A 136430-nucleotide genomic window follows, 5' to 3' on the forward strand; every position below is an offset into this window, starting at 1 on the left:
ACATGGACATCACTCTCCTTCTTTCCTCTGGAGACCGAAACAACATGGTCAAATTTTTGAAACACCACACAAAGCACTGCTTGATATGGGATCTCACTTTCCAGAGTGATCAACACCATCATACCTCTTCCTTGCCCCCTTCCCAGTTGTACAGGACACTCATCTGTACACAAAGAGACACTATCCTCCAGACACTGTAGAGAGGAAGCTACATGCACCCTGGCATCACCCAAAGGTTTAGTGTCCTTCTTTTTGCTGGCAGCATGCCAAATCCCAGGGTGCATCTGTCAAGACCAGCCCAAGGTTGTGTCAAGAAGGGGAACCCCATGTGGAGGGTTCATATGATGATCCTCAAAACTGCCGAAGGCATCCCTGCATCCCACTCAGACTAGCCTCCGCCACATGCAGCCAAGGATCGTCCGTAACCGCACCTCAAACTGGCAGCTTGTCCAGAGCAGCGGTCAGGCTGAGAATGCTCACGAAGCCCAGGTGGAGCTCGTCTTGCAGGATCCGGTGGAAGAACTCCGGAGCCCGGGCAAGCTGCTTCCGCATCTGCACCAGCTGCTCTCCGTTGAGGGTGCAGAGCGTCTCGTGCAGATTGTGGACGTTGTTGGACTCCAGCCAGCTGCGGACCTGCTCTGGAGTCCACTTGGAGATGGCCACCGCGTTTGGGGCGCTCCTGATGGACGATTTTGCCGGGAGTGCAGGGGCCTCAGGGCGGGGCGGTGGACTTGTTGTCAGGATAGATTTGTGGGGGACAATACCTGCGGGACAAAACAAGACACATCATTTTGCTTGCGACAGATGAAACAACAGCATCACTTGTTCCAACACTATCTACTACTACACATGGTACCGAGAAGAAAGGGGCAGGGGTTGCATAGTTGCAAAACTGAATCACTCAACAATGAAGAATGGAGCCTCATACTCAGCTGCAGGATGAAATGTTGTTCATCCTCACCTTCCATACATTTTACTGTGAAAATCTTAACCCGTTGGTGATCGAATGATTTTGGTGCAACACACAATTCCCATAGGCACCTGCCCAAGTATACTTGGGACTTGTCCTCAATGGGTTAAACATGAAATTTATCATTGACAAGAAGTATCTTACAAAACTGAGAAAACATGAGGACAATTCTCAGAGCATCATCCTCTTCATTATAAAATAAGTTAACAATATGATACGAGACATACATTGCAGCAAATACTATATTCTCGTGTCTTCTAATGCCTGTAGATGAAAGTAAAAGGGACTGTACAGTACTGGTTGAGGTGGGGATTCATGTTTTGAACATTCCTAAGTGAGACAATGAGAAACCTCTGTTATGAAATATGAAAGAGCATGTAATCTTAAGAAGGATTCAACATTTATTTGATGAAAATTGGTTTTCAAATGGCTGAGATATCCAAAAAAGTGATAATAATGAAAGGCGAGTGGCCACGCCTTTTATTAGGATCTCCTTGTTTCACCTTGTTATTGGATATCTCAGCCATTTCAAAACCAATTTTCATCAAATAAACTTTTGATACCCCTTAGAACTGCATGCTCTTTGACATCTCATAGAGTGGTTTCTGAATATCTCGCAAAATGTTAAAAGTTAAGTCCTCACCTCACCCAGAACTGTACACACCCTTTGATAACAAATGGGATAATCTCAGAAACAAACTCCATGATTCTGCCCTTAGAAAACAAAATATGGAGGCAAATGACACAGACTGCAAAGAAACATACACAAGCACACACACATACACAACCCCCCCCCCCCCCAAAAAAAAAAAACCCTCCAAAGAAGCAAAAACTCAACAAAAACACACTCATACACAAGTTGAAAATCAAATAAACCACACAAAACAATATGCAGGCAGCGTGGAACATAATACTCTAGGGTCTCACCAATTACATGATTCAACAAATTAAGGCTGACTTAATATCGACCAGCGTCCCTGCTAATAACACATACTGTATCACTAGCAAATTACATGCAAGACTTAATTTAAAGCTACATTTGCTGACTTGTTATGATCCTAATTCTGAAAGCAAACTAATTTTGTAATACGAGCCACAAGGGCCCCCATGGTGTGTCTAAGAGTCATTTCCTTGATAAGTCATATCATCATCATCAGTTCTCAGCGCTCCCAGATAACGAGAGGCACCCGACTCGCGTTAGAGTAACTGCAAAGCTGCCTCGGCGATACGTGCATTAAGTAATAAAAAGGTGGAACTCTCAGGGTTTAAGGTTGTAATCATATCTGGTGGATAGCATGTCAAGTGTAAATATGCAATCCACAATCTGATTATCATATGTAATTCTAGTTCCCATGAAATGTGGCATTTTGATGAAGAAGTATTATAGGCAGTAGGTTGTATATAAAGCCAGTCACAATATGACATATCATGGAATGCTGGAAAAAGGAATGCACAATTTCTCACATTAGTTGATGGGATCATATGTGGTAAGAATACTGATAATCTATTAAGGAGTGATTGTGTGCGCCTGTGTCTGTGAACAAGTATGGGATACGACTTGCGTGTTATTGAAATAGTGTGTGTATACACACTTAACGTGCCTCAAAAGCGCAGCCAAAATCAGGCATAACGCTTGATCACTGTGGAAATGCACCATTTGTACACAGCTTTGATTGAAGACAGGCACACTGCAGTATACTGCTGTAATCATGTGGTGAGGCATTTTGAATGGTCTACGTTAAAGACCCACAGCTTGCATACAGCTGTATACCTCAAGACACTGATTATATTGATTGTTAGCACTGGGTAACTACATTCTTGATAGATCTATGATCTAATACCTTAAAAAGTATTAATAAGTGCACGAGGATGCATACAGAAATTGTACATGACATACCCATAAGATTTTTATGTAATTATATGTAAATGTAAATAACTGTAAGTATCATATACTGGTACAATACATGTACAAGAACAAAAATGTTTGAATTTTATATATCTTACATTGGTTTGTGCATTATACAGCATATCCAAACATAAACAAATCACATGAAAACAGTGCATTCTGAACAAAAACTAGTAAAAAGGAAGCAGTGTAAAATGAGACTGATCAAGCGTAAATGACAAGGGAAAAATCAAATCAATGATGACATAATGAAATCTATTATAAACAACTAAATGTTAACATGCCATATTTCTTGCAGTTTATGTTGGGTGATACCAGTAACAGGAATTTTACAGAATTCTATCTCCACAAATTGAAAGACATTATTACTTTTCAAACATACTGACCATTTGGCTTGACGGACACTTTCTTTGGAAGCCTGCCCCTGTCTCCAAGTTCCTTGACAAGAGGCTGAAGATTGTCTGACGCCACCTGGCCTGAGTACATCTTGTAGTAGAGCAACGTGCCGACAAGCGCCCCCAACCAACCATCAGCGTCGTAGCCCTCTTCCAGCTGAAGTGGTATAATCGGCTTCTTCAGTTTGTAGGCATACGTTGCCTCTACAGGGGGAGGGGGGGGGGGGGGGTAGAGGGAGGGGTAGGGTTGGATAAAAAGAGGAGTTGATGCCAAGTGAAATCAAGATGAAGTTTTCACTCCTCGAGGGTTTCACTGATTGTATAATACCCAACCGCCACTTTACTGCCAGCCCCATTGCTGTAAGGTTATGCCATCAAGATCAAACTCAATTATCTCCACAAGCCACCCTCTCCTGTTGAGATTAATTGGAATTAAACACATGCAGATACAAATTAAGGCAGCATTTTCTGCTCATACTTCTTATAGCACAGAATAATAATTTCTGATTAGTCAGCAATTAAGCATGGAAATTCATCTCCCTTGTTCAAATTTAAACCAGAATTTTGTCAAAAGTTGACGGCTGGAATGCCTGGCAATGACTCTATCAAATACATCCTTTATAACATTTTCTTTTTCTCCATGGAAAATGAATGCAGACTTTCCTTCAAATGTCTACAAATGCAGAGGAATACTGTCAAATTCATCATGAATATTCACGAATGGCAATAACATAGCTTTCACAAGAACTGAAAGAGTGTGTTTCATAACACAAGTTTTATTGTATTCACTAATGACAACATCTGCTCAGTAGAAGAACAGGCAGCCAAAACTATCCCACAATCTCACACACAGCCATGCTACACCTACTTAGTTCAGCCTTTAATCTGCTTTGATTTAACATGATTTCCTGTGCGAGTCGAGTGGAGGAACCGTGTCTATCCCCTGCTAATGGACTATGATAGTGTCTGCCCTTTTGTCACACAGCTTAGACCAATGTCTGCCATTTGTTAACAGATTTCTGCCACACTTATTGGGCTTGGGCAAAGGGGTGACCTACAAATGAACAAGCAAGCATGGGACTGCTGGCATCAATTATGACTTCAGACTGTACTTTAATATTGAGCCAATGAACTCTCTCACTGCCGTGATGTGTGATGCTGGTAGATTTTGTGAGTAGATGTATGATTGATTTTTTTTTAGCACAAGAGTTTGTAAAACATATAGGCCAGGTTAAAGGAACGGTATAGTATTAGAGGAGATGAGGATTGGGCTTTTGAATTTTTTTGAGATACCAAGAAACTTTGAAATAATACAGAACATACCATTCTATGAGGAATTCAAAGCTTATTAGATGAAAATTACTAAAACATTAAAAAACAAAGTAAAACAAAGCAATCTTAATGAAAGGTGGGTGTCACCTTTTATTAGGACTGCTTTGTTTTGGATATCTCAGCCATTTTAAACCCAATTTTCATCAAATAAATGTTGAATCCCTCTTGGAATCATATGCTCTTTCATATTTAATAAGAGATTTCTCATTATCTCACCAAAAACGTTAAAAACTTTAAGTCAGGTCTCAACCAAAACTATACAATCCCTTTAAATATTGAATATTAGAGGAATGATGTATAATTGCAACATAGCTCTTCTGAATCATAAGCAATGTGGCAGCTATGACTGAAACATTACAATGTTCAGTTTCTTTCAAATCAAATTATTGACTTAAGTTTTATCACATTAATGTAAAAATACAAAGTAGCTGATACAATATTATTTAAAGTCAGCAGCTGAAAGCATTTGCTGAGTTGTTGGAGGAATCAATAGACATCTAATTGTGCATCAGAAGCTCCAATAAAAGTTGTTTAAATTACTTTCTGTCTGTTTGTCAGCATGTCTATCTATGTTTCTACCTCTCACCCCTTCACTCTCTCTCTCTCTCTTTCTCTCTATCTATTAACCCTAACTTACCTGGGGGGAAGGGGGGGCCATAATGGCCCCCCTCTCGACGAATTCCGCGACCATTCCGCCGCGCAAATTTTTTTGACCGCGCCGCTCACTGACTTTTTACTTTCAAGTCTCACGCAACTTTTGAGACCAAATTTGTCGCGCCCGGGCATACCATTCCGAAGCCACGCCCCTTCAAAAAATTTTCAGTCAACCCCAAAATTGCTCAAAAACGTGATTTTGTGTACAAAGTCAATACAAATTGTGTTTTTTCAATTAATTTAGATAAAGATTCATTTTTAATTTCAATGGCTGAAATCAATTCATTTTAGTATAATTATGCTTCATAAAATGTGTATGACAAATTCTGCTGAAAATAAAAACAAAAACAAAAGTTAAAAAAAGAGAAATACATAAATATTGATAAAACAATAAAAAACATAAGAAATTATTTTGATACTGAATTTTTTTTACACACAAATGTTCAGAATGTCACAAGGAATATTTACAGCAAAAATCAACATTCCATAAGTTTTTATAAGCCAATTACAGACAAAAATGAGTTTTTTTACATATATTTGCATAATTAATTAATTTAAAATAAAATATGCAAATTCTTTGAAAATTGAACTTAACAGTCTTGTATATAACATCCGGCTTTATGTTCATGCAAAATTTTGCGGCGATCGCGCGATCAACGGCCGAGATCTGAAGGGGGGCCATAATGGCCCCCCCACAGGAATTCAAGCTTGCTAAATAGCCCAGGTAAGTTAGGGTTAACATACCTTGGGAGTGGGTGTAAATTAAACTAAACTTATTTGCCCCATCCATCCATCCATCTATCTATCCATCTTGCAATCTCTCTGTTTAACTATCCATCCATCCATCTAAACAATCACACTTCTTCCTCTTGATCTATCCATCCATCCTTTTATCTATTCAACCACTCACATTTCTAAGAATCTGGTGTGATTATAACCATATCTCCACTTGATCTGATGAAGAGGGGTCATATCGCCCCCCCCCCCCCCATCCCCATGACTTGATGATGACATGAACAGTAAGGACTAGTGGTGTGTGTACCAGTGGTATGTGATATATTGCTGCAAGACAGACACCCAAATGTACCTGTTCTTCCGTTGTGGCTCTCTGAGTACTTTTGAGTCATGCAGACCAAGACAACAGCAGCTCTCTCAACAGCCTGGGCCATAGCACCGAGGATGTCTCCCGCTGTTTGGGAAGAAAAAAACAAAACAAACACATGGTTTTGGAACAGATTACATCACTCAAGAGTTTTTAAAGTTTGAATGCTTGGAGTTAAAGTTTGTCATCCCCAAAACTTTTTTGGGGAACGACTGCTGAAAATGCTGATCCAAAACACTAACTTCTCATGGCATTGCATTGCCATCATGTTTGATATACTACACGCACAGATATGAACACTGGTAGATGTATTGCAGCTGATGTAAAATACTGTTTGTTTGTTTGCTTGTTTGTTTGTTTTTATTTCTGCATTCAATCAGATAAAATTTGAATACAAACTTCAAAAAGTACAAAGACAAAGAATAAGAAGTGCAGTGAAATAAATCGATAGCAGTACATAAATAGATACACATAGGTGATTGCATTGAGCAATGTAGATACACAGAAACATAAGATAAGGTATACAGTATTTTTCAGTAAACAACAGAGATCATTGAATGCAGGAGACCACCATCGTAAGCGATTAAGCTTGAAATGGATGGAGGCCTCATAAAACTGTAAAGCTACAAAAATTTGCGGAATGGAATTTTTGTGAATTGGAGCCAAAGGTCTTTTTTTTTTCACAGAATGGAACTTTTGCGAATTGCCACTGGTACTCAATGCATTGTGTTGACAAAAAACTTTAGCATACATTTTACTTTTGAAGACCTTGGCTCCTCTTGAACTTTACAAAAGTTCCATAAAAATTCATGGTTTTACAGTACCTACAGTTTCCACACGATGGTCATATCAGAGAAGTGCAATGTTTTCAAGTTCACATAATACCATGTGAAGTAAACGAAAGCCATCTGGACCTGAGCGTAGAATAGTTTCCCTGGAAAAACACTGACATACTTTATAGATAAATGATTTGTTTGTTTTTCTGACTATCATGCCATGCATTGATTACAGAAGCATTAATTGTAGCCAGCCACTGTATGATACAGTGCACTCCCTTTATAATGAACATGGTTATAATGAAATTCCGGTTACAGCGAAGTAAAAATTCAGGCTCGCAACATTATCCACTCTATGTATTTTTATTGTTTATTTGTTTGGTTATAGCGCAATTTCGATATAACAAAAGAAAACTGCTGGTCCCAAGGACCTCGTTATAATGGGAGTCCACTGTATCCTAGACTTACAGGAGTATTGCTCACAGCTTGCTTACTGCACATTCAAGGTTAGGCACCTATTTCTCATCGAGGCTCATGATTTCCAACACAAGTTAGATAAGACTGTGTCTTCAGCCTTGACGTTCTTAAACCTTTTGCAAACTTCAGAGGAAAATGAAAACCAACAAAAAGCAAATTGAATAGAGGATGTTTACATATATGGCATGATCTTTCCATACTACCGGTATGTAAGCTGTCTACAAAAGTGGGATGATAATTAACTTTAGAGATGATGTGTTTTTTACTGTTTCCACCCAAATATTTACTAAGAACTTTCAATAAGCATTATTTTTCATTTTTTTGTGTGATGGCTTTAACAGAGGCACTGTGTTTGCATTAGAGTGTATCATGTGGTGGGATATTAAGACCGGAAGATTTGATTACAATCATTAGCAAGGTCTGATAATAATAGTTTTAATGCAGAATACCGGTACTGATGTACGTGAATACCTCCTGTCCTTCAGGCGCATAAGAAAAACAAGAAAAAATACACACATGATATCAGCAACAAGGAAACCCAGTATGCAAGTTCATGCATGAATAGGAACCACTTTATCTAGTTTGCACAATCAATTATAAGTTACAGGAAATATAGAGCAATTAACCTAATTCTGCTTCCCTTCATAGTTACGGACCTTAACAGACTTACTGATGACTAGCCTCACTTCTAGACTTGTGTGGAATTAATTGTAGTTAACCCGTTGAGGACGAGTTCTGAGTATACTCAGGCAGGACGGTGTCTATGGGAAATGCGTGTTGTAGCAAAATTGGTCTGTCCTAAGTGGGTTAAGTGCATGCCATCTCTGTTAATGAATGTATGCTATTGTTAAATGAATGCTAGATTAAAAATGTGCTGCTAAGATCACAGTAAAGGTATTATTGAAGAAAGGTGTGCAGAGGGGAATATACACTGTCCTTGTGAATGATTTATCTACTCCACATTTAAAGGAAACCCAAACCCAAAGAGAAATGTGGATTCAGTGAAAGAAGCAACATAAGTAGAACATATCAGTGAAAGTTTGAGGTAAATTGTGACCCTGCACCTCAAAACAAACAAAAAGTCGCCAGACATGAATTTTTAGTTAAGACCATATTCTGAAAGAGCAGACTTTAAGCTTTAAAATGATGTATAACTCAAATCAAATGGACTCTGCTAAAATATCTAAATATTGGAAAGAAAGCACAAACTCAGGAAAAGTGTGAACTGAGAAAAGAGGCTCTGAAGTACAGTGTCTATTCAAGCGCTTAATCTTTACCAAACCGTGCTGGCTGTGCGATGAATGGGACAAAAAACAGGAAGTAAACCACCAGAGTAACAACAATGAAGGGATTATCAGATTACACTGAAATTAAGCATGCCTCATTAACACACTCTGTCCATAATTAATGCCAACTTTCAAAGCAGTAGCATTATTCTTTTAAAAGTTATTAGAGTTGAAAGTGAAGAGTGTGGACAAGGTTTTTCAGAAATGAAAAAGGGATTCTAAAGACACACCTAATCACACTATTCTACCAAAAATGTTGGAGATAAACTGCTAAAAAAACACTTTCCTGCCCGTTTTATGATACCAAATTTTAGCATAATGTAAAAGAAGACCCGCTCTTTCAGGAAATATGAAAAAGTCAAGTTCGGCTAGGTTGACCCATTTCACTTATTTTCAGTCCTCACGCAAAATCAGTGTGTGCGACTTTATGTTCGTTTTGAGGTGCACTGTCACAATTGGACAATCGATGCAAAAGTTATGAATTTTAAAGTTTTGGTGTTGGAACCGATGGATGAGGAGACTACTAGAGGTGATAACGTATGTGTGGACAACAATATAAAGAAAATATAAAGAAAATACCACAAAAATTCACTTTTCTACCATGATGACAGAGCACTTCACTAACCGCTTTCAAAAAGCAGGGGGAATAATAGCTACCCTTAACATATGTCAGTATCAAGTTGATGGAATGTGTAACTTTCATGAAAAATGAATTTTTGTGGAATTCCCTTTGTATTTTCTTTATATTGTTGTCCACAAATACGTCATAACCTCTTGTAGTCTCCTCATCCAGCGATTCCAACTCCAAAACTTTAAAAATACACAACTTTTGCATCGATTGTCCGATTTTCCTCAAACCTTCACTGATGTGTTCTAGCTACTATTAAATGTTGCTGCTTTCACTCAATCCACATTTCTCTTTGGGTTTTGGTTCCCTTTTAACAAGTAAAGGGGGCCTGGGGCTCAGGCTAAACTAAGAAAACATCATCCCTTGGAGCACAACAGAGGTCTTGCCTTGACGATGGATACTAATATTTTCCATCACATGATTCAACTGGTTTTGGGGAAACTTGGCACTGGGTTCTGTGACCAAAATGTAGTCACCGGAACTTACCTCAGTGCCAAAATCTCCGGCTTCAAACTCATGATTGAATTACTCACGCTTTCACGATAATCTCTGTTCAAGTCAGATGTGATAGGGAGAGTAATCCACAATGATTCACTGCATTGTTTCATGGGAACACAGTAAGACCCTTTGTCAAATCCTTCATATGTTTGGTCTCTGTGCAGTCGATTTTCTGTTTGCAAATATTTCTCAGACAGCATCTGCTCGGCGACACGACATTTGCTCCTGCGACAATTGCTCTGTGGTCTTATTTTCTCCAAGGGATTAGGGTTAGGGTGGTGATAGTTTGATACGACAATTAGAATTGGGGTTAGGGTTATGCTTGTGGGTAGAATTTATGATTGGCTTAGCATACAGAAATTTCATGGGAGCAATTGCCACCATCTGCTCCATGACAAATGGCATTTACAAGGCACCAGAATATACACATACTAAGATTTCATTTTGTGCCAATTATTTCTCACCTAATTTGCCATATCAAGAAAAAAAAATACAGACTTTTCAAATGATACCAATGTGACTAAAAGTGGATTCACGTTGTTTGGATGGCTTTGATCGAACCTCAAAATTTTTTAATTCATTGTAATGAGAATGGAAGTAGTGGCTCTTCAGGTATGATAGATAACATCTACAGAAAGAAGATAGAAACACTGAGATAAGCATACAGGGAAGGATGTACAGAGCAAGCTGTAATAGTTTACAGATTATATGGACTTCACGCTATCACTTCAGGAGCTTGCTCAGAGGATCATAGCATGGGCTTTGGGATTCCAAGGGGCAATGATACCAACAATGCCTTGAATAAAAGTATTCCATATTTGTTTCATATATCAAATAAAGTTAAATGAAGTAAAAAATTGTGCATATTGAATGTCAAACAAAGATAGTTCAAATGAAAGAAATTCTTTTATTCTACTTAAAATGAAATACTAACAATGAGAAGTAACATACTTGTAACAACAAAGGAGAGCACCAAGCCACTGAAATATGGTTTGGGTTTGGGACTTAATGGCTTAAATTTCATCTCCCACACTGTCAGTAGTGATTTCTGCTGCTGGCTCCATATATCATAGTATAGTAAAGAGTGTGGTGGTTGACGTCACATCCTCTCACAGGAAGAATAACCCTCAACATTCCCATCCCTTCCCAACAACAGTTCCTGGTAGAATTTTCCCTAAAGACGTCCTCACTACTATACAGCCACTCCTATTCTCTGACACACACACTGTATACGCCATATTCAGCGAGTCTAATTCCCAAACTAGGACTTCCTGACAATTCATGAGTGGTTAGCTTCACGATTGCGGAGTACAGCAACGGACAAAGAAATGTTAACCTGCACGTCGCATTATGTCGGAGTCACAGTTAATATTTTAGCACGTTTTAAAGCATTCAACTTGCGAAATTCTCAAAAATTAATAAAAAACAAGAATATATACCTATCAGTACACACAGACATGAAATAAAACAAAAAGCACACAAAGAACAAAAGAAAATATAAAAAGTAAAATAGAACAATGCGAATCTATTTCCAATTGGGAAAAGAATACTTGAGGTGCACTTCATCTCTGGAGAAAAAGCAAACTTTCATATTATTCTTTTGTTGCTCCTCTAGAACTGCAAAAAGGTTTAAATTCAGCAAAGTTGTGTTAAGTTACTTCCCTATGATGTGACTAAACACCTCCTTTCAACTTCTTGGAAGCAGCAGGGTGTATTATTACAAAAAGGAACAAAAAGAGGAGGAGACTAAATGAAACTACATCTTGTGGACACTTTAAACATCAAAAGGACTTAATAACTGGTACAAGAATAATGTGCTACTACATTGTATCCTGTGCACGGCTTGCTTCATTTTGGTGTGCATCAATTCATACTCATTTTGCTTGCTTTGGGTAATGGGATTAAGGATAATCATGAATCAAGAGAAAATGGAAGATTTACATGGTGAAGTTAGTGCTTGCGATCCCCTCCCTTATAGATATATCCACTTGCATTTTGCAAGATTTGCTCTGCTGCGCATAATACCTATATGCACAGATCGCAACTCCGTGAAAAGCACTTGATACGCAACATGGAATCCAACATACTATAGCATGAATGCTTTTGTTCCTTTTAATCCAAACCATCTAAGTGGATGCCCAGAGTAAACATGCACATAAAGTGATTTTCATGCCACTTAAAACCCTTGAGTTTTGTGACAATAGATGAAGTCATTTTGTGGTTTCTGGAATCAGGCTGCCACTATCACGGATGCCACGATCTGCACCTCAGGTATGCTTCACCATCCTTTGACCACTGTTTTCAATGGATTACAATAACGATGCTCTTAAATATTACTGCTTCCTCAGTAAAGAGTTAGGAGAAAAAAGAAAACAAACAGACTTGAACAGCGTGGGAAACTAGGCCAAGCTGAGGAAATACGTCCCGATAATTAATGGTTTGCCCATGTATCACTTTTGTGGTCAGTTAAAGGATGTTAATCACAGCTACAGTGTATTGAACCACAACCACCATGTGTACAATGCCATCGCCAAGGTTGGCAGGGTCAGTTGTGACGTCCAGTGTGAGCAGTGGCAGATCAAGGCAGGAGTGCACTTGGCGCACCCCCTCCCCTTAAACCTTTTTTTTTGTTACAAAAGAAATAAAAAGATAAAAATAAAAAATGGGGCATGTGCCCCCACTTTAACCTTTTGAAGAAAATCTTTGTCAATTTGTTGCAGTAGAACCCTTTTCTTTTTCTTTAGGCCTGTCAGCTGATGAGACCCTGAAGTGGCACGGGAAACAAAAAAAACAAGAGACCCGCGGGTCTAGCGCTCACCTGAGTATCGCAAGTTCACCTTTCACGCAGTCACTAATCTAAATTATTCACAGCTCTACCAAAATTTGACCAGGCGTTCTCAAGTAGAAGATGAAAATGTACAATAAGGGCCCAAATGTTTTAAGATTCCTTAATTTGGGGGGATGGGGGCCCCCTGGGGCCCTCTGGGTGGGGCATGGTGCCCATTTTTATAAATTGAGATCCTGACACCCTAGGGATGCTACCTGCCAAGTTTGACGAAAATACATCATGAGGTTTTCAAGAAGAAGATTAAAATGTACAATTCAGGCCCCCATTTGGACCTTCCCAACCAACCCCCCCCCCCCCCTTGCCCCCAAGAGGGGCTCCCCTGGATCTCCTATGAACAAACTTGAAACTACAGTCATTAATGTACTCACTCATAGTGTCATCTTAGCTCTATAACTTCTGATTCTAGAGAAGATTTTTAAAGATTCCTTCATTTTGGGGTTTGGGCCCCCCTGGGGGCCCCCTGGGTGGGGCATGGTGTCCATTTTAACAAATTGAGATCCTAACCCCCTAGGGATGCCACCTGCCAAGTTTGGTGAAAATGGGTCATGGGGTTCTCAAGAAGAAGATAAAAATGTACAATTTAGGCCCCATTAGGACCCTTCCTCACCCCCCCCCCCCCCCTCCCCTGGGTCCCAAGGGGGGCACCCCTGATTCTGCCATGAACAAACTTGAAACTACAGTCATCAATGTACAAACTCATAGTATTAACTAAGCTCTATCACTTCTGGTTCTAGAGAAGAAGATTTTTACAGATTCCTTAATTTTGGGGCGTTTGGGACCCCTGGGGGCCCCCTGGGTGGGGCATGGTGCCCATTTTAAAATAATGAGTTCCTAACCCCCTAGGGATGCTACCTGCCAAGTTTGGTGAAAATGGGTCATGGGGTTCTCAAGAAGAAGATGAAAATGTACAATTTAGGCCCCATTAGAACCCCTCCCCACCCCCCTCCCCGGGGTCCCAAGGGGGGCACCCCTGATTCTGCCGTGAACAAACTTGAAACTACAGTCATCAATGTACTAACTCATAGTATTAACTTAGCTCTATCACTTCTGGTTCTAGAGAAGAAGATTTTTACAGATTCCCTAATTTTGGGGGGTTTGGGCCCCCCTGGGGGCCCCCTGGGTGGGGCATGGTGCCCATTTTAACAAATTGAGTTTCTAACCCCCTAGGGATGCTACCTGCCAAGTTTGATGAAAATCTGTCTTGGGGTTTTCAAGGAGAAGATGAAAATGTAAAAAGTTTACGCACGACGCACGACGGACGACGGACGACGGACGACGGACGACGGACGACGGACGACGCACGACGCACGACGGACGCCGGACGAAGGGCGATCGCAATAGCTCACTTGAGCCTTTGGCTCAGGTGAGCTAAAAATTGCACAAGAGCCTTTTCTTTTTTCTTTTTCCTTGTCAGGTGATTAAACCCAGAAGTGGCACCAGAAACATTTTTTGCACCCCCTCCCCCCATCCTCTTTACAGAATTCCTGGATCCACCCCTGGTGAGGGAGTGCTTGTACCTACCCATCTTGTCGATGTCCATCCAGACATTGTAGCCGGCCTTGATGAGAAGATCCCTGACCTCAATCATTCTCTCCTGGCTGTCCCACTGGTAGCTGATCATGATGTGTGGCGCTTCGCTGCTCAGGGATAGTGTCGAGGAGCTGACTGAGCGCTCAGATTTCTCGTTGTGGAGACCCAGCGGCACCTTGGAGTCGTAAATCTCCCACAGCGCCCCCGTGCACGAGTCTCTGATAGTTGGACTGTCGTTGTTCTTTAATACCATCAAGGCTGCAAGTCAAATGTGCACAAATCATAATCCCTTTCAATTCGATGAATTCATTACATTTGACTCTCTGTTCTCAAATTATGTTAGCTCATAGTTATTGGCACCTCATAAACTTTTATTATACATCACAAACAAGGGATTAAAATTCACCATCTCACCACATGCATTGCAGTGGTTCTCAAACTGCCTAATTTATTACATCTTCACAAGAAATAGACCAAATACTTCTACACATATTGAAAATTAAAATAATGAATATTCATACAATTGTTCAAATATTTGGAAAGATGCATACAGATATTGCCTTCCTTGGCAAACATCTCCCCCAAATTCTCTTTCCAAATGAACAGTATTATATAAGACAAATCTCAAAGTATGGTGACTTACAAATAGTGGGGTCAAGTTTACGAGTGACTTTCAAAGACTACATACACATGGTGTTACCACCAACCCCCCTCCCTCATTTACAACACCACGCAAACTTTCAAACAACACATAAAAGTGACTTACCCTTGATGATGTCTTGCTCTTGTCGCACTCTCTCCTTGTTCTCGTCCACGAAAGCAAGCTGCCAGATGGTGGTAGCCGCAATCTCCTTCTCCTCGTCAGAAAACTTGTCCTGGAGCATTCTGCCAATGAGTGGCAAGCCCCCTAGCTCCATGATCAAACGCTTATTGGAGTCATTCATTGCCAGCTGACAGATTCCCTGAAGGGTCTCGAGGGCTGAGAAGCCGTATTTTTTGGTCACATGGTTTTTGTACCCCAGTGCTTCTTCCAGCATTTTGAGCATGAATTTCATGCAGGCCTCGTTGGTCTCGAGTTTCTCAATTTCTGATTTTTTGGCAACATACGCCACCACGATGAATGCCTTAGAACGGACAATGAGATACGAGGAAGTGGAAAGCTCCTGCAGCTGATCAATAACGTGGTAACATCGCTGGCGGTTTTTCATTATCCGTCTACAACAATTATGCATGATACCGAGAATTCCTTTGACAACATACCTCTTCCCATCGTCGATAAGTTTGTCTACACTCAGCTCTGGGTCTTTCAGCCCTTCGGCAAGTAACTCCAGAGCTTTGCTCTTGCCGAACTCTCTGCACACCTTATCGGAGCAGTCGGTGAAATTCCAGTAGCTTCCCAACATCCTCTTCAAGTTTGACAGAGCCTGTTTAGCCTTTGGCACTGGCTCATCAACATAGAGCTGGTAGCTGTTCAGATCGTTCCACATTCGTATGAAAAGCTCGCAGTAACCCAGATCCACCAGATGCTCTGCCAGCATCACCCGTTTTGATTTGGGCTTGATGGTGCTTGCCCGTCGCAGGGTGTCGTAGATCTTGAAGCACTCCTCCGTGGCATAGTCGTCGTTGCTCTGCAAATACTCCATGCTGTCTTCCACCATCAGACGCTGCTCCTCAAACTTTGCCTCCTGCTCCGCGTCGCCCGCCGCCGCGTCCTTCTCCGTGTTGGCGATCGGCGACGCGGACTCGATCTTCCGCTCCGTCTTTTGCCACTCAGCCGGCATGTCTGGCATGTCAGCGGCGATCACCTTCCTCCCCTTCTTATGACTGCTCATCACTGTGCCCATGGTGAGGCTGTAGGTGGGGATTTCCTGGTGGGGCTTTTCTGGATCAGTCCAACGTCAGAACCTGTGTGGGGGAGAGAAGGATGGGGGGAGAAGGGAGGGGGAAAAATGCAGAGGTAGATATAAATTCTATTTGATAGCTGACTCACGTACCAATATGGAGGTCATCTTTAGCGAGCTGGCTGGCTGACAAGTCGGAGGGAATTCTTCCTCTTGTTCTAGTCCCTGGGAATGCCTTTATTTTCACAGATAAGTATTGACAGTTTGTTCCTTTGATAAATGATTTGACCTTCAACAAAAACACAAATATAACAGTAATCATTACCTCAAGCAATCAGATTTGATTTACGTAGTTAGCACTGCCAGCTAATTCCTGAGAACATATCATAACCACCGCTAATTTAAAGGTCAGTTTCTTCTCCGGATAAAAGATAAATAATTCGCAAAATTGCTAACAGAAAAAGAAAAATCTAAAAAGGGGTAGAAAGGTAATATCTAATTATATCAGTTTCTTTTCAGCATATTTCCCAAATGTCCTGTGAAATTTAAGACAAAAGAAGACATGGAGAAATCAAGAGATGATCATCAATATGTTAGGTGGTCATTCAGAATAATGAACACAGTACAATAGATCTAGATTGATCTTACACTTCTATCCTTGAATTGAAATGTTACAGAGCAAGGCTTCTGATACTACACTGTATGTCCACCCACACATAAATTCATCAAAACAGCAAAGGTTCAGCAACTTTGGCTGTCATTCCTCTTTCAAAAATACATCACATGACTATTTAAGTGCACATATGAGAGCCAGGTAACAATTAGCGTAAAAAAAAGAAGAAAAAAGAAGCAAACTTTGACTCCTAGCCAATGTTTTGAAACAACTATACTGACGACCTATGGAAATGCAAAATCGTGATTTCTGTACATCACAACAGACCTGCCAAAGGGCAAATTTGTATTCACACACAGCAAACACTGTAGGACAATTTAGAACACAATTCCAGCATTGCTGTTTGGATCCAGACATAGACACTGAACATCAGATGGGTAGACAGACTTTTTAAAACTGAAAATAATATTTCTTTTTGACAATCATGACAATTTTCATTGACCTTCTGTGTGTTACCCAAGTGACGCAAAGTCAAACATCAATGTGCTCAATCCCATCATGCATCACCATACCATGCACACATTCATTTGCTGGTATGTGTATGCATAAAGTAGCAAAATAACATCTAACATAGACTGCCAAATTACCATACTTTGTAGACACACCACAATTAAGACAGGAGAACTTGTGTAGCAGTGATGCTAAACAACACTGCCACAGTCACGAAGGCAACAAAACTCAACATTTGAAACACAATCAACGAAATGGCAAATTGAGTTCCATGCATCCTCTTTACCTGGTTATTTTTTTCCCCCTGTGAAATAGCCCACAAAAAATTGGCATTTAACTTTTCAACATTCTTTTCGAATATATTCTTTTCACATACACATCGACTGTTCATTCATCAACTGCTATTTGCTTTATGTTAGATATTCCATTAAAAAAAAAAGATTAGTCACAGAGTTTTAGGAATTGACGGTAATCTCACGGTTGCAACTGCGTCAAATCAGGCTTTGATTATCCAACAGAGAGCTGGACAGACATCCTTGCATGCGAATATTTCTGACCAATGATGAAGCAGCACGGAATGCCAGCACATTAACCTAATATAGGCTTTTTGTGCTAGATACGTAATGAATCTACAGGCATTGACTTTTGACAAATAATCCTCAACGCATCCTGCCACATCAACATCGGTGTTGAATATCAGCAGACGAGCACTCGTCTTCCTGTATGATTGAAGAGGCCTTGTCCCTGAGATCACTGGAAACTGACACACAAACCGACATACCCACTTGTCAGTCTGTGACAAATGACGTCAAAGCGGTTCATACTCTCTTGGTTTTGTTTTGTTTTGTTTTTTTAACGATGAGATGAAATGTCTGCATGCTGATAACATCAACTTGAAAATCCGTTCTGATAGTACGGGGGATATAAAATCACAAGGATTTTTTTGTTTTTTCGTGATGCTTGCAGGAAAAAGACACATACATGGATCAAACAATCTATCACTCAGCATAGAAAACAAAGTCCTAAACCAATTTGCTTAATCCTCCCCATATCTATTACTTCCCTTTTAAAATCCCTTTCTTCTCCCTCCCACCCCCCCCCCACCCCCCAAAAAGTAATAATATACAATGTATATTGTCCTTTAAGCTTTATCCTTATATTTACTGTACAATGCTTGGTAATCCTGGAACACTGAACATGAACTATGTTCATCATTGGTGTGGTAAGATGTAAAGCTACATCAAACAATCAACAAACATGACTTACTTTTAAACAGAGTTGCAATGAATATTTGTAATGTATCAAAAATTGACTGCATACCATAGCAAGCCAGTTCTCATATGACACGGAAAGGGGGGGGGGGTATAGCATCTTTACACTTGGTTGTTTAAAATTCTGCTCATTTACATGATTGTTGCTTTTCAAACTTTCTGTCTGCTTAGTATATACACATGATAGGCAGAAAAAAGTTAGAAAAGAGATAGATGAACAAACTGAATTAAGTATAGCACAGAGAATACTATACGCATTAAAAGAATTACAAATGGGTCATTTGGAATAATGCTCATATACTTCAATATGTATAATGAGGGCAGGCATATTAATCAAAACTGAAGGGCTCTTGCTCTTTCAGTACAAACAGGAAACAAAGAGAAGTGGAAAATCATGGGAAACAAAGAGCAGTGGAAAATCATGGGGAAAAAGTAGTACTAAAATGAAAGAGTAACTGAAACTGAGACACTTCAGACACTGTGAGATGAAAGCATGACATTTTAAAGAAAAAACTTTCATTGTATGCTGTCTTCATGATTAAATGAACCCATGACAGAAGACACAAAATTTCATTGTCGGGAGAGTCTATCACGCATTGTACAGGGATTGTATTAGACAGTACTAGAGCGGACACAAAGTGGAATGGACAATATGCTTGATGAACAACAAATAGGCAGGCTGGTAAAACAATAGAATAAACCTACCAAATTTGTAGCAGACCTACTGTAAAACAAGCAATGTTCGCGTGCATTCTAATTTCGTGAATTTCCTGAGAGCCAAGATATGAGAAATCAAAATGCACACGAAAGTTCTTACCTACGCTATATGTATTGAATGCCAGCGGCAATTCATGAAAATTTCATACCACGAAGAAGGCTATCGGCTCCAATTCGCGAAAATTTCATGACGCAAATATATCGTGTTTGACAATGTATGAATACAAAGTTTGTCACAGTCACATAAGCACACACTCTATACCCATAAATTTGTGACTGTAAAATGCTGAGCAGATGAAGTGAGCGGATGACTGGAGCCGAGTTCTTTTCACCTTATTTGTCATCGGGGCGTTATGGCCAGGCGGATACATCGTGGCACGGATACCTAGCTGCCCCCCTGTCCTTAACCCCCTGAGGTTGCCCCAGTCTCTGGCCTAGGAGAGAATAGAGGAAGCCCCTCTTTGTCACATCAGCTGATGGAAAGTTTCAGTCCCAGCAGCAGGCAAGGACACATGACGGTGAGGAGGGGGAAGGATTGGGTACAGGCCGAGGGTGATGACAACCCCCCAGAGAAACGGCAGCCGCAGTCATAACCAGGGAAGGAAGTTGTCATCTCAGATAGGATGCCAGCTCCAGAAATTGTTTGTAATGCAGGGGGGCTGTTAGAGATGGCAATCTCATGGGAAGGGAGGGGGTGGGGTACGATGATGGCAGGTCAAGCTGCACACAAAGAAGGTAATGTCTTCAAATATCATTCTGAAGGATAGTGAAGGGGGGGGGGGGCATCAGTCATGACATCCCAACATCCTGACTGGCCAGCTTTGAGTCAGGTTTGCGGAAGTCGGTTGAATTTATTTTCTCCTTTATTGCCCCAATTGGTCATCCATGTGTGACATCCAAAAGATACCGTTTAGTATTCCCCAAGATTTATACCAAAGAAATAACTTTAGGTATGGTAATAAGAACTTCTGTAAAGAACTCAATTCCTCGGGTTTCATAAGCCTTCTGAGTTGTACTGTGTATCACTCACTCAAACAGACTGCAATTCAGAAAAGGGCAACCGAACTGACTGTCAGATTGCCACGCTTTTAATTTTTCACTTTCAACACATAATGCCTTTATACTGGTCCGAACAAAGGCCAAGGCAATCTGTAATACCATCACATTCCCACACCAATAAATGAAACAGACTGTTGCGATTGACCAATTACAATCTTTATTTCACATAAGTGCATGCCTTAAAAGTACTGTTTACCTTTGGGAGTGCTCAGCCATTTAAAAAAAGTTTGAGTTATAACATTTGATGCACGTACATTAGGTCAGTTGTATCACAAAACATCCTACTATAAACAATTTTGCTATAAAGTCTAAAATATATTTTTCTCACTAAACTATAACTGTGGACGGTTTAGTCTAAAAACAATTTTATCATAACCATTGTTCACTTATCGTATACCTAAAAATACTTAACATTGATTATAAATACTGATTACTTTTCTTACACTGGTTGTTTCTATCCTTAACTCACATTTCAGAACTATTTTGGAGTACTGAAGCTGGGTTTTTGTTTCATCTACAGATGGTAAACAATGCCTTTAACTATTCACCAAAGCACAACTGATGTGATTGGGTTTCTTCCCGTGTTTTGAATGCATTTGTACTGTACTTTCCTGTGCTTCAGCGTCCTAGTGTCAGTGTACTGGAACATCGCTCAGAGTTCAGGAAGGACTCCAGATCATGATGTAATCTGTGATTCATAGAGTCGCCTCTAAAGAAAATGTCTTCCGCTGTAGGATAAGCACTTCAGTTACCTAATGCTTGAACACATAACATGTGTTACACAATGATGTAGGGCACGGCAGAGCCACTAATGTTGCATCATGTATGCACACAGTTGCCTGGTGTGACATGCCCTGAAAACTGAACCAAACCAAACCACACCAACTAAAGCAAAACATACAGAGAAACTAGAGAAAGAAAAACCCACAAGTACTTATTTCATGCATGGATTAGTATACAAATGGGCTGATGCACAGGACAGAGTGGATTGGTGAGAATTGGATGTGCGAGTTTAACTTTGGAACTGTTTTAACCCTCGAGCACAGCAAGTGGGTTTTAGACTGTTCCAAAGTTAAACGAGAGCATCCAATTCTCACTGATCCATGAAATACAATGTAGGCCTGTGCATCATTTGTGTTATAAAACGGGCCTGTAAATTCATGAAATACAACCATTTTCCCCATCATGCATCCGGTACACCTACAACACTATACGTAAGACTTGAACCATGCATTCAGATTTTACCGGATGCATGGCTCAGTGTGGATCAGTAAATATCAATGCATGACAACTGACCAATCAGATTGCAGAGATTCTAAAGCCCATTTTATATTCAAACATAAGCTCTGACATTCTGCCATAATCTTCCCTGGGAGAATATTTGTGACCCTGCATCACAAAATCAACAAAAAGTCATCAGACATGGATTTTTAGTTAAGATTCTGAAAATGCAGGCTCTAAGCTTTAAAATCAATGTGCTAGATAACTAAACACAAAAGGACTTTCCTAATCTACGGGTATCTAAATAATGGAAAGAAAGCACACAAACTTAAGGTTACCAAGCCATGCTCTGTGCAATGAATGGGAGAAAAACAGGATGTAAAACTCTAGAGCAACAACAATGAAGGGATTATCAGATCAAATTGAAACTAAGCAGGCTCTATTAACATTTCCATGACTACTAGCACATATTAACTTTCAGAGCAGTAGTATAATCCTTTCAAAAGTTATTAGAGTTGAAAGTGAGAGTGTGTTTGAAAGGGTTTTTAAGACATGAAAACTGACCTCTACGACATAGCTAATCATACAAATCATTTTTTTTTTGTTACAGTGTTCTAGAAAAACTACTAAAAACACAATTTCCCATTCCTTGTATGATCCCAAATTGTAAAATGGTGTAGAAGAATTACTCAATATTCAGAAAATATGAAAAACATTGACTGGGTTGAACCATTTCACCTATTCTGAGTCCTTTGTGTGATTTTGTTGTTGTTGTTGGTTTTGTGATGCACAGTCAAATGTAAAGCAATACCAAATAGCATAATGCTGACATCTTCAGCACTCTGTCTGTGTATGAAATACATTTTCATAATATCTTATGCAATGCTCCAAGCTGTACGGTAACACCGATTATGTGATGTCCATACACAGAAATTTGATTTAGGAAAGCTGCATAAATGGTACTAAAATTGGTGCACACTGTAAACATAATGCACAATAGCTGTGTTGTCATACATGTATGCTCTGTAAATGCAGCCAAGAAAGGTGGTGATGCTGCAAAATTTGGCTACCACAAAAAAAAAAGAGAGAGAGAAAAAAAAAGGGATGGTCTAATTTTGGCTGAGATTGGGCTTCAGGTTTTCAATTTTACTGTGAGATAATGAGAAACATCTTATGACATATGACAGAACATACAAACCTACAAGAAGAATTCAAAGTTTATTTGATGAAAATTGGTTTTGAAATGGCTATTTTTAAAGGACAAGTTCACCTTCATAGACATGTGGGTTGAGTGAATGCAGCAATAGTAGTAGAACACATCAGTGAGAGTTTGAGCAAAATCGGACAATCCGTTAAAAAGTTATGAATTTTTGAAGTTTCTGCTCAGTCACGGCTGGATGGAAAGACTACTATAGCTTGTGATGTCACATGAGTACAACGATATAAAGAAAGAATAAAGAAAATTCGACATATTTCCATTTTTCTCTAATAACAAAAGAACACTCGACTTCTCTCTTTCAGAAGGCAGGGGGAATAATATTACCCTTAACATACGTCAGTAGCAAGTCGAAGAAATGTGCACTTTATTCAAAAAGTAAATTTTTGTGAAATTCTCTTTTTATTTTCCTTATATAGTTGTACGCATGTGACATCATACACTGTAGTAGTCTTCTCTTCCAGCAGTGACTGCACAGATACTTAAAATATTCGTAACTTTTGAACGGATTGTCCAATTTTCCTCAAACTTTCACTGATGTGTTCTACTAATATTGCTGCATTCTCTCAATCCTTACGTACAAGGTTTGTATATGAAGGTGGACTTGTCCTAATTTAAAGACATCCAGGTCCTAATAAGAGGTGGAACCAAACTTTTATTTGGTCAACTTTGTTTTACTTTGTATTTGGATATTTCAACCATTTCAAAATAGATTTTCATCAAATAAACTTTGAATTTGTCTAAGATTCATATACATGGTGTATGCTCGGTAATATTTCACAAGTGGTATCTAATTATCTCGCAAAAAGTCAAAATCTGAATCACCCATCTCAACCCAATACAAAACAAGAGACCCGCGGGTCTAGCGCTCACCTGAGTATCGCAAGTTCACCTTTCACGCAGTCACTAATCTAAATTATTCACATCTCTACCAAAATTTGACGAGGCATTCTCAAGTGGAAGATGAAAATGTACAATAAGGGCCCAATTTTTTCAAGATTCCTTAATTTGGGGGAATTGGGGCCCCCTGGGGCCCTCTGGGTGGGGCATGGTGCCCAGTTTGATAAATTGAGATCCTGACCACCTAGGGATGCTACCTGCCAAGTTTGACAAAAATCCATCATGAGGTTTTCAGGAAGAAGATGAAAATGTACAATTCAGGCCTCCATTTGGACCCTTCCAACCACCCCCCCCCCCCCCCCCCCCCCCAAGAGGGGCACCCCTGGATCTCCTATGAACAAACTTGAAACTACAGTCATTACTGTACTCACTCATAGTATTATCTCAGCTCTATAACTTCTGATTCTAGAGAAGATTTTTAAAGATTCCTTCATTTGGGGGGTTTGGGCCCCCTGGGGGCCCCCTGGGCGGGGCATGGTGCCCATTTTAACAAATTGAGATCCTAACCCCCTAGGGATGCTACCTGCCAAGTTTGGTGAAAATGGGTCATGGGGTTCTCAAGAAAAAGATAAAAATGTACAATTTAGGCCCCATTAGGACCCCTCCTCACCCCCCCCCCCCCCCCCCCCCTGGGTCCAAAGGGGGGCACCCCTGATTCTGCCATGAACAAACTTGAAACTACAGTCATCAATGTGCTAACTCATAGTATTAACCTAGCTCTATCACTTCTGGTTCTAGAGAAGAAGATTTTTGCGGATTCCTTAATTTTGGGGGGTTTGGGCCCCCTGGGGGCCCCCTGGGTGGGTCATGGTGCCCATTTTAACAAATGGAGTTCCTAACCCCCTAGGGATGCTACCTGCCAAGTTTGGTGAAAATGGGTCATGGAGTTCTCAAGAAGAAGATGAAAATGTACAATTTAGGCCCCATTAGAACCCTTCCCCACCCCCCTCCCCTGGGTCCCAAGGGGGGCACCCCTGATTCTGCCATGAACAAACTTGAAACTACAGTCATCAATGTACTAACTCATATTATTAACTTAGCTCTATCACTTCTGGTTCTAGAGAAGAAGATTTTTACAGATTCCTTAATTTTGGGGGGTTTGGGCCCCCCTGGGGGCCCCCTGGGTGGGGCATGGTGCCCATTTTAACAAATTGAGTTCCTAACCCCCTAGGGATGCTACCTGCCAAGTTTGATGAAAATCGGTCTTGGGGTTTTCAAGAAGAAGATGAAAATGTAAAAAGTTTACGCACGACGCACGACGGACGACGCACGACGCACGACGGACGCCGGACGAAGGGCGATCGCAATAGCTCACTTGAGCCTTTGGCTCAGGTGAGCTAATGATATGAGTAGATCACAGAAACTGAACTGTGAGCACAGTGCTGTTTTGAAGTCACATCTAGAAAGCAGAACAAATTGATGTTGCAATGGCTACATAAGTCTCTCATTCCCTCAATGCACATCAATATTCACAAAATCTCCACATGAATTCAAAAAGAAGAAATTGCATCCTTCATACCCTTTTTATTATCACAGAATTGCGCTAAAGAAGCAAAACAGGGAAAACATTTTACAAGTGGGTATGTTTAAAGAATAACTCTAAAAGAGCTATGATACCTTTAGGGGGTCTCTAAACAAGTTTCTAAAACCAAACTCTGTGCAGTAAATTGTGCTGTTCATTCATGTGGCTGTTTTCAATTCCTCATTTCACCATGTTGCATAAAAAAAAGTGTTCAAAAGCTTACAAGTGTAAAGGAAAATATAGTTACATGCACACTGTAATTCATTTTCATCATGATCAAAAAGTTCCACCAGAAAAATACCCAGAATGTTAATAAACATATGTATACAATTTTTTCTTCAGCGCTTAAAATATTGTAATAAGCGCTTTATAAATGATATTTATTATTATTATTATACGAGAGCTATTATGATTCACATCTATTCTGTAAAACTTCTAGTGAATGATCTGGATCTCCCCTGCATTTAAAGGGCCTAATCAGGACAGGAGTTCTGTCTGGCATGAACTTTGGGGAATTTCCTTCCACATGGATCTCTCATTCAATCATACACTCTGTATGCCTACTCTATAATCATGGGTGGGATTTGAAAACCTGGCAGAGAGCCTCATGTTCTCATCCACTTAATTTGTTAGTCTTCAATCTAGGCTGAATCATTTGAGCCTCTCACACTTACAGGCAGTGGCTTTCTTTCATACATAGTGTATGCCATTGTGGTTTCTATCAGGGAGGTGAGCATCAAGTTAGTTCGTTGACAGCAGTCAGGTTTGGAAATGGATGCAACAAAGTGCATATTATAGAGACTACAAGCTACTACAAGCTTGCAATGAGAACTGAACTCATTCTTTGAAATGTTATTGAAAAGATACTATGTTTAAAAAAATCATTCGCAAAATCAACAGATATCAAAGTACAGCTGTATGCTAAAAACAAATTATAAGACATTTGGAAAAATTGTTTAAAAGTAAAGCTAGTACACAATAGAGAAAAATCATCTGCTCATCATTACAAAACAGGAAAGATCAAAATATATAATTTGCCTAAATTTTAATGTACAAATAATGACTACACATCATGCAGAGAGCTTACTCTACAATTATCACAGACTGACCAGCTGAGCAAATATATTTTATCAGAAAACCAAGGGAAATATACCAGTAATAACTGCTGGTGCTAAAAGAGGAACTTGTGAATTAACTGTAGACGAATAATTTGGCAGAGTTATTCCATCTCGGCAGCAAAGATAGGAAATAGTTCTTTCTTCACAAATGTTATGTGAGTAAAGGACTGACTAGGCTACACAATAGTCATAATGAGAACTTAAAGCGCACAAATTACTGGCACTACTGCAGCAGATGTACAGTCAAATTCGGTTTGTCATACTTACACCTGTTAGTTGCCCATCCTGTGTGTGTGTGTGTGTGTGTGTGTGTGTGTGTGTGTGTCCGTATTTGTACAATGCATAAACATCCTCACTGTCTCATACACTTAAATCCTTTCCTCAACTTTAACTTCAAAATCGTATCTACGACACTGACTACCTGGTAAATAGCAGAATTGCACAATGTATAGCAATAATTGTAATACGTGCAATACATGCTGTCTGCTCCTTTTTCCTTTGCTATGCCAGTGGAAGACAAATTTCTGTATTTTTAACAGACAATAAAGTTCCTTGTATCCTTGTATCTTTACTTTGTCTACAGTGTACCTGTACATTGTACATACCACATTTAAAGGCAGTCCTGCAATTCTTTATATTTGAGGCTGTGTGGACAACACTGATATCAAACTAAAGCCAATTTAATACACAAGTTGCAGTAGTTTGTAGCAGACAATATATGCAATAACTATCAATACAAATATTTGCATGTGGAAAAAAAAACACATTTAAGAACATTTTTTGTTGTTGTCTATTTTTTGTAAGTCGTATCTGGATACGTGTATTTACTTTATTTATATGCTTTACATCTACACATTATGTATCTCTTTAGCATTTCATCAATTGATTTCACTTTTACAAATCTACGCTGCACTAAAAAGAAAAAAAAATTGTTATTTCCCTGAATGAATACAATTATGAGCCAACTATTACTTAGTTGCTGGTGTACCATTACATGTAGGGTCACAGGCAAGAAATGTTAATATCATTGTCATAATCATCAGCACTAAATATTAAGATATTTTCTCCTCATCTAAAGGCTTCTATGATAAGCTTCTAGAAGCTTCTAGAATAAAAGTGAAAGTCTAGAGAGGACATCAAAGCAGAATTCCATGAAATGTTTTTATCAAAACTATCAGCAGTGTAATTCATCACACTTTGTGTTGAAGGTTATCATTCCAAAGACAGTTAAAGGGCACAATGGTACTTCAAAAATGAAACACTTGATAAAAGTTTGGTTTAGGCCTCACAATGTAACGATGATAATTTGTGTGACATTTTATGTGCACATGTACCCTGTTGAGTTTACTTCTTCCGTCCAATAATGCCTTTACAATGCTTTATTTGCCTGCAAATTAGCGGCCCGTTCTTTGCCACTTGGCACAGATGTCAAGAAAATGATGTAAATACATTGTAACTGTCAATGAATAGAAATTACTTAATCCCTACTGTGACAAAGTGAGGCTGTCTAATTTACAGGTAAGGTCAAGTTCAGGGAATTGACCAAATGCCAATGAAAAGGCCTTGCAAATTATAACTTTGTGCCCGAGCTCATAAAAGGTTCAGCGACGTACACAGAATATGTGTCAAACCACATTTGTTCACTTGTCAACACAAAAAGGTATTCCTTTTTGCAGAGGTTAAGGAGATCAAGGACTGCTCAGCAGTGTCGAGAATAAGCAGACCGGTTCTAATATGAAATGAAATGTATCAGCAAAATATAAACACAGTTCCATCTGAGAGAGACAATAACAAATGATTTTTACCTCAATATATCACTTTGGACAGGAAACCCTCATTCAAAAATTCATAATAAAGATGATCTTCATGTTTAAAAATAGAGTAAAGTATTGTCTTTAAACTGTTTTCTGCTGTTTTGGTCAGTGAGCAGAAGGAATTCACATCACTTTTGGGAGGATTCAATTCGGCGAGATTTCCCAACAGACAATTTGATGCAGGACAGCTACTTTACTAGACTTGTGAAACAAGATAAACAGCACACGCCAGGGCTTGAAGCTTTAAAAAAAAAAAAAAAAAGTTAGAAGCACTCACCTAAAGCAATGACAGCCAATATGGAAGTCCTTGTCATTCTGTTTCCTTAGGATACATTTGCCAGAGAATTTTCAAACACCATCAACAACAGCCAACTGGCACTCACTCAATTCCCAGGCACAAGAAGCAGGGGTTAGGCGAAGGTACACAGATGTATGATGAAGTTCCTCGATTATTGCAAATCATTACAGCCGACCCTGCAAAGCAGATGGCAACATTACTGATGTACAACACCATAAACCTTCCGAGGATGGGACAGAATTCATTTATTTAATTTCCACCGACTCTATCCTTTTTACCTTGTTTCTAGTGTGGATCTCTGTGCAACAAATTCAGCAAGAGGCATCCTTTGAAGTCCAAACTGCAAGCCATGTTGGGCACGTCTGGGATCTCCGATTGTGTGAGTCACTTTGGAGTCTATGCAGGATGTGTCGTAGCGAGTTCAATCCTAGGAAAATTGAGAGAAAGAAAAAAATCAAACCAGTCAACGACTGCCATGTAATACTTACTGTTCGGGGAGGGAGAGTGGGTAAGCACTTATCACCTGTTCCACAGAAGGGGGAGAAGGGAAAATACTAAAAACAAATGGTCCGCTGCTGTAAAAAGGGAAGAGGTCCAAGCAAGGAGGAGAGGGTGATGTAGGAAAGATAAAAGTCACACTCAGAGGAGACACAGAACAACTGACTCTGAGGCATAGTGAGGGGTAGAGACTAACAACAAAACTTTCCAAAGCATACCATGTGCAACTTACTTACAATTTGTACTTACTGCCGTTTACACCATAGGCACGTAGGGCAGGAATGCCATGTGCAAGAACTTGTAGAAATAACCAAAGGTTCAAACAGAAACAATTATCATTTCACAGTAATCACCATCATTAAAGTGGCACTTAATGTACGATTATAGTGTCTTCCACTTCAATTAACCTGGAAATCTTCACTAGTTGAATCAAATGTGATTTTAAGGTACAGGAAAAAGAATTCATAGACAGTGTCATGTGTCGGTATCAGAGATGGTATGCTGATTGAATGAGGTGTGAAGCATGTATCAATATTTAAAAAAAAATGGTCAAGGGACTGTCATACTTCAAAACTTTGACACTGGAAAGAGGGAAATTTCAAAGAGAGAAAAAATGTGTATGAAGCATGTATCAATATAAAACAACCCGAAAAACATAATGCCTCGGCACCCTTCAGGTGGAGGCATAAAAAAAAAAAGGTCAAGGGGCTATGATATTTCAATACTTTGGCACTGGAAAGAATGAAATTTCAAAACGAGAGAGAAACAAAAAATTATGAACAATATAGGGCCTACACTGTATGCCTTTAGTCTGGAATGATTAAGTCCTTGCAGTCTCATCTTTGGCAAGTTTTGGAGAAACACCTATACAGGTACACAGTAGTTTCGATTCCAGTGAGTAGTGTATCTGATGATGACTGCCTATACATATCCTAAATTTAATGTCAATATTCCTTGTTGCATATGGTAAAAAGCTAGCGTGTGTTTCATCCACTCTTCTGCTGTCAATTAAGCATGCAAATTGGATGATGTTGACATTTGTGTGTCTTTCTAAAAGGTAAATTACTGCCTTGAACTTATGCAAGTAAGATGCTCTGATGAGGGCTAAGATCTGCACTTATACTGTACAACTGTATCATAGAGTGGATAATTGCAAAATGTGCCACACCACCTCCTCCTCATTAGGACCTCTTCCTTTTTAGAGTTGAGGACAGTTTGCTCCCCCACCCCCTTTCCTGGAACAGGTGATATGAGAATACATCAAGAACTGAGCTTACAACATAATTTTAGGTGACAGATGTCATAAAAAGCTACAATGTCGGCTCTCTTCCTGCTTATTGCAAACTGACCAGATCAGGGAGGTAGTCTCTTTCCAACTCCCTGATGAGATGCAGCAAGTTGTGCAGACTTTGCTACAGAGCTTCAGGGAAAAGAAAAAAAACCCCAGACAAACAAACAAACAAACAAACAAACAAACAAAAAACTTAACAGTTCCAATACGGGTGATTAGAAAAGTACCACATTTTACATCAAATGGGAGCTGCAGGAGTCTAAACTATAGCAAAATAATGACATATTTCATGCTTTATTGTTCAAATTCAAATAAACAGACAAGAGGGTAACAGTCAATACATGTACATATTGATCATTTCTGCAAGATGACATACAAAAATGTACTGTACAGTATTGTATCTCAATAAAGTTCACTAAATCAACTGTACACTGTCACTGCGATAAGTCAATATGGGTTGAGCCAAACACATCTGAAATCAAAGAATCACAAATGATTGATATGCATCATAATTTGAAAGTAAGTGTACTCATTACTACATCATACTGGCCACACAGCATTAGAAACAAATTCATGATTTTTGAATCATCTGAAATCAAAGCATCACAAATGATAAGCATCATAATTTGAAAGTCAACTCCTACACATTGCACATTATAATGGCTACACAGCATTAGAAACTAATTCATGATTTTTGTGTGTCCACGATGTATCATGGATGGTTCAAAAAGAGTAGAGGATATCATTTTCAGGAAGAAAAGATTTAAATGGCAACTTCAATGCAAGCAATATAAGCAGCCAAAGATGAGAGATACAAAATGTACATGATACTCACCAACTCAGTACATTGGCGTTATGACCAAATATCAAAATAGAGGTTACAGGAGAGGCTCTTGAGACATATAGCATGATACACACACATCACTCTACATTGTATACCCTTTCACAAGAGGGCAGCACACGGCTTTGCCAATAATTATCTTTGATACAAGTTTAATAGTTCATGGTTTTCTGTTCACTTGGATCACACGTTCCTCCTACCAAAAAGCTAAGGTTAGGTCATACAAAGAGGAGCGTATTCTTGTTACAAATTGAAACACTAGCCCGTCATTCAAAACAGACACTGCTATTACACTGTACATACATCGTACTGTGCATACATTGTACACTGTACTTTCAAGAGCAAATTCGCAGCAAAACCAGAAAGTATTTTTTTCTCTTTTTGAAAAACCATGTGAAAGGCAGTCACCTTACTGAAGCAGAGTCTGACTCCCAAAAGGGCTTAGAATTTATCCACACTTTAAACAGGAGAATGAAATTAATCAGAACGCAAAATCTATTATCATAGCTAGTGCTCATCTAGACAGAAAGATCTGTCTGTCTAGAGGGGTCTTTCATTTTTTTGATGCTATCTCTCTCCTCTGTTATGTAGAGGGGATTCCGCACACCCCCCCCCTTTTTTGTCTTTTTTTTTGTTACAGCAAAATACAAAGAAAACAATGCATCCACCCCCCCCCCCCCCCCTTTAATTCTGTGAAAAGGTGCCTCCGATTTACGAAATTCCTGGATCCATTCCTGGTGTATGACAAATTTTACTCATGAATGAAACAAACATTGGATTGACAGAAGAATATTTAGACAGAAAAACCTTTCTTTTTTTTACAATAATTGTTTGACATTTTTGCTCTCCTCCGCGCCGTAACTGTCAGACAGATTCCTTGAAGCCAGACATAGTCTCTGTGGAACACAATCAGTTTAAATTATATCCCTGACAACAAGATACACTTTACAGACTGATCTTTCGGTCAAGAGAGTTGTGAAGGTTGGTGAGGTCACCTGTGAATTTTCTTTCAATAATTTAACATTGGATTGTTTACATACCTTTCTGTAATGAACACTTCCAAGTTTGGTATCTCATATCATGATATGGCGATGATACTGCACTATCTAGCTACTGAGCTAGACAATCGACTACAATCTGACTGAGTAAATAGTGCTGAATCGCCCTTTCAGTAACCACTGCGCTGGGAATGCATCGGTGTCTACGAGCTCCTCTATCTCATCTCATATGATGTAACTACAGAAGTACAGCGGTAGTCTGGCCTTGCCTCTCATCTGCGACGACTGGCTGCTGCAGCACGCAGGTACTATAGAAGTCACCCACCCGTCGGCGTCGTTGTCCGCCCGCCCGCCCTCGAATGGGGCTTCGCCCACTGATGATGTAGTACGATATGCTTTCCGCGATTGCTGTCCCGTAATACATATGTAGCATGCGTAAACGTAAACAAACTTTTTTTTTTCCAAATCTTTGATTGCTCCTAAATTTTAAACATACTGAGTGTGAGTGGGTAAAAATGAATAACCAGAGAGCACAGCAAACCACCACAGCACCACAGCACCACGAGTTGCTTGGAAACGTAGGACGCACTAGCCCCTGCAGCAGCATGCATATAAAACGCATCATGCATGATGATGTACATGCAGGGGTTCAGCACAGTCGCATCTCACGCTCAAGCTCCACTAATAACGCAGCTACCACGCACTGGGCGGTGCACGGGTTTTTTGTAATTCTTTTTCTTGAATGATGACTTGTCGGTCATAACAATAAGTATAATTCGTTATGTTTCTTTCATAGATTTACAACCCTCTGTTTTATCATCACCTACAGATCCTCCCCTTCATTGGCAGAACCAGCAAGAACTTGATCAAGCTATTGTGACTAGCTTAAACAATTGGATCGTACTGTTTTAGGCAGCCTAAAATTATGTAAAATTGCCATAATATGAACTTATGTCGCATCGTATCATCCTATTGTGGAGCCATTATATCAATCAGTTGGCAAGCATACCAAAAAAATAAAAAAAATCGCATTATGGTGCCCAATCGTCCCCACATATTTTGCCAGAAATTGTGGTGCAATTACAGCTGATCAGCCGACAAGCATTAAAAAATGTTTTATTGTCAATTTCATCGACATATACTAGTATCAGCTGACAAACTGACAAACAAACACAAATGGTGTCACAGTAGGCCTACACAATTCAATTCAATTCAATTCAATTCAATCTGGTTTATTGAGAATACTGCCATGGCAGCCAAGTGGCTGAATTGCGGAGTGACATACAGCTGTGTACAATAGGATACAAAATGTCATTATTGCATTTTAAAAAAATATGCAAAATAATCACATACACACATACATAATCTTCATAATTACTTGGCAAAACTGTCAAAGAATTTCTTTATTTATATAGAGTATTGATTTTGTGTTGATGTTATGATGTGGAAAGGAATGTCCTTGATTTGTTATTTTGTGTTTGTTGAACTGTTATATTTTGTCATTCTGTTGCAGGGCCCCCTAGGATAACAGTGTGTAAATCACTGATGGGGCTACCCTGGGTAAAGAAAACTGAATAAATAAATAAATACATAAATAAATAAATAACAGGTTTACTACACGGTATAAAAATACATATTCAATGCCAAGACATTTTCTTTCCGGAGCAATTCTTATGTCATAATTATGCTAAAATCAGTCAAATTATACCTGGCATAATGCTGGATGCTGAAGATTCTAAAATTATGCCAGAAAGCATCATTATGCCAACTCTGGCACCGCCTTTGATCAAGCTCTCTAGCCCTGCCCTTGGAAAAAGCAATAGCGCCCTCTGCTCAATTCTAAACCAGGATAAGATTGGGGGGGGGGGGGTGGCGATACCTGAAGCAGGAGGTGAAAATTCAACCTCCAAGCAAAATAATGGTTCAGTGCAGCTGACATGTAAAAGGACCAAGGGGTTGTATCACAGAACTGTGATATCTCCTTTGACATAATTTAGGAATATAATTTGCTTTCACAGAGATGACTCGAAAACGGTAACATGGGGGGGGGGGGGGCTGGGGGCAGCCTCGAAGAGATAAAAGACCTAACTTATTACAGCTACTAGATGTAGGCACCGAGAAGCTATAAATTATGCAGAGTAGATCTATATATAATTTGCTATTTGATATTTATAATTTTAAAAAGAGCATTAAAAAAATGAGGTGAGAAATCGCTGCGACGCGGATCCCCGGTGTTGTGGAGTGATCATAATAAAAGTGCAGTGACCGCATGTCAGCGCGCAATGTTGTTACAATTGATCTTTGACATCATCCTCAGCACTTCCGATTTGTGCGCAATGATGTCACGATATTGCTTTGTGACATCATACATTGGCTATACAAGGAGGTAGTGTACTCTATACAAAGCAGCGCGCAATGATGTCACAATATTGCTTTGTGACATCATGCATTGGCTTTTAATTAATAAGCAGCGCGCAATGATGTCACAATATTGCTTTGTGACATCCTACATTGACTTTACTTGGCAGCGCGCAATGATGTCACAATACAGATATGGCTTTGTGACATCCTATATTGACTACGAGTACTGTAAAACATGATATATTCGCGGCATGAATTTTTTGCGAATTGGAGCCGACAGCCTTTTTCGTGGCATGAAATTTTCGCGAAGTGCCACTGGCGTTCAATGCATATAGTGTAAACAAGGACTTTCGCGTGCATTTTAATTTCGCGAATCTTGGCGCTCGCGAAATTCGCGAAATTAAAGTGCACGCGAAAATTCCTCGTTTTACATATACTATACCACTGGAGGAATAGGCTACACATGGCATCTGATTCGTGATATCTGTCTCCAGTCTATTCACTGCCTTTTATTTTGTCATTGTCCGTGAGTGATATCTGTCTACATGTTAAAGACTTATACACAGCGAAGAAACACTCCTGTGTGCGGAACAAGAGGTGATCGCATGCTTTACCGATCAACATTTTCACTGAACCATTATTTTTCTCACTCCTTTAGATTGAAAGTTTCCCAAATTTTCTACCAAATGCGCACACCAGATAGTTTAATATCAATTATAAAAATGCAAAAGCTCCCTTTTGTAGGAGGGGTACCCCTCCAACATCATCCAACTCCATCACTGCGAGTAGGCCCTATAGATATTACAGTTCCAAATGACTTTGATCAGTAAATGAGAAAAATCACGCAACATCATCACAGAATCTAGTTTGTTCGGGCCTTTTCTTGCGACTTGAATACCTAACCAACGTATTGTCTTACTGTTTTGACTAAAATTTCCCAAAGATTATATTCCACCAAAAGTGTGCACCTTGAGATTATTTGATTTCCATTCTAAAAATGTAAAACTTCCCTCTTGCGCTATGCATGGGGGGGGGGGGGGGTGTAGCCCCTCCCACACCTTCCCCGCTCGGTCGCTGAGCTTGCACACATTGTCTTCTCCGTCGTCTTCTTCTTCTTCTTCTTCTTCTTCTGATTTCCTCCTTCAATATGCTGAAGATTCTTGCATACTGTGCTATTTGCATTCTAATGCAGTTTATTTACAGACACTTACAAGCACATAGAAAATTTGAAGAAAATAACTAGCCGCTGCGTTAGGCCTATAAATCCCACAGTTTCAAATATTTCGTCAGTAAGCCTATAAACATGAGAAAATTACGCCACAATTCAGATTTCAAAAAAAAAATCAAGTTCTTGTTTGCAACTTGAATGAATAACCATCATATCGTATTGTGCTTTTTGGTTGAATATTTCCCAAATATTTCACAAAAAGTGTGCAAAGATAGTTAAATTCTTCTCATTAACCCCTTCACTTGATAACTTTATTTGTTTTGCCACATTGTCATGCTATACTTGTCATACTATTATTTATCAGATTCATTTTTATCTATTTATTTACCACTCACATTTGGATGCATGTTTTAATAAGTGAAAATAAATGAAATTAAATCAAATTCTAAAAATGCAAAAGCTTCTTCATGTGGTGGGGAGGATTTCCCCTCCCACACCCAATGGGGCGATATCAAATACATTTCCGGGTTATAGTAAAAGTAAACTTTTCTGTTATGAGGTTTTTATTTTTCTTTTTTTTTTGTATGCTGCAACTGCGATTGCAATACTCAGTAAAGTGGATTTATCATTTTTTTTTAATGTTTTTGTCCTCGCGTAACTACGCGCTCCAGTTTACATGCGCGCACATTATCAATTTATATTATGGACATTTTATCTGTAAATTTGTTCCGACGTCGGCGACCAGCACGCTCCGTCTACGAGGTCGAAGAGTTGTGCTGTGTTCATGTATTTCGCATAAGTATATACAGTAGGCAAAGAGCCAAGAAACGATTGTACATGTATACTAGTGACTTGCATCGCAAAGCGACGACGAATTGTCAGAGTGCTCTAAAACATGTAACAGTGTACAAAGGAGTGCTCATTCGTCTTGGTTGCTGTGTATGCATGTAGGACGTGCAGCCCGTACGGCTTCCTCGGATCCAACGCCCATGCTATCGCAACCCAACGATCGTTTGTCGGAACGACGACGGGCGGGCGGGCGGCGTGTTTTTTTTAGACGGCACAGATTGGGGAAACTAAAAATCTATCGGGGACCCTATCCCTAAACCTGACCCTAATCCTAATCCTAACCCTAACCATCAAACCCTAACCCTAACCCTAACCCTAACCCTAACCCCAACCCTAACCCTAACCCTAACCATAACCATAACCAAAAACCCTAACCCAACGTTTTTCCCATAGGTTTAACACGCGCCATGCCCCAATCTGTGCCGTCTTAAAAAAAAACGCGGGCGGTGCGGGCAGGTACTCTCCTCAGTGACCGTACCTAGTGAAGCGAAGTGCGTACTACTTGTGTGCCTGCTAACTGCTTGCTAGCTGCCGCCGGGAAGAAGCTTCTGTGTATGTTCAGTGTATTGAGATGGAGTGCTGCTGAATGGTAGCAAAATCAGTGTCTGCTGTGCATGCTGCGTTACTGTGCGCTGCTGTGAAATCCCGTTGTAAACCCAAACTCAGTTCCCGAGGAAACACCAAATCTTACAGGATGGCCGCCGAAATTCCTCTTTTGATGCGGCTGATGTCAGCATCAGTCATGGTAGCCAACAGAGCTGGTTCCATCGTGAGGGACATCATGAGAGCAGGAGATTTGGGCGTTGTTCTTAAAAATCAGGTGAGTGAGTAAATGAATGACTTTCGCACATCTTTCCACGTCTGCCTCCGACAGCTCCGTTTGATACGGCAATACCTCTCTCATCCCTCGCAGAGTCTGGCGTAGTGCGTCGATAGCTATAGCTAGGTACGACCCGGGCTACATTTTAAACACACTGCCACTAGCTATGCACTAGCTGCAGAGTGCTGCTGGTGGTGTACGTGACAAATGGTCGAAAGTCGTTCAACATTTGCATGAGACACCATTCCGAGTAAATACTCCAACGACTTGAAAACGCTCGGCGGTATTCCACAGGCTTGTGTGTTGTTAATAAACAAAACTATTACCGGTGCGGTACTCAACTTCCCTTGACTGTTTAATGATGATAGTTTATGTGCGTCTCCATCATCATCATCCACCACAAACAGGCATCAGGCACCTTCACCGTGTTCATCACCACCATCATCATCACCACCACCATCATCATCACCACCATCATCATCACCACCACCATCATCACCATAAACCACCACCATCATTGTTGTAATCATGACCACAAGTTGTGGTCATGATTACGGTACAACCATCACCTTCATATTCATCACCATTGTCATCACCACCATCATCATGCCACCAGTACCACTATCATCTGTTGTAACAGGTAGATGGAATGTTCTCTTTCCACCTCCCTGTTGTAATTCATATTAGGTAATCATGTAGAAATGCACACCTACCGTTCGCTTCGCCGTTTGTCAATCAAATTTTGTGCAGCTCTTGGAGATGCTAAATTCAACCATATCAGAGAGTTTTCATAGAATTAGAAAGCCGAAAAGGGAAGAAAAATGAGAAATCGGAGTTGAAAAGTACGTCGGTCGCGATCATAGTTCCGACGTAGTAAGCAGTGCATCGATTTCACAGAGAACGATGTCAACGATTATAATCGATTCTGGTAGTCTCTAATTAGCCGCTTACTAACAATATTAACACGACTTGTGCAATACGTGTGGGCCCTAGATCTACTTTCATTTTCGTATTTTTTCTCATTCTTTTCATTGCCACTATCATGATTATCACTACTTAATCCCGATGGAATCCCATTTTCTTTGCTCACTTTTCCACTAATACTTAAATTATTGATACAGATTATTCATACCAGGATTTAGATGTCCTTCCTTTAGAAATTGTGGCAAGTATTAATTTTATCATGACAAAAGTTAATGATTTAATTTGAATAATGTTGAAGGGAAAAGAATGAGGTTGAAGGAAAAGTGGAAGAAAAGAGTAAGGCTATTAGAAGGAGGGAGAGAGAGAAAGAGAGAGAAAAGAAGATGAGGAGGAAGTTGAATTCGAAGGGGATTTGTTGTTTGTTTCTGGTGATGGTAAATGGTATTAAATTTATGTTTTTAATCGATAAGTTCAATTTATAGTATAAATTATTGTTTTTATGATAGTAACGCTATTCATTATTCCATTTCATTTTATTAATTATGTATACAAGAACTGCAACCCCAATATTTGCTTTTGTTTCGTAGTAAGGTCCATTTTATTATCTTTTATTGTTTTGTACACACATTATCCTCCCATCATTCAGTCAGGAAAATAAGTTGACAGATACAATGTTTGTATACAGTCAAACGCAGCACGCAGGAGAAAATTAACTAAAACAACAAAAAACAGACGCATCGAGATCACTTTCTTTCTTCAACATTTTACTGTTAAGCCGACGTAATTATTGTGGTTAAACACCAAACAAGCGGCTGTATCACAGACTACAACGATCGATCATCATCATTATATCGCTTTTCCCCATAATCGATCATCAATCATGCTACGCTGATACAGCCGTCGATTGGCATACTTTTGAGTCAAAATTAGCTACTTTTCTTCTGTAATTGGCTATGAAATTTCATGAAACCATCAGATATGGTTCATCTTGACATTTCTGATAGCCACGAGAAGTTTTTATCGACAAATTAAGGAAGGAAATGGTAGGTGTGCATGGTGTGCATTTCTACATGATTACCGATTACCAGAACCACCACCATCATCAACATCATGACCTCCATCTGATCTTTGTGTGGTAACACTAGCCAGATGTTCTTTTGATATCTTGACATCTTTAATACACCCTTTTAGACCGCAGTGCAGAGGAGGCATCAAATTTATAGTAAAGATAGGTTTAGTGTTATGCAAAATATAATGTAGGCCTACAAATTGTAGATCTTATTACTGTGAATTTTTTAATTGATCAGCTTGTTACAGTTGGAAAGATGCAATCAAACATAGATCTAAGAAAATCAAACAAAGTCAATTATCAGTCAATCAGAATTGAGTATTCAGAATCTTATGTTTTATTTTTCTGTTGTATGTTTGATCTCAACTCTTACAATATATGCAACAACAGGGCCAAGGTTCATTTCCACCTTTTAAAGGTTTGAGGAAATTGACCATTTTTTTCTTTGTTGTACTATTTGAATTTAGTTCAGAAAGTCATCTCAGCAAATAGAATGTAAAATGGATGAGAGAACTATAGATGAAAAAAATTCACTGGGAGAAAATATGTGCAAATTTTGTACTTTACTGGAGGATTAGAGCAAAAATGACAACATCTGTAATGATGTACATCTATATTCAGGGGAGATGGTAAGTACACAAACTTGTTATGCATTTTATACACTAGTAGGAGTAAGTGAAGTCTGTACAGACTCTGGTCCATAGCAAAAATAGATTGCATGACAATTTTGACATAAAAAGCAGCACAGTGCTTTGTACTAAGTATTAGGTGAATCAGTAATTCTACTATTTGCCCCTCTAACATGAGATGATTTGTGACATTTTTAGGGGCAAAAAGTGGCATTCACTGAAGTAGGTGCAATCCTGAATGGACCTTGAAATTATCTGTCAGACCTGCCAGACTCTTCCTGTCATCAGATTTTATTGGAAAGGATCATTTTTCACGAATGAAAATGGTGCTCAATATGTAATGTTCCAAGACTTGAGACTTGTAATTACCTTATGGTGAAGCATAGCATTATACTACATGGGTTTAGTCAAATGCCAGTCAGAGATGGGATGAACATTGACACAAAGTACCGGTACTGTAAATGTGGAAATATTCTGGTGAGCAATTTTTCGTGCCCGGCATGTTTTTGATTTTGTGAAGAATGAAAATATGAAATAGCATGACATATAAAACAAACAAAATTTGGGTGCTTTTATTTTTGCACTACTAGTTCATGTTGAAAATTTCTACTTTTACAGTAACTATACACAACCCTGTCGCTGTACACAAGTGTTGCAACAGGGCTGTGCCAGTCAAGATCCAAGCAATCACTTTATTCTGGAGCGAAAACACGATTTTGAATTTATTATCACCATATTTGTTACACAGACCTATATTCATTAACTTGATCTATTTAGCTGTGTGTGTGTGTGTGTTTGTTTTTTGTTTTTTGTTATCGATATCGAAATACAATGTCATCTTACCGAAAACGATATGCTCAGTAATGGCAGAAATGATTTGAAATGTTGTCGCAGCAGTGCAAAAAGGTCTACCATGCGGGCAGGACACTCAAGCAGCGTGCGTACGGAGCACGGGGGTTCCAGCTTCAACTTTGGGTAACGACGACATTGTACACGTGTGCAGCACTCTATCATCTTTGCGCACAATTTACATCGTTCAAAGCTGGGACAGTTGTATTTTGAATCGCACAGAGATGGCATCAGCTTTCTGGTTTTAAATTGATTTTTTTTGTTTGTTTTTTTTTTGCTCAGTGTACATTGCATGAGGGCTCACTATGGACTGATATACCATGCTCATAGTCCAAGCATTTCATTTCATGTGAGTAATTCATAAAATTTGTGATAAGAATGTACACATTTTCAACAGTTTTGTAGTTTTGTAGCTGTGTTCGAGGGATCTAAATAGGTTTAGTGTATCGTAACTTGTCTGACACCATGCGAAGCATGGCGCCTGGTCGGGCTACTTTTACAGTGCTTAATGGAACATATTGTTATGATTGTCCATGGACAGAATGGGTAAACATCTCTCCATGTACCAATGAACAAATACATGTAGTAGCAAGACCAAAAGACAGAATGATGATATTTTTTTTGTGTGTACATAGATCAGATATCTTTTGCAGTCTGTGCAATGCTGAAAACAGGCAACTGCAATGATTAGCATACTCCATGTGCAGCAGAGTTTTCACAAGATAAACTTGTGCTCGGGAATAGATTTTTTTGAAAATCAACATTTCATGTGTATTGTATAAATTCTGAAGAGTTTTTAGTACGGATAGCTTCATATCTGCATTGCTTGAAATACAACTGTACTTACTTTCAAAAAAAAAGAATCTTTTATCATATCATTTATATGAATTCAAAATTGGGAAGAGGCAGTATAGATGGAATAGTTTTGTTTTAGTTTTGTTTTTATTTCTGCATTCGATCAGATACAATTTGAATACAAACTTCAAAAAGTACAAAGACAAAGAATAACAAGTGCAGTGAAATAAATTGATAACAGTACATAAATAGATACACATATAGGTGATTGCATTGAGCAATTTAGATACACAGAAACATAAAATAAGATATACAGTATTTTTCAGTAAACAACAGAGATCATTGAATGCAGGAGACCACCATCATAAGCGATTAAGCTTGAAATGGATGGAGGCCTCATAGTCAAAACTTAAATAGTTTCTTTAATATTATTTGGCACATTATGTCATAAAAATGGCCCAGTTTTGGACACCGAAGTATGACATGTACTTTCAGCATACAGGAAGAAGCCAATTTGTGAACTTATTTCTCATATCCTACATATCATTTTCAGATTTCATTCTGTGCAAATACATGGCCTTACAGATTGGATTTATGATTGAAACTCTTGTGGTTTAAAGAATTAGATGCATTTGAAATCATACATGAAAGCAGCCCAAACAACAGTAATGTGGCAGTATCGCTGGGTTCTGAAATAAGTGAACATTTTATAGTGTTCACAGTGTCACGCATTGTGGCTACATTTTTGATTGGCATTTCTACCTTAGATTGCTTTGACCGTATCCTCAAATTTTTTTACATTCTAAACACAATTCATGGAGATGTATGTACCAGTATCCAAACATGCAAGGTAATTTGAACATCAAAATGGAAATTCTAGAGATACTGCTGTGTGCCACTCTTGGTAGGTGTCCAACCCATAGGCTTCATGTAGCACGTAGACCCCGTTTACAGTGCGGGGCTGGGCCGAGCCGCGGCCGAGCCCAGCCTCAATTGCGGGGCCGAGCCCCGCAATTTCGTCCGTTTACACTGCCGGGCTTGGTCGCGCTTTTAATTCAAACCTATCAATATTTTGTCGTAGTGGTGATCTGCTTGTAAACAAATGCAATTTGGTATAGGCTGGTTGTCAGACCCTTTGCCAACTGGATTCCGTGGCGACGAAGTCGCCGTCCGGGCAAAGGCCTTTGCCGAAGGAAAAATCCTTTGCAGGACAAACCCACCTTAAACTATACTAGTTTTCGACGTTGAGGGGGTTAATATCCTGAATAACGAAATAGTACGGGCAGAGGGTTTGGAAGCCAGACTAAAATTGGCCGCGCATTTGGCCCACTTTGCGTTTACACTGAGAAAAGACCGGGCTCGGCTGCGGCTCGGCCGCGGCCAAGACCACCTCCAGGGCGTGGCCAAATGCGCGGCCAATTTTGGGGTCATGTTCCAGGGATATGACATACATAGTTCTAAATCATCCATGCATGCAAAAGCAACTAGATATCTGGAAAGAAAATAGATATATGTGACTGAAGGCAACACAATAAGAAGAAACAAGGAGATTCTAAACCTTGCATTTATAAGGGTTGTTAAGTACAAGTGTGGACACCAAGCACAATTATAGATTGTAGATTGTATACAAGTATGTGCACTGATACATGTATGTTGAGGTCTTCATTGTCATGAGAAAAAAATGACCTAGGAAACATTTTTGGTGTATTTTGATTGTTTTGATAGGAAATTAATATTTCAAAAATATGTCACACTTAGATTCACCAGTCCCATAAATGTACATTGTACACAATACTGTAGAAGTGGAAATTTTCGCGCATTTCGTGCAACCCGAGACTAGCACGAAAATAAAAGCACGCGAATATTTTTGCTTGCCGTATGTTCCAGTAGTTGAAATCTTGATTCCGCGGAATCAAAAACACGCAAAACTCTTCTTACCCCGCAGAGCGCAAAAAATTAGTCGCACGAAAATATCCACTTTTACAGTATAGCAGCTATCCCAATGATGATGTTTGTTGTGCACAGAGCATATCCCGAATGTTCTAAGCTCATGGATTTTGATGCTATTTCAGGAAGGTTTACAACTTACAACTTCCCTCAGTATCATTGCTAACCTTTTTAAAGGGAAAGTGACTTTTTGTGTACAAACAGAATGGATAGCTGCTCAATATCTACTGTCATGCGACGTATATTTCGCAAGGTTTTTTTATTTTGGGGGATTTCGCAAGTCAAGCACTCTTCGCATGTTAAACAACATTTGAAAATATCAACTCTGATTCCAACATGAATGCGATGTGCATGCATACATTTCTCTACTCCCCTATCGCGAATTTATCTACTCGTAAAATTGGCAGGAAGTCTCGATTCACAAAAAATTAGACTCACGAAATATATGGTGTATACAGTATGTTACACAGGGTTGCCAATTTATCTTGCTCTCTTTCTTTTGTGTCTCTAATTTTTTGTCTCTACTTTTGTGTCTCTACTTTTTTTTTATTTTTCTATTTTCATACAAAGCAATATTTCAGGGTGGAATTCCCATATTAAGGATGGGACATTCTGCAAATTCCCTTCCCCACCAGTCACCATCTTTATAAAGGATAGAAGACTTTGAACAGCGTTCATTACATGTCATTTCACATTTAGCCCATGATCTTTTTTTTCTCCCTTTTTTGTCATCATCTTATTTTAGTGATTAACATGAGAATGATATGTGCTGAAACAAACCAATTGATGGAATAGCATGTCCTCTAACAAATGTGAACAATGTTGCAGATGTGTAGTGAATATCTATCTATCTGTTCAAGTTCACATTCAAAGTAACGTTTATTTCCTTCAATACCAAATCATTAAAATGAAAATTTACAACAACTATGTAAATTGATAATGGCATGGCACCAAGAAGTGCTGCTTGTATTGGGCACTCCTAACAATATAATATGTAGACATCAGTGACAAAAACAAACAAACAAAAAACAAAAAGAAAGAAAGGGGAAAAAAGCAGGCTAAACTGACAATGTGTTCGAGGAGAAATGGCTGTTATAAATAAACATAGGAGGGACAAGTTTTAATACTGTAAATGTACTATTCAAAACAAAAAATCCTTTAAATTCTGTGAAATGTGTTTGAAAGTCCTTTATTAAAGAGAAAATCCACCCCAAAAAATAGATAAACTGCAAAAGAAAGAGAAAAATATTTCATACAGAACAATACAAAAAGGACAAAAATTGGAAATAAGGAAGATATGACATTTTGAAATTTCACATTTTTTCAGAAAACATTTCTTGACCAGTCCTTATGAATATTCAAAGCAGCAAGTTGACAATGTCATGCTCTCACAATTTCTTATTCATTTCATATGCAGAAATGACAAAAATCTCACATTTCAGCTGTACAGTATTTGCATACTATATAAAACTTGCCTCAAAACCACCCAAAATGAAAATATCTTGAATAGAACAAATGTTGCCCAAAGTCTTCTTATTCAAACATTGGTGCCTTCTTTCTTTTCTTTTCTTCTTTTTTTTTTAAGTGTAGGTTGCTGTGTACTGTTGTTACCTATCATTATGTAATATTTCCTTTCACATTGACACAATCCAGACTTTATCTTGCTTGTTTAAAGAGATATGCTGACATGGTGGTAAAAACAAAATGAATGCTGAATTGTGATAGACTCTGCAGGGTAAAGTTGGCAGATTTCTAATCACCATCTTGAATGATGACATCATAACTATCAGGTTTAGTTGTCGAGACATTATCTTGAACTTATACATTAACCCATTGAGGGCGAGCTGATTTTGCTACAATACACATTTCCCATTGATACCTGCCCGAGTATACTCGAGACTAGTCTTCAACAGGTTAAGTTTGATAAATACATCATTGGCTGACAACCAGAAGGGCTTTATCACAATTTTTTTGTTTTTTTTTTTTTTTTTTGTTTTTTTTTTTGGGGGGGGGGGGGTTTGTATTGAATTACTGGTATCATGTTGTAGAGCTGGATCTCAGTATCAATTTTGAGTTATTTTCATTTTCAGTAAAATGTTAAAAATCAAAACCACAAGGGTGCTATTTTACCCAATATTTGCAGCATTGCTTATGTAAATGTACCCTCTTTTCATTAGACAATATTTTTATTTCATGAAATCTGATTGTTTCGTATTTATTTAAAATGCCCAAATCTCAGAATGATTCTCAGCTGACGATATGTTCATTGCAGCCTATATCCAGACAGTCTCTTGTTAAACAACCTTTCTGTTGTGTCGTATTTTCCATTGTGTGTATGGTGAGGACTCATAATAAAGTAACATGGCTGATAAATATTGTTTCAGGGAGCATCTTCAGCGGCATGCAGGTGATGCGGTCCTACTTGGATCCGTCTCTGACGAACATGGTATGTTTGCCGAGAACTGAGTGAAGAGAGTTATCCTCATGTATGTACCAGTACTAGCACTAAAGCACATTCAACATCAAGAGTAGATCAGGCAGTATTCTCTCACTTGCCCCACAGGGAGCCTGTGGGCAAGGGCCTTATTAAACAATATGTACTTTGAACAGGTAATGGCCGTTCATTTCACTTGCCCAATAGTAAGTCTTACAGTGTACACTGTAGTTACCCATGGCAAACAGGACATACACGGGTTTTAGCACCTTGGGTAGGTGTCAGAACACAATGCCGTATTTCTTTCAGGTTGGTTTTTACTTCTTCTTTTTATCTATTCATCACCATGTATAGAGTTTGTGATTTTATTTTCTGCTTGAGTACTGACTGGTGTGTATGATGTAACTCACAGATCAAAATCTGAACAGAAAAATCCATCGTATATGCTTTTCTACTTGATAGCTGCAAAATGATGATGATGATGATGATGATGAAACAGCATTTGTATGGCGCCATTTATCTGTAGAAACATTCAAATGTAATATTGAGATTATCAAATACTGTACAAGCTGAAATTTTTGCGTACAGATATTTTTGTGAATTGCTACTTGGAGGAAATTTTCGCGTGTTGTTAATTTCGCCGTTGCGAGGGTCTCACTGAACTTAGTTATTCGTGCGTTGTTATTTTCGCATGTTGTTATTTTTTCGGTTCAAAGGTGATTCGCGAAATTCGCGAAAACAAAAACCACCGCGAAAATTTTAGCTTGTACAGTAGTTCATTCTGTTAAAAAAAACAAGCAGACATTATTCTGAGAAGAAAAAAACTGCTTTCTAAATGACCATACATCATTTTCAGTAGCATTATAGCCTAAAACACTTCTTGACATTTTAGATGTAGACTGATTATGCTGCCTACCACAGAAAGTGTGGATGTATAAAGCATATCTATATGTTTAATCAAGATTAAACATAAAAACTGGACACATCAGAATATGCCAAACCCTGTATTGTAAAGAAAAAGCTTGAATGCTTTAATACCAGAACTAACCATACTTGTTTCGCAAATTGATGAATAGAATTGATTTTCTTATAATAGTGAGATTGATTACTCTGATTTTTGTTCACGAAGCAATGGTATAGACAGACTGGGGTCTAAAAAGGTGATACATAATTCTCTTATCTCTTATAGATATATTCTCTCCTTATATAGACTTGAGAATTAACATACAAAGAGAGATGCATGACACAGAACAGGTTACAGATCTTTTTTCGTCACAGTCTTCATTTATTTCCTGATTTTGTCTCTTTCTATTTTCGCTCATTCTAGGACCTCTCCCTCATTCCTCTTTTGTTGCCTCTTACCTGTTTTACGTCAGATATTACTGTGAACGTCAGAGTTTTCCTGGAGCAAAATAATGATAATTGCAAATTGAGCGAGTGATTTGGATTTCAACGCACTGTTGATAGAATGCTTTTTTCTCTCTGTCTTTCTTTCTCTCTGATGTGAAAGAGGGGTTTTACCTGCCCAGGAATTTTAAAGTTTTTATTCCCTTGCTGCTCGTCAAAGTTTTATATAGCATCAACTTTGAAATGTTCAGCCTGCAAAGATCCTGTTAGATATATAGAGTTCATACAGATTTGTGTAATCAATATGAATGAAAAAGTTTTTTTGAAAGTGCATATTTATGTTGATACCATGTTTTTCTTTGCTGTAGATCAGATGTTCTTCTATTCAAAGGGGAGGGAAAGGAATCAAACATATCATTTACTACTTTTAGACAAGCGATCTCATCTATTTCTTTCTAAAGAAACTTGGTGAGCTGAAATTCACTTTCTGATAGTTTGATATATAACACTTTAGACAATTTTTGCTTTATCACCAGTAGTTTCACAATCTAAATATAGAAAGCTGAAAAATCAGAACATTTTACAGTACCAACAGGCATTTGAGGCATGTGTGGAACCTGTGCAAATACTTTCCCTTTGTAAAAGAAAAAAAAAAGCCACCAATGCATTGTGTACTAGGCAAATATTTTTGTGTGCATTTTTTTTTTTAAATCTTGGCTCCTCACAAAATTTGTGAAAGTTTCATGGCACACAAACATATCTCGTTTTACAGTATATGATGTCATTGGTCACGGGATCTGAACGAGAAGACATGCTATTTTATCGGATTTCTAAAACTTCATCCAGGTTTGATAATATCGCAAAAGGAAGACTACAAGTATTAATAAAATAGAATGCATATTACCAAACAAAAACAAAAAACACACACAAAAAAAACCAAAAACACTAAAAACAATAGCCTTTGGACCAAAGAGGACAGGTCATTAAGAATGACAGCAGTGTGATAAGAAATAATTTTATTTGTTTCTAGAATAACATGAACTTGGTGTCTACTGATATCCGTTGTGCAGCATAAGGAAATTTCATGGGATTTCATTAAAGGATACTGCACCTCCCTAAAAATGTAATCCAAGGAATTGCAGTGGCTGTAATCAGTGCATTTTTTGTGATGAAAGTATAAGGATCTGTGTGGTACTTGTAGTAGTATGGCAGAGAATTATTTTGTTCATGTTATCAGAGTGAAATCAAATCTCCCAAGATGTGTCAATTTATGATTTCTATGAAAAATCTGCTTCTCATGTGTAGAGCTGTGAGCTATAAGGCATGATAAGAAGAAAATTATACACACAAAGGCCATCTCTGCAGGGTTTAAGCATTTTTTTTAATGAGCTTTTTGTATGACACTTTAAAACCAATCATACTCTGACAGTATGATGAGATAAATTGCCCTCAGAGGGAAAATTACAAAAATTGTCTGTTTCAAGGGCTAGGAAAGAAAAGGGACAGTCCCAGCATTTGTCTTTTTTTTATGGACATAGTCCCAAGTTCTCTATGACATAATTCAAGGGCAGGTATCTTGGAGACGATCTTTCAAAAAATTGCTTGCAGCCTCCAGACAAAATCACAGTATAGGGTATCTGAGAGTTTCTTTTCGAAAGAAAGGTGTTCAAGAGGCTGCGGGAGTAAGCTTAATTATGATGTCATGATGCATGGAATCAAAGAAGTCTGTCCAGGGTCCATGAGCATTATCTTTGAAAGAAAGAGGTTTAAAGACTATACATCACCTCTACAAACATCATGAAATTTTGCGTGGTGAAAGAATAATGTCTCCCAACATTGTGGTTATTTTTTTTTTTTTGTACAAATAAATTCACTGGAAGTCTATAGTATTTCTGCCCTCTCCATCGTAACAAAGTTTCCAGTTTTATTGTTCTTAGGGAAGGTCTAATTACCAGCTATTTAAAGGATCCTATTAACGAACAGGGTTGCAAAAGGGACACATGAACTTCAAATGATCATCATCTTTTGATCACTCAGACCAGTGTTAGGGAGCTTTAGATTTGCAACGTTTAAAGGGTGTGTACAGTTCTGGTGGAGGTGAGGATTTAGCTTTTAACGTTTTGCAAGATATTCAGAAACCACTCTATGAAATGTTAAAGAGCATGCAATTCTAATGGTATCAAAAGTTTATTTGATGAAAATCGGTTTTGAAATGGCTGAGATATCCAAAAACAAGGTGAAACAAAGAGATCCTAATAAAAAGGCGTGGCCTGTCACCTTTTATTATTATCACTTTTTTTTATATCTCAGTCATTTGAAAACCAATTTTCATCAAATAAACGTTGAATCCTTCTTAATATTACATGCTCTTTCATAGTCATATGTTTTTTATTTTCTTTCAAGAAGTATTTTTCTTGTTTCATTGTGAGGATAATTTCTGTTGTCTGCACATACATGTAGCTGAAATGCATGTTTAATACAAAAGGCATAGGGATGCACTCCCAAATCAAAATTGAAACAGTATCTCCAGGATTTAATACATGCTTGACTTTGCACGTTTCCCACGCTGCCAGGCCTTATCTAAGATCAAAGTCACTGATCAAAAATTTTACGTGTACAAATGTAATGCACATAATGTATTTTGGACACTGAAAATAGTCACTGATCTTGTAAGTGAAACAGTTATAACATTTTATCAAAATCAGATTAAAATTAGGGAAGTTATAAAATTGGGAAGCTTAGTAGTTAATTTTTGCAAAGCAGTTCTTGAACAGTTGATATGAATATTCAATAGAATATGAGCTGATTATCAAATGTCATCACTTTACAATTTTCCATTGATCATATCACACACACACAAAGAAAAAAAATGATGAAAATTCAGTTTTCTGTCATAAAAATGTAAAACAATTCCTAACTGAATAACATGAGAATGATGATCAGTCACTCAGATATTTTGAAACTTCAGTATTTTGTGTACAGACTCTATATTATGGCTAGCTGTGAGGGGCTGATTACCAATTGCTCATTTGCATATGACAGTATTATTCAATTTGACCAACTGTTCAAGAAGCTCTAGGTTAAAATTAGTGAAACTAATAACTCATAACTTTTTCATTTTTTATCAGATTTTGCTCAAATTTTCACTGATTTTACTCATAAAATTGTCATCTGTTTAATTTTAACTATGCAGAAATTCCTCTTTAAACATATGTTGAATATGTACAATATGTACAAATGTACATCTGTACATGACTGTTGGAGGGTTTGTCAGAACTTAGTTCTTATCTTTACCTTTTCAGATGCATTTATATGATTTGATGTCCTCTTTCTTTTGATTTTGAAATATGAACAGAATTTTGCATATCCTCTACGCCAAAATTATGCAGGAGTCTTCGTCAGAATGAACATCTTACCTTTGAGTGTGATTGTCATTTGAGTCTTACAGAGGATGGCTAGTAACTGATCAGTGGGAATCAGTGAGAATGCTGGGGGATGATTGTTCCAATCCTTGTGGGATTCATTTAAGAGTACATTATATATCTAATGTTGTGTGAAAATTATTTGCTTCAGAATGGTCTCATATTCAAGTAATGTGCAGTTTAATCACCCCATCACTGTACAGGCATGCTAATCTGGAAACATTAAACTACACATTACTTGAATATGAGACCGTTCTGAAGCAAATAATTTTCACACAACAATAGATACATAATGTACTCTTACATGAATCCCACAAGGATTGGAACAATCATCCCCCAGCATTCCCACTGATTCCAACTGATCAGGTACTAGCCATCCCCTTTAAGTCTTATTCATAAAAGAAAATACATGATCAAGAAAGGATGTGACAAGAAAATATTGCCAAGAGTGTGTATTTCATGCTATTATATATTTCAGATATATTTCATAAAGGTACACACGTATACAATACAACTTATACTGTATGTTCAAAGTGGTCTTGTGCATACACACACACTTTGTTAGTGTCATTTTAATATCATCCGCATGTATTGGGTGAAGTTTAGTAATGCTTGTCCACATTATTTTTAAAAAAGTATTTGACATTTGCATGCAAAGCAAAATTAAGAAGAAAACCTGACCAGTGACTCTTGAATATCTCTATGAAACCAAAACTACAGTTTAATGTAGAATATACCACGTACATCATCATTTCCATGATTCATAGTGTCAAAGAAAAGATGAAAAAAAAAAATCTTGAACAGTAGATCCATGGGATATATCCTTTAAAAAAACTTGTCACATGACCATATTCAATTTTGCATCATTGTAATACCATTCAAGGTCCCGGAAATGCAATTCTGTATTGACTTCTGATGAATAATATATTATTTGAATGGATCTTCAGATCACAAGCTCTGCTCCTGAAAAATCCATCATGCTTTTTGTGGTGTCCTTGCCAAAATAAGCACAACAATACCTAATGGCATGCACCTTGCAAGTGCACCAACTCACATTAGCAAGACAGGTTTCACGATAGTCACCACTCAATACGCTTCTTGCTGTATGTTCAGTGGTGGAACGTTTTGACAGGGCAACAACTAATTTTAATTGAAAGATTCTGAGGTGTTAGTCAATGAAACGTGTATTGCTATTGTGAGTTTATGCACTAGTCAAGGTAATGTCTAGGTGAGATGTTCAGTTAATGTAATCACTTTGCTACTAGCACAGCAAAACAACAACACACCAAAAATGTGAGAGGATAAACACTCTATAGGGTAGGCATGGTATCATCACTAATTAGTCAACTCATCAGGGGAATTGATTTCACAAGTTGATTAGGCATGAATGCCATTAAAGGGAAATATTTCTGCCTGGCTACCGTACTGTAAAGTTCCTTACTGTAACTAGGAGTCAAACATGGAATGATGTTGATGCCGGTAATAAACTATCAGAAGAACAGCTGTGGCATATGGGGGAGTTTGCAGCAATTCCACGACTTGAACTCGGGCTGCGCTGGGTATTCCCGCCAGTGCCAGAGACTGTGCATGACAGCACAGCTACTTATCATGATGTTTCTGATGGGAATTCTCAATGGAGGATAGTTTTGTCCTCCTCCACCAAACCTTTTCAGATTTGCCAGTCTGTACATGTGGTGACCTGACCTTAGTCAGTGAAGTTCATTGTTACTTCCAGTCCAAAGAAAAAAAACAAGATAGATCTTGTGAAGTTTAATAGAACAGTTCATGCCCATTCTTTTAGACTGCTTTGACACACACATTCCACATGAAATCTTGTGAAAATACAACCATTCATTTCCATTCTTTTAGACTGCTTTGACACACATATTCCACATGTTTTGTTTTGTTTTTTCTTCATTTGTTTTTTGTATTGATAGGCAGCATTGATCTTAAATTTCAGTACATTTTGTTGTTGTTGCTGGTGGTGTAGTTCACTGGTAATCCATTAGAACCACAGAGCAATGTCTAAAAACCTTTTGTTTAACCCTACTTTGTGATGGAGAATAAAAAAAAAAACCTAGAGAGAAGGGGGAGATCAACTGAAGTATGTGCAGTGAAAATATGATGAAGCTATACGTTTGTATGCCACTTTCCTGTAAATACATGTACATAGGGCCTCTATATTCATAAAATCACCAGATGTCAACTGTAGGCAGGTAATACTTTCTTCACTAAGCATAGAACTGCACTGTCATGCAGGAGCTTTTAATTGTCTGCCTTTGCTCTAAGGAGTGAGACTTTATTTTAACAAGCCCCTCCCTCCCCCCCCCCCCTTTCCAACAAAGGTTGAATCTAGGCACGTATACATGTTTGCCCACAGATCTAACATGTAAAAACCAAGAAATACTTCAATACACTAAGGGACATAGGTCGGGGCATTAAGCACACACTTGCTTACAAACTGTAGCTCGTCTTGAATTACACTCTGTGCTGTGGAGTACCAGTTCTTTTGCGTCGTCAAAGACTGCCAGCATTTTGCGTCTGGAGCAAGAGCAGGGTATATAGTCCAGAGGTGGGCGAGGGGAGTGTCTGTATTCGGCGTATGCTCATCTGATCAGGACAGCCACACTGCAGTGTCCCGATAAGTTGTTCTCCATCTTACCTCACAATTCATACATCAATAGTGAGATTTCTACTATCCTGTGGTAAATTGTTAGCTCTACCAGGATGTCGGGAAAGGCGGAAGCTCCTCTCATTATCCAAGTGATGTCAGCTTCGGTGGCTATCGCTAACCGGGCGGGTTCTATCATCAGAGACATCATGAAAGCCGGAGACCTTGGTGTCGTACTCAAGAATCAGGTAAAGTTTACAGGGAGAGCTTCGGCTCCAGGAGTCAGAGCAGCTCTGGCGTGCTTGCCTGTCGACAGTTGAAGATGACTTTAGATCGTTGCTAATGAGTAGAAATATGAAAGAATGGTTGCCACTCTTTCCCTGCTGGGCTAGTATTGAAATGAAATATTGGGTGTGACTTCCCCACTTTACCCTACTAACAGTGTGCATGGATAATGATAGGAAGCATAACATGCAAATGCTGCGGAAGGAGGATTCTGAAGAGTAGTCGTGAGTGATGGGTATAGAAGTAGCAAATGTCAACTTTCCTTTATTGCTGCATTCCTGGTAACTACATTTTTGTATATCATTAAAAAAAATGAACGTCAATTCAGTTGGAAATTCATGGCTGATACCATTTCAGAGTGCAAACTGTTACTTTTATGCTACTGGTTTGATAGAAAATGCTGGTTTTCCAAAATTGTATTCCTACACATGTCATTTGCAGAAAAGGTAAAAGTAGACCTACTGTTTTTCTGTGTAAAAGATACACCTTTTCACACCACAGTGCTGTTTACAAGGTTGGCATCCCTGCATAGGTGTGAGCTTTCAATTGCGTGGATATATCATGGGTTGTCCAGTGCTGAAGTAATTGATTTTAAACTGAAATACATGATTCAAGAGATAGAATGATTGTTGGTCCGTAGTGACAACAGAATAATATTATATGTGTTGAAACTGGACAGGAATACTACACTGTACATCGCAGTCCTAGCAGTTAAAAAGTGGCATACTACAGCAAGCAGTTATTCTGCTATATAATTCCTTCAGCATTCAAGGAAGATAGTGAAAAATGGCAGTCCGAAAAAAAAATCGCATTCAAATGTCTGCATTTTGATAATTTGCAGAGGAATCCAACTTTTTAAAGGATCTTTGTTGTTACTATGTTTTGTCTTACAGCACCATATCAATTTTAGCGTCAGAAATTTACCTGTAGAACATGATTACAACCCTGCCATAATTAATGAATTAGGCACACATGCGGTAAATTCATAGTAAATAAAGAAAAATGATCAAGTTTAGGCTTGATAAAAAGGCAAGCAGTAATAGTATGTCAGGCATGTTGATTGTTGGGACTGTTTTGATATTGTTATTCTGCAAAATGAAACATCTCAATGATACTTAGTGAAGCAGCTTGATTTATAAATTTTCCGTTAAAAAAAAATTACTTAAAAGCACACACTATTCGTAGGAGGTTTTCGATTGCTGAAAAGAGAAGTGGAATATGTATGAAGACTTTAAGTGCAAAAACAGACATATCCCCTTTTATCAATTTTGAATTTGAGATTTAATATGCTAAAAACACAGAAAATGATTAAAATATATGCAATAATTTTGATAATGATGTCAAAAAAATATTTCTTGTTATGTAACACATGCAGTATAATTGGAAAGATCTTTATTTTTCTCTATTTGATATTGACCTTGCTTTAAAGATATTCTCAAATGGCATTTTTCTGTTTTTGCATTCAAACTCTTTATATATTATGTCATTTATTTTCCGGTCATTTTACTTAGACAACCTAGAATAGCTTGAAACTGTTATAGGCTTTTATATAATTTACATGGTGGTCATTGATTGTGATTGTTAATACACCTAGAATGACTACATTGACTTTCATGAACAGCAATTTTGAAATTGGTAACTGTTTTATGTCAATTTTGCTTTGGAAATACATCTAAAATCATGTTCTTATGTGTATTCCTGAAAACTGAATGTGGAATGAATCTTTTCATTCTGCATTTTTTTTCTGGCTTTAGTTATTTTCCTTGTCTTATCGGCATGTTCTATGATGACTCAGGAACTTTGTTGTGTTATCATACATTACAGTCTAAAAATAATTATAATGTTCTGCTAGGTCATTACTTCATATCACTTTGTCTTATCAGGGTGGTTGTAAGTGATCTGACCTCCAATATTAACTTATTAAAATTTTGCTAAGTAGTACAATTTGGCAATGTCTAATCTTCTAGAGTCAATTTGTCCAAGCTGGATATCTTTCCTGCTAATGAACTTGCTCACGATAGAAGGACTAAAGTACAAGGGAAATACAAGCATGGACTCAAAGGCTATTACGTGTGAAGCACGTACAGCCGTATGCCATGCCTTGGGAATATAACCCACTTGTGTGCAGTATGGGACCTACACCTAAATGCAGTCTTTTTTTTCCTCACACGCAGTTTATTGCTCTATTACTAATTACCCTATGATGATGATGATGATGGTGATGATGATGATGGTGATGATGATGATGATGATGATGATTGTTATTATTATTATTATTATTATAATGTGTGATATACTTTAATATTTTGAAAGAAATGAAATAGCTAATACCAGGAATGCTTTCCCCAGTTTACTTCTGATCCCATAAATAATATTCACATGTGTAAGACATGTTCATAAAATAACTATTCAAATGTAACCCCAACTTTATCAGTCAAAAAAGGATGCCCCCCCCCCAAAAAAAAACAACAACAACACAACAACAACAACAAACAAAACATAACAAAGCAAAAAAACAAAAACAAAACCACAAAAAACACCAAAATATGTCATAATGGTACAGTCATACAGGGAAAACACATCAGAAATGTGTGATAGTGAAACATCGGAAAACATTTGTATATATCCTGTCGTATGATAATTGAATGATGAAAGCATGTTAGTAGGACTCATAAGAAAGGATAATTGTGTTAATGTCTTAAAGGAGAATAATACCCAAATATGAATACGTGGATTGAGTGAATGCAGCAATACTACCAATCACATCGATGAAGTTTGAGGAGAATCAGGCAATCCATTCAAAAGTTGTCAATTTTCAAAGTTGCAGTGCTCCTGTCGCTGGATGAGAAGACTTCAACTGATTGTGACATCACTGTAGGACAACAATATAAAAAGAAATATTTAAAGAGAATTTCACAACATTTCATCATGCTAGAAAAATAGAATTATGTTAAATTCTCTTGATATTTTCTGTAAATCGTTGTTCTGCAGTGACATTACAAACTGTTGTAGTCTTTTCATCCAGCAATGCCAACATCAATATTGTGAAAGTTCATAAAACTTTTTACCTAATCGTCTGATTTTTCCTCAACTTTCACTGATTTGCTCTAAATTCACTCGATCCACATGTATATTTATAAAAATGTATCGTAATTGGGTAGACCTATTATTTCCTTTAAGTATCACAGACACACTTCAAAGCTATGAGACACAAACACAATGTGCAAAGCAAAACTATACTTCACTCTCTTCTCTACTCCTATCGTTAGACACTGTTGTATGCACATTACATGTAACTAATATCCTATCTGTATTGTATGAGATTATTCCTCATGCAAGTTTCAGTACAAGTATTATATTTCCCTCTAGTTTTGACAAGCCCTGTATGGTATGCACTCACAGACAGACACACACACACTCACACACACACAAGATTGTAATAATGAATACAATTTATGTCAGGTGTGCTACAATGTAGAGTTGCCAGGCTTGGCGAATAAACTTGTGTCATATGCTTGTGATAAAAAGAAAAACAACAAAAAGAAGGACACAATTAGAACAACAAATATCTGTACATGAGACAACTTTTGTTTGAGTGCCAAGATGGTGCTTTGAAATGGAAAGCCACACCATGTCATACAATATAAATTCCATTTCATTTCATTTATTGTCCATAACAATTATTAGTACAAAGTAACTATATTGTGCAAGCAGATGTAAAGGCATAATTGGGTAGTACAGTAAAGTAAATACAAATATCTGTAGGGAAAAAAATAACAGAGCAATCCTAGTAAAACGTGGGTCCCCTTTTTATTAGGATTGCTCTGTTTTGGATATCTCAGCCATTTCAAAACCGATTTTCATCAAATATATATTGAATCTCTCTTGGAATTGTACTCTTTCAGATTTCATAAAAGGTTTCTCTTTACCTCACCAAAAATGTGAGAAACCTAAAGTTAGGTCTCAAAACCAAAACTATATGATCCCTTTAATCAGTCAATTCTAACCATTATATTTGACTCTGTTGTAAAAGTGGAAATTTGTGGACAAGTGATTTTTTATGCTCGGTCGGTTAAGATGAATGTTAATTTACAGATCAGCAGTTGCGACCTTAACAAATTTTCATTTGTAGAGGGAGACAAACTGAAGAAACTCAAACCTGAGCCTTCACCCCTCTGAATAATATCTTTCTTTCATTTATGAATGTAATGTGTTCCTTAAGTCCCTGTAATTAAAGCATAATATGGTTTTACATGTATATCAAGCAACAAATTTTGCAAGCCTTTATTATTGCACAGGTTTCTTATTGTGCAGAATGTGCAAAATTTTCACACCGCAAAAAAAAAAAGAGAAGAATCTACTCTTACAGTATTTACTGACATTGAGTTGAACATTGTGGTGTTAAATTGTACTTTATATGGTAAAGATTTATCAACTTATCAAAGTTTTGTCAGTGAATTAGGAATTAAAGGGACTGTTCAGTACTGTTTGAGGTAGGGATTCAGGTTTTGAACATTCCTAAGTGAGATAATGAAAAGTCTTTTATGAAATATGAAAGAGCATGTAATTTGAAGAAGGATTCAATGTTTATTTGATGAAAATTGGTTTTCAAATGGCTGAGATATCCCAAAAAGTGCTAATGATAAAAGGCGACATGCCACAACTTTATTAGGATCTCTTTGTTTCACCTTGTTTTTGGATATCTCAACCATTTCAAAACTGATTTTTATCGAATAAACTTTTGATACCCCTTAGAACTGCATGCTCTTTGACATCTCATAGAGTGGTTTCTGAATATCTCGCAAGAAGTTAAAAGCTAAATCTTCACCTCGACCAGAACTGTACACACCCTTTATCAGCATCCTATGCAACAGTACTCGGAGTGACCAGTTATTTGTGACTATGATTGGCAACTCTATGAACATCTCATTTTATCATTATAATTTCTTTCCAATATGTGTGATTTCTCTACTAGTACAACATGTAGAAACACAGACTTTAGGGGAAAAAATGGCTTTATAAAAACGGAAATATAGTATATATCTGTACACATTAGATTGTAAGTCTTGATAGGCATAAAAGAAATGTTTTGTATCAGTTTGTGATACAGGCAGAGGGACCCTTTGCTAAATAGACATTCAGATGGAGACATGTTTCAATACCTGTTGCAGAGTATATTTCAGAATTTCGTGTTACGTAGTTTGACCACTGAATACATCGCTAGGTCAGGCAAGCATGCAGTGTATCTTGGTAGTTTTATCATTGGTCAGAGACAGGCTTTGTTAAAGGTCCTGTTTACCTTTGGGAGCAGTGATTACAAAAAATTTCAAGATATCACATTTGATGCATATGTGTGGGTCTGTTGTATCACAAAACATCCTGCCATATAAAATTTTTGCAATAAAGCCTGAAATATAAGGAGATATCATTATTTTTCTGCATAAACCATAACTGTAGATGGTTTAGACTGGAAACATGGTTATTATTAATTGTTCACATTGTGAGTGTTTAACAATACTTAACATCGATTATAAGGATTCAAATTTTTACAATGGTTGTTTCTATTCCTAACTCATATTTTAGAACTATTTTAAAGAACTAGTGCTGGGTTTTTGTTTCATCTGCAAATGGTAAATTATGCCTTTAATGGAACTTACAGCTCATGAGACATTTCTAAAATGATAAAAGCAGTATAAAGAAAGCTGCTGGCAGTTGTGCATGGTTTCTAATACATAGCAAGAATGCTGTACCTGTAAGAAAAATCCTAAGTTGTGCATGGCAAGATGACGGCCATTCCTGATATATAACAAGTGTAGTTATGTGCTAATGTGCACTGCACGATATTGCAGGTGGGCGTGTGTTTGTGTGTACATATGTCTGTCTGTGTGTGTGTGTACATATGTCTGTCTGTCTGTGTGTGTGTTCAAAGGCAGGTAATCAAGGAATATTGCTGGTACCCTGCTACAGCTGTAGGTTCACAGTTCCACGTAACTGAACTAATCCCAAAGAGTGTTGTCAGAGTTCGAGTTCACCTCCATGCTACGAAGGAATTGAAGGCATGCAGATGTACTGGACATCTATACTACAATGTGCCCCACACACACACAATGAATACGGGAGGCTATTCAAGTGTGTACCGCCTACTGGTACCTAACGCAGTAAATGTATTGAAATGGACATGATAGTACATACATCCAACTGACTTGACCATGTCCAGTACCAGAAAGTCCAAAGTACAACTTACTTTCATTCAATTAAGATAGATTAATTTATTGCAATTGTATAAGCTGCATTGTTTTGAGTTTTGTTATTTGGGGATGGTAATATGCCATCCTTGTAATTAGTATTATGTACAATCATCATTGTATGATCTACCATTAACAAAAACAAACCTGCATTATTGACAATTTGATGGTAAGTCTGAAATATTGTAGAATGATGAAAAGAAAAAAATAGTGACTCTTCTAAAAATTAAAGAGCACCACATTTCCCAATGGTAAATTACATGTACCTATTATGCTGAGATGACCATAGATGCATTGTAAGGACCCCTCATGAAATTGTATATATTTATATGTAGCATTATAAGAAAATTATGAGATTTCACTTTCATTGTGTCAAGAGCTAATAAGATGAAAAAGTGGATCATATTTATGGTCTAGCCTGTCACAAAGACCATTTAGAAATATATCAGCTACTGTGGCAGTGATTACTTAGTAAAGAAATATATGACCAAAATAGGCAGTGTTGTTTTCTGATACAATGTCTGTATATTATTTGAATAACATCAAAGAGTAACCGGCGAACTCTGCTTGATACATTCTTTTATTAGCGATGCTACACATGTTTTCAAACCTTGTTGTCTAATTCCTTGTCAAGCATCTTGTATGGATGTCAGATTGAGATTTCTTTACTATCAATTGTGCAGTCTACCAGAGACTGGCATTTTGAAGTCAATCGATAGCAAATCCTCCGAGGAAACATCTTCAGACAGCAACCTTTAGAAACTGAATATCTTGCAAAATTTTTCATTCTTTTACAAAATAGCAGCGAAGTATAGTTTATACATAGTGCATGATGTTGATAATGTAGAGGGAAAAAAACAGAGTTCTCCACAGCTCCAACAAGGTATATTTTTAGCTGCTATCAAACCGGGGCACACGAATGGACCATTTTCACTCACACAATGTGATGGTAATCATGGAGATGTGGACAGGCATACTACATGTTGTATATCGGTTTGTTGACACTGGAGCACCAGCTCTGAATTCTTTCCTTATTGATGGAAAAGCAAGCTCTCACAATGTCCATTATACTTACAGTTCACCTGGTCATCTACCTGAATAAGGTTACTGATTAATATCACACTCCCTGTAGGAAATTCCTCAACATGTTCAAGTTTATTTTGATTAACTGCAACAAGTAAACTCAAACAATGATGAAACTCAAAGTTCATTAGAATCGGCAAGAAATATAATTATAACTGTCAAGGAAATTTGAAGGTTTGAATGTTTTCACACAATGTGATGGTAATCATGGAGATGTGGACAGGCATACTACATGTTGTATATCGGTTTGTTGACACTGGAGCACCAGCTCTGAATTCTTTCCTTATTGATGGAAAAGCAAGCTCTCACAATGTCCATTATACTTACAGTTCACCTGGTCATCTACCTGAATAAGGTTACTGATTAATATCACACTCCCTGTAGGAAATTCCTCAACATGTTCAAGTTTATTTTGATTAACTGCAACAAGTAAACTCAAACAATGATGAAACTCAAAGTTCATTAGAATCGGCAAGAAATATAATTATAACTGTCAAGGAAATTTGAAGGTTTGAATGTTTTCACAAATTAGTAACACAGGTTACAATTACTGGATCAGATAGAGATGAGTTCATGATGTCATCTCACAACATCCCATGTAGTCTGTTTGAAGATATAACATGAAGATCCACTCTTTTCATGAATAAGTCAGGAATTGTAACAACTTTTTCAAAAAATGTCACCTTTTAATTAGTACAGTACTAGAATAAATGACATGAAGGATCAGATAAAGATGAGTTCATGATATCATGATCTCACAACACCCCATTTAGTCTGTTCGTAGATGTAACATGAAAATTAACAACTTCGTTTAAAAATGTCACCTTTGAGTTGGTACAATGCTAGAATAAATGACATGAAAATAAAGTGTTTTCATTTTTATCCCAGATCAAGGAGGAAAATGATGTGTTGAGTAGGATATTTTTAGTTTGTTTTGGGCCATGACAATGATCTTTGAGTGGTCATTTTAAATGTGCTTGGATCCTGTGTTGATGTTTTAGATTATCACCATATACACTGTAATAACTAACAAATATAGCGTAGCACAGATAATCAGAAGTGTAGTGGTCATTAGTGAATTGTTAGTTTTAAAAGCTATATTGATCCTTATCCTATTTTGTACATCCTTAGCAATTCAAACAATGAAGTCAGTGTATCACCAGTCAGTATTTTAGCCCTCATACCACTCATTAGAGTTTTTGTCATAGTTTCAGAGTTAGAGACAGCAAGGCTATGTAAAGATCTTTGGCCAACATGGGTCAAATACTATACATGTAGATCTGTAAACATGTATACAAGTGTATATATATTATGGATATATATTGTTTATAAACAGAATAGTTGAACAATTTAATATACATCTATATCTATATCATGAATGTATAACATGTATTTATATATAATTCTAAATATGTTATTTACTACTCTCTTTGATGTTCCACTTTTCTGTTTATGAGAAATTTCTCCGTGTCATGAAGTGTAATATGTTTATGCTAGTGGACATCATGCCAAAACCATACTTTTCAATTTATTCTCATCAGAATGGTAAATAACATGTTATTATCACTGAAAGTACGATATCAATAAAAGTGATCCTGAAAGCAGATATGCTAAAAACACCCTCAACGGTTTATGGGTTAAGAATTGCTCATTACACTCTATATAATTAATGAATGATATTCATGGAAACCAGCTCTCTAATGACAGATTATTCTGGTAGTCACTCTACAAGGTTCCAATTCTAGCTAATTTTGGCCTCTTAATTTGTTCCACAGCTTTCGTCTTTCAAAGACACAACAGGCTCATTTACAAATGACATTGTTTTTCTGAACCCAATTTTCAGTATGTTTATGGTACAGGATATTTTTGTAAGTGCTTCTCATATCATTACATTTGGTGATTATTTCTGGAAGTGTAAGAACCACTTTTATCCATACAATCTAGCCGATTTCTATATTTACATTTGATACTGTACAAATATTTTTGTTTGTGACTCGGCCTCTTGTAGTACAGTATATCTCTGGCATCTCGACCGCAGCTGACGATCAAGAGCTTCATTTGAAATGGACATGTATGCGGAGCAGTGACGTGTGTGTAAAATTGTTTTCTCTCGTCCATCTCACGTTGATACTTATTATTTTCCGTCTTTCATCTTTTTTTTCTGCGTTTCCTCTCCCGTTTCTTAGTCAGAAGAGCGAAGTGTTGTATACATGGGAAGATATCAACCATGCCATGTTATTTTTGGAAGGACTTTTCCACAGCTATACCCACAGTAGCCTGTGTATTCATGTGTGTGCATGTGTGTGTGTGTGTGTGTGTGTCAGTGTGTGTATTTTTCTGCGTGCAAGCGTGTGGAAGGGTGTCTGGATAGCGAGCGTGTGATGCTAAAAATAGAGTGGTGGGACATTGCAATCTTCAAATTGAGTAGCTCAGTCAGTGCTTCAGGTTTGTGAAGCGGTGTAGTATTGCCGCCGGAGTCGGAACAAATTTTTTTCCCCCCTTTTTTTTTCTGCAATACAATTATCCGCCAAAAATAGACTCGTTGTCAATGATCAACAAAAAAATCCGGACGTACATGTGATGCTATTCATGCCAACAAATGTTGATTCGATTTTCCATAAAATGTAGAGTTGTCTACACCCGAGGATTTGCGAACCTTACGTCACAGCCGCACTGTGATGCACTCTTAAAAAGCCCTCTTGGCTATTACAAACAATACAATCTATGTACATCAATATGGTTTAATCGTTTTCTCACGGAGAAAAGGAAGAGGAGTTGGAAGTTGGATGGATTGTTGACATACTTGTGCACGATCAGAAAATGCATTCTATGAAGAGAAAGTGTGAGATGAAATGACTGTCTCATCACTGCTGTTTATGATACATGTATGTCCCATCCTTCATGTGTATACCGCCAGCTCATTAGAGTAATTAATGTGTAATAGCAATCATGTAGGTACCTACATAAGGGGTATTCACAGTAATTGCTTGGCTTTTATTCTAGTAATGACTGCGCAAAATGAAAAAAGTATAACTGAATCGTGATGTAAGATTTTTGTGGACAGTGCATAGATTTATGGAATGATGATATATGTGCAAGTGCTAGGCATGAAATAAATTAGATGCTGCAAACTCATAATGTATGGTTACATATTGTCTAATTTCAATTTAAAACAAATATTGCACAATTGGAAATTGTCTAACATTTGTATCTCTTCCAACCATTGAAACAATGTAACTTTTTGAATTCATTATTTTTCATTTGCAACAAAAACATATGGAGGTAGATGTAATTTTTTAACAGAAAATAAGTACATAATTGGCATAACAGTACAATGTACAATAAATGGAATTTATGAGTTTGCTGTCAGCAGTGTAATGATACAGATTAGTTGCTAGATTTGTTAACATGCAAAGCATAACAATTATTTCTTTTAACTACCAGTATACTCTACTATGATTTGTCATAAAACAAACCTATGTCCAGAAATTTGCAATTTTGTCACATTTTCAAATGCTGATGCAGCATGTAACAAGAATTCAATTCAATTCTGTTCAATTCAATTTATATGAACCAATCATTCGTTGATTGATGCAGCAGAACAGAACTTTGTTGAACAATGTTGAACAACAATTTGATGTGATAAAGAAACGTTTTTGTGATACATGCATGTGTACATGACAATTAAAATGAATATGAATGGCTTGCATTGCATTTGAAAAGACCGTCATACAAACAGTGTGTTCTGCAGACTCAGGATTCTTTTTGTTCTCTCCAGAAATATTGAGCTATAACTCCATGTTTGACTAGTATGCAGTATGAAATGTCGTTTGATCAATGGTAGTGGATGAATCACACACAATCTGTAGTACAGTATGTCTTGAAAAAAATTACAATTAGATTTTTGCATTGATAACTTCCAGTATGATTAAACTGTCTGAATATTATTTCAGAGTCTTAAAATATAACATCTTAGCTATATTTTGCAGAAAACCCCATTCAACTTGGTTAAGTGGTCACAGAGAAATGTGGATTCTTGTAAAGCATGTCATGGGTCTCATTCTTCCAAGTTTAGCACTGAGATGCACTTTGAACTGAACACAATGGACAGAACTTGGAGGGAAGGGATTCCTGACATGCTCTACAAAAAAAAAAAAATCCTCATTTCTCTTTGAACACTGAAGCAAATTGGATGGGGTTTTCTGTAAGATGTGGGTAATAAGTTAGAGTTTCATATCCTAAAATTGTATCTGGATTGATTCACCATTTCGTAAGTTATCATTGTAGTGGTTCCCATTGTAATTTTTTTGGTGGGCATACGGTAGTGACTGGCACTGCTGGAAGGTAAATTTTGAATAACTGTAAAACCAGACATTTTTGCGGCATGAAATTTTTGCGAATTGGAGTCAACGGCCCTTTTCGCAGCATGAAATTTTCACGAATTGCCACTGGGATTCAATGCATAATAGTGTAGACAAGAACTTTCATGTGCATTTGCTGTGGTTTTGCGAATCTGGGCTCCACGCAAAATTTGTGAAAATTTCTGGTTTTACAGTATGTGATATAGGACTGGTATGCAGCATATTATGTAATTGTGTGTAGGTATTGATTTCTAAATAACCAAGTTTACATAGTGATCCACCATAGGAATGACTTTCCAAGGTCTCTCCAAAAGGAGCTGGGCACTTACAAAAATTTTACTATGCCATCTTGGATCTAGTATTTTGAGTGTTTAACTCATCACAATATATCAAAATTGCATGCAATGTCTTACTGTGGTAATCCAAATTTTGTGTACATCATTTCATTATCAATTATTCTAGGTGTATCGTGGAACAAACACTGTCTCACAGTGTTCATATTATTGTAATGAACACTGAAAAGAATATTGATATCTGAAATTCTTACTATAGTTGCATTTGATGGTATTCAATGTATTGTGCCATGCCAAAGTGGTGACAGTTCACAGCTGGATTTTACAATGAATTTATGATCTTTGTTATCTATCACGCAATTACTCGTCCTGCCATCTGCCAAACTAAACAAACAAATGAGCAAACAAACAAAAATCATCAGACACTAAGCATGCACAACAGTGTACAAACTTGAACTTTGAAGCAAAGCAAAAGGCCACTAAACAGGAGTATGTTGAGTGTGTACTGTGAATGACACCCAGAGACTGTATGCTAGTCGGATGGCTCGAAGGGGATGATGCGGAGAGACTGTCCGCATCCGAGCTTTGCAGTCATATCAATGAGCATCTGATGTGTGTCACCGTCATGTTACAATCCCTCAAACTCATCCACTGTTGAATGTGCTCACAAATCGCTAAGTGTTGGATAGGGGGGCGTGGTCAATGGATGGGGGGAAGTTCATGTTCACTATGGAAGATGAAAATAGCATGGCAGTACTCGAAGGTAAGACCACCAACATGTACTTCTGGTAGCAGTATTTCATGCACAATTTGATGATTGCACAAACTTGTGTGCTTTTCCCTTTTTGTCATCATGTTCTGTGCAGCGTTAATAGGAGTTATTTTCATCCCACTTGCAGAGCTATTTTGAGCCGAGATGCTAAAAAAAGGGCAGAAGGAAACACCGTGGCTGCGGCAGCGCGTTTTAATTTTAGCTCTGCCATTTCTAAAATTAATCGGGGATCCGAAACCCGATCGGCGCTGCTATTTTGGGCCAATTGACGTCACAGCTGGTTCCCGTGGTGATACGTGATATCATCAGAGGCTAGCCGCTTCGCTGACTGATGGTTGAGATCTGGCTCACACTGCATCTGTAATAACAGCGCTCATCCATTCCTAGGCTTACACACACACACACACACACTCACACACACACACGGAAGAGAAGACTGTCGCTAGGCGCAAGTGAGGATGGTGGAGGATGGGAGAGAAAGAGGAGTGTGTGTGTGTGAGTATGTGTGTGTTTATATGTGTTTTGTATTTGGGAAGATGGGAAATGAGAGAAAGAGAGGGAGAGAGGCCGATAGAAGGAGATGGGAAGGCGGAGAACAAGAATAGAGTGAAAACGAGGGGGAAAAAAGATGAGATGAGGGACTGCATGAGAGGAGAAATTCTCGCTGGTGTCATCCAGGCATGAATATGGGCAGGAGCAGGCGGCGACATGCACTTCCTCCCTCATCCTCCTCCCAGGGTAAGCCTGACATTGCTGGCTCCTCATACCTGTTACACATCCCCTCTCCTCTTCGTACGTCTGGCTGATCAGCCAGCTAGAATCCGGAAGAGCGATTCCCTCCCCACTTATCATACATAATTGCTTCATTCTTTCAGAGCCATAGCATCCCCCTTCGTGGTTTTTCACATTAAGGATGACACTCTTCGCAAATCTGATGTTGACATCCTGTGCTCTCCAAATCACCACCATCACACCGAGTCACTACTATAGCTGTCACCATCCATCTCAAGAAGTCTTCTTTGTGGATGCTTCCACAAATTCCAACAAATCTTAGTTTACATTTTATACCATATGTTTTATGCACCAAACCTACCTTCACTGTCCTAATTCATCACCCTCATTTCCATTTATCCCACATTTTGAGATACTCTTCAGAAATGTTGTTCTTGCATTCTCACTGCATGTACATGCATAGAATAAGCCACAGCAGGTTGACACAAGTAAAATTTTCCCTGTCCTACGGATACCGAGTTGTCACAAAATCATGACAAAAAGGCCATAACTCCATTGACTGTATAAACAGTGCTACCATCCGACTGTTTCCTCATTATGGTGAAAGCTATTTCCATCTTATTTTTAGTATTGGCCTCGACGTACTGTAGCTCTATGTCTGAGTTTTCTGCCTCACTGCGTGCAAGTTAAGTGATTGCATTGTATTATTGAAATTGGCAAATTAAAGGGCAATGAGATATTGGATTTAAAGAAGTGTGGAAACATTCAGTGTTTGAACTATGTAAAATCAAATACTCCTGCTTTTGTTTTTATAAAGCACTGTGGTGGTTTTTTAACCCTCATTACAGCATAATTTTCTGTCTTATCCAATTTATAAATTCTCTCCTGTCTGTTGTACTACAGCTTGGTAACTTTTTAATGTTCATTTCTCTGAATGTGTTGAAGTGGATAGGTTAAAAAATTCAGTTTTTTAATTGATATTTGAATTCAAGTTTATTTGAATAAAACTAGCCCTATGCTAATGATTAGAGGGGAAATGCTTATAATTATATTAGAAACCGAGCAAGTGTTTTACCTTTCGCATTCCCTCAGTGTACATCATTTAAGTTTGTGTGTGTGTGTGTGTGTGTGTGTGTGTGTGTGTGTGTGTGTGTGTGATCATTGATAGATAATTCATACTGGAAAAGTTAAACTGTGACCTCTGTTTCCATGGCAACCACATGGCATTTAGGTAACTCTCTTCAGTTGTCTATCCTGTGTACAGCTGCAATTTTAACCAAAGTCATGATGTACAGTAGTACATCAACACCTATCAAGATGTGCCATGTATTTTGTGAGCATATCAGTTTGGAATTTGGGCTTGTAAGGCATGTTATATAGATTTGAATTTTGAATTGAAACCACAGCGATGGAATAGAAAGTTTTTTTTCCATCTGATCTTCAAGAGAAAAAACAAACAAACTAGTGAATTAGATGATACCGACACTTTGCATTGTAAGGGATGGCGATACTTTGTGTAGCATATTTTGTCATGAATATCAGCAGGACTTTGAAAAATTTATGAAAATAATGCTATGAAATGCTCCATGAAAACTGCTCCCAAACAACCCTGCTATATATTCTCAAATGATCAGTTCAGATGTGACAGGGGAGTCGTCACTTCAACATTACCTCATCTCCTCAGCAGAAGAATGTAAGCTGCACATGTGAGTGCAATAAATACAAGAATGGCACATCTTTGTTGGTGATGCTGACATCATTTGCTAAAGAGAACTCTTTAAATATTGCTATTCAATCAAATAAGGACTTCTCTTGCAAAGAAATACTTACTAGGGAGGTACGTACAGACCTTCAGGTATCATGATCTTATTTGATAGAGCACTATACAATGATTGCAACCAGCAATAGTGGCAGTTGCCATGGCAGCAACAACTTAGCAACCAATCGCCAAGGGGAAATGTGGCGTTTACCATGGTAACTGCACCACTGGTAACTTACAGTGATTGTAAACATCATCATGTAAACAGGAAGGCATTGGCTTGCTGTGGCAGGTCTTTAGTGTGGATTCATAGCGAATTCCAGATTAACAATGAGCTGCGCGTGGGAACATCCGGCCAAAAATATCCGAAACTTATTGTCATGCAATACCTTCCCCAGGGGAAACATGATAATTTGGAGGTGGGACTGCGTACGGGATGTGCAGCGCTACGTCACGCGACGCTGGAGTCAGAGGACAATAAAAATGGCTGTGGCGAGTAATTGCGGTTGAGGATCGAGAAGAACGTTGACCCCAGGGACCGGAACGATGTCATGTTCACCCAGTTTCTTGACTGACGATGTGATTTAAGATAGACATGAGTAATGGGCAAATACTGATATTAACAATGATATACTGATGATAGCAGTGATGAAGATGTTAGTCATGGCTGTAATTTCATGATAGAGTACCATTCATCATACGTGAGGAGATTCAGAATTTGATAATGATGGCAAGAGTTATCATGATAAAAATGAACGTGATCACCAGTAATGTGATGATGCCAATTATTTTTTGTGAGGATATGTACCGGTAAGTCAAAGAGTGCCTTAACCCATTGACGACGAGTCCCGAGTATACTCAGGCAGGTGTCTATGGGAAATGCGTGTCGTAGTAAAGTCAGCCCTTCCTTGACGGGTTACATACATGACATACATGACAGAAATGTGAATAATAATGAAGATGATATGATGATAAAAGCAGTTATGTAAGTTTTGGGATGATGGCAGTGATCATGTTACTATCATCATCATTATCATTTATTGTTGCCATTGTGACAGTAAGCTGAGGGGTTTGGCGTTGACAAGGAATGTCCTTACATGATTTCATTTTACTCAATGGGTTGGGCGGCTTGCACTGCTATGTGGAACAGAGGCCTACATGTAGCTTAGAATGGATCCAAAAATAACTGAGTGCGTGGGCAGCGGTATGGCTTGAGCAAGCAAGACAGGGGGACGATGGTGCGATCCTAGGAGCCGCGATGGAGTACACTGTGTGTATTCAGCAAACTCAAACAGCCCATCACTTCAAAGTCTACCAGCGCTCGAGGAACATGCTGACAAAACAGTGCTGTGTGCAAGAAAAATGATGCAGAAAGTGTATTTTTCTGTGAATGATTAGACTCTGCCTGTCACTAGAATAGAGATGTAAAAGCAAACAGTACACTGAGCTGCTTCATACTACTGCTGTTATTCTCCATGAATATCATTCCACAGAAATTTTAGCAGAATTTGTGTTATAATTGTGTACCTAGCAGTTAGCAATCATTAGAGGGTAATTGAGCCTCGACTCTTAGTTTTGGTCATGGAGGAATAACAGGTAGAACCAATTTTGTGACATTCCATATGATTGTAGTTAACAACTGGAAGCAGAATTATGATCTCTGTAGTATTTGTAGGTTAAAGCAGGGGTGAAAAAATTAAAATGTTAATTTATCTTTTCCTACTTAAATATTCCTTGGAATTTTCAATCACTTTTGGGATTGCATCGATTGATCCCCTTTGAAGATTGGACATTCTAACCAAAAATCCATTTTGGTACACATACAGTGAAGTTGCATTCACACAGACAAAATAGCAGGATAATGATTGCGATCCAAATACCAACATTTTTTGTACCCTTTCGGATAGAAACATGCCCTAAGTCTATACCGAAATGATGATCCTTGCTCCTGTGTTTGTGCAGTGTTCAATCATGTACAATATGTTTTGAATAACAGGACAAAAATCTCAAGATTTGTTTGTTCCAGTATTTACACTTGTAGCAGCACAAATTATTGTGCTATTTCTCAAATTATCGTGATGATTGCGAGATAATTGCATGATTTTTTGAGATTTGGATTGTGATGCTGATCACATTGATTAGTGGGATTTTGATGTCCACACAGGCCAAAATCTTGAGATTTGGATCATGATGCAAATTTTGAGATTTGCATCCCATTAAATCGCGTCAGTGTGAATCCCACTATGGTGCATTCCCCTTATAACGACGTTCTGATGACAGTGAAGTAATAATTCAGGTCCCCAAAATGTCATCTATATTATCTTTATATATGTTGCCGTTCAGCTGTTACAAGTTTTGATATAACGAAAGAAAATTTACAGTCTCGTGGACTTTGTTATAATGAGAGTGGACTGTATTACTGTATACACCATAATTTAGCGAGTCTAAATTTTTGCAAATCGGAACTTCCCGACGATTTTGCAAGTGGTTAAATTCACGATCGTGGAGTCCTGTATCGAACGGAGAAATGTATGTTATGCATACGTCACATTCATAGCGTGATCAGAGTCAATATTTTCGCGTGTCTTTAATTTTGCGAATAGCTCCTGACTCGCAAAATTAGCGAGAATAAAAATCTCGCGAAATATTCGGCGTATAAATGCCATAAAGTGATGGCACTGAGATCAGAGCTATGACACTAAATTTTCATTTTTGCTTGAGGATGGGGCACTGCTTGTCATGGTGTTGTTTGTAATGTCCATGCTTCTAAAAGTGTTCTCTCCCTCTTCTCTCTTGTTTGATGCAGCGGGAAGATGACCCACAGACCGAAGCTGACCGCAAGGCTCAGCGCTGCATCGTGTCCTCACTCCAGAACCGGTTCCCTGGCATCACGGTTATCGGTGAAGAGGTACGTAGGCTTTCTCATCCATCCGTCAGATTAAAGGGAACCCAAACCCAAAGAGCTATGTGGTTTGAGTGAAAGCAGCAACATTAGTAGAACACATCAGTGAAAGTTTGAGGAAAATCAGAAATTGATGTAAAAGTTATGAATTTTCAAAGTTTTGATGTTGGAACCACTGGATGAGGAGACTAAACAGATATTATGACGTATGTGTGGACGACAATATTTTGCTATCGGGTTTTAAAACTGCTCTCAAGTAAGTACGAACAAATGAACACATAGCATTTTACAGACTGATATAACACTGAAAAGCAAAATAAGAGCTGGATGGGGTATAATCTAGTGGTGAATCTGGAGGGGGGGCGCACACCCCCTCTTTATTTTTGTGAAAACAAAAGAAAAAAAAATGAAATGAAACCTGGAAGTAGCACCAGAAATATTTTTGTGCCCTCCACCCCCCCCCCCCCCCCCCCCCCCCCCCCACGGAATTCCTAAATTCCACCCCTGTAATCTGTACTACATCCTGGACTGTTTGATACATTCCCATGAAGAAGTAGAAACTCATGTTTCCAAGTCCGTAAGTGTGTAAATTCAAAACATGCATACATGTATATATATAACATATATTTTTTGATAACACAATAATACCCTTTATAGAATGTTTGAATGAAAAAAGATAGTAATGTAGTAATGAGAGCTGCTGGCTTTAGATCTTTTTTTAGAATGTTATTGTCACAGATTCTTCAGCCAAATCTGCTCACACTGTGCATATTTAGGCCAAATGTCATAGCTGTGTGCCAAAAAAAAATAAGGATATTGTGATGCTCCATCCCAGAAAAGCAAAAACTGAAGCGATATTTTTGGATATCTTTCAGCCTTCGCAAAGTTTTATGAGAGGAAAAAGGGAGTTAAAGATAGAAAAGTTGTAATGTTAAGTTTAAAGATAGAAAAGTTGTGATGTTAAGTTTAGGAGAAACCATGAGATTCATATAATACTGTGATCTAACATTGTTTACCGGGATCTCCATGTACATACAGTATGTCCAAAAAAAAAATTACAACGGGGCCCTCCGCAGTGATATCTTTAAAAATAGTGAATCAATCTAAATACGAATTCAGGGTATGAAACTATAACTCATTGCCCACCTCTTACAGAAAACCCCATTCGATTTGCTTCAGTGGTCAAAGAGAAATACGGAATTTTGTAGAGGATGTCGGGAATCTCTTCTGTCCAAGTTCTGTCTATTATTCACACACAAGATCATCGAAATGCTAAACTCGGAAGATTCCGATTCATGACATGCTTTACAACAATCCACATTTCTCTGTGACCGTTTAACCAAATCGAATGGTGATTTCTGCAAAATAGAGCTAAAATGTTATATTTTAAGACCCTGAGGTAGCATTAAAAAAAATTTAATCATATTGGGCGTTATCAATGCGAAAATCTGATTGTAATTTTTTGGGGGACATACTGCAGTAAGTCCAAAAACTACAATCAGATATTCGAATTGATAACACCCAATATGATCATCCTGTCTAAGTGCTACTTCAGGGTCTTAAAATATAACATCTCAGCTCTATTTTGCAGAAAACCCCATTCAATTTGGTTAAGCGATCACAGAGAAAAGTGGATTGTTGTAAAGCATGTCATGAATCGGATTCTTCCAATTTTAGCAATTCAATGCTCTTGTGTGTGAATAATAGACAGAATTTGGACAGAAGAGATTCCCGACATCCTCTACAAAATTCCTCATTTCTCTTTTGACCACTGAAGCAAATCGAATGGGGTTTTCTGCAAGATGTGGGCAATGAGTTATAGTTTCATACCCTGAATTTGTATTTAGATTGATTCACTATTTTTAAAGATATCATTGCGGAGGGCCCCGTTGTAATTTTTTTTGGGACATACTGTATAATACATGTGCCAAGAGGATGAAGGTATAAACAAATTTGTGTCAAAGCTCTGTGTACTCCTTATTTAACTCTAGCTAACTGGTATCCATTTCTACCCCCAGAATAATGGAATTTCAAAAGAAGCACCACAGTCTCAAGAGAAGCACTATTATGTCCTCTGAAATAGCATCGAATCAATTTGCTGAAAAATTACATTTTTAGCAGTGAAGTCATATGATACACAAATATAAATGGTCTGCATTTAGAAATCAATGTCATGATATGTTTTATCCATTTATTTAATACCATTTACATGGTGATAGCCCTTTCAGTAAAAAAGAAAAAAAAGAAAAAAAAAGAGGAACTTATTTTCAAAGGGGTTGACGTTTCTATGTGTGAACTAAATTATGTGTCAGACTTTAAAATGAAATCTTAGAAGCATTGCCGTGAATGTCACAGAGTGTGTTATACCAAATTATATGGTTGTATGGATCCTGTGATCAAATGATTGCTTGAGAAGAGAAATAAGGTGACAAGTCTTTAATTTTGCAAACGTGCCCAGCGGGCATTAGTTTTTACCATTGACCACTTAACTAATGACCTCTGCTAATGACAGCTCAGAGTCATACACATATGACTGTGGCTTGCCGTAATCATGCTCAATTTTACTGACATCACAATCGCGTACTTTAGCAATGCGCATTCAGTCAGTTACAAGCGCGCACTCTGTCAGTTACCTTGTGCAAGCTCAGTCACCTAAATTATACCGTATTTTACAAGTTTGTGTTCACTGCAGTACCGGTGTGTTTGGTTGGGGCATTTCTGCAGACATCTTGGCTTTTTCAAAAGCAAGTTCACCATAAGTTCTACATGTATCTGACCGGTATTTACCTGTAAAATAAGGTAAATGAGAAATGATTCATAGAACCGTTATATAAAACAAATAACGCACAGGTTTAAGTTTGGGACGTTAGTGGAGATGCAAGTCACTCTTGGATATTGACAATGTTGTGAAACATTGCGCCTCGTGCATGTTACACCATTGTAAATACTCTTGAGTGCACTGCATCTCCACTGATGCCCCCTCACCTGTGCATTAGTTGTATATTATAAAACAGGCTTTAGAATCTCTGCAATCTGATTGGTCAATTGTCATGCATTGATTTTTACTGATCCACACTGAGCCATGCGTCCGGTAAAATCCGAACGCATGGCTCAAGTCTTGTATGAGTGTAGTAGGTTTACCGGACGCATGATGTGGAAAATGGTTGTATTTCATGAATTTACGGGCCTATTTTATAACACAAATGATGCGCAGGCCTATTTCGTGAATCAGTGAGAATTGGATGCTCTCGTTTAACTTTGGAACAGTCTAAAACCCACTCGCTGCGCTTGTGGGGTTAAACAGTTCCAAAGTCAAACTCGCGCATCCAATTCTCACCGATCCACTCTGTCCTGTGCATCATTTGTATATTGATACACTGAGAGTTATAAAATTTGTGCTCTTTTTTCTATTTCTGCCAGGACCTGAAGGAGACTGCGACTGATCTGATTGAGCTGGGAGACTCTGAGGAAGTCCTCAAGAGATCTTGTCCAGATGACCTCAAGTCTGTGGTTCTTGAAGATGTGAGTTTCACCACCAAAAGGACTAGACTCCACAGTGGTATTCTAGGATTGGTATTTCACAATAATAGAAGTTAAATTGAGTGCAACACAGTACTTTCACAGAATATCTTGTCCATTATGTTTCATTTTGCAGTTTTTGTTACTTGTGGATCAGTGCATTTTAAAAGGTTTGTTTTATTTTAGTGTAACGTATTACATCCTTGTGCCTTTTTTCAGTTACTTTCCGCTTGCAATTTTTAAATCGCAATGAAATATGCTTGTCAGTTTGGTACATCAGTTGATGCATATGATAGGAGCATAAACAGACACATGTACAGCTGTAAATATTGTATAATCTTGGAATTATGTGGATAAAATTGTAGTTGTGTTTTCTGCATCAGTTTGTGAAGAACTGGATTTTAATCCTCATTTTAATCTGCATATTTGGGTGTTGTTTTGTGTTTTGTCTCCCTCAGATTGTTGTGTGGGTTGATCCCGTGGATGGAACCAAAGAGTACACACAAGGTAATGCCAATCAGCTGCATGTTCACATCACATGTGTATCAAGGAGCTACCCCATTCACATGTACAAATTAAGCATGAATTGGAATGTTTGATTTGATGATGTAATCTGAGCAGTATGCGGCAGTATTTCTTCAAGCTCCTTTGCTCCTTTGATGCCACACTGCCTTGTTGCCATGGCAACATCAGTTGACTTTTGCATTCAAGACCACAACAAAGTATTCCTGTACATATGATTTACGCTAAAACTGGGCTCTATATTAGCGTTGGCCTGACAACACTAAAAATTGATATCAGACCATGAAATTTCAAAAAAGGTTATCTCTTGGTTGCCCAATCATGCAACTAAGTTTCAAAATGGATTATGATGTGCATCATTATTTCAGGCCTGTGACCCTAATGGATCATTAGAGATGTGTCGAGCCCTGACATAACTCTCTCTGTGCTAGGGACTTTGGGTGATACGTGCAAGACTGTGGGGTTTTCAGCGCCAATGGCACTCAAAGCCCAAAAAGGGTTAAAAAGGGCTGTTTGAGTAAGACAGCTTCATCCATGTGTCAGCAAGGTTGTCTTCTTACTCCAGTTCAAAAGCTCCTGATGATGATCCTGGCATCTGGGACTTGATTATCAACAAGTTCCTTTAATCCTGACCCAACACAAATGCTGTTATGAAAAAAGCCTCTTGTTGAATATTTGTCAGCTAGAAGAGAGGCAGTTTGGTGTATCCGGTCACGTTGTGTCAGTGAGGAATAATAATACCCCTAAAAGAATTCCAGTATGAAAGTACTTCTACAGAAAAGTAAAATAGATCAAGTTTGCACTGTATATACAAATCCTGAGATACAAGAGTTCATTATTACTGTAAAAGTGGAAATTTTAGCGGTGTTGAAATTTTCGCGCATTTCGCGCAACCAGAAACCAGCGCGAAAATAAAATCATGTGAATATTTTTGCTTGCCATATCTTCCTGTGTGGGATGTCTTGATTCCAAGGAATTAAAAACACACGAAACACTTTTACCCGGCCAAGCGTGAAAAATTAGTCGCGCGAAAATATCCACTTTTACAGTGAGAAATATCTCTCCAAGGTTGGATACAGAATCAAGATAATTGACAGTTAAGCGGCAGCCCTGGACCCCGTTTCATAAAACATGTTATCAATAAGAGGTTGCAATAGTTATGACAAGCTACTGAAATCCTTGCGTCTGATTGGATGAGAGCAAATTTGTCATAGAAAAGTGGCAGTTGTCACTGATAACAAGTTATATGAAACGGGACCCTGGAGTGTATTATGGAATAGATGTAACACTGAATTGTATGTCTTCCCAATATGTTTTGATAAAAGTTACGAAACAGCTTCATCATCAAGCCAAGTATGCATCTATTATGTCATATGAGAGTGGTCCTACCTTGGCAACAGGGGTTGGGGGGCTGCTATTGGACATAGTGTGCAGTGCATTGTGGGTTAGAGTCACTGACAGAACACCTTTGTCTTCCCAATGCATCACCCTTCTGCAGTGATTTTTACCTCCGCCAAGGAAGGAAGTTATGTTTTCGTTACCGTTTGTTTGTCCGTATGCAAAATAACTCAAAAAGTAGTAAACGGATTTGGATGAAACTTACAGGAAAGATTGAGAATGACACAAGTAACAGATGATTAAATTTTGGTAGTGATCCCAGAATTTTTAGGAAATTTATGAAGGATTTTTGATATTTTGGCAGGTAGGGTCAATTAACTTGGGAGTTCAGGCTGCGCGTATTTGAGGTTTGCATGTGTGCACTAAAGTGCATGCTCTAGTTTCTGCTAAGGCGAGGCACACCACGCAGCTGGAAGTTTATGACATAACAAAAGGCTTCTATATTGGGAAATCGGGCAACTTTCAGCATGCATACATATGAGTGGAAATCGCTGATCTCTACGGAAGAACAAGCTCAGTAGTGGAAGTGAGCTGCGTACTTGGCGGAGGTCTGCGCTCACAGAGTGCTTCTTTAGTTACATTATATTATGACAAGATGCAATGATTGCCAGCATACTAACAAATCATCAGGTCACAGCTGATATGTAATTTGCTAACTTCTTCTTTGTTATCTATCATTTTTAGTTACTTTTATGATACAGGGCTGAGATGATTATATGTTTTACATACCAGGTAGAGTTTAGCTCAAAGAATATATGACAGTACATTCAGAACTTATGAGAAGTTTGTAATCATTGTTGATTAGGCAGAACACTCGCTGTTATTGTTTAACCTTGTGATATAATTTGAATGCAACTCATATCTCTCAACTAAGAACAGAATTACAAACACAGATATTAGTAGGTATAAATGTGCTTAGATTGACAGTGACTTACAGTGAGATGACAGTTTGCTTATCTCGTTCTAATGACACACAAATTACTTCAATCCATGTCATTGCCTTTGAAAGTAGTCTTGCACCCACATTGAATGCAAACTGAAAATTGAGATCCCCAACCTGCTACATATATAGCCACTAGGACCAAGGGCTACTAGGCGAGCTTGATCTTCCTCGATAGAACAAAATTCACTGAGATGGATATGAGACCAGATCTCTAAGGGAATTTCCATTATATATTGAAGTAATATGAATGTGGAAAACCACCATGCAAACTTCAAAACATTTGTCTTATCGCTATTGTTGGAGAATTCAGAGACTCCAACTCTCCTGCTTTCGACGGGAGATCTCCCGCCGAAAGACCATTTTTGCAGAATCTTCCGTTCTCCCGCTTGAGATTTAATTTCTCCCGCTTGAAATGATTTCTCACTTAATTTCATTGTATGTTGAAAAATAAGCCTTAGATAGCACGAGAGAGCATCTAGAACCCTAGACCGCAAGGAACTTCGCGCTCGAGATGTGCCCTTCGCGCACATCAAGTTCGAGTCTCCCGTTTGCTAGGGGTTTCGGGCGGGAGAATCTCCAGATCAGAAGGTGCTTGGGGTTGGAGTCTCTGAGAATTTACTCCTGTGGAATCAAAACTCGAAACTGAGTCCTCCTAGCTTGAGGTCTCGTACACGGATTCTCCCTCAATGAAAATTTCCTGGGATGTGTGCAAGGAGAGAAAGAAGAAAGTTTGTAATGATGAGAACTTGATGCAATGGACAACAGGTAGGGAAGGCTTCTGTAACTGGGTGCAAAACAAAAAGTCATGTTTGCTGCTTAGCAGGAAAGTCTAAAGAAATGCCCACTCTCCAGTATCAAAGAGACAAATTGCTGGAGGAAAGGCATGTATTGCAAGGCTTCCACTCATCACCGGAGCTTCTTATGAGAAGTCTTCTCTTAAAGCTTTCCAATAATTTGATCTTGTTGCTTCCAGCTGTGTACCAGTATGTGTGCTTTATGTTAATTTTCATGAAGTAATATCTCATAATACATATCTTTGGTCCCATCCTGCTGCAGGTTACCTTGATCATGTAACAGTACTGATCGGTGTGGCTGTGAAAGGAGAGTCCGTAGGGGGCGTCATCCACCAGCCGTACTACAACTACCAGACGCCGGGCGCCCCCATGGGTCGCACCATGTACGGCATCGTGGGTCTCGGCTGCTTCGGCTTCACGCACAAGGAGCTGCCACAGAGTGAGCGGGTGATCACGACGACGCGCTCACACGGAACAAAAGCCGTTCAGGAGACCATCGACGCCATGTGCCCGACTGAGGTCCTTCGTGTTGGTGGCGCTGGACACAAGGTGAGGTGCTGCATCGGGATACCCATGCTGGAAGATCGCTGGATGTATACAGCACTTCAGCTCCGTCAATGATAAAGTTTGTTAGCTGATGATAAACTTCACTTGACAGAGGCTATAATCTCACTCCCACATATAAATGTAAACACTCCAACAGCTGTGGCACTATTCAATCTCCATGATAATGTGTTGACAATGCTTTGCTGGTGCACAGTTTGAGCTCTGTTTGATCATACACAAAAAGCATTGAGCACTATCTCTATCTCCAAACTACTATAGTTTTGTTCATTCTCTCAGCAATTGTTACATTTTGGGAAAGAGATATCAACTGTAAGTTCTGAAAATGCATTTCTATTGTGAAGTCACAATGTTTTAGTCATGATAAAAAGAGAAAAATTAGATGGCAGTTACTGCATAGGGATACGCTCTGCACATGCTTGATGCCCGGTAATTCCACATTACTGGAGGTGAACAAGTAAACATAAAAAATATGGCCCTGCTTGACCTCCGCATGTTGAGATCACCTCATGTGTTTGTATGCAGCATGCGGCGAGCATACTGACCCAATCACGAGCAACGAAATTTTTATGTTTATATGCAATGGGGAGAATTCCCCAGTCTGTTTTTTGTTGTTGTTGTTGATAGAAGGCTAAGTAGACCTTTGTAACAATTGCCCCCCATTTTTTAGGGGGAGAAAGGGGTGTAAGTCTGGACACTTGCCCCCCCCCAAAAAAAAAAAAAATAATAATAATAAAATAAAATAAAAAAAGAAATAAAAAAAAAAAAAAATAAAAAATCAAAGCAACGAAAAGATTTTTGCCAGACCATTTCTGAGTCTTGGTTATCAGTTGTAGCTGATTCTGTGGTAGCTTGTTTCTCCTGATGGCTTCTTCATGCATTGCCATACATGTTAATACATCATCAATTGGCATCTAAAAGAACTTAAAATAAGATAAAACTATCATCTGACCTGCAAGTCATATCTGATTAGCATTGTATATCATAATGTTTTCCATCAAAGATAAGATATCATTTCTCGAGAAACTCTATAGATGAATCAACTGTTAGGTTAATCCTAATGGGTTTTTATGATCACCTTTTTTTTTTAGCAAAAGTACCAAAAAAAAGTGCATTTTTTTTCTCAATTTTATTCAAAACAGTAGGGTGTAATCATGAGAATAATTGAAGTCGATTGTGATAGAAAAGTGCACTATATTGATCAGATGACATCATCTCACCATTAACCTCTGTTTATCTCCCCCTAGGTGCTGCTGTGTCTGGAGGGGCGGGCCAGTGCCTACATCTTTGCCAGCCCGGGGTGCAAGAAGTGGGATACGTGCGCCCCTGAGGCTCTCCTAAAAGCCGCTGGAGGTAACTACGGACCATCCGCTCTGCCTGAGTGGTATAATGTCGTTAACATGCCAGTACTGTAAAACCAGAAATATTCGCAGCATGACACTCAAGAGAACTGGAGCCAGCAGCCCTTTTATGTAACATGAAAGTTTGCAAATTGACACTGGCATTCATTGCATTGGTTAATAGACAAAAACCTCTATGAATCTTGGCTCCTTGTAAAATTCAAAGTTTTTTTATGCACATGAAAATTTCCAGTTTTACAGTAATCAGAATTTTAATGTGCGAACTCTTTTGATTACAAGAAACTCTAGAATGCAAGACATTACAAAAAAAGGGGTAAAATTTGTATGTTATGACAAACATTTCCTTCAAAGTCGTCTAAATAAGTAGAATTTGATTCTGCTAAATGTGTATTTTTATTGATAATTGTCATTACAAGTGCTTGTAAATCTGATGGTTTTTGCTATTACTAAGCATCACTTCTACTAACAAACTTGTCTTTGTTTTGCGACAGGTGTTCTTACGGATGTGCATGGCAACAGGTACCGCTACGACAAGGACATCAAGCGCCAGAACACAGGGGGCGTGATTGCTGCGTACCGACAGCACGAGTTTTACCTCTCCAAAGTACCGCAATCGATCAAGGACGCACTACCAGCATGACAAAAGCCAACGATCCAAGACAGACGTGAGAGTGAGCGCGCGTGAGAGAGAGACACAAAAATCTCATTCACAAAAGGGAGGGAAGCTAAAATGTGATAATTAAAGGGATATCAAAACAGAGAGTCACAGTAATGGAAACTGACAGAGAAAAATTGATGCACTTGTACGTGGATAAACTAGAATAGTGGAGAGATGGGATTAGGAAAGGAGTAGAATGGATGAAATATTCTGCATAAAGAAGGGTGTGGAAATTTGGTTTATTTGTATTAATCAAAATATCTTGAAAAGAAATTAATGGAAAGAGAAGACTACCGCAATCATTTAGAGAGAAAATATTGTGAGATTTGTCTGAATAATTGCCTTTAGAAAGAAAAAAAAAGTTAATGCTACTTATTTTGAGCAGGAGATGCACAAACTTCACTTACATGAGGTGTTACCGTTTGATAAAAACCTCCTTAGATGTCACGTTAGCAGTCACAGCAAGTATGAATGGTTCAGACAAAGTGTTGGAAAGTTGGACAAGTTTTGTTACAGGAAGTGGTAGTACAAACTCTAATGCTGTCTAGCGAAACACATTTCTTTTTCTTTTTTCTTTTTCTTTTTTTTACTGGAGGTATACCTATGAATGTATTTTATGATGTTGATGTACATGAAAATAAGCACTATGAAATGTTACATAACGATTGAGCTATTTTTGTAGGTGTGATTGTACTGTGAAGTGGCAGCAGTGTACTCATGATTTGATATATGCCTGTCATTTGACACTTTGATGCCATGTTTTTAGTAGCTCTTATCATGATGTCACAGCACCACTACTAGGTAGTCTGTAGACACATAATTAATGGATAACTGTGCTGTTTGCAGTCTTCATAGAACACAGCATTGATATAGTAAAATATAAAAATTCTGAAGTTTATATCACACAAGAAAAAGAGATACAAGACCTGGGTCTTCAAGGAAAGCAAGCAGAGAACAGTACAGTGCTGCACTAGCATTACAATAGGTAAACAAGTGTTTCGCTGGACTGTAGGAGTAGAGACATATTTTGAAAAGCAAACTTGCTTCTTGTTAACCAGAACTGCCACATCAGAGAAAAAAAAAAATGAAACTTCATGCCAAGTGCAAAACAAGTCAAGTGTGATTAATGTATTTCATGTGTAAAGAGCGGTGGCTGTGTAATTGTGGTGTGTACAGATGCACTGTGCAAATGATCAACTGATTGTTTAGCACACATGCTGGAGTGGAGTTTAGTCACATGATCAAAGACGGAACTGTAAATTTCTCTTGTCAACTCAGTACATGCAGGCAAAGAATTTTGACAGTGATTCACTTTTCATAATCACCTTGCAAATGTACGTCAGTAGAAATCTGTGTTATACATGTACTTCGTGAATCACCTGATTGTTATCGACATTCGTCTTTACATCACGTTCTCAAATCAAATAGTGCTTGTGTTGTTGTTTTTTTCTTTCTGAAGGCAGATACCTTAATTTGAAGGATCAATATACATTTCCTTCAGCTGCTTGGGTTTTTGGGCTTATCTGTGTATTTTATGAACAACGTTGTCTGCTAGATAATGTATGGACAAGTTCTTTTGATGGGTACATTGTAGTTGTGAAGATCTTTGCTGCAGCTTGCCAAGTCTTGTCACAAGTTCATATGTTAAAGTGTCAAACTGCTGTGACAAAAGGGCAAGGCAGTTTGTCGAGCAGATTCTATATGCGTGTTGAATCTTACACAATAATGTCAAGACCAGTACATGTCGTGAATGTAAGTTTGTTACGCACATCTTACATAATAACAATGTCACCATGAAAATGTTTTACATGCTATCATTTATTGTGCACCACATGTGAATGGACAGAGCGCTTTTATGAATTCTTAGTGTGTGAGTCAATGTCAACTGCCGTATGTTGTTGCTTTTTTTAATGTTTTGGCATTTATACAGATTCTTTTATCAAATGATAGATATATGTATTTACTGACACTGATTTACTTTAATGCTTAGCATTTGACCCCCTTGAGTAAAATGTTGGTTACTTTAAGCAGGGACCTTACAAAAAATGTTGAGCTGTATTTGCATTATGGTGAGGAATTGTTTGAAGGAAATTAAAAAAAAATCATGGCATCACAGATGAGTAACAGCAAAAGTAATTTTCATCCTTTTTCTGCTGGAGTTACTAATTTCTCTTCACTTACAATTCTCTTTCAACAATGTTTGGAGTCTTTTTTTTAAAGAAATCCTCGCAATTTTGCCAGGCTAAGAGTTCAGAGGATGACACAGTCATGGAAGTATCCATTTAACTTGAAAAGGTATCTTCTCAGCATGTTTTTATTCACCTTTTCTTTCTCTGTTTTTTTTTTTTTTTTTTTTTTTTTTTGGGGGGGGGGGGGGTGGGGTTGGTGGTATCATTACTTCTATCCAAAGTGTTTTCTGTGACTTCAACTCAGAGGGAGATCATGTTTTTAGATATGGCTTCATTCTTATCGGTTGAGAATGGTTGGGGGCAGTGGTTTAGCTAGTAAAGTTGGCATTTACAACTGCGGAAATTTGGTATTGTGCTGGAGTACGGTGGAAGTTAACTGTTTGACTCCATGTGAAAATGCGTTGCTGTGCTGATTCTTTTTGCTATGGTAATTTCATGAACATTCCATTGTACTTCTTCCAACATTGACTGTAGTCTCATTGGTAGCGTCAAGCCAAATTCACATATGCAACGTCATGGGATATGATTATACAGTATGTCTACACGATTGTTTATATAGGTGTACTCCATACTCACTGTAAACAGATACTATGCGTTATGGAGTTATTGAGTCATGTGTTATCCCTGAAACTATTCCTATCATCCCCTATCCATCTGTATATCATGCGTGCCGTGTTTCCCATGAATGAAAAAGGAGTTAACTGTACAGTCCAGATGTCTCTGGTTTGAAATGACACCTTCTCTACTTCCTAATATTTCCATTAAACTGAACAACTCAGCCCATCCCATGCATCGTAGGTTTTTAGATAAACTCAACTTGTGTCTTCTAGACAGATTTATATATCTAAACACACACACCCACACACAAAACAGTGAGTCTAGATGTCATATTGAATACCTCTGTTCTTAAATCTCATTTTTTTTTTTCTCGTAAGGATGTATAGACAGGTTTACTACCATTCATGTAACTTCACCATAAAGGTTGTTAGTGACAACCAGATTGCTTGCCTGTCAATTACCTGATGTATGCAGGTTGGATTCATAGGATTTATCAGAAAAACTAATCAAAGGGGATCATTAAGTTGAATATATTGAAGAAAAAAAAACCTGACCCTTTCCTTCTTACAGTTGTTTGTGTAGTAGAAATCTAGGCAGCTTGCCATAAACATGGGGTGGTAACCTTATTGATGTGGTGGTCTCCATTAATATTATTGGTTTTGCAACAACAATCCTCACATAACAAGATTCTTCAATGTTGCATTTTTTTCTCAGGTTGAAGAAGTCGTGTTTGGAATTAGGGAATTATTCATTGTTTGCGTAAATCCCAACTTAGTGATCTGAGCAGACTTGAGTGTCCACATAAATTAACCTGTTGTGTCATGTTGAATGTCGTAGCCTACTCTCTTTTTGACAAAATTTACTGTGGGATGATCTGAACGGTGGTGAACTGTTGGTAACTCTGAATCTTTTGTCTCAATATGAGCCCACTGCAAGGGGGGGTGACAGTTTGCACTCTCCCTACAGGTTTTGACAGGTAAAGGATGAAGACATGTACACACAGACATGTGAAAGCCCTCTATATGTAAACATATCATAAGAAAATCAGTGAACCATTGGGTTATGATCCAAGTTGAAATTTCCTGTGTTTACCATCTTTCGCTTACAACAGAAGACCATCAATCTGAGAAGGAATGTTTCGGGGCATCCCTGTTTTCATGCCAAGAGCAAGCTGTTGAGCAGCAACAGGCAAAGAAAAAGGAAATCGATATGATATGTAATCGTGGTAACAGAAAGAAAGCCTACATCATTACTGAGTATTCACTTCTTGCCGAGTAACATTGTATGTGCAATTTGCGTCAGGTGATATTTGACATACGGTAAACGCATTATTTGCTGCAACTTTGCATCTGTGCTGTATACTTGTATATCTATTGATGAGGAGATATGGAATGATATATTATTATTCGAAGGTCTAAACAGGCTGCTCTACAATTTACATGAAATAATGTTTGCTGTGGCTGTGTCAATGGGGCTAATTGTAGCCATGAACCTGAAATTTAACTCTGCCAGAAGTTCGCATTAACGTGCAAAAATGGAGTTCCCCTCTTATTGAATTAGAGCTTGGCTAGTTTCACGAGTGACCAATGATGGATTGAGGTCAATTTTGGTCCTAGGATGGATAAGGGTTCTAGAGAAATCTTACAGCTAACAGCAAATTCGCAAATTGATGAAGAAATTACACCTAATTTAGGTTAAGTCAGCTGGCTCAAACAGGCGCACTGAACTTGTCATAGCAGTGATCAGATTTGGCTGTTGTTGGTGGTTTGTAAATCAGTCAGCGAAGTGTAATGGAAGGTGAATGTCTTTGTAGTATGGTATACTGTGGACCTACTACAAAAAGTAGTAGGCCCATGGGTATGCAAAGGTTAATACCCCCCCCCCCCCCACACACACACACACACACCAACATCACCACCACCACCACCAAACCACCAAGTGCAGTATTGAAGCTGCAAATGTTACAAAGAGGCATGGGGGTCCAGGGCCCCATTTCATAAAAGGTTGATCTCATTCACAAAAGGGAGGGAAGCTAAAATGTGATAATTAAAGGGATATCAAAACAGAGAGTCACAGTAATGGAAACTGACAGAGAAAAATTGATGCACTTGTACGTGGATAAACTAGAATAGTGGAGAGATGGGATTAGGAAAGGAGTAGAATGGATGAAATATTCTGCATAAAGAAGGGTGTGGAAATTTGGTTTATTTGTATTAATCAAAATATCTTGAAAAGAAATTAATGGAAAGAGAAGACTACCGCAATCATTTAGAGAGAAAATATTGTGAGATTTGTCTGAATAATTGCCTTTAGAAAGAAAAAAAAAAGTTAATGCTACTTATTTTGAGCAGGAGATGCACAAACTTCACTTACATGAGGTGTTACCGTTTGATAAAAACCTCCTTAGATGTCACGTTAGCAGTCACAGCAAGTATGAATGGTTCAGACAAAGTGTTGGAAAGTTGGACAAGTTTTGTTACAGGAAGTGGTAGTACAAACTCTAATGCTGTCTAGCGAAACACATTTCTTTTTCTTTTTTCTTTTTCTTTTTTTTACTGGAGGTATACCTATGAATGTATTTTATGATGTTGATGTACATGAAAATAAGCACTATGAAATGTTACATAACGATTGAGCTATTTTTGTAGGTGTGATTGTACTGTGAAGTGGCAGCAGTGTACTCATGATTTGATATATGCCTGTCATTTGACACTTTGATGCCATGTTTTTAGTAGCTCTTATCATGATGTCACAGCACCACTACTAGGTAGTCTGTAGACACATAATTAATGGATAACTGTGCTGTTTGCAGTCTTCATAGAACACAGCATTGATATAGTAAAATATAAAAATTCTGAAGTTTATATCACACAAGAAAAAGAGATACAAGACCTGGGTCTTCAAGGAAAGCAAGCAGAGAACAGTACAGTGCTGCACTAGCATTACAATAGGTAAACAAGTGTTTCGCTGGACTGTAGGAGTAGAGACATATTTTGAAAAGCAAACTTGCTTCTTGTTAACCAGAACTGCCACATCAGAGAAAAAAAAAAATGAAACTTTATGCCAAGTGCAAAACAAGTCAAGTGTGATTAATGTATTTCATGTGTAAAGAGCGGTGGCTGTGTAATTGTGGTGTGTACAGATGCACTGTGCAAATGATCAACTGATTCTGTAGCACATGTGCTGGAGTGGAGTTTAGTCACATGATCAAAGAAGGAACTGTAAATTTCTCTTGTCAACTCAGTACATGCGGGCAAAGAATTTTGACAGTGATTCACTTTTCATAATCACCTTGCAAATGTACGTCAGTAGAAATCTGTGTTATACATGTACTTCGTGAATCACCTGATTGTTATCGACATTCGTCTTTACATCACGTTCTCAAATCAAATAGTGCTTGTGTTGTTGTTTTTTTCTTTCTGAAGGCAGATACCTTAATTTGAAGGATCAATATACATTTCCTTCAGCTGCTTGGGTTTTTGGGCTTATCTGTGTATTTTATGAACAACGTTGTCTGCTAGATAATGTATGGACAAGTTCTTTTGATGGGTACATTGTAGTTGTGAAGATCTTTGCTGCAGCTTGCCAAGTCTTGTCACAAGTTCATATGTTAAAGTGTCAAACTGCTGTGACAAAAGGGCAAGGCAGTTTGTCGAGCAGATTCTATATGCGTGTTGAATCTTACACAATAATGTCAAGACCAGTACATGTCGTGAATGTAAGTTTGTTACGCACATCTTACATAATAACAATGTCACCATGAAAATGTTTTACATGCTATCATTTATTGTGCACCACATGTGAATCGACAGAGCGCTTTTATGAATTCTTAGTGTGTGAGTCAATGTCAACTGCCGTATGTTGTTGCTTTTTTTAATGTTTTGGCATTTATACAGATTCTTTTATCAAATGATAGATATATGTATTTACTGACACTGATTTACTTTAATGCTTAGCATTTGACCCCCTTGAGTAAAATGTTGGTTACTTTAAGCAGGGACCTTACAAAAAATGTTGAGCTGTATTTGGTTTATGGTGAGGAATTGTTTGAAGGAAATTAACAAAAAATCATGGCATCACAGATGAGTAACAGCAAAAGTAATTTTCATCCTTTTTCTGCTGGAGTTACTAATTTCTCTTCACTTACAATTCTCTTTCAACAATGTTTGGAGTCTTTTTTTTAAAGAAATCCTCGCAATTTTGCCAGGCTAAGAGTTCAGAGGATGACACAGTCATGGAAGTATCCATTTAACTTGAAAAGGTATCTTCTCAGCATGTTTTTATTCACCTTTTCTTTCTCTGTTTTTTTTTTTTTTTTTTTTTTTTTTGGGGGGGGGGTGGGGTTGGTGGTATCATTACTTCTATCCAAAGTGTTTTCTGTGACTTCAACTCAGAGGGAGATCATGTTTTTAGATATGGCTTCATTCTTATCGGTTGAGAATGGTTGGGGGCAGTGGTTTAGCTAGTAAAGTTGGCATTTACAACTGCGGAAATTTGGTATTGTGCTGGAGTACGGTGGAAGTTAACTGTTTGACTCCATGTGAAAATGCGTTGCTGTGCTGATTCTTTTTGCTATGGTAATTTCATGAACATTCCATTGTACTTCTTCCAACATTGACTGTAGTCTCATTGGTAGCGTCAAGCCAAATTCACATATGCAACGTCATGGGATATGATTATACAGTATGTCTACACGATTGTTTATATAGGTGTACTCCATACTCACTGTAAACAGATACTATGCGTTATGGAGTTATTGAGTCATGTGTTATCCCTGAAACTATTCCTATCATCCCCTATCCATCTGTATATCATGCGTGCCGTGTTTCCCATGAATGAAAAAGGAGTTAACTGTACAGTCCAGATGTCTCTGGTTTGAAATGACACCTTCTCTACTTCCTAATATTTCCATTAAACTGAACAACTCAGCCCATCCCATGCATCGTAGGTTTTTAGATAAACTCAACTTGTGTCTTCTAGACAGATTTATATATCTAAACACACACACCCACACACAAAACAGTGAGTCTAGATGTCATATTGAATACCTCTGTTCTTAAATCTCATTTTTTTTTTTCTCGTAAGGATGTATAGACAGGTTTACTACCATTCATGTAACTTCACCATAAAGGTTGTTAGTGACAACCAGATTGCTTGCCTGTCAATTACCTGATGTATGCAGGTTGGATTCATAGGATTTATCAGAAAAACTAATCAAAGGGGATCATTAAGTTGAATATATTGAAGAAAAAAAAACCTGACCCTTTCCTTCTTACAGTTGTTTGTGTAGTAGAAATCTAGGCAGCTTGCCATAAACATGGGGTGGTAACCTTATTGATGTGGTGGTCTCCATTAATATTATTGGTTTTGCAACAACAATCCTCACATAACAAGATTCTTCAATGTTGCATTTTTTTCTCAGGTTGAAGAAGTCGTGTTTGGAATTAGGGAATTATTCATTGTTTGCGTAAATCCCAACTTAGTGATCTGAGCAGACTTGAGTGTCCACATAAATTAACCTGTTGTGTCATGTTGAATGTCGTAGCCTACTCTCTTTTTGACAAAATTTACTGTGGGATGATCTGAACGGTGGTGAACTGTTGGTAACTCTGAATCTTTTGTCTCAATATGAGCCCACTGCAAGGGGGGGTGACAGTTTGCACTCTCCCTACAGGTTTTGACAGGTAAAGGATGAAGACATGTACACACAGACATGTGAAAGCCCTCTATATGTAAACATATCATAAGAAAATCAGTGAACCATTGGGTTATGATCCAAGTTGAAATTTCCTGTGTTTACCATCTTTCGCTTACAACAGAAGACCATCAATCTGAGAAGGAATGTTTCGGGGCATCCCTGTTTTCATGCCAAGAGCAAGCTGTTGAGCAGCAACAGGCAAAGAAAAAGGAAATCGATATGATATGTAATCGTGGTAACAGAAAGAAAGCCTACATCATTACTGAGTATTCACTTCTTGCCGAGTAACATTGTATGTGCAATTTGCGTCAGGTGATATTTGACATACGGTAAACGCATTATTTGCTGCAACTTTGCATCTGTGCTGTATACTTGTATATCTATTGATGAGGAGATATGGAATGATATATTATTATTCGAAGGTCTAAACAGGCTGCTCTACAATTTACATGAAATAATGTTTGCTGTGGCTGTGTCAATGGGGCTAATTGTAGCCATGAACCTGAAATTTAACTCTGCCAGAAGTTCGCATTAACGTGCAAAAATGGAGTTCCCCTCTTATTGAATTAGAGCTTGGCTAGTTTCACGAGTGACCAATGATGGATTGAGGTCAATTTTGGTCCTAGGATGGATAAGGGTTCTAGAGAAATCTTACAGCTAACAGCAAATTCGCAAATTGATGAAGAAATTACACCTAATTTAGGTTAAGTCAGCTGGCTCAAACAGGCGCACTGAACTTGTCATAGCAGTGATCAGATTTGGCTGTTGTTGGTGGTTTGTAAATCAGTCAGCGAAGTGTAATGGAAGGTGAATGTCTTTGTAGTATGGTATACTGTGGACCTACTACAAAAAGTAGTAGGCCCATGGGTATGCAAAGGTTAATACCCCCCCCCCCCACACACACACACACACACACCAACATCACCACCACCACCACCAAACCACCAAGTGCAGTATTGAAGCTGCAAATGTTACAAAGAGGCATGGGGGTCCAGGGCCCCATTTCATAAAAGGTTGATCGATAACAACTCTTGCTGGAATGGCAATTGTCATGGCAATGACAAGAATCCAGCTTCCTGATTGGCTGTCGCTATTGGAAGTTGCCATTCCAGCAAGAGTTGCCATCCTAACATCTTTTATGAAACGGGGCCGAGATGTTCTGTCTGTACTGATGTTGGGATGCAACAGATTATTTCTTTTTGTCATTGTTTCTCTTAAATGTCATGATATAAAGTGTGATTACCGGTATGTGTGTTTATGTACGTTGCCATAACTTGGACGTTCAGGAAGCATGGGACCACACAAGAATAGCTGTACCTTGTTCTGTACTAAATGTTGAAAATTGTCTTCAGGATAAAGAGTTTTGTGGTTGTGAAAAGAAACGTGTTCCTTCCGAAGTCCAACAGCCATTGGGATGCAAAGGAATTTAAATGGCAACTTGTGGTCGTGAGGTGGCACTCTTATAACTGGCGTGGTTTGCTCTGGCTCACTGTGCTTTCAGAGTGTTCTACGGTCCGAAGTGGAAATGTGCTGTACACCTGCTCTGGCATGCTTTAAAAATAGGGACTGAACGCACCTTAGAGTTCAGTTTCCTTTTATGTGAAAATTGATGAAATTATGTAGAATCCCTGAGAGAGAGAATTCGTATCAAATGTTTAAGCAGTACCAGTAATGACGAATCTGTTTCTACTAAAAGTTCATTGTAGCTCTGATTTGCTCTGTGTAATGCATATATTCCAATATTTTTTTATGTCTTCTGTATGGAATTAAGAAAGGTAGTGAAACACAAATTATTGAAATGTAAAGGTATTTGCAAAGTTTTACTATTTGTTTTACAATTTGTAATCTTAAGTATAACACTGAAAGAAAAATATTTTGATGTGTAAAGTGCATACAGAGAATAAAGATCCAAAGTTATATCGGAACAAACCTGTCCATGTTTCTTTGTGGCTGTGATACAGATAAGTCTCAACGCAGTCACATATACACTACACACCCTCATACACGAAAGTAAAAAGTGAGAAAGTAGTATAATTGGGGATACCACCCCAATGGCCTTTAGATTGATTGTACGTATTACTTAGTCATACATGAAATGAGATGTATGTGTATTCTTTTGAATCACACAAAAGTGAAACTGCCTTTATTTTTCATCTGTACTCATACACAGTAGACTTTGCCTAGAAAAGATGCATGCATAACTCATGTATGAATATAGACACGTAGAAGAAATAGCATCTCACTATAAACAAACCAATTTCAGGTATTTCCTAATACACAGACAATACTTTGCACAGTAGGAAAAAAAATCACAGTATAGGGAAAACTACACAGCCCACAACCATATTATGCCATACTTTCATGACATTAATTTTTTAGTTTACAAGCATGTACCTTTCTATAGTATAACACAATACTTACATACAGGAAAGACAACAAACATAAATACAAAAATAAATATTGACTTTTCTTCATCATTCCAACCATCACTCCATCCATGTAACTGATCAAACTTCACTGTGGAGTGTCATTTGTCTATAACTAACAACATGTTTCTACAGGTATGGTGTGGCAGAGATGTGTACCGTGTAGCCAGTGGAACAGTTTGTCAACTTAACACCAGAAAAGACCCTGATTGTTAGTTCCTTTCTTCATGCCGGCCAGGTTTTATTAATACAGTAGTATTTTACTGGCTTCAACTTTCCAAGAATATGATTTGTACAGCACTGCATGTCAGGAACACTGATACAGAGGAATGCACCAGACACGGAGAAGAATGCAACATGACGACAGGACAGAAAAGTTGCAATTTCTGTGAAATATAACGTATGTACATAAACCTAAACTTGAAGGAAATTTAAATAGTCCAATATATTCAATCAGCATTACAACACAATATCCTATGAAGATAATTGATGCATTTTTGTTAAAACTCTCTAGCAGTAACAAATATTTTGACATTGCTTACTCCCATTATTGAGATAATTATACAGTTCCTGAACAAATAAATCATAGAAAAGTTGTTCCCAGCAAAAAGAAAGAAAGAAAAAAAAAAAACACTGCGAATTCTGTGTAACTGGAAAGTAAAAATCAGATTATGGAATTTTCACCAAAATATGCTGAATCTCAAATGCAATTTGGACTTTTGGTATATGTATTTGTATTGTAGCTTTAACTCAGGGTGCCAATATTATATTTACTGGTATATGAGCACAAAACACAGCTGCTTTATATAGTAAAATGAAATGGATTGAAATCATATGATTGATTGAAATGTCTTCTGATTGCAAAGTGATGCAAATAGTATCTTAGCATTATCATCGGTATCTGCATTCTTTGCATAATCAAAGTCTTCCTCACAAAAACAAGAAAATGACTGCTGCATATCAAACACCTGATGAGAGTGGACTCATTTTAGTCACTGTAATCAGCACGTAAACATCTTTCTTGAAGAAAACCAAGAGTTGGCATACTGGTATACAATAAACCATGCATGCAATGCTTTAAAAAGGCTCATTACATTTAGACTCGTTTTATGCCTGGCACAGATTTACGTTGTAATTAGAACTGGCTAGGCTTTACCTTTGCCGTCTTTTTAAAAAGAAACAATCATTGCAATGAAAAGTGTTAAAAGTTCTCAGAATCATGGATTCAATCCTGCAATGTCAAAAAATTGCTCGTGCTAGATAAACTGATTACACAACATGCACTACTTGATGTGCATAGAAATATAAAATTTCAGCATTTTCTGATCACATACACTTGTAAGTAACATACATGTAGGTTCATATAATGTATGCACAACACTGAACAAAAAAGGTAGACTTATTGTTATGGCAACGGGCACATCAATTCCTCCATCAGTCTACAGGCAGCTGGTATTAATTCAATCTTAATCCCTGGTTTTAAAAAAAATATCTGGAGCATTCCATTGATGAATATCCAGCATAGTCCCTCTGCCTCATTAAATTCCCCCCACTGTATACAATGTACATGTATGTATGTCTGTTTTGCAGACATCTACCTTTGCAACACACTATCAAATTGTCTCTATTCACAAATACTGTATATGCCATATATTTAGCGAGTCTTATTTTTTGTATATCGGGATTTCCAAACAATTTTGTCGGTGGTTAAATTCTCAATATGGAGTACAGAAATGAAGAGAGAGAAATGTCCAATTGTATGTAGCATTTATGTCTGGTTCAAAGACTTTGATATTTATGCGTGTTGTTAAATTTGTGAATACACCTGACCAACAAAATTTCATGAAAAATTTAAAACTCACAAAATATGTGGTATATACAGTAGGATATTGGATGCTATTCTTGTTTGTTGTTGTGTTTGTTTTTTTGTGTGTGTGATCTCCAAACTTCGTATGGATGCAATACTACAACTGAATTTAACATTGTAAAACTGTAAACATTATTTTTGTGCCATATATTTTGGTCCTGTGTGGCTCAAAAACGTTTTCCTGGTTCTTAAATTTGCGCTCTGCACCTGCTAACTTGTATGTTTTCTACCGATTCACAAAAAAAGATATATGGCATATACATTGTAGCCAGCAATGAACATTGATGTACTACTTTACAGCGTAACATGTGAACAGATGTACGTGCATCATGCCCGACTCTAGACAATTGTGTATGAGACAAGTACAGGTACACACATTTGATTACAGTCTACATACTGTACAAACAATCCATTAGAATGTAAGCCTGCACAGAAAGCTACTGGCATAAACGCATGCATAGAAGTATTATTAGTTGATGAGGTGCACGATTCAACAGATCAAAGCGTGCATACAAAATTGTGAATATATCTTTGCGGGTTTTAAAATTTGTGCGCATCAAAAGAAGTGTGAAATCCACAAAAACTATGTACCAAGAATATTTCTGCATTTGCATTGTATTTTCTCTTTCCAATGTGGACATGAAATATAAAGTATGCAATCGTTCCCCAGGTATGAAAATCTTCAAACAGGATACAGCTTTATTCTGCAGGATAGCGTAGTGTATACCTCCATTAGGTCTTCTACGGACCATGTCTGGTTGACTCTGCTGTATACGTAGCACCACCCAACAGTTACAATTGAATAAACGTCAAGGTAACTCAACTCTGCAGCTTCTACTGAAGTCCAATGATTATTCTCTCTGTCATCAATCAATAACATGACCATATAGTACGTGACAGTCTCCTTGTTCAAGAAGCTGTCTTGCATCACCGTCGCTAGTATGGCCGCAGCTTGGTGCGTGCTGCAGAACGACGCTTGCGCTTTGAAGATTTGCCACTGTCCAAATGGCCAAGAGAATTGGTGTGGCTGCGAGTGCTGACCCCATGGCCAAAGTCCCCCAGGAGTTGCATGACTTCGTTCCCACCCTTGGACTGCCGGCAGAGCTTTTGTTTCTTCTTTTTGCGCCCGCTGCGTCGCACATTGTCACCTGATGATGTGTGGGACTGTGATGCGGTAAGCCTCGGTGAACTCAAGCACAAACTGAAGTGATAAAGGCAAGTGAATTTAAAAATAATGGTATTAGGACATTTGTAATGTTTGAAGATTTTTGTCAAAGAACATGGGAAGAATGGACAAAAAAAAAGAATCAAAATTCAAAAATATGCTATGCCGTTTTCCTATGTTTACAATCCACAAGGGACAATTAAAATGAGTCACTGATTTTAGGGAAGTGCCACTGTATAAGCTCCAGTGATAAACAGCTCCCCAAATATGAATTATTGTCCATGTCCATGAAGAGTTTAGGTGATTTCTAAACGCAATCAATACTCAATCTCGATAAATTGCACAGACTTCAAGGGGCTAAAAATGACTACAGATGCTTCAGACTTTGGTTGGCATCCAGACCAATTGAGTTTCTGTATCATTTACGAAAATCATCTCGATATACCAGTAGAGTAGGTTGGTATGCTCAAAATAAAAGACTGACCCTCAAAACAATACACATATGAAAAAGTACTGAAATCTTCTCAGCATCATTTAGTTGCAAGAGTGAAATACAAATGTTTGCATAGTTACTTCTGTATTTACACTAAAGGCCGTATAATCAATCAAGACTTCAGTTTTCCCACCTAAATGCATTTAGGTGGGAACATGTCCTTTGTCATATCCTACTTGATAATGGGTTCACAGTCCTGCATAATGAAGAAAGGTTAATCATTAGAGGCCAAATGACGTCATTCGTTACCTTGTGTGATCACTCAATTCCCGTAGCCACATCTCCTCTCCACACACGTCACACGCTCCGATACCAAGAGCTCTCTGGATTTCTACCATGTCCTCTGGAATGACTGGCCTGTCGGGAATACACAATGCAATATGTAACATTTTACACTCTCAAAGTCACACTTATCATCGTTTAAATGAGGAACTTACATGTATCTCAAGAATTACCTCCATGTCTGGCAACTGCATTATACTTACATAATTTGCACTATTTAGATTTTCTTTCTTGCAACATCATGTTCCATGCAGATTGACAAATGAGTGTAGGGCTGCCAATGTTCATATTACAAACTACAAATGTAGGAACATCCCAAAGAGCAGTGAGGGAGACACTTGTGCATTAAATGCATCACTGAAGGTGATAATAATTCCTCGAGCAGGGAGGCTTATGTATTCTCATATCAGGACATGAAAAAATAACTAATTTGCAGGAAGCTTCCCACAGAATTGCAGAAACTTTACTGGTCTGCTGGTGACATAATAAGAGTTAGAATAGCCACACATTGTTGCGTTAGAGCTTAAAACTACCTCAGCCAAATTTGTCCACAGTCCTATAAGTTTGTTTTCCTCTTAATTTTACACTCCTGCCTTGCTGTCAGAGGGTGAGTTACTGTATAAATTGACAGTAAGGATGTGTAAGAGCAGTAAAATGATGTTACTAACTCACCGTGCCACCGGGAATGCACCATCCAGCTGACAAGACGGACATCTCTCCAAACCTCGCTTCCTTGTTCCCTTGTCGTCATAGATACACTGAACACAGAACCTGTGCTGACACTGGCCGGTCACCATCCGAAGCCTTGGCTCCAAACAGATGCCACATGCCATCCTGTATGATGAATCCATTGAAAAATAGTCACACTGAGCTACAAGAATGCCAGAAATGTCCTCAATAATTGACTCATGTATTGCCCTGGTAAGAAAATCTAGATGTAGCAAAGATTAAAACTATGATGACAGCTTCAAAAATTTAGCCAGCAGCAAATGCATATTTCAGGTCACATAACCACATTTCTACACTGTATTTCAAACATGTACAGTATTGTAATTACATGAAACAAGAATTGTTTGCACTCAGTGCAAAAGTTCTGCCACAAAAACATTGATTGAATTGTTTGCATGCATGCTAGTGTATAACATGCAATTATCTCAAAATGTTACCTGGTGTATAAACTTTAATAGATCCACATGTCACATCCATCTATAGAGGGCATTGAGAGCCTTCCAAGAGCACTCCTATGCAGTGCTCTAAACTCTGTAGGAACAGACAATCAAGCCCTGATTGAAGCACCCTATCAAAGATAAGCCCCTCTCCATGCTAGGCTCAGGATTGCTCATTCAAAAGTGCTCTAAACTCTGTATATGTTCACTCAACATTTTGGTGCTCTGGAAGTGGTGACCAAAACCTGGTTGGATTGAAGGCACTTGTGATTTGGTTGAACTGTCCTGAGTGCAACTGCGACAATACTTGCTATTAAAGAGAACATGCTAGCGATATACAGTAACAGTGTATTGTACTGCAAGCTGCAGCAGGAACTCCGCATAGGCCTACTGTAAAATCATGAACATTTACAGCATGAAACTTTCAAGAACTGTCGACCATCAAGTAACTGCTGCATGAACTCTAGATCCTGAATAATTCATACAGGGATTTGTTGAACTTCACATGCATTTTACTTTCCTGAATAGGCTCTATAGGCTCCTCACAGGCACGCAAAAATGTCTAGTTTTACAGTATTATCATGTTTGAACTTGAAGCTCCCATGAGCAAAGGTTACCATGACAGTTATACACCTCTCTTGACCACTTTTAGTGACAGTATGTGCTGTCGGCGGGTCGTGATTCTCTGTATGAGCAAACTCAAAAGGGTACAATAGTACGAGTCATTTGAAGCACTTCATGGAGAGCACGCGCTGTGCCCTGAACCTCAACTTACAATTGTATTGTATAAATGCAGTGATAATTATTCTCTTAATGCAGTGATAATACAATGTAAACTATTCTCTTGCATTTCACTGCACTTGTAAACACACACATGGTACATGTAGCAATGGCAATGCTCTAAGCTAAATCTAGACATGCAGCTGAGTCTAGCCAGCACAAACTGCAGTTTGTTGACAATGGAATTAACCTAATTTAACTGCAGTGTAGATTTACACTTTATCATGCACTAGTGGTTCTAGACTATGTACCTGTAGTCAGTACTGTAAAAACTGAAAATTTTGCATGCATTGTATTTTCCACATCTAACGTACCAAGATTCGTGAAATTAAAATTCACACGAAAGTTCTTGTTTACACTAGAACCATTACATGCACTGAATGCCAGTGACAGTTTGCGAAAATTTCATGCTGCAAAGAAGGCCATCAGCTCCAACCCAAATCCAATTCATGAATATTTCTGGTTTTACAGCAGCACGAAGCACCGAAGCATCACGGTTCGAGCTCCCATGCCAAGGTTCGACCATGCAGGAAAGCATTTATATATATACATTGTACATGTTGTGAGTTGTAGGTTTCTACATGTAGCAGGTGGTCGAATTTAGCACAGACCCCTCCCTTATAAAGTAAGTTATATTTAGATATGGCGCTGTGGTTGAATTATGGGCGGCTTGCGGTTGATGACGTTTAAGTTGACATGTTTGGGAATCCATGCCCTGATTGACAGTTTCAGCTTCATCTTCATCTTTGTAAGTAGGCGCAGGCCCTATAGAGTCTATAGACATGGTGTCCTATCACGGCTATAAATCATAATAATATAGGGGTCTAGACTCTACCAACACACACTGTTAACTTTTAGTTTTATTACGTTTGTGACGTTGAGTTCAAAGCTCAGCAATGCTCAGTGTATTAAAGCTGTACAACTGTGTGCGGATAAGTGCTCCTGCAGAAATTGCTGTGAGTGATAATTTCTGTCTGTGTGTTTGGGTTCAAGGAATCTTTACAACCAGGTAGATTTCTAGTATTTCTACTACTATGATCACTTGATAGCGATAAAGTGCTTAGTTTACAATGCATGACAATGGTCAATGTAGTTTCTACAATTTGGCAAGCAAGCAAGCGCAGCGACACCTTAGTTTACGGTAGATACCTCTACCTAACAAGTTACTTACATATTTTCGAAGTTCTGTTGATGTTGCACCCCTAATTGATACATGATTTCGTTAGACGGTGGCTTCTTTACTTGTTCCTGCCGAAACACTCCTGAAATCTGATTAAAAACTGTCGTAAATGTTTGTTGTAGACGATGCATCTAGACGGCTAGACGACACATTCAAACTCGTACATCACACAAGCATTGTTCCTGTACGTTTGCTACCTTGTGTTGGTGGCTGATAGCTTGTGTACGAATGCACACTCGTACGTACCGCATCTCCGCTTGATCCCTGGTCCCTTTAAACGCTTTCGCGCGGAATTAAAATGTAGCGCGCCACAGCTGGAAATCACGTGACTTATTTCTTTTCACTTCTAACGTCGTGATTGGTCGGCAGACGGAACGATACCGATGAGCTTCCGATTTTTGTGTAGTCAGAATCGTCGGTGGAGATCCATACGTTTGTATACTCAACCACATACGAAACGAGTACAAGTACAAGATGTACTCTCAAAAAGTGAAAGAAGTGAACAAGAAGGCAAGTTATGATGAAGTACAACGTAAATTAGGTAGAAGAAGAAGCAGGTTTGTGAGAAGGGAAAAATATGAAGTGAGCAGACGAAGAAGAGTAGTGAGATAAAGAAAAGAAAATAAAGAGAAGAAATAAGCTAAACAGATGAGCGATGTGGTTTATATAATCTTATATCTCCTTTTCTAGCCGTGACCCTGCCACTGCGCATTTTTTGCTTTAGTTTGTTTTGCTTTGGGTTTTTTTTTTTTCAAACGATCCTTAATACAAGTATAAGTGTGTTTAGGCCGACATTAATTGAGACACGATTTGAAACAAGAAATGGATGAGATAGCCAAAAGCAAAGTAAAATAAAGTGATTCTAATAAAAGTTTGTCCCACCTTTTATTAGGATCGCTTTATTTTGGATATCTCAGCCATTACAAAACCGATTTTCATCAAATAAACTTTGAATTCCTCTTAGAATTATGTGCTCTTTCGTATTTCCTGATAGGGTTATAATTATCTCAAAAATCATAATCGAAAAACATTGGATACCTGAAGCCCCACCTCAACTGGAACTGTACTATCCCTTTAAGGTCAATCTATGAAAGAAATGAATACAGGGAAACCATCTGATGAGTTCTCTATAGTACGTGAAGAATAAAGGTCTTGATTGTTTTGTATGTGTGGGTGTGGGGAGGGGGGAAATGTTGGGGCAGATGGGGTGCCAAAAAACAATGCAGGCACCCCCTCCCCCTCCCCCCTTCCTTAATTCCCTTCCTTCGGTTTGGTTGTGGTTTTTATTTGCTTGTTTTGATTTTTTTTTTTTACATATAAAGACCCAAAAGTGTGTATGTGTGTGTGTGTGTGCGTTATGTATAGGGGGACTTAAATGTCGGTCATTCTTTTGTATGGATTGTACTCTCCTTCCTTTCATATTTTGTTTTCAGTTGTACCCGTCTCGCGGGTACTGTTTCTCTGCCATTGTTTGAACAAATTTGTACTTTCTTTACCTTCTTAACCTGCATTTAATGTTATGCATGTTTTAATTTAAAATTATTATAATTTGTGCAAATAATTTCTATTTTAAGTAGTTTTTTAATGTTTTTGTATGGTGATATTCAAATTATATTTTAATATGATTATACAAAAACATTAACAACATTATGATGGGTTAGAAAAAGATTTGCTAGTCTTTCTCAAGGCTCTGTGTACATCATTTTACACTAAATCATGTACACATAGCCTTGAGAAAGACTATATCGAATTTTTTTTTCATCGTAATGTACCAACCCACATAATTATTATGCTTAACGCGTTCCTTTGAAAACTCTTTTAATATGATGTGACTATTCGCTGTGTCTATATATATTGTTGGTGTAGCTTTTTTTTTTAATCGCTGATCAAGCTCCTCTGAATAGATAGTCGAAATGAATAAATGAATAAACAAATTTAAAAAGATCTTATATATCGTTCATATAGATCTCATCAATCTTCATATTTTTCTCTTTCAACCTCATTCTCCATCCCCTCTCTGTCCCTCTATATCCCTCTCTTTCTCTCAATCTTTTTCTATCTCTGCCCCTTTCCCCTTCTTTATATACCTCTAACCCTTCTCTCCATCTCTCTCCTTTACTCTCTCTTTATCTGTACATGTTGCTTAATCGTACATTTCCGTTTTCTCTATTTCTCTCTCGCATTTGTTCAATAATTGCATCTTTCGTTTTTCATTATTATAGGTAAAAATATATGTCCAATATGCTTATCTTCCTCATGCAATGCATTGTAACATGATCGGTTAGTGTGACACTTCATACTTTTTCAATAAACTATATATACCCTGCAGGCATGGGATATATGTCGTTACTTTGCACACATTATTTAATATATTTTCCTCTTGTAACACGCCACAAAAAGCAGTAGGCCTATATATTTTACATCAAAACAGCAAACATTAAATCGTACAAGGGAAGATGATAGAAAACTGTGATTGTACACTAGATTTCTCTAGGACGAAAACCTGTTTTATTTTGTTTTGTTTTGCCATGGCAGTGTTAACACACCTTTCAAGTACAATGTATGTGACTATGACTCAAAATCACACGGTCATACAACATTACTTTAATTGTTACTATCGAGATAGAGGAAAACGATAACATAATAAATCAACATTAGTGTACAGCAACGAGGCCTGTGAGCCTTAATGGAATGTATACTTTACAACAACAATGTCACATGTTTACAAGTCAATATAGGCATCACGAACTTGACTATTATTAGCTTTTCTACACTTTGATACAATGTTTTATTCTTTTTCTGTCCGTCGTTTCTAAAAGTGACTGATTGTTTCTTTACATTCTTGATGAAATTTATACTCCGGTATCATCCACGATTCGTCACGAGCTGCTTTCATTGCAATATAATTGTTATGAAATTACATTCTTGATTTTATTTTGCAACTTTGAACGACTTCTGAAATTGCGGGGTGTCTGAGGCCATATCAAAGTGTAATATTTATATATATTTTTTTTCCTGTAATCCGCTTTGTTCCCCGGAGCAGAGCACACTTCTTCAAACAAACTTCAAACTTTGGAAATAACAGTGATCCATATTACATGCCTCCATGTCACGGGTGACATAGAAATGATCTCATCGAATTGTTAAGCAACAATAAATTTAAAAAAAAAAGAAAACAAAGAAACAAAACAAAACTAACAAAGGAAATGAAAATGTGTCATAATGATTGGACGAATGATAAGAGAAAATAATGTAATAAAAATGTGCGTAATTCATGTGTGTGTATCAAAAGCATTGCTTCATCCATCTTCAAGTACATTCTCTGTACACGATTGCAACTTATGAGATTTATTTCATGTACACATCATAATCCCAATCAGTCGTGCCTTGAAATACAGGATGTAATCAGTGATTGTGATAGGTAACATCTTTCTATGTAACTTGATAACGGCGTTGAGGGTAATGCATATTACTATCGCCCTGCATGCTTTTTAGCTTCCCCTCCATTTTCAACATCATGCATCTTGACTTCACAACACTACTTATTGTGTGTTTATGCTATATTTTGATACTACGTGTATTTAGAATATCACATTGCTTTTTTAGCATGTTTTGTGAACGTATATTCTTTGTTGAAAATGAAAATGAACGAAAATAATGACATGAAATGAAATGTGGTCACTATCAATAAGGTCAATGAATGATGTATTCAATCATAATTGAAATGGCTACACCAATTTTAAAAAAAATAGGACGGATAGAACGCGTTTCTCCTGATATCATTTTGGTTAATCAACTGAATGTGACGATCTTAGTAAACTCTACCTTTTCTTTTTAAGGTCATAATAGACCCCTTTCAACCAGAAAGTGCGTGTAACCTTAAACATCATTCGCAGCCTCTTCTACACCTGAATCATCGTCACCAAGATACGCCTCGTTGTCATAGTCACCAGCAGCATCTTCCTCTTTCCCCTTCATCTCCTTGTCCTTCTTCTTCTTTTGCCTGCGAAGACAGGAACGACAACACGTTCGCTGTATGCAAGTACGGAAAGTCTTACAGTCGATGATGTAGATGTACGGGCATGCTGCGTGGCTGAAGTAACTCAGGAAAGCCACGACAGTGATGATGACAGACGGAACAGACAAGGAGAGAGTCTCGAACACTTTCACCACCATGTAAGGAACCCAGCACACGCTGAAGAGGAGGAGGACGAAGCAGGCCGTGCGGACGAGCGCCATCTCGTTGGGTCGATACCGACATGCTCGCTTCTCTCGTTTGGCGTCCTTGTAGCGACGATGAGCAGCGCTTTCATCCTCTGACGAAGAGGACGACGACGATGAAGAGGAGGAGGAAGATGACGATGAGGAGGAGGAGGAATCCGATCCTCGCTTAGATTCATCATCGCTGCCGTACTTCATCATCTTTTTTCTGCGTTTTCTGCGTTTCTTCTGCTTTTTCTTAAGCTTTTTGATCTTTTCGTCGGTCATGGCTGGGTTTTTGATAGTTCGAGCCAGAGCTTTCTCTCTCCTCTTCAAACGGTAGCCATAAGACGCTGGTACGGCGACTTCGTCTTTGAATATGTCTGTGTCTGATTTGATTTGTTTACGTGCTCGCCGGACGGTCATGGCGAAAATTGCCATCGAGCAGAGAAGAGGCACAGCCACACCGATGGCGATGGTGAAGTAGAGATGAGAGATCGACTTTTGGTAGCCGCCGACCACGGCGTGTGCGCACTGACCCTCATCCAGCAGGAACCCGTAACCGCCCCATCCGATCAGGGGCAGCATGGAAAGCACGACATCGAAGAACCACAGCGCGCTCAGGAAAATCAGGGTCGGTATGGGCCTGAAGATCTCACGATGTTTGAGCGGCAGAGCGATCCTCACATACCTCTCCATAAAGATTACGCCAATCGTGTGCCATAACTGGTAGAAGGTGAAACGGGTCAGGAAAGCCGAAGCGGTGCAGAATCCATCGCCCATCGACCACGACCCTGACCATGTAGCGACGATGTTCGGTATCAGCGAGAAGACGGTGGCAATGACATTATTCACTGCGATGTTCGTGAAAAGATACCATGGACCAGGGTGTTGACGAAGCCTCCGGGAGAAAAAGAAAGCGGTGAGATAGATGGTGTTGCCGACCACGGAAAGAAGAACGATCACGATAAGACCGACAGTCTTCCCGATTCGTTCGATGTCCGTACTGGTCGCTGTTGAGTTGGTTGCATTAGGAGCTACAGTGGCCATCTTGTTCTCAAAGGAGCGCTTACAAAGGGTCCAGTGTATTTGGATGCATTGTTTGCAGTCACTTCTGAAGTTTTAGCTCTTCACACCAAAAAGACGGTCATACTGTAATGTCCTTTCTTTCCGCTCTCAGTAAAGGCCGATCATTCACGAGACACTAGATTTAACGTAACTTTGAGAAGCCATTAATCGGAACTTGATTCCAACAATGGGCGACGACTCTTAGGGAAAATGTTCGTCCATGTTGAAGAGAACGTTATAAGTTCGAGTCGGTGACATAGTTTTGTTGTGCCTGACTACAGTAATCGCTTCTGTAGCTAACGATCGATGTGATGTGTTGACAATGATCGCCCATGCGATAAGGCGAGGTATTCAAACAGCCTGACAGGTAATCTGAATCTGAATAGACCCTTAGAAAGGGTATGCCTGTCTGTCTGTATGTTTGACGTATCTGTCTCCTCTCTCAATCTATCATTCTATCTATTTCTCTATGATAACTTGATTCCTCCTCTCTCTTTATGTGCGTTGCTCGATGCCGGTGAATCTGTATTACAAGTGGAAGCTTGCAAACGATTATTGGGCTTGGGCTTTGCTTAACATATAGTAAAACAAAGGCTCAAACATGTCAAAATCATGGCTTGGTTATAAAGAAAATGCGGCACACTGACATTCATCATGATCGATGATGTTTTGTTTAATTATGACCACTAAAGAGGTGAAATCTAATGTGAAAGCATATTTTACATTTCTGTGATCAAAAATGACTCTATAAAGGGGGGAAGACACACATGAGTCCCATCCAAATTCCTCCATGATAGTTTTTGAATTGAAAGAAGAGACATAAACCATTTCAAATGTTACATGAAAATATAATAATGGCTTGATATCTTTTATAGCAGCATTCTGAACAGCCTCAGCATTTAATTGAAAGACTTAAAAAACGATTTGCCCAAAGCTATTATCAATTTTGGTAAATGAAGATTGTCATGTAAAAGAAGTGAAATATGAAATTTATTTTCCGATGACTTGACGTACATTTATTTATGTTCTTTCCGCCTTTTTCTTATTTCAACTGCTTTTTTTTTTAATCTTTGAATCTACTGCTGAAAGTAAATGTTGTTCACCGGTTTGTGCTATTGCTACAATAATTGTGTTTTAATGTGAGGAAAATGAAATGGAATGGCAATAAAATATGTTCAACGTGATGACAAAAAGGGAAATACTGCAGTCAAAATTTGATGTTGATACCAAAAAAAAGTTAATGTATACCATTGACCACATGACGAATTACGTACTGCACAGTTTGCCAAGCAACTTTCGACAAGCTTACTGCAAGTTTCTCTGATGAAATGTTAAACAGCGCCATCACCGTTTCTATCGCAGCTTGCGTGAATTCGACTGTAGACCCTAAAGCACAAATTCTTTGTATGTTTATGCAAGGATATCATACGATCATTACTATTTGCAACTGTTTTGTTCGGCCTCAGCAAGAACTATTGCATGAAAAGACATTCAATTTGTAAACTATACAAACACATTGATAATGCTAACGAAATCCCAACAAAATTGCATCATCATGATCACCATTCTGTTCATCACTCCCCCTGCTAAATATATAGATATATATATATATATATATATATATATATATATATATATATATATATATATATATACATATATACTGCAGTTGTTCCGCGTATTGGCAGTACTACAAATAGCAATGATAAAGTCACAACAGAGGAATGCAGGGAATGCATTAATAGCCAATCATTCCCTGCATTCCTCTGTTGTGACTTTATTATTGCGATATATATACTATATATATATATATATATATATATATATATATATATATATATATATATATATATATATATATAGATATAGATATATATATATATATATATATATATATATATATATATATATATATATATATATACATATATATGTATATATATATTTAGATTCTAGATGTTTTTTTTTCTTCGCTTTATTCCTGAGAAGCATGTAGAAGTTGTATCTTGTTATAAAAGGTGCTGACAATGTAAATGAAGAACAAGTGATAACAAATGTTGTTCGTTTGTCTGTTTTAGGATGTCTTGCTATAGCGAGAATGATGAAATGAATGAATGGATACTTGAAAACTAGTCCAGGGTAGCTCTTAACTTGAAAAGTTTTGATACATTTATAATAACATTGCATAATATTTGATGTATTGCGTGTACAGCCGCATCAAAGTGCACTCCCAGTGATTGGAGTCTCTTCGTGGTCTATGACATATACTGAGAATCTTGAAAGCTCTACTCGACTCTACGTGCTCGCTGTTGCCATCATAGCCTATTTCATTTATTTATTTATTTATTCATTTGTCTTTTAGTCGTCATTTGACCAAATCTGAAGCCAGTTTTTAGGAAGTTTGCAGGTACATTCAAATCATTGACAAATATTGTATAACAGTATTAGCATTGAACACTGGCGTAGCCAGGGGGGGGGGGATGGGGGCGGTCCCCCCCCCCCCCCCCTAAGATTTGGACCGGGGATTTGGGAGGCGGGGAAAAAAATGCGTGTATACTGTATGCACTCACATGAAGCGGGTATCCTTTGCAACCTTTCATCAAATAAACTATTTTTTGAATATTTCACTCAAAGTGTGCACCAGATCGTTGAATTCAAATTCAAAATATGCAAAATCTCTCGTGCTTGGGAGGGGGTATCCCCCTCCCAAACCCTCCCCCTCTGTGCCTCTTTCCCTAGCTTAGTACACTTTTTAGATTTACCAAAAAAAATGAATAATTCTGAGTGCACAACACTTATTACTTATATTTCGAAAACTCAAGGTTCCCTCATGTATAAGGGGAATTTCCCCTTTTAATCGACCCTTTCCTCCCTCAGTCCCCCCCCCCTCATTTTTTTTTTTTTTTGTGATTTCCCAAATGTTGATTCCATCAATATGCGTATACGAGATATCTCAATTTCAACCTTAATAGGTAAAAGCTCCATCGGAAGGGTAGGGTGGAGATAACACTCGCCCACGCCTTCTCCCTGCTCGCCCGCCCCTCCCCCCCCCCCCCCCCACCTTCCGCCGTGCATAGAAGTAGACTGTGGCTATACCCAGATCGCTTCATTTCAATTCTAAAAACGCAAAAGCTCCGCGAGCGGGAGGGGGAAATCCCCCTTCCCCTATAAGCTCTACCTCACTAGACGTTATACATACACACAGATGGTGCACATTCGGAATAAGAGCTAAATTCCGTGATTTTAACACTTCGATGAAAAAGTATTGCACCAAAAATTTGCACCAGATCGCTGAATTTCAGGTCTGAAAACGCAAAATCACTTTCGTGTGGGAGGGGATATGCCCCTATCTACACCCTCGTGTGCATGCTTTTTCTGTTTGATTGCTGAACTGCAGACAGCGTTCATGATATTCAGTGTAAGAATTAATACAAGAAGATTATTTAAATGATACCATTTTAAAGGTAAATAATTGTTCAATAATAATCTACACTAAAATATATACTGCAACCTTAAACAAGTGGGACTGTTTCAACTCGTTAAAACGCGCAAAAACATGCATCAAATTGCACAATTTACAACATCAAAATGCAAAAAGTTCTTACCGTGGGAGGGGGGACACCCCCCTCCCACACCCTCCCTCCCCCTTCGCTCGCTCCGCTCGCTCGGGTTTAGTCGCGTTCATGATATTCAGTGAAAGGAATTAATACAAGAAGATTATTTAAATGATACCATTTTATAGGCAAATTGTTCAATAATAATCTACATCAAAATATACTGCTACCTTAAACAAGTGGGACTGTTTCACGTCGATAAAACGCGCAAAAACATGCATCAAATTGCACCATTTGCAACATCAAAATGCAAAAAGTTCTCACCGTGGGAGGGGGGACACCCCCCTCCCACGGTGAGAACTTCGCTCGCTCTGCTCGCTCGGGTTCAGTCGCGTTCATGATATTCAGTGAAAAGAATTAATACAAGAAGTGTATTCAACATTCCATATTATAAGCAAATTGTTCAATGATAATCTACATCAAAATATACTGCAACCTTAAACAAGTGGGACTGTTTCAACTCGTTAAAACACGCAAAAACATGCATCAAATTGCACCATTTGCATCATCAAAATGCAAAAAGTTTTTACCGTGGGAGGGGGGACACCCCCTCCCCTTCCCCCTCGCTCGCTCAGCTCGCTCGGGTTCAGTCGCGTTCATGATATTCAGTGAAAAGAATTAACACAAGAAGTGTACTTCAATTATACCATTTTATAGGCAAATTGTTCAATAATAATCTACACTAAAATATACTGCTACCTTAAACAAGTGGGACTGTTTCACGTCGATAAAACGCGCAAAAACATGCATCAAATTGCACCATTTACAACATCAAAATGCAAAAAGTTCTTACCGTGGGAAGGGGGACACCCCCCCCCCCTCCCACACCCTCCCCCCCCCCCCCCCCCTCGCTCGCTACGCTCGCTCGGGCTCGGTCGCTTCGCTCCCTCGCAGACTAACCGCCCCCCCTTCCTAAGATGAAATCCTGGCTACGCCGTTGGCATTGAATATATTTCTTGTGCTAATAAGATTGTTGCATTTTCGAGTGTCGGGCGAGTATATCATAATTAGTTACATCTTATTGTAGTTGCTGTCAACCAATCAGTCAATTGATCGATCGATCGATCGATCAGTCAATCAATCACTCGATCACTCAATCACTCACTCACTCACTCACTCATTCACTCACTCAATCAATCAATCAATCTATCTATCTATCTATCTATCTCTATCAATAGCAGATATTTAGATACATGTATTTATATACTACTACACTCATGAATGGCGATTTAACTCGCACCTCAAATAGGAAAGAACATGAATCTACAGGTGGTTGGCATTTATCTAGCGCCATCTATAGTCTGGCGTTGCATAAACAAAATACAGCTGTATGTATAGGCCTACATGTACTGCCTTTTCTTTTCTGTTCTTTTTTTATTCGTACGATGTATGGCTGACGGATCTGTCATCAGATTTGTCAACTAATTCGTCTACCTCCCCTTCTCCAGAAAAAACAAACAAAACTAACAAAAACAGAAATCGATATTTCACACCTGAATTTGATCTTTACAAAGTGTTCATTCCCGTAGTTCTGTTGATCTATATTATTGTATTGCCTCTTCATTAATGTTATTATTTCATATATATTTGCGGCAATTCCATTTTTGATAAGTGAATGTCAATCTGTGTGGATTTGATGACTTTAGACAATGAGTTATGATTATCATTATGATACGATTATCATGATTACCATTATCATTGTTAAAGGGATGGTACAGTGTTGGTGGAGATGAGAATTGGGCTTTCAACTTTTTGCGAGATACCAAGAAAACACTTATGATATAGTACAGAGCATACCATTTTAAGAGGAATTCAAAATTTATTTGATGAAAATCGGGTTTGGAATGACTGAAACATCCAAAAACAAAGTAAAACAAAGCGATCGTAATAAAGTGTGGGTCCCACACTTTATCAGAATCGCTCTATTTTGGATATCTCAGCCATTTCATAACCAATTTTTATCAAATAAACGTTGAATTCCTCATAGAATTACGTGCTCTTTCATATTTCATAAGAGGTTTCTCCTTATTTCACCAAAAAATGTTAGAAACCTGAAATTAGGTCTCAACCAAAACTGTACGATCCCTTTAATATAATCTTTATCATTTCTATCTTCGTTACTTTTATGATCATTGTCATCTTCAGTATCATCAAAAACATTACCATTATTACACGTTTTGTGATCCTTTCATCCCATGATATGATTCTCATGATCCTCGCCATAATAACCAATTTCACTGCAGTCATTCTTATTCATGGTATTTTTCTGATATTACCTCACAGTCTCTGTCGGAAGCTACCTGTAGCTGTTTACACTCCGCTGTATATGCAAGGATAGAGCGTAATTATCTTCCAGAAGGACCAATGGATAATCAAGGCCATGCAAGGTTATATTATTTCATCGAGTTGATTGCAATTCACGTAGAGCGAGTGCAAGGTTCCCGTCGAGACCTTGACGGCATTGGAGGATAATCCCTCCCCCCCCCCCCCAGCTCCCGCACGATTTGTCATCGCTTGATTAGTGGATGAAAACCTTGCACCCTAACGAGCATGGAAGCACGTAAATCTGTGGGTACAAGGAAGGTGTAAACTGTCGTGCGCCGTGGATGCTAACCCAAGATTGTGGACACGTCCGTCACCAGTTCGACTTGTGCGTTTTTATCAAACTGTCAATTATTTTGTTCTGAGTCTGCCGAAACCTAATAAACAGAATTATGAAAAGCGTAATTTTAATCGTTCATGTCAGTCGAAATGGTCACGGCGACGATATGCTGAAAATAGCACACCTCTTCATGTTCTAATTGAACGTCGTGAATTCAACCAATAGGACCGCTGGAGTCTAGAGAACAAGAACAAGAACAACAAAACAAAAATGATTACTAATACATGATGATGATAATGATAATAATGATAATAATGATTATAATAATAATCAATGAATCCCCTGTCACCAAGAATATTTTTTTTTTCTTGGCGGGTAATCATTTCGTGGTATCTGAAACGCTTGAAATGTTTAAAATGTTTCAGATTTTCACATTATACGTTTTCAGGTATCAGTAAAATCGGCCTCAGTTAGATATGCGTAACTATATGAAATAAGACAAAGGGGTAATAGTGGTAATCTTGCACCGCTCCGATCGCTTTCCTATACGGAGAAAATCACCTAACATCAGGAATCTTCATAATAACTGAACGACTATAACCTATAGATAAACCGTCGCTACACCATTACAGTTATACATGTACAATAATTCAATAATTGAAAAGGAAACGTAGTGAAAATTTGCGTGCAAGCCACAAGCAAGGCCACTTGCAGTGACAAATGCCATCTCATCATCTTATTTGCATATTTTGTAATATTGACTGAAATCTTTGATTCTTAAAAACGCATATATAAACTTTATAATCCAATGACTCCATAATTTGTCAGATTTTAATGAACTTTTGCTGGATTGGGTTTCCTTAATTTTCATTTCGTTCTTGATAGCAACTTATATCTATTCACATCATAAAAGTTAAGATGTAGGTATACGTTTCTCTTCGAAGGCATAAAATGGATCCAAGCGGCTCGTTTCAAGGTCTTTGTTTCGGCAAAGTCGTCTTCCATTGAATTTACTTGCGTGATTAAAAAACAAAAAAGAAATCGACCGAGATCAAAATAAAAATGAAATTAAGACTTTCTTGGGGTCATTCGTTATTATTGCATACGACATAAGACTTCATACCCGAACCATGCTGTGATGAAAACTATTCTGATTATCAAATTAGGCAGACTCACTACTTTTAGATTGCATTTTTTTACGTCTAGTGTTCAAGTTGACGTGAAAAAAAAAATCAGGACGAGCAGCTAAATTGCCACAATGTTTTTGTTTTGTTTTGTTTTGTTTTAACCGAATAGTGAATGGTCACAACCCATTTAGAATAGGCCTATGCGATATCGCCATCGCTGTACAACACTCCTATCAGTTAATTCTCAAAATGATATGAAAAACAATCGTATGAAAAACCAAATAAAAACATCCTTGCTATAGATCCTTAGAAGACTATGATGCGAGAACCACAACTTCAACTTCCTCAAGAATTTTATGTCAAAAAAGGAAGTTAAGATTTGCATGCTGGTTAGGAACAGGCTTGTGAGAGGACGGCATCATCACTTCTGTCTTGTGTGTGTGTGTGTGTGTGTGTGTGTGTGTGTGTGTGTGTGTGTGTGTGTGTGTGTGTGTGTGTGTGTGTGTGTGTGTGTGTGTGTGTGTGTGTGTGTGTGAGTTGCATGTGGTTGCGATTAACCACTGATTTGTAAAAACACACCGGCAAAACTTTACACCACAACTTCCCTATTTCAGGTCGGATTTCATTGAAACCTCAACCAGTTTTCTCGTCTGATTTTCCCCATATAATATTTAGTATCACCATCATCATCTTCATCTTCATTATCATCAACAACAACAACGAATAAAGCAAACTGGTGCGTTTCGTTGAATTACACGCTGAACAACGATGCTTAAGGAACCAAACCCTCTGTTTATTCAAGACTATAGTTACGGATCCATTGCTAAGAATAAGATCTCTTTGGGTCCTGGGTGTGGATTGGGCTTAACTAAACAAAACTCTTGTAAGAAAAAAAAAGGTGGGGAAAAATCCCTTCCGCTTACCACAGGTAGATTTTCAAAGCCGGACTTCCAACTTGGAAATACTTGGAAAGGTTTTGACTCAAATTCGAATGGGGAGCCTTGAAGAGACCGGTAAGACTTTAAAACATGAACGAGTGCCTTATCACTTTATCTTCTTCTTTTTTTTAAATCACATGTAACTGTAGAATGTTTCCAACGGAACGATATCAGATTTTTCCTATCTCGACAAATCCGAAAAGAAAAAAACAAATACGTAAAGGATATGAAGTACGTCTATCTCACTTGGGATTCGAAAATCAGGTTAATGGCTCTATAAGTTCATGAAGGGTGTGAAAATGTCATCTCAGAAAGTTAGCATTCATAGGTCCCCCATCATAATAATCATCTATGTTTACGGCATTTGTATACACATTTAAGTAATTGACAATGATGCTTCAGAGTCTTGTATTGTTGGTTATCGTTAGAAAGCAGACGGGATGCCGAAAGACTGGGTTCATAATTTCATGCTTATATAATATGTTCAATATCTCATACTTATCGCTACATTTCCAGCACGTATAAAATGGACAATGAAATATATCAGTCTATACGCAGTGACGGTATATTCCCTCACGAACTGTTGACGTTATTGGTGTGTCTCTTCAATATTCCAAACAGACATGGCAAATAATGACAAAAAAAAAGAGAAAATAGCCCCAAATATCGTTTGTATCTATCTATATAAGAATAAAGACTATGAACCCAATGTTGCACTGTAGACTAGAAAGATGACTTGTCAGCTTCAGTCAAAATGAATAAAATATCTTTAATTCAATAATCACATCACCCTGCACAACTAATGTTCCTCTTTGAACATCAGCCCCCCCCCAAAAAAAAAACACAAACAAACAAACAAACAAACAAACAAACAAACAAACAAACACAAAACTCCGTCCTAAATACATCCGGTATAGCTATTTGTGCAAGGAAAGCGTGGAAACTCGACGTATAAGCATGTCGAATATGTGCTGAAAGCGCTATACTTGCGCCACAGCAAATAATACAATAATGGAAAATCGTCACTACCGTGTTAACACATATAGAAATAATTATAATGATATGAAAAGAACAGAGTATATCACAAAGAAAGAAATTATCAGTAAGAATGAAAGGGTATGATAGATTATTGTAATTAAGCTTAACGTTAGACTTTAAGAAAATTATACGCATCGTACATATTATGAATAAAAAGAGAAAGGGAGAGAGAAAGAAAGAAATATTTTTATTCTCTCTCCTTTTTTCCGTGCTTTCTATTGATGTCTTTCTTCTGAGGGACTAACACCCTACAAGTTTTGTCTTTTTAGTGGGTCCCTCCATTTTTTGAATTTTGCGTATTATTTGCTCCCCCTCTGATCACTTCAGTTTTCATGACAATGTATGATCATCTTAAGGCTCAACAATTATTGTACACTCTTTTCATCTCGCATAGTTTTACTCATCTTATTTTCTGTTACAAAAAAAAGTGATGTCTATATGTTTTTGTTGAAAAATGAAATAAAAAGTTTAATTGAATTGAAAAAAAAAGAGTGAGAACAATACACAAAGTTTCAAGGAAACGTGAATAATAATGAAAGTAATGCAAACCCTTTGGACACATGGCGTTAGAAGTCATGGAAAGCAAAAAACAGTGAGGATACCAAGCTGTGTCTCATTTCACCGCCTTCCAATGAATTCCATCTGCTTCAGATTACACTGGTTTCTTGAAACGCTTGGTCTCACGTTAGATGTCCTTAAACGCTATAGGGCTTGACTCTGTTTCGAAAGGGAAATTTAATCATTAGTGTTATGAAGGGAAGAATAATATTAAAAAAATGAATGACAAAATTGAAATCGTACTGACAAAGAGTCAGCGGGACTGGGAGTTACAGCAACACCAACTGTCAGCTGTAAATTGTTAAATGATTTCAGATTCTCACTTGGAAAAGGGCTGTCTTTTAAGAAGCAGAAGGATTCGATGAACAATTCATTTTCTTTTTTATTGTGTTGCTCATTCATGAGTAACAGTATAAGAAAATATGATCATTCATTGTTCAATCATTCATTGTTGTTGATGACGCGCTGACATAATTCTCTGCGGACAAATTATAGGCTGAACAGTTTCATCTCACTCTAACCAATCCCTTTATTTCTGCAATATTAGATAAAGCGAAATGGCAATCAGTTCGAAGAGTAGAGTCTAACATTGTGTCCACGTGATTTCCGGCGTTTCTTCGTACGGTGTCGGTTCCGTTACCCGAGTCACAGCGATTAGAAATGACGGAGAAACGTGATATCTGTAATAGAAGGTACGATATTCTACATCATTTCTTTTTCTAGTTGATTACAAGATTTCATGTGTAGATGGAGTTACTACGAAATGCGTATCATGCTTCGTGTGGCGACATGCACGGGCTTCTGTTGCGCAATACAGCTCGACGGAATTTGTTTTCCCTACTCTTAACTCTAGAAACGAAACTAAAAGCATATTCAGCATTTCTTAAATACTATATCACTTGATAATAACTCTATTGATATCATTTTTTTCTCCATGTCATTAGTACGTGTGTTCTCACGATCAGATGGTTTATTTTACGTAAAGGATGGGGGGGGGGGGGGTAGCCAGTCTTTCATTAAAGGGGCTATTCAATACAAATGCATGTCGACTGACATATGATTCAAAGTACCCTTATCGTCACTTATGTAGCCAAAAAGAATATCTAAATATGTGCTATATATTCAATAATAACATTTCTACTATTTTTCTAAAGATTACTTCGATGCACTCACAATAAAAACAACTTTGCAAACCAAGATTCTGACAGTAAAATCATTCTGTCAATCGTTAACAATGATTAACAAAAGACATTGAAATGCAACTTCCCCCAGATCGAGCACAATTTGCAAGTTTCCCGGCAGTGTCTTTTGTAAATCGTACTAGTAACATGGAAATGTGCAAGTTATGCTCAGTACTAGGGAAAGGAAGTGCATGCTAGCGTCTTTTGTTAATCATATCAGTACTTTAGCAATGACTGGCATAAATGGTTTCATTTCATTTCCAACAATACAGTATGACATTTGCATATTAATACTTATACGAAATTAATGTAACTCATTTCTTATGATAAGGGAAATGTGGTGTCACTGGCGGAATCTGGGTTTAGAAATGTGTTTATTTTTTTGTGGGTGAATCTAAGTAATCTAAAGAAAAATAGTAGAAATGTTGTTACAAAACATATGGCACGTATTTCGATATTCATTGGCCACGATAAGTGACGTTGAGTGTATCTTGAGTCAACCAACGCGAGTCAACATGCATTTGAATTAATAGGCCTAGTTCATTTAATGGTACTTTCTTTTCAGATGAGCCTAAGAACAGGTTGTAAAAGAAAATGAAGAACACGGCAACACTCAAAAAAAAAAAAAAATCACAGTGGGAATTGTTTAGATGTATAATCTCTGACCACAACATTCCTTGCGATCAATACATGTCATGGTGAAACATATACATACAGCATACTGTTTGCTAAATGCATATTGAAAGTACAAGTATAGCAGCCGTTTCCATTTGGCGATATTTTTATCAAATGTTTCTTAATGTTCTAATCCACGGGATCCCTGAAACATGGTGAATAATCTGTAGACACACTTTGATGATACAGTTTGTAGAGAAGCTGTATATGATAAGCCAAAATAAATGATTTGAATAATTGTTCCCAGGTTACCTATCTTTCTCATATCAGTCTTCAGTGTTATGAACTTTGTGATTCTTTTTTCTCTTATTTTTGTGAAGGTTTGGGGAGGAAATGGTTAATTATATCCATTCCAGTTCCTGATGATAGATTTTGATAGTGTCTGGTAATATGTCCCGCATGGCTAAGTGAAACCATGTGACAGTAATTCAATTATTATTGTACTAAACTCCTCAAAAAAAAAGTTTGAAAATCTATCTTCAGCTGTCAATTTCTCCAGTTTGTAAGCACTATACAGTATACATGCTTGATATCAATGGAAAGATTATTAAATTGTCTTAAAAATTGTATCCTACTCATTATGATTATGCTATCAAGTAAAGGGCTGTACTCAAAAGTGTCTGATAAGGTCTGCATTGAAAAGTTGCAAAATGAACAAGAACGGTCCTTATGAGTGAGAATGATCGTGAAGAGTAAACTAGAGAACATGCTCTTTTGTGTTATGGCTTTTGTTCTCAACTGGTCAGCCATGAAGGCAAATTTCAATAGACATCTTAACTTCACATTCAAGTTTTCAGTGGTGCCATGCCAGGCAAATTTGATCGCTCATCAAGATTTATGGTTGTACATCATGCCACGTGTAAGCAATGTTCAAAAAGCCCGCGCCATAGGGCAAATTGAAGCTGAGATGCTTCAAAAAGATGACAACGCGAGACTAATGCGCAACTTTCTCGAGAGAGAGGGCATCACTAGAATGGACTGGCCTGCATGCAGTCCCGACCTCAACCCCATAGAACATCTTTGCAATCAATTTGGCCGAGCTGTGGGGAAGAGGGTCACTAATGTAACGACATTCAGGACTCCGTCAGATACTGGTTGACGAGTGGAACGCCATTCCTCAGCAGCGAATCACGAAGCTAATCAACAGCATGAGGACACGGTGCCAGGCGGTTGTGCAAGCACTTGGGTCGTCCACCAGATACTGAGCCCGATCATGTTCATTGACAATATAAAGACAAAGTAAACATAAGTAAAGACAAAATGAAGACAAAATAAAGATGAAACTCCAATAAAATCAAGACCATGCCATTTCACTTCTTTATGTTTTTGTTATGATTAATGTGGCGAGGTTATGTGAGATAAAATGGTTTGAGTCATGATCGTTTGTATTTGTGTGTGTGTGTGTGTGTGTGTGTGTGTGTGTGTGTGTGTGTGTGTGTGTGTGTGTGTGTGTGTGTGTGTGTTGTGTGTGTGTTTATCTGTTTGGTTGAACGCATGCAATGTTTCACTCCATAAAAATGCTGATATTACAGTAAATCAACACCAAAGAAACAATGGGGAACTCATAAAGAGGAAACTCCATTAGGGATGTCAAAAATTGGGCCATTTTGCAGCTTTTAAATTCTGACTTTACCTCATATTTGTAAGCACTGCACTTCCATGTATACGATAATCATAACAAGTATGGTATCATTTTAAAGAGAATTAAACAATCTTTGTGTGGTACTAAGCACAAATGAATTATTTCTAAGGAAAAATGAGAAATGATTGATCAAACTCAGATTTCCAAACTTTTTTTGAGGGGTTCATATGAAAAAAAAAAAGATTGTGTTCAGTTTACAAACATTGTGACTTCATCATCAAATCCATAGACAATTTCTTTAACACACTTCAAGGGTTTTGTCTTTAGATATGCGATGTCCCTTATTACTGTATGCAATTCAGAATTTCAGAGTGTGGACTGACGAAACTGAAAGCAAAACATATGAAGAGGTACTCTTTGAAACCTGCAAAAAGTTTCTCATATCGGGACATTGAGATCTTCTCCCCTTTTCTCCCCCCCCCCTCTCTCTTCTCTCTTCTCTCTCTTCTCTCTCTCTCTCTCTCTCTCTCTCTTCATTCTAAAAGGACCATAATGTTTGTACGCATTATCGAGATTCCACATTGTATTATGAAGTACAGAAATATATAGATTTTTGTTTTCAAACCATGCTTTATTTTCAGTGACTCCCTTGATCGGACCCAGGCTTTAATCATTTATAAAAAGCAATTACAATGAAAATCAGCAAGGTTGTCTCTCTTTTCATCATTATCATATACTAGTAATCAGCAAAGAGTTTGCAAGATGCGACACGTCTATTTCTGGCGACGTTTCGCACGGGCAGCCATGCGTGTCTCTGTTCTTCAACTTCTATATACAAGAGCTTTTTAGAAGACAAGTTCATCCCACAACTTATTGTATTGATTGCTTCCACTTCACCCCTGTCTATCATGATACAGTGTTTGCTCTGTCAACAACGCCTATACATATACAATCTGTTGATGGATAAGGATGTGGTAAAGTCCCCAGATTTCTGAGACCTGATAGGGATGTGTGTCGTCGGCTTAATTCGCATACATGTAGGTTTAATTTCGTCTACAGCTTCTTTTCAGAGAATTCCACGCACATTTATAGCATATTGTGTATACTACATGCATATTGTGATCATATAAAGTAACATAATTATGTTCTTCAGTTACCTCTTCTTTTCTTTTGCTTTTTGTTTTTTTGGTTTGTTTGTTAAGTGTAATGATGGAAGTTTGTTTATTTTAGTTACATGCCCCCTATTTCACAATGGTAAAGGTTTCATTTTTTTCAGTGTTGATTGGTATTTGCATCATAGTATTTTTTTTTACTGTATCGACTTCATGAGTATGATTATATTGCACCGCGTAATTTACTTTGTTCACACTGACACAAAGTTGGATGTACGTTTGTTTGTTCGTTTGTTTTTCTAATGTAAAATACGGCAAGGACCCCATTTGAAAATTAGCCCTATAAACCTATAAAATAGCTGCAAAAGGCAATCCTTCACATGAGTGGAGATCAGTGAATAAATTAACAGTTAAGTAAAAAAAAAAAAAAAAAAAAGCTTGTTCAATGGCATGAACTAGGACGGAATTTTTTATAATTTGTCTGTTCCCACGTTTTATCAGTTTCATCCTCATAAACCCTGTTTACACTGCCGGGCCAGCCAGAGACGATCGCTCGAAATTAGACCAAATTTGGTACCATAATTTTGGTGTAACAGGGGTCACGCTCCTGCTATAGACATGTGGATTGAGTGAATGCAGTAGGGGGCTTAAAGGACAAGTTCACCCTCATATACATGTGGAGTGAGTGAATGCAGCAATATTAGTAGAACACATTAGTGAAGGTTTGGGGAAAATCGGACAATCCGTTCAAAAGTTATGAATTTGTAAAGTATCTGCGTAGTCACAGCTGGATGAGACGACTACTTCACTGTATGATGTCATATGCGTACAACCATATAAAGAAAATAAAAAGAGAATTTCACAAAACTTTACTTTTTGAATAAAGTGCACATTTCTACGACTTGTTACTGACATATGTTAAGGGTAATATCATTCCCCATGCCTCTTGAAAGAGAGAAGTCAAGTGTGCTTTTGTTATGCGAGAAAAGTGAAAATATATTGAATTTTCTTTATTCTTTCTTTATATCGTTGTACTCATGTGACATCACAAGCTATAGTAGTCTTCTCATCCAGCCTTGAGTAAGTAGAAACTTCAAAAATTCGTAACTTTTGAACGGATTGTCTGATTTTCCTCAAACTCTCAATGATTATGTTCTACTAATATTGCTGCATTTACTCAACCCACATATCTATGAAGGTGAACTTGTCCTTTAATATTAGTAGAACACCATATCAGTGAGAGTTTGAGGAAATTGTATTGGACAATCCATTCAAAAGTTACGAATTTTTGAAGTTTCTGCCCAGTTACTGCTGGATGAGAAGACTACTAGATACAGCTTGTGATGTATACATGTGTACAATGATATGAAGAAAATATAAAGAAAATTCAACACATTTTCACTTTTCTCGCATAATAAAAGAACACTTGACTTGCCTCTTTCAGAAGGCAGGGGGAATAATATTACCCTTAACATACATCAGTGGCAAGTCAAGGAAATATGCACTTTTTTTCCCAAAAAAAAAAGGTTTTGTGAAATTCTCTTTATATTTTCTTTATATCGTTCTACGCATGTGCCATCATACACTGTAGCAGTTTCTCATCCAGTAGTGACTGCGTATAATTAAAAATTCAAAACTTTTGAACGGATTGTCCGATTTCCCCCAAACTTTCGCTGATACAAAGTGTATGTTCTACTAATATTGCTGCATTCACTCAATCCACATTTTCGTGAAGGTGGACTTAGGTTGAACAGGATAGCAATAAAACATCATGAAAGGATTAACTATGCTATCCTGAACAACCCCTTTAAGCAGGTAGAATTTTCGGTGATTTTTTTTTCTTTATACTTTGAATCCGTCTGCATTTCCACACAATGTTCTGGTGATTGATATTGACACAGAAATATGTTCACAGTTTCGTAATAATTGTTTGAACAAGGACAGGATTAATTGTTTTCGTTGAATTGTCTTCCTTGAATGCTTCGAGGCTTCTTTCAGGCACAAAATGTTTCTTTTCAAATTGCACGAACAATTAATAGAATTCAATGTGATGTGTCCTTTAGACAATTGAGTTGACCTTTCACAATCAACTTCCGATTGTGACCCCCTCACCAAATTCTAAAGATAAGCATTTTTTGTTGTTGCTTTTTTTTAGAGAATCGAAACTTCAAAACCGAAACTGAAGCAGGTTGGAATGGTGAAGTTTCTTTTCCCACCTCACGATGAACAAAGCCACCGTTCGCCGCTTCACTACTCATGTCGAAACGCCTTTGATATCGATCTGTTTTACTTCCACCCGGATATTTCCGCTTCTTTTATGGTGGATTCCGGGAATTTGGACTGCAGTGCGGGGGAAGTGAAATCAAATGGTGGCTGTAGGCTTCCTGACACACAAACATATGACTTTGTGCAGGAAGCTTACTATGATACCCATAGACAAGGTTAAGTTTTCTTGATTATGAAAGAATTGGGCAAAATTCCGCTAAACTTTTGACCTCGCACCCGGCCCATTATGGCGCTGTAAGGAATGTTACAAAACGCCTACGCACGATTGTGAGTCAGCAGTTTGGGCACATATTCTCTTTTTAAAATTACATTATTGACGGTACAAGGCGTGAGCTGCTGGGGGTGGGGCACATTATCAGGTTCAATCATTATATTACCCACCCAACATTACCACGCGTTTACCTCCATTGTGTACAGAGCATTGAATCGCTGTTGTGACGTCACACCCATCCGTTCAAGCGAAACTGAGCCTTCGGGTACTGTCATGCGTGCGATACGGTCGTATGGTACTGTAATAAGTGAGTTGATAGCTATTATGTAAATGCACGAAAGCGTATTCTGTAAACAAAACACTTTTCTCAAGGAGCGCGACGTAATAAGTCGTAGCTACGTTTCTCAACCTCGGGAATGATACCTGTAACGTTTTACACAACAGCAAGAATTGCACTTTGCATTAAAGGGGCATTCCAGACGATTTATATAATTTCACGTTGTAGTACATAGATCGATAGCGCCATGCATAGATTTGTGGAATTTATTGTGGTCCTTAAGCAGATAAACCAATACTCTGAAAACCCCAAACCATATGTTGAGCAAGGATGGTGACACATAAGGCTAACATATCCCAGTAATTTAGCAATTTCATTCCATTACAATGCCATATAGCTTTAACACATTCATCTGTGTAAGATTTAAACGTGCTTTCTTCTGTTGTTCTGCTTCCCAGAGAACCCAATCACGCATTCTTATGCGGAGATGCAATGTCATTATCCTCATTCAGAGTGATTTTTTTTTTATATTGAATTAAAAAAACAACAACATTCGGACTCCTTATCCCAATCAATAAATTCTGAAACTCTTTTCCGAATGTAACCACTGTGTATTAGATGTTCAGTGCAAACGTTTGGAAAATCATCCTGAAGTCTCATTTTTTAAGACGAAGAGGCGTGTCGCTATTACCGGGGTTAATTATTATACCCATGTCAATAACTTAATTATTCGTTTATCAAGCACGATATTCATGAGTCGGTGTAGGGCCCTATTATTGTTTTTAAGACGCGACAAATGTTGACTTTTTAAGATGATAACGTATAACGTTATGAAAGTCGGCTTAAAGGGGTATAACGTACTGTATAGTTATGGTTACACTCGGTCTAGCGGGTAAAGTCGGCCCGCCCAGCGAGCGCATTACAAGTAGTTGTACTGCACGCTCTGGGGGTCGACTTTACCCGCTAGGCCGAGTTTACTACGGTATATTCAATTCAATTCAATTCAATTCGGTTTTATTTCAAATCAAAAGAAGCATAACAGTTAGTCCGCAGACTAATAGTGTCATGCGTACAGAAATAAAAGTACATGCATGATTACAGAACATTCACAGTTAAAGAAAAAATCAAAATGTTAGAAAACCTACTAAATTATTCTGTCATACCAATATCATATTCATTACAGTCCTAAGCATCACATTTACACAAGGTTAAAACTGGATACACATGTGGTGATATTGATGTAAACATACATGCAACCCCCACACCCCTTTTCGTCTCGGGCCGACCAATGTTGTACAGAGGCGGATAAATTTTGGTCTGGTCTGTTAGCTTCTCTCTGTACTGGTCGGGGGTTAGCTAATCACATAGACACCAATCATCAACAAATTTCCAAAAGTCAGAGAGAAACTAAGTATTGCTTCACAACAACAGTGAATATAAAATGCGGGAGAATGAATTTACGTAGGAAATGTCAATGCTGCTAACAGCATATTTTTATTCACCGACCTACCTTCTCGTATAGGTCTGAAACAGATAATTAATCATAAACAAATCAATCCCCGTACTACACAATGGAACACATCACTCATCACTTAACTATTCTACACCTTTGGAGACCATTACTTCATATGTACCATCTTACGTTATGGGAAGGGGAGGGGTTTGGTTAATAGGGCAAATGATGTTAGTGGGTGTGGCCACTTATCTCGACATCGGCATGGTCGCGGGATGAAGTTCTCGCCTGCATATCGAGCTCGTCCACGGGGCCGGGGCGTCTGTTAACCGGTCTGCTTTCACTGCTTCCTTAAACGATTCGTCACCATTGCCGTCCACGTTGTGGCAACCTGACAGGACGCTTCAACATCTCTGATGACACGTACCAGTCGACCATTTGGAGTTCGTTACACCCACATTGGTGTAAACCAAAGTTGTGTCTTGTCGTGGCGTATAGTTTCTCAACTTGTCGTTGTCCACCAGTTACTCGCGTAACCCGTTAACTCTTGGGCAGTTCAACCAAGATCCTCGTCACATTCGCAGCGTTGATAGAGTTTAGTTGATTAATATGGGGGGGGGGGGAGCATGATGTAAAAGGAAAGGGGGATCTCCTGACTCTATCTCTGTGGTCTCCAACTATTCAAAGTACCTCAAAGTTCCAAAGTATTCTGCAGCCTTTGCTTCACTATAGTGTGAAGCCGCTCCCATGATGCTCTCCATGCTTCCTCTCCTCACTCCTCCTACTTGCTCAAACTTGGTCTTTTATAACAATTTACTAGTAGTATCCGTCCCCTAAAAGTATTTCATTGGCTAAATCTTATTTTGGGGTGTGATCTTCACTGGAAATTAATTTCTTATTGGTCAGATCTCACATTAGCTCCTCCCATTCGTTTCTGTGGAACTCCGTTTTCTTGGATTCATCTCAATTTTTGATTAACTCGCCCACTGTCTTTTTATTTCTTTATTTCTTTCTTCTCTGTAACTACTGGTCAAGACTTTATTGTTTCTTGGATAATAGAATCATAAAACAAATGAATGTTAGTGTCCTTATGACGTCCAACGTGATCGTCATCATTTTTCTGGGTTGTTGTCCCTGAATTTGTCTTTGGAATTCCCGTCTGACCTACTCCACTAAAGTACATCAAAATAAAGGAGAAGTTCTGGCTGGAGAACGACCTTCCAGCTCAGAGGGTCATTCATGTTTAGGGATCAGAGGGCAAAAAAAACCCACGTCATTCCCGTAATTTGGACTGGGGCTTTGGGGATGGAGAGTGCGGAGAACTGACCACTAGCTGGAGAAAGTGGCCAATGTCAAACTCATAAATTCCTAGGACCAATAACTTTTCTTGGGAGGGGAGAATTGACAAAAAAAAGGAAGTCTAGCTAGAAGCAAAATAAAGGGTTTCATAAACTCCATGAAGGGGAAAAGACTGATTCATATTGACGTCACAGGGTGACTTGGAAAACAACTGTAATGCTTCTGTTTTCTTTAACTTTCTATCTTCTTCTATTCTATTCTTTATTATATGTGCTAGTAGCCATCTGGGCTACATCTACCCCACCTCCGAAAAATTTCGTCCTCGAAATTGGGTAGAACGTGTGTCATATTTACATACTTATTACAAGCAAGCATATCAAATCACCTTGCCAACCATGTCTTTGACCAATCTTAATACTCATCAAAGTAAGGATACACATACAATACTCCCAATGGTCAATATCAAGATAACGTGTCACTACCATCGTTAGACATGAATAACATGATCAAAATCATAACAAAGTATCTGTCTTCCAACAAAGGATAAGTCTGCACCTCTCAAATCTGAGACTTCATAAACTTCGAGAACTAATAACAAAACACGTAAAACATCAACGCGGATTTAATTGCAGGGCTTGCTTAATCTGCACTCCCGACATCAAGACAATCGTCGACAGAATCAAAATGTAATAATAGCTCTTTCGCAAATTCTTAAACATAATGTAATGACATTAGCATCACACTAAACCATTCAAACATAATATATCACAATACTCGTCCTGGGGTAGCTCTTCCCCATAACAGAAACACATCATATGCGAATTAATGATAACATCAAAGTGTCCATCATTACATGGCAATAGAAATACGCAAAAGATGGGTGGTTATTCCTCATCTGTAAAGTATACGGCAGGTTCGGAGAGACTAACAATCTCCTAAACTCGATAGTCCTTATTCCTTTCATAAGCCTATTGTATGTTGCTTTTTCTTTGGCAATAGCCATTCACCATGGCCTTGCTGCCATGAAACATACAACACAAAATAATCAGACTGTTAAATACATCCTATCCAGACTTTTCAACTCTAATAAATCAAAGCACATACACAACAATTCAAATCGACATGGTCATGGTTAGATGACGAAAAAAATGATAAAGTAATAGCAAGGTTCATTAGTTGTGAGCATTATCTTCTAATGCCCTAATTCACAGATCGTTTGATCCGCATTCATGTACATCAACTGTACATAAACATCTCATCCACTTTTGAGATGCACATTTAAAAATCCTGACCTCCCTTTGTCAGTCACAAAAAAAAAATCACTATCTGACACATGCATGACTTAAAATATAACTTTGTCGAGCAAAATGAATTCACTACTATCAAACACACTCCGGGAGTCCCATGGAATCACACCATCTATGCCCCGGGCATAATTATTGACTTTATAATAGTCATAACCCTTCTCTTGAAATTCGGCCATTCTATCTTTTGGCTTCATTTTCCAAAATGATACTGATGCCTTATACACCCGAACAGTTTTGTAAATTGCTGGTTTTGCTTTTGGAAAACATGACGGCACAACGATGGACACAAACATACTAACTCACATCAAAATCTCGGTCAGTGGAAACAAAAAGAACACAACCTTCACCAGGATCAACACAGTCAACCAAACTAGAAAGAAACAACCCTGTTTCACTTTCTACAACTGGCTGCACAACTTGACTTCAATAATACACAAGCCTGCCAGGTGAATGCGGACACCTTTTTGACCGTCCTGGGGAGACAGTCCTCCTCGTTTATAGAGGCGGTCCCAATGCAAATTCTCACCTGCGGAAAGGGGGGACACTGGGGACGGGAAACTTCTCTTCATTCAACATCACTTTCAACAACACCAGGTAGAAGCGGACACCTTTTTGACCGTCCTGTGGAGACAGTCTTCCTCAATTATAGAGGCGGTCCCTAATTGCTCACCACCTGAAAAGGGTACACTGGGCACGGGGTGGAGCTTGTGACTCAAATAAAAAAAAAAAAAATCAACTCTCTCTGGTTCCACTATACCTCGATATTCCATGCGCGCACAACCACACCGGACACGCACAATAATCATCGTTTCGTGAACAAGTTGCTGTCATGCCTTCCAAATGTTTACACATTCCAGTAACGTGCGTACCGAAACCAAACGGTCAAATTTCAAAGTTTTGAGTGTTAGCATCTCAAGGAAAAGAACAAAACGGTGATCTTTAAAATCACAGTTTGTATATCGGCATTGCATCATTTTACTCGAATCTCTACAGGTTCTACTCATTCATCCCTCTCCTAAACATTGATTACCATATCGTTCATTGCCAGAACGAATAAAGACAAAATCAAAATACATGAATGAAAATTGACAACAATAACCACTACCACAACAAAAACAAATATTCGCTACAAGAATTTAACATACATACTACCAGTTGAGAGGTGCACATATTTAGCATATTTCTAACAAATGCTAACCAAAATCCTACACCTATCATCAAAGTACTAGAGCATCGTGCTGATAAACGGGAAAGAAGGTCGGTGAGTTCCGTGCACTACTTCCACACCCCTAATTGTCTCTAGGGGCCGACCAATGTTGTACAGAGGCGGATAAATTTTGGTCTGGTCTGTTAGCTTCTCTCTGTACTGGTCGGGGGTTAGCTAATCACATAGACACCAATCATCAACAAATTTCCAAAAGTCAGAGAGAAACTAAGTATTGCTTCACAACAACAGTGAATATAAAATGCGGGAGAATGAATTTACGTAGGAAATGTCAATGCTGCTAACAGCATATTTTTATTCACCGACCTACCTTCTCGTATAGGTCTGAAACAGATAATTAATCATAAACAAATCAATCCCCGTACTACACAATGGAACACATCACTCATCACTTAACTATTCTACACCTTTGGAGACCATTACTTCATATGTACCATCTTACGTTATGGGAAGGGGAGGGGTTTGGTTAATAGGGCAAATGATGTTAGTGGGTGTGGCCACTTATCTCGACATCGGCATGGTCGCGGGATGAAGTTCTCGCCTGCATATCGAGCTCGTCCACGGGGCCGGGGCGTCTGTTAACCGGTCTGCTTTCACTGCTTCCTTAAACGATTCGTCACCATTGCCGTCCACGTTGTGGCAACCTGACAGGACGCTTCAACATCTCTGATGACACGTACCAGTCGACCATTTGGAGTTCGTTACACCCACATTGGTGTAAACCAAAGTTGTGTCTTGTCGTGGCGTATAGTTTCTCAACTTGTCGTTGTCCACCAGTTACTCGCGTAACCCGTTAACTCTTGGGCAGTTCAACCAAGATCCTCGTCACATTCGCAGCGTTGATAGAGTTTAGTTGATTAATATGGGGGGGGAGCATGATGTAAAAGGAAAGGGGGATCTCCTGACTCTATCTCTGTGGTCTCCAACTATTCAAAGTACCTCAAAGTTCCAAAGTATTCTGCAGCCTTTGCTTCACTATAGTGTGAAGCCGCTCCCATGATGCTCTCCATGCTTCCTCTCCTCACTCCTCCTACTTGCTCAAACTTGGTCTTTTATAACAATTTACTAGTAGTATCCGTCCCCTAAAAGTATTTCATTGGCTAAATCTTATTTTGGGGTGTGATCTTCACTGGAAATTAATTTCTTATTGGTCAGATCTCACATTAGCTCCTCCCATTCGTTTCTGTGGAACTCCGTTTTCTTGGATTCATCTCAATTTTTGATTAACTCGCCCACTGTCTTTTTATTTCTTTATTTCTTTCTTCTCTGTAACTACTGGTCAAGACTTTATTGTTTCTTGGATAATAGAATCATAAAACAAATGAATGTTAGTGTCCTTATGACGTCCAACGTGATCGTCATCATTTTTCTGGGTTGTTGTCCCTGAATTTGTCTTTGGAATTCCCGTCTGACCTACTCCACTAAAGTACATCAAAATAAAGGAGAAGTTCTGGCTGGAGAACGACCTTCCAGCTCAGAGGGTCATTCATGTTTAGGGATCAGAGGGCAAAAAAAACCCACGTCATTCCCGTAATTTGGACTGGGGCTTTGGGGATGGAGAGTGCGGAGAACTGACCACTAGCTGGAGAAAGTGGCCAATGTCAAACTCATAAATTCCTAGGACCAATAACTTTTCTTGGGAGGGGAGAATTGACAAAAAAAAGGAAGTCTAGCTAGAAGCAAAATAAAGGGTTTCATAAACTCCATGAAGGGGAAAAGACTGATTCATATTGACGTCACAGGGTGACTTGGAAAACAACTGTAATGCTTCTGTTTTCTTTAACTTTCTATCTTCTTCTATTCTATTCTTTATTATATGTGCTAGTAGCCATCTGGGCTACATACATATAGATGCAGACATTCAAAACTAGTAGACAATATACATGTACTAGAGCAGAATGAATATCCACATGCAGCGTAACGAATAAAAAAAATAACGTTAAATCAGCGGATTTATAGTACCATACATTAAAAAAATAATAAGTTATAAAAAACGAAAATACAACAGTTCATATCCTTCAAAAAACAAACAAACAAACATTCTACTAAACTGATATCAAATCACCTTTCAGCACTATATATATACTCATTAGTATCATATTACTATTGCACTGCACTTCAGGAAAAAAAATGAAATACATCACATGGTGGTAGTATGCATATAACGTTATGAAAGTCGGTGGTATAGTATCGGTGAGGTGATGGTTCAGTATTTTGCGAGATGCTAAGAAACCACTTTATGAAATACAAAATTTTTTAAAGAGCATACAATTCTAAGACGAATTCAAAGTGATGTGATGAAAATCGGTTTTGAAACGACTGAGATATCCAAATACAAAGCATCACAAAGCAATAATAACAAAATGTGGGTCCCACCTTTTATTAGGATTATTTGTTTAGGATATATCTCTGCCATTTCAAAACCAATTTTCACCGTATCATAAACTTTAAATTCAAGCGCGCAGGAACACTTTTAGTTTGGGGGGGGGGGGGGCAAAATATCGACGGGGGTACTTGTGACAGTGTGAGATCCTTATCCTTTATAAAATGATAATTATGTAATGATTATCAAACTTAGATCTCCCTCCGTAAAGGCGTTTAACCCCAAACCCCAAAACCTGACCTTGTTGGTGTGACAATGACAAGTCAAATCTACAAAACCAATAACTCGGAATTGAGTGAGTCGTCACTAGCTTCCTTTAAGCTAAAAAAGGACTGATTTATTACCATTGACCTATATTAAAGAAAGCACAACTTAAACATCACACATCATTGATTTTTATGGAAAAGCGATTAGAGTGATTCATGAGCATGTCAAAAATTCATCGTTTCGTGTGAGCTCTGGTCCAAAAACTCCGTCGTCAAATTTGAAATGTTATGAAAAAGATTAACGAAAATCACAACAATTAACAGAAGATTACTGTGGGTAATTATTATGCACTGTCTGCTATTCCATTAAATCCCATATATCACAAGTGGTTTGGTACTGCAGCTTTTAAGCATAATTACTTACACCGTCAGTGTTTCATGAGGTAGAATAAATCATTATCTTCGTCATTACAGTATGCCACTGTTTACTTCAGTATTTAAATTATCAAAGCCGCCAAACACTAAATTTGTAACCATTCTTTAAAATTGCAGCATATTTTAGAAAATCAAAGTTAATCATGTGTGATTTCGGAGGAGGGGGTACTTTTTATCTGATGTTATGCTTATGTTTTGTTTATAACAGTTTCATCTCATCTTCCTAAACAAGATTCTCAATAAAGTTCAAAGTTGGCATTCTAAAAAAGGAAAACATTATATATCATACCACTTTATAAAATATCAGATGATCTTTCACCCGCTGTTGGAGTAGTGTGCAATGTGTACAGACCTCTCGGCCTTTCTTTTCTGTTCCTTCTCATTTATTCTCGCTCTTCGTTGAGCTGTAACGTCATTTTGTTCTTGTTCTTGCTGCAATATTGCGTCTTTGTTCATACGTGCATTTTCTTCTTGTTTGCTAAGCGTGAGCACGTATTTGTAATATATGTTATCTTTGTCACCATATTTCCTGGTACATTGTATGACGGATCAATGTGTCTGTGCCGCGGTAACATTGCAATTCTATCTTGAGTTTGTTTATTTTTGGGGTGTGTGTGTGCGTGTGTGTGTGCGTGTATGCGTGTGTGTGTGTGTGTGTGTGTGTGTGTTTTACTATAAAACATTGTTTTTAACGATATGATTTAATATCATTGGCACCAGATATCAATATCAAATGCATCAAAAAGGTACGTGTAGAAATTTTGCATATGTTATATTAGTATATTGATGGGCTTTTTTTTTTCTTGAGTGATCCGCGTCTTACCAGTTCCGTTTTGCAGTATATCACGCTTTTCTGTCGCTATATTTAGCTCTTTGTTTTCTTTGTTTTTTTTTTCAATTTGCAAAGTGTGTATTGTTTTGTTTTGAATTATACTTCATGACCTGTATTTTTTTCCGAATTGTTTAACAATACAACTGACAAATTCTAATATATACTCTGTATTACTTATTTCGTTTTGTTCGATGGAAATAAAGTATGATTGAACTGAATTGGAACATTTTGGCAGCAGAGAATATACCCAACACTTGAATGGTTGAAGTCTTTGTCTTGGTACCACTGTACAGCACCATGAGCGCAAGCAGAGCACCGCTGATATTGCTTGATCATCTTTATACATGTTCATACTTCCTCTTATCGATCTGAAACCGCTGCTAACATGCACGGGATAATGATCAGCGCAAATGAATCACACGACGAAGAAGAAGTATCACCCTGCGATCGAACCATATTTCTCGTCTTGCTCATTTTTAGAAGTACAGCTTCCACTTCACTGCTTTTAGCCAGTCATTTCATGAAGTCATCTATCCAAGCACTGAATCAACCTAGCCTTATAAACGTATGATCTTCAGAATCCTCCGCGTTCACGAAAAAACAGAATTGTAAAGAAAAACCAAAAAAAAAAAAGATAACCAAGCCCCAGAATTAAAGAACAAACGTAAAATAGCAAAGAGAGAGAAAAAATGAATAGATGAATAAGATATGCAAAGTGAAACGATCATTTTTCACATGCACACGAGAACAAGTAAGACTAGAGTATTGTTCCACGTATGTTGTGAGAATAACACTCATCCACGGAGTGACTGCAGACCCAAGATAATCATTATTTTTATGAAGTAGTGATATGCAGGAGCGAATAAATTGGTAAATCTTTTAAATAACAAAATGATCGTGTTGTTTCCGCTAAATAATCTTAATGCAGAGACGCGCAAAGTTATGTTGGGGAATGGACAATAAAATGTCTGCTCCGAAGACTAGAGAGGAACAAACAAAAATCAACAGAGAAAATAAAATGAACAAATAAACCTTAACCTTGCGGTGCATAGTTTGAGTGAAAGTTTGCCCTTACGTTGCTGACCCAAATTCGAATCCTTCCTGTCTGTAAAGAGAAACTTCCTACGTGCCGATGTTAATGCCTTTCTTTCACGTACAGGAAAAGACGCCGGTTAGAAACATAAGCGGATAGGTCACGTGGAACTACTTCCGGTGGAAAGAACTAATCGACGCGAGAAATTAAGCTCATTAAGACTCATCAGGTGTCGTCCTGTAACAAGCGTGGATAGGAGCAGGTTGTTCGCGACTGGTAATTAGGCATATACCGAAAACAAACTTTGGCGTGGGTGATATGAGCGAACAGAGTGGTAATTTACGCCATTATGTCGAAGGAGAATTAAAGCAAAATGTAAAACACCAAAATACATGCGTACAACATGTCCAGTCTCAAGCCGGCTACGATCGAGACCCAAGTTCCTGTTGAACTAACATGAAAGAACAATCTGATACACGATGATATGCAGTTGTGCGGTAATCAAAGTATTCATATACGAGTGATTAAATTGCTCCGAATCTATATGATGATCTCAATCAATATTAGAAATTCAATCAGCATTTTTTCAAAGAGAAGATGATTTCCATTATTGAATTTGCTGATGTAAGATTTTATGCGCCTATTAATCGATTGTCGGTTGAATGATTGTCGTATATTTACTAAACGTTAAAATTCTATTCGCCATATATTGTAACTTCCGGATGGGCTACAAAATCAAGTGGAATTGTTCATACATATCACGTGGCAATCATCGTGAACAGAGAGAGGTTTTTTTTTATTTCTATTAAAAAAATATGTATTTAATGTGTCAATGGTTTATTTCATTCCCTCCTGTATATCGACTTATTTGACTCTTCAAGTCAAATGCAGTCTTGCGCAATAATTCCGTATTTCAAATACTTCATTTTCGAAGATAAATAAGAGTTGATTGCTTGCTGCCCCCATCAGAGAAAAAGGGAGCCACTGAAATACCAGTTACAACCAGGCATCGCAAGGGTATGACGTCATGCTCCACTTCGGAATTACACTCATACTATATAATCATGATAATATTGATGATTAAATTGAACGCGACGTTTACAATGTCACGTATTACGCAATCTTTCCGTCGATAGGCACCTTTACATAGTCCACCAATGAGAGTGCATCATTCATAATTCTATCACCTGAAATGGTTCTTTACTCTTTATTGGTGTCACTTGGGAGCCTAACATGGAAAGAGGGGTGGGCAATATTTCTAAATCCGGGTTGGAAAGTTACTGCAAGAATGTCTCACCAGGGAGGTGGGTCAAACCAATAGAACCACGTCAACTCTACAGAAAAGTGCAACGAAGTGTTGGGTGACGTGAAAGATAAATATTATATAGCTTCGCGTGAATGTGCGACTTGTCACAGTCATTTGCCATTGGCAAGGAACGATTTAATGTGTTGTGTTATCGCTTTGAAATAACTTTGAAACATTTCTGGACAGTGTTGCTCAACACCAACCAAGCCCTTCGTCCAACCAAGCGGTCCAGCCAATCTAGAATCTTGAGTGCCATCAAAGCATCGACGTAGATCTGACGTAGAATTCGCTGCTCCTCCTTCGGGGAATAAGGATCACGCACATTCGGATCTCCGCATTGTACCATCATCTATATTCCGTGTCCTCGTTGAGTCTTGGCACCACGCTTCAAGTTCAGGATATCAAACTGTCGGTGAGTAGGAACCAATTTGATCAAATCCCTTAACCACTGAAATGATTTTTTGTTCGGAGATCGTTTGACGCTCGTATAGAACGGGAACATGACCGTAAAAGGCAGAGTAATGTGTTGGCTAACAAGTTATTTGGAATAACTTTCGTAATCTCTTTCTTAAGTCTTTTAAAGACGCTTATGGACAATCGATGAATCATCATGAATTCCACATCATGTACAAAATAATAATTATTCTCTGATAATCATTAAATGTGATAGTCATGACGGGAAGATTTGTGGAATCATACTCTCGCGCGTGCATGCATATGGTCGAGTTTCCGAGAATTCAACATTTGAATATGATTTCTAATGATTGAAAATTGGTATGATATTAAAGGAACGAACCCCCCCCCCAAAAAAAAAAAAGAATACGCCTTTTGGTTTTCTGTTTCTTATTTCGTTGAATTCACACACATTATATGCTTCGTATGAAGATGCGTTTCTTTTGGTGTATGTGTGTGTGTGTGGGGGGGGGGGGGGGATGGGTGTTTGGTCGTAATACCCGACAGGTCTCGTCCTTGTATAAAGATGACAGGTATGAGTTAAGTTGGTGGGGTTTTTTTAAGTCATCTTCTTCCCCAACACCCCACCCCAGTATTCTCTTCGACCTTGCAGAGTTAACATAAAATGGTTTCATTTTTAGAGACTAAACCCTTTAACATTAATTTGCAAACATGACTGAAATATGTGAGCCAGATGGAATTTGATTATACCTGAGTGCTGTAAACTTTGGAGAAGCTTTGATTGATTTGAAGCTTGTTTTATATCTTCTTTAAAACGCGCATGAAAGAAGAAAAAATGGCAATGTCTTTAACTATGTCCCGAAAAGTTAATCGTTCAATTATAATTCAAATTATCATTGCCTACGTTAAATTTCCTTAAAGTCTTTTATTTCCTTATACAGCAGCAAATCCCCTCAATATGTTCTTCAAAGAACAAGGGATTTTACCTATACAACTGCATGACCTGACACAACGATAACAAAGGTTGGGGGAAACCCAAATCTCTACTTCTTCTCCTCCTGGAATTACCCTTCTTCATGAAATCCAAGTGAATTCCAAAAGCCACTTCCAGGGAAAGAATTTATGTCAAACTGAAATGATTACATTTTGTCCTTTGTCAGCATATAATGACTTATCATTTTTTGATACGACACGTTACAGACACGAGTAGAGTCATAATTATGTGTGCCTCTATAATTATACATCTTCTGTCATGACTCTGTGTGTGTGCGCGCGTGTTTGTATGTGTGTGTGTGTGTGTGTGTGTGTGTGTGTGTGTGTGTGTGTGTGTATGTGTGTATTGGTACACGTAGGGATGTGTATATCAAAGGGGTGTTCAAATCTGTGTGTGTTGACATGTGACCTTTACCATACTGCCAACTGAATGGGAGTGGATTGATCATGTAGGATTAAATTTCTGTAAGGTCGTCTCTTTAAAGCTTGTGATACGAATCTCATGGAGTGTCCTCTGTCAACTGTCTGTGGTGGCGTTTTGACTTGACTTGATTTTTACTTAGAACACTTTTTCCCCCGCTAAAATGGGTTGTTTACTTCTTGGTATTGTCCTGCTATGAAATTTGTGGCTATATCCTGAATTCACGTTGTCCATTTAATCTTTTGAACCCTGGCATTCTAACTTAACATGATCTCTTATCCATGGCTTTTTATCTTGCAGTGTTCTGATCACTGTACCTAATCAGCGGAACGCGTTCTCGATATCAGTTTGGTTCAAAATTATTTGGCGAAATTGTTTGTTTGTTTGTTCATTTGTTTTTGGAAAAGACTTCGATCAAGAAACAACTTGTTGTTAGATTCCATCCTTGTTCATTTGTCAGAACTTATTTCCTTATGCTGCATTTTGAGAAGTAACTCAAAGAGGAAAGTTTGTATGCCAAAATAGCCGGATGGTTTATGGTAATCCAATCATAATGAAGCCCCTTTACACACTGTTTCATGGCGAGTATTACGCAGAAAGGTTGGTTTCTGGCGTCGCGAAACATCGTAAGCTATCTAGAAATTCAACACACACTTGACGATTCTTCGAAGGAATACGTCGAACTGCAGGACGAAACTGATAAGAGTTAAACCAACGTTTGAGCCATAAAGACTTACCACTATCAGTGGGCTTCCCATTAATACGTATTCAGTTGATCGATCCCATCCGATCATTGAATAGTTTTATTTCTTGAATGGCACCAATGGAGTTACACTTGCTTGTGGTGGATTCTCAGTGAAGTGTATACTTTAACGCAAAAAAAAAAGAAGAAACTTAGACAGATATTCCTGAATTTTGTCCAGTATGAATGGAATTCATTTAGAGTGAATATGCTCATGTCAGGGACTAGAAATGATTGAAAGAATTGAAATCTAATATATAGTTACTGTTATTACTAGTTACCTTCTTTATGATGAGATATTTTAGTCATCTGTGTTCCCGAGGGAGATTAGAGATGGGGGAAAGTATCTTTTAATAATGTCGAGATGGGTCTCCGAAGGTCGTATGCGAAATGTTACCACAGGAGAGGGTGCTTCCCACCTCCCTGGTTTTCCCCACCTCCCTGCTGCAACTGTGGGAAGTCTTGTGTCATTGCAATGTGGTTTTCAGTCCTGTAGTGGGTTAAAGAGAGAATATCAGATAATTGGGGGGGGGGAAGAAGAAAATAGTTTATGGGGACAGGG

At 38.1% G+C, this 136430-nt stretch overlaps 3 protein-coding genes across 5 annotated transcripts; 1 reads left to right on the top strand and 2 right to left on the bottom strand.

Annotated features, from left to right (window-relative positions):
• Window positions 1–432: 432 nt before the first annotated feature.
• On the bottom strand, window positions 433–28809 carry LOC139740877 (uncharacterized). Of its 2 annotated transcripts, none has more exons than XM_071651463.1 (6): window positions 28781–28809; window positions 15169–16307; window positions 14394–14660; window positions 6345–6446; window positions 3263–3475; window positions 433–764 (listed from the first exon to the last, which is right to left on the bottom strand). In XM_071651463.1, the coding sequence occupies exons 2-6, from the start codon at window positions 16244–16246 to the stop codon at window positions 433–435; spliced, it is 1992 nt and encodes a 663-aa protein (XP_071507564.1). In that variant the 5' UTR covers window positions 16247–16307; window positions 28781–28809. The 2 variants fall into 2 exon arrangements, with proteins under 2 accessions (XP_071507564.1, XP_071507563.1); XM_071651462.1 differs by lacking the exon at window positions 28781–28809 and adding an exon at window positions 17845–17982.
• An 8286-nt stretch (window positions 28810–37095) lies between these two features.
• Window positions 37096–83847, top strand: LOC139740859 (3'(2'),5'-bisphosphate nucleotidase 1-like). 2 transcript variants are annotated; one of them, XM_071651442.1, is made up of 7 exons: window positions 37096–37328; window positions 71692–71793; window positions 75208–75309; window positions 75765–75813; window positions 79226–79512; window positions 80775–80880; window positions 81380–83847. In XM_071651442.1, exons 1-7 carry the CDS (start codon window positions 37203–37205, stop codon window positions 81526–81528), a joined length of 921 nt encoding a protein of 306 aa, XP_071507543.1. In that variant the 5' UTR covers window positions 37096–37202; the 3' UTR covers window positions 81529–83847. The 2 variants fall into 2 exon arrangements, with proteins under 2 accessions (XP_071507543.1, XP_071507542.1); XM_071651441.1 differs by lacking the exon at window positions 37096–37328 and adding an exon at window positions 53355–53603.
• Window positions 83848–95220: 11373 nt separating this feature from the next.
• LOC139740900 (uncharacterized) lies at window positions 95221–99466 on the bottom strand. Its single transcript, XM_071651485.1, has 4 exons — window positions 99342–99466; window positions 96897–97058; window positions 96192–96299; window positions 95221–95485 (listed from the first exon to the last, which is right to left on the bottom strand). Exons 1-4 carry the CDS (start codon window positions 99383–99385, stop codon window positions 95221–95223), a joined length of 579 nt encoding a protein of 192 aa, XP_071507586.1. The 5' UTR covers window positions 99386–99466.
• Window positions 99467–136430: the final 36964 nt, after the last annotated feature.

The sequence above is a fragment of the Diadema antillarum genome, unplaced genomic scaffold (assembly GCF_040938485.1).
Source record: "Diadema antillarum isolate AM-2024a unplaced genomic scaffold, OU_Dant_1.0 seq00000889_RagTag, whole genome shotgun sequence".
NCBI lineage: Eukaryota > Metazoa > Echinodermata > Echinoidea > Diadematoida > Diadematidae > Diadema > Diadema antillarum.

What these genes read in the sequence shown, in the direction of transcription:
- LOC139740900 (XM_071651485.1), bottom strand. Translation starts at nt 99,385, where the DNA reads ATGTATCAATTAGGGGTGCAACATCAACAGAACTTCGAAAATAT. An exon ending in CAACAGAACTTCGAAAATAT is followed by an intron (nt 97,059 to 99,341) that starts GTAAGTAACTTG and finishes TTCATCATACAG; the next exon opens with GATGGCATGTGGCATCTGTT. An exon ending in GGTGCATTCCCGGTGGCACG is followed by an intron (nt 96,300 to 96,896) that starts GTGAGTTAGTAA and finishes TATTCCCGACAG; the next exon opens with GCCAGTCATTCCAGAGGACA.
- LOC139740859 (XM_071651441.1), top strand. Translation starts at nt 53,472, where the DNA reads ATGTCGGGAAAGGCGGAAGCTCCTCTCATTATCCAAGTGATGTCAGCT. An exon ending in TCACGGTTATCGGTGAAGAG is followed by an intron (nt 71,794 to 75,207) that starts GTACGTAGGCTT and finishes TATTTCTGCCAG; the next exon opens with GACCTGAAGGAGACTGCGAC. An exon ending in TTGGTGGCGCTGGACACAAG is followed by an intron (nt 79,513 to 80,774) that starts GTGAGGTGCTGC and finishes ATCTCCCCCTAG; the next exon opens with GTGCTGCTGTGTCTGGAGGG.
- LOC139740877 (XM_071651463.1), bottom strand. Translation starts at nt 16,246, where the DNA reads ATGGGCACAGTGATGAGCAGTCATAAGAAGGGGAGGAAGGTGATCGCC. An exon ending in AGAGCAAGACATCATCAAGG is followed by an intron (nt 14,661 to 15,168) that starts GTAAGTCACTTT and finishes TTTGACTTGCAG; the next exon opens with CCTTGATGGTATTAAAGAAC. An exon ending in GAGCCACAACGGAAGAACAG is followed by an intron (nt 3,476 to 6,344) that starts GTACATTTGGGT and finishes CTCCCCCTGTAG; the next exon opens with AGGCAACGTATGCCTACAAA.